At 49.3% G+C, this 141,658-nt stretch overlaps 3 protein-coding genes and 1 long non-coding RNA gene across 9 annotated transcripts; 2 read left to right on the forward strand and 2 right to left on the reverse strand.

The window, feature by feature from the left end:
• Positions 1–23,524: 23,524 nt before the first annotated feature.
• Positions 23,525–86,208, forward strand: Cpt1a (carnitine palmitoyltransferase 1A). 6 transcript variants are annotated; one of them, XM_034496851.2, is made up of 20 exons: positions 27,317–27,340; positions 28,567–28,683; positions 49,896–50,049; positions 52,591–52,730; positions 57,045–57,216; positions 58,979–59,080; positions 62,788–62,925; positions 63,953–64,030; positions 65,045–65,152; positions 66,085–66,172; positions 68,528–68,723; positions 70,612–70,800; positions 71,473–71,578; positions 75,592–75,708; positions 77,312–77,476; positions 79,347–79,481; positions 81,073–81,225; positions 82,605–82,718; positions 82,931–83,023; positions 84,362–86,208. In XM_034496851.2, the coding sequence occupies exons 3-20, from the start codon at positions 49,909–49,911 to the stop codon at positions 84,446–84,448; spliced, it is 2,322 nt and encodes a 773-aa protein (XP_034352742.1). In that variant the 5' UTR covers positions 27,317–27,340; positions 28,567–28,683; positions 49,896–49,908; the 3' UTR covers positions 84,449–86,208. The 6 variants fall into 6 exon arrangements, with proteins under 6 accessions (XP_076770702.1, XP_034352730.1, XP_076770707.1 ...); XM_034496846.2 differs by having other exon boundaries at positions 27,319–27,340; positions 28,567–28,687; XM_076914587.1 differs by lacking the exons at positions 27,317–27,340; positions 28,567–28,683 and adding an exon at positions 23,525–23,661.
• On the reverse strand, positions 72,031–91,060 carry LOC143434745 (uncharacterized). Its single transcript, XR_013104499.1, has 5 exons — positions 90,921–91,060; positions 75,741–75,916; positions 74,150–74,256; positions 73,835–73,982; positions 72,031–72,552 (listed from the first exon to the last, which is right to left on the reverse strand). It is a non-coding gene; the product is annotated as an uncharacterized LOC143434745 (long non-coding RNA).
• Tesmin (testis expressed metallothionein like protein) lies at positions 90,983–109,916 on the forward strand. The gene is made up of 9 exons (XM_034496889.2): positions 90,983–91,366; positions 93,908–94,069; positions 95,561–95,681; positions 97,784–97,857; positions 98,835–98,926; positions 104,386–104,476; positions 105,942–106,079; positions 106,946–107,121; positions 109,013–109,916. The coding sequence occupies exons 1-9, from the start codon at positions 90,983–90,985 to the stop codon at positions 109,203–109,205; spliced, it is 1,431 nt and encodes a 476-aa protein (XP_034352780.1). The 3' UTR covers positions 109,206–109,916.
• Positions 109,917–112,003: 2,087 nt separating this feature from the next.
• Gal (galanin and GMAP prepropeptide) lies at positions 112,004–116,818 on the reverse strand. Its single transcript, XM_034522587.2, has 6 exons — positions 116,591–116,818; positions 116,277–116,357; positions 115,568–115,622; positions 113,719–113,808; positions 113,269–113,346; positions 112,004–112,247 (listed from the first exon to the last, which is right to left on the reverse strand). The coding sequence occupies exons 2-6, from the start codon at positions 116,355–116,357 to the stop codon at positions 112,177–112,179; spliced, it is 375 nt and encodes a 124-aa protein (XP_034378478.1). The 5' UTR covers positions 116,591–116,818; the 3' UTR covers positions 112,004–112,176.
• Between the last annotated feature and the right edge of the window lie 24,840 nt (positions 116,819–141,658).

Below are 141,658 nucleotides of genomic sequence, written 5' to 3' on the forward strand. Positions count from 1 at the left end.
GACCTTGAACTTGAAGCAAACCCATCTCAGCCTTAGTGTTGGGATTACAAGTGTATGCCAGCACTCCCAGCTGTCCATCTCCGGAGTGTGGGACTTCTGAATTGGAGTGGGAGGCAGCTCCCAGCAGCTGGGTTCCCCTGCAGCTCCTTCTGTATGCAGTAGAGGGCAGCACCCCACTGGCCAGCTCTGCCCTGAAGCTTGAGCTGCTGGAGAGCAGGCCTCATACATGGTTCTGGGGGTCTGAACTCTGGTCTCGAGGCTTGTGCAACAAGTGCTTTACCCACAGAGCCATCTCCAACCCAACTTCTTGCATTATTTGTTTGCTTGTTTGTGTCTATGTCTGCATATGAGGACACAGGTGTTTCAGATCGCCTAGAGCAGTTGTGTGTTTGCCTGACATAGTGCTGGGAATAAATTCCGATCCTCTACAAGAACAATATGTGCTCTTTCTTAACCAATGAGCCATCTTTCCAACCAATGTCTAACAAATTTCTCTTGCTGTTCATAGCTCATGCTAGAATCCTTGATGCTAACTCTCTCCCATCCTGCTAGCTCAGCAGCATCTCTGAGCTATATCCACTGGTCTATATTCTTTGACTTTGGCTTATATGTGTTTATACTTTTCATTGTTTTGTTTTTAAGATGGTTTGTGTCTCGGGCTGGCCTCAGACTTAGTATGTAGCAGATAATGGTCTAGAATGTCTGATCCTCCTGCCTCTACTCCTTGACTGCTGGTATCACAGGTGCACATGCACGCACTCACTTTCACTTCATTCTTGCAGAGTTGGGGATGGAACCCAGAGCTTTGTGTGTGCTAGGCAAGCGCTCTACCAATAGCTCCATCCCCAGGACTATTTTTTGTTTGTGGTTTTAAATTTTATTATTAGTGTATATGTGTCCAAGATGGAACAGAAGTGTCTGAGTTCCAGTGGCAAGTCACCATCTCACCAGCTTGTTTGTCTGTTTTTTAAGACAACCTCTTGCAGACTGGTGAGATGGCTCATCAGGTAATGGCTTGCTGCCAAGCCTGATCACCTGAGTTAACGCATAGAACTGACTCCTGCAAATTGTTCTCTGACCTCCAAACAAAAGTTACATGTAATTTAAAGATTTAATTTACTTGTTGTAAAAATAACTTTTATTTGCTTGTTGTAATTGTTGTCTCCAAGGCTTTCTGCCTCTGTCTGCTAACCTAGGCCTAGTCCTAGAAGCTTCTTGCTTCTGTATCATCTCACCTAGGCCAAGAACATTTTCAGCTTCTGAGACTCACTGCTGAGTAAGCTCACCCACCCGTTCTAGTTCTTTCTGAGTTCTGGCTGGCTGGTTCAACTCAGCTGTTCTGGCTCAAACACCTCTCCAAGCTGACTGATTCAACCTGCCCCTCACTCCCCATCCCCTCTTGCGCTGCTTCCCTTTCCTCTCCTTGTGAGAGTTGGGCATATCCTATTCTGTCAAATCTTTCTCTGATTCATCACTTTGTCTGCTACTCAGAAGCCACTTTCAAACATGGCTGCTTTCTTCTACAAACTAACTTTACCTTCATTTTTTGGGATTAAAGGTGTATACTAAGGGCCTTTGTACTAATTCTAGCCAGAGGGATTAAAGGTGTGAGCTAAGGCTGAGCCACATTATAACTGGAAACAGGTTTTTCAGTAAATAACACAGTCTTGGGGTTCACAGTGTGATCATATATCCTGCAACACCTTATTTATTTGTATGTGTGAGTCTATGTGTACCATTTGGGCGCTGGTGTTCACAGAAGCAGAGGGGCCAGTGAGTCCTCTGGGCCTAGAGTTATAGGAGGTTGTGAGTTGCCCTGTGGGTGCTGGGAACCAACCCCTGGACCTCCACAACAGCATTAAACAGGTTTTTTCCCTTTGTTTTTTGAAACAGGGTGTTTCTGTGTAACCTTGGCTGTCTTGGAATTCATTCTGTAAACCAATTTGGCCTTGAACTCACATAGATCTACCTGCCTCTGCCTCTGCCCCCGAAGCACTAGTATTAAAGACGTAAGCCCCTACCACCTGGTGAGCAATAAACGCTCTTATCTGCTAAGCTATCTCACCAGCCCCAATAAATATAATATTAAAAATAAGCTTTTGGGGCTGGAAGGGTGGCTCAGTGGTTAAGAGCTACTCTTCCAGAGGACCCAGGTTCAATTCCAGTACTCACTTGGCAGCTCACAGCTGTCTAACTCCAGTTCCAGGGGATCCCCTCACACGTGTAGGCAAAACACAAATGTACATAAAAGAAAGATTAATAACTTATGGGGGTGGGGTGAAAGACCAAGCCTGTAGTTCTAGTACTTAGAAGTGGAAGCAAAAGCAACGGAAGTTCAAGGCCAGCTTCAAGGGAAGTTTAAGACCAATCATGACTACAGGAGATACTGTCTCAAAAATAAAGCCAGGTATAGTATGCCTTTAATCCCAGTCCTCAGGAGGCAGAAGCAGATGGGTCTGTGTGTTCCAGACTACCCTGGTCTATATAGTGAGACCCTGTCTCAAAAATAAATGAATAAGACTAAAAATCTCCAATCCCATTCTACCAGTGAAGCAGATGTGACCCGCATGGATACCTCTAACACTGTCTCCAGTGGGATGCAGTTGTCTTAACAGCTGCTGTTTGAAGTCCCAGGTCTCCCTCTGGAAGGTTGTGTCCTGCAAGGCTAGTGAACCAGAGACTCGGGTCTATCTACAGTCACCCTGCTGGGCCTGGCTCTCAAGGACTCCCTGAGTGAGCTGTACTGTGACAGTGGCAGGGTTCATGGTGGCCACAAGGCTGATAAAGGGTCTGTCCCAGATACCACAGGACCTCAGTTCTCCACATGCACACAGCTGCACAACAGCAGCTGCTGTGCCATTTCCTCCAGTGTGTCCACACCCCAGACCTACAGCAGCTCCCCAAGATAACAGGTGAACATTTGGAAGGTGTGGTGCCCTTTGACCCACATCCGGGTCAGCCACCACCCTGCCCCTTGATGGCTCAGGAGCTCCAAGTGCAGAAATGGAAGATGGTACAGAGGCAGAGCTGCCTGAGGTCTAGCAATATGTCACCTTCCTCTTCTTCCAGATGATGGTTTCAGGGAGTCAGTTCTCCTGTGGGGTCCTGGAGACCCAAGAGTACAGGTGTGAGGCCGACCCCACCAAGCTGCTGCTGATTGCTAGTGGATGACAGCATCTCCCATGTTGTCTTAGGAAGTTATTTCTGAGCAAAGGTCATGGGGTTCTTTTAAAGTAAAAGCTTGGGCCAAGTAGTTGGCTTAGTTAGTACCCTGCTTGCCTCATAACCATGAGGATCTGAGTTTGAATGCCCAGCACCTACATAAAATGGCAGGTGTGGACTGCTGGTTAGCTCAGCAGGTAAAGATACCACCACCCTGACAACCTAAGTTTTATCCCAGGACCCACAAAGTAGAAAAAGAACTGATTTCCCCAAGTTGTTTTCTTACCTTCATAAGCATGCTCTGTTCCACATGTACCCAACACATCACATCACATGCACACAAAGGAAGGAAGGAAGGAAGGAAGGAAGGAAGGAAGGAAGGAAGGAAGGAAGGAAGGAAGGAAGGAGAAAGAAAGGAGAAAGAAAGAAAGAAAAGAAAGAAAGAAAGTTTTTTTGTTTGTTTTGTTTTTTGAGACAGGGTTTCTCTGTGTAGCCCTGGCTGTCCTGGTACTTATTCTATAGACCAGGCTGGCCTCGAACTCAGAAATCTGCCTGCCTCTGCCTCCCAAGTGCTGGGATTAAAGACATGCACCACCACTGCCGGTCAGAAAAAAAGATTTTTAAAGCTTGACATGACAACATGTCAGCAATCTTACTGTTCAGGCTGCAGAGATGGGAGGACCCCTCGGGTTCACAGCCTGTCTGGCTGAATTTGTGTGCTTCAGATGCAGTGAGAGACCTTATATCAAAAACAAAAGCAAGACAGGGAGCTGGGCATAGAGATGCATGCCTTTAACCCCAGCACTCAGAAGGCAGAGGCAGATCTCTGCATTCAAGGCCAACCTGGTCTACGTAGCTCCAAGTGAGCCTTCCAGCTAGACCTTGTCTCAAAAGATAGGGGAAACAAGCAGAAAACCAAGCTTGGCGGCACCCACTTTTAATACCAGCACTTGGCATGCAAAGATAGGCAGATCCTTATGAGTTTGAAGCCAGTCAGAGCTACATAACATGTCTCAGACATCCCCCGCCCCCCAAAAACAATAAAAATCCCCACAGTGGGTGGGCCATTGAGATGACTCAATAGCACTGACTGCACAATGCTGAAGACCTTGGTTCAAGCCCTGGAACCCGCAAAAGGTAGAAGGAGAAAACCAATTCTATTGTTTCTTCCAGCCTCCACACCAGTGTATGGGACATGCAAGCCTACATGAACATTTGTGTACATACACCGCAAATACACAGACCACACAAAGAATAATATATCACACTGTGTCGAGGCCACCATGCATACCAAGAGACAACAGGACCAACAAGATGCCACCCTAATACACAAAGGGCAGTGCTCAGATTCAGACACCGCAGGGAGGCTCCTGGGCACAGGAGCAGGGGTCAGGGTAGGGCTTTCCCTCCACCTCCTGGTGATCCCAGTTTATTCAGAACACATTCTGCTTTCAAGGCTGGGGACCAGACAGCAAACAGATCTGTAGGACTCATCTCCCACCAGCCCTGAGCTGCAGCACCTTGCAGTTCACATAGGCAGATTGTTCCAGAGGCTGCAGCCTACCGGACCCCTGGCTGTCCTTCCAAACCCAGTCTGTCATCCACTGTAACCACTGCACGTGTCTTCCAGAGCTGACTTTGGGCAATTGCTCTTCCTCTCATTTCCTGACCCAGAGGCCCTAAAACCTTGAGACTTTCCAGAAGAACAAGATTGTCTTTTGCTATCTGCAGTGAGCCTACTGCTTTGGTTTCATTTGACATGGGCTCTCACTACATACAGCAGAGCAGCCTCACAATGCTCCTCTTAGCCTCTCCAGTGTTGGGGTTGTGGGTGTGTACACTGCCCATTGGCAACACCCAAGTTTATGGTGTTGAAGGGCCTTATGGGGTGGGATGGGCCAGAAGCAAGGATAAGAGAGTGGGACCCAGCCTTTGGCAAGAGCAGAATTGGAGATTGGGTTCTATGAAAACACAGCTATGTGTGTACATAACTAACACACACACACACACACACACACATACACACACCCCTACCTTTAAAGAGGCTGTGTCTGGGAAGGCCCAGGACTCCTTGGTAAGGAAGCTGCCTGCTGGTGCTTCAAAGTGCCTATGAAGCCTGGCTAGAGCCACTCCTGAAGAGAGAAAGTGTAGTGTGTTTGAGAGGACTGTGCAAGCCAGAATGTGTAAGCAATCCATAGAAAAGTCTCATGTCTCTTTCACCTGGATGTTTCTGGGAAGACAAATAGGGTACCTGGAACACTACCCCAGCCTGATACTATAAAGCCAAACCCTGAAGGAAGAGCTGTGGGATTTAGGCAACAGGCTGCCGAGCAGGTGTGTCTGACTAGCTGGCTTGGAGGTGAAGGCATTATTTTTGGAGCAGCAAATGTTGCCCTGTTTATAGTGTAAAACGCAAGCAGCTTTCTGCTTTAGATCTTCCATGCCCACTAAAGGCCTATGGATTAAAGGTTTGGATCCCACAGTGGTGGCAGTTATTAGGAGGTGGTAAAACCTTTAGTAGGTGGAGCCTGGCAGGAGGGAGTTAGGTCACTGGGGTTGTGCCCTGAATGGAGGTCATGTCAGTTAGTTTTCTTGTTATTGTGACAGAGTAGTGTACAAAAACAACTTGCAGTGGGAAGAAAATTTTCTTTAGCTCAGGGTTTAAGGGACAAAGTCCATCACGGCACAGAGTCACAGTGGCAGGAAAGGGAGGTGGCTGGCCACATTGCACCAGGTCAGGAAGCCAAGAGGTGATGCTCAGCTCATTTTCTGTGCTGCAGAACCCCAGCTCAAGGCAGGTACCCCCTTCTCACCTGATGAGGTGTGTCTTCTAGGTGATTCCAAATCTTGACCATGAAGGAACAGTCATGGGAGAGGAGAACCCTCCTTCCATCTTTTTGGCTTCTCTCTTCTACTCTCACGTTTTCTCCTCAGTTCTGTGAGGGGAGTGGCCTCCTCTGCCACAGGCTGTCCTCCCTAGACACAGGCCTGAAGCCATGGGGCCAGCCCTGATGGAAGAAAACCTCAGAAACTGTGCCAAGTGGAACTTTTCTCCTTTTAAATAAGTTTTCTCAAGTGTGTTGTCAACAGCAACAGAAAGCTACTTGTCGGTCCATCCTGTCCCACTAGCAGTTACTAACCAGACATGCAGAACATGAGCCTGTGGCCTCCTGAGCCCTCATACTGACAGAAGAAGATCCAGGCATGGGAGGGTGGATACAGCCTGTTACAAGCCCTTGCTGCTCTTCCAGAAGACCAGAGCCCAGTTTCCAGCACCCACCCCAGGCAGCTCACAAGCACCTTTAGTCCACACACACACACACACACACACACACCACTCACATGAGAGCACATATGCACTTTAAGAAAAAAGAGGGCTGGAGAGATGGTTCAAAGGTTGAGAGCCCCGACTGCTCTTCAAGAGGTCCTGAGTTCAATTCCCAGCAACTACACAGTGGTTCATAACCATCTATAATGAGATCTGGTGTCCTCTTATGATATGTAGGCATGTATGCAGGCAGATAGTATACATAATAAATAAAACCTGTTTTGTTTTGTTTTGTTTTGTTTTTTGAGACAGGGTTTCTCTGTGTAGTCCTGGCTGTCCTGGAACTCACTCTGTAGACCAGGCTGGCCTCAAACTCAGAAATCCACCTGCCTCTGCCTCCCAAGTGCTGGGATTAAAAGCGTGTGCCACCACTGCCCGGCTATAAATAAAATCTTTTAAGAAAGATATCTTTGTGTGTGTGCGTGTGTATCATATATGTTCCTGTAGGTGTAAGTGGTTGTGCATGTGTGTAGATCAGAGCACCACTGTATGTCTCTCTCAATTATTCTCCACCTTAGTTTTTGAGGTGGGCTCTCACTGAAGTGAGCTCACTAATTTGACCAGTCTCAGTGGACAGCAAGCCTCAAGAAGAACAGTTGAATCTCGTGAGGATCCAACCTCCATTCTCTTACAAGAGAACACCACAGGCCCACCTTTATTTTTTTTTTAAGATTTATCTATTTAGGGGCTGGAGAGATGTCTTAGCAGCTAAGAGTACTTATTCTTATTACAAAAAACCAGGGTTCAGTTCCCAGCACCCACATGGTGGCTCACAACCATCTGTAACTCTGGTTCCTGGGGATCCAGTGCCCTCTTCTAGCCTCCACAGACACCAGCCTTGAGTGTGGTGTACATAGATACACAGGGATAAATAGTCATACATATAAGATAAAACTAAATCTAAAATGTTTAAAATACATTTACTTCTGTGGGTGGATGTTTCACCTGCATGTATGCATGTGCATCGTGTACATGCCTGGTGCCCACAGAGGCCAGAAGACAGGTGTCTGATCCCCTGGAACTAGAGTTTTAAGTAGTTCTGAGTCATCAGATGTGGGTGCTCACAACTGAACTCAAGGCCCCTGCAAGAGCAGTCTCTCTTAACCGCTAGGCCATCTCTCCAGCTCCAGGCCCACTTTCACTGAGGGTCTCTAGCTGGTAGTCAGAGCTGCTCTGATTGAAATGATTCTGGTCTCACTGGTTCAAGGATACTCCTTGCAGCACACTCCCTGTGGTAGAAAATAGAAGTCCTGCCTCCTGCAAAAAAGACAGACACACATATGATGGCTGTAATTCTTTTTGTTTTTGTTTTTCAATACAGGGTTTCTTTGTATACCCCTGGCTGTCCTAGAACTCACTCTGTAGACCAGACTGGTCTCGAACTCAGAAATCCACCTGCCTCTGCCTCCCAAGTACTGGGATCAAAGGCGTGCGCCACCACTGCTCGGCCGATGGCTGTAACTCTTAACCTAAAATAATACCTCGTTTTAAATTGTGTGTGTGTGTGTGTGTGTGTGTGTGTGTGTGTGTGTGTGTGTGTGTGTGTGTGGTTGTCTGATCCCCTGGAATTGTTTGTTGTCAGACATGGGTGCTGGGAGCTAAACTCAGGTCCTCAGAAAGAACCACCTCTCCAGTCCCATGGCTGTTTTTACAATCTTCCTTATATCAGAATTCCAGAGTCCCTCACACCCCTGGCCCTGCTTTCCCCACTGAGTGTCTTTGGGCACAGAAGTGAATGAAACCAAATGAAGCCTGGTAGACCATTGCTGCCATCCCCACCACCTGGCCCAGCACAGTGTCCAAGCATGATCTCCCTTGCATAGGTGATATAGTTGGGGCCCATGGAGAATGAAGTAGAATCATAGCTCAAGTTGAAGAAATGAAATTTGACCTGTAAGTAGAGTGTGCATTCTTACATTAAGCCTGTAAGCAGGGTGTCCCCTCTTATGTGAAGATCTTGAATATAATTCAGTAAGTACAGGTACTTACAACCCAAGCTAATGACTGAGTCTGATTCTGCACACCCTCATGGTAGAAGGAGAAAAATGACACCCGGGAGTGGGCCTCTGACCTCCACATGTGCACCGTGCTACTTGCAAATAAAATCTAATGATTTTTACAAAGAAGGAGCTACGCAGCTCAGTCCTGCCAGATTCCTCAGAAGGTGAAGGAGGTGTATGGAGGGGCCACAGCTGTCTCTGGAAGCTGGTAAAAGGCAACAGAAGCCTGCAACCCTAGGTGGTCCTCCCAGGAAACTGCATTTGATACAGTCACAGACTGGATTAATTATTCCTTTTTTGTTTATTTATTTGCTATAATTATTTAAAGATTTGTTTATTTATGTGTATGAGCATTTGTTGCCACATGTATATCTGGTGTCTTTGGAGGTCAAAAGAGGGAGTCAGAGCCCCTGGAACTGGAGTTACAATGTGAACTGCCATGTGGGTGCTGGAAATCAAACTCTGGTACTCTTCCAGAACAAGTGCTCTTAACTGCTCAGCATCTCTCCAGCTCCACGACTGCTCTCTGTTTGTGAAACAGGATCTCATGTAGCCCTCTGGATCTAAACTCACTATATTAGCTGAGAATGGCCTTGAACTGCTGCTGGTCTTCCTGCCTCCATGTCATGCGAGCTCATCCCAGAGGAGAGAGCTGGGAAATCCCTAGGGAATTTTTTCAGACTCTGATAGATATACAGATAGATGACAAATTTGTTGTTAATAAGTAGAAAGTTAGATAGACAATGGATAGATGGATAAATGAATGGATTGGTAGACAGATGATATACAGATATATGATGGGTGGATGGATGGATGGATGGATGGATGGATGGATGGATGGATGCACAGATAGAAGGGTGGAGAGGCAGGTGGATGACAGATAGATGATGAACAGGTAGATGGACAAACAGATGAGTAGGTAGACAGATGATAAAATAGTCAATGATACCTAATAGATGATGGAAAGAGTGGAACAGTTGAGTGAGCAGGTGGTTGATAGCACTAGACATGTAGGTGACAGATGATAGAGTGGTTATGAGATAATGGGTAGACAGGCAGCTATCAATAGATGGTAGATATCAATAGATGATAGATAGATAGATAGATAGATAGATAGATAGATAGATAGATAGATAGATAGATAGACAAACAGACAATCATCACATCAGATGCTGGATGTATGAGAGATGGCTTATAGGCCGCTAGATGAAGCCTGTGTCTGAAGTCAAATCTGCTATCTTAACTATTTGAAATCTTTCACAGAACCAAAGAGCATCCATTGTCCTGGAGGGTTGGCCCAAGGCCAGCAAGAAGCAGTGGCCACCTGACCATCTCTCTCTCTGCACCACCCCAGGCCCAGCACATGGAGCCCTGCTTTAGAGAGGATTGAGTCTCCAGGGCTCTGGGAGTATTGTGGCTCCCAAGAACACCCGAGTTGAACTTTAAAAACTCCTCTGCGCAGTTTGGACTGTGAGGTCCTTGACTAGAATGCATGAAGCCCGGGTTCCATCCCTAGCACTGCCTTAGCTCTCAGCGCGTGGTAGCTAACATCTGTCATCCCAGAATGTGAGAGGTGGAGACACAAGGATCAAGAGTTCAAGTTCATCTCAGTTGCACTGGGAGTTTGAGGGCATTGTGGGTGAGATGCCTCAAATAACAAAGTGGTGTGTGTGTGTGTGTGTGTGTGTGTGTGTGTGTGTGTGTACATGTGTGTAAAGGCAACATTCACCTAGGTGGGCGTATGTAGAGACCAGAGGTTGGGAATGATGTGGGAATTTCATCCTAGATCTATTCTCCAATGAGCCTCTGTGATCCACCTATCTCTACCATGCACGGCTGGGGTCACAGGCACACACTGCCCTGCCCAGCTTCTCCTTGGGTGCAGGGAATCCAAATCCAGGTCCTTGTGTTTGTACAGCATCTGCTCTGCCCACTGAACTGTCTCCCCGAACTTCCAATTTGTAAGTGGGTTTCATTATTATTCAAGCTGGCAGGGCTGTGACAAGATGATGAACAAGTTATTAGAGAATGTCACAAACAGTGCCAGGGACAGGGATCAAGCAACAGGGAGGTGACCCTTCTGAGGATGATGGCAAGCCAGGCAGCCCCCACTACTTAGTAGCAGGCAGTAGGGATGTTGATACCTGGAATGTGACAGGAGATGGGGAGGAATTCCCAGGCAGAGGAAACAAGAAGCAGAAAGGTCCTGAGGCTGCAGAGTGGAAAGGGCTCAGTGTTCATGGTCCTTCTGATGGTAGGGAGGAGGAGACACCTCCAACAGGAACTCCGTGGGTTAGACTGTCCCTGTGGTCAGAATCAGCATGGGTTTGGATCCTAATGAGCTGACCAGTGTCCAGCTGGTTTCTGTGTCTGGCTCCTGGGTGGAAGTCTCAGTCTTACATCCAATAAGATGCAGCTTGCAGAGCCCAGGGAAGCATATCAAACAGAGTCTAGAAGTTTCTAGTTCTTGTTGAAGCCAGCACAAAGAGGGCTCTCAGTAAACACTAGTTGGAAGCCAAGCATGATGAGTGGGTCCTGTAATCCTAGCTCTAAGGAATCTGAGGCAGGAGGATTTGCATGAGTTCAAGACCATCCTGGGCTACACAGAGAAGCCTATCAAGCCTGGGATATGTAGAGAAGTCAAGCCAGCCTGGGCTACAAAGTGAGACCTTGGATCCAAAAACAAATAGAAGCTAGAGATAGATGGTAGTATATACCTTTAATCTCAGAGCTCAGGAGGCAAAACCAGGCAGATTTCTGTGAGTTCGAGGCCAGCCTGTTCTGTACATACAGGCCAGCCATGGTCACATAGAAAAACCTTGTCTCAAAAAAAAAAAAAGGTTAAAAGAACCCAAGACCTGTACTCAGGTGATAGTTCAGTGGATAAAGTACCTGCTGTATAAACATGAAGACCTCTGATCAGCTCCCCAGAACCTGCCAGTCCAGCAGCACATACTCCTAACCCCTGAGATAGAGACAGGTAGATTCCTGGGGCTCACTGGCCAACCAGCCTAGCTTACAGCAAGTTCCAAGGGTCTTGAGAGACTCTCCCTGACAAACGCAAAGTGAACAACTCCTAAGTAGGTAGTCTTCTTCCTCCACATGCACACGAACATGCATGCGCAGCTACTGCAACAAGATACCCACACATGGGCAGGCGGTGGTGGCACACGCCTTTAATCCCAGCACTTGGGAGGCAGAGACAGGCAGATTTCTGAGTTTGGAAGCCAGCCTGGTCTACAGAGTGAGTTCCAGGATAGGTAGGACTACACAGAGAAACCTTGTCTCAAAAAACCAAAAAACCAAAACAACAAAAAAAAAGATGATACCCACACATGTAAGCATGTACGAAGCTAACCTTGCTTCAGCTGGCCATGGTAGCCACATATGCCTGTAAAGTTAGCACCTGGGAAACAGACACAAGAGGACCGGCTCACCACTGCTCTCCCAATAGGAAATGGCGCTGAGGATCAGAGGCCAGACACAACTGCCACACATTGTGTGGCTTCATTTCTATGAAGCCCATTCTATGAAATGTCCAGAATAGACAGAAAACAGACCAATGGTCGCCTGGGGCTGACAGAGGGCAGAGCTTGGGAGTGACTGCTGATGATAGGAGTTTCCTATGCAATAGTGACATGTTTCTCAAACAGATGAATCTGATGGCTGCAGGGCTCTTTAAATACAGTCAACCCCAGCCGCAGGTGCATGGGTTGTGTCAGGTGCTGGTCACGGGTCAGCAAGGCCAGTTGCTTGTTTGGCTTGGTTTTGTTCATGCCTTATTCATTTTGTTTTGTGGGTTTTTTTGAAACAGGGTTTCTCTATGTAGCTGTGGCTGGCCTCGAACTTGCTATGTGGACCAGGCTGGCCTGGAACTTGCTGAAATCCTCCTACCTCTGCCTCCTGCCTTCTGGGATTACAAGCATGTAACACCAAAGCCCTACATTTGTTTTCTTACTTCTCTTTGTGTGTCACAGCATGCCTGAGGGGGTCCGAGAACAACTTGCAGCAATTAGTCCTCTCCTCTTTTGAAGACAGGGTTTCTTGCTGGCCAGGGGCTCACCAATGAGACTAAGCTGGCTGGCCAGCAAGCCCAAGGGTCTGCCTCTTCTCACCTGTGCTGGGCCTATCAACACACATCACCACATCCACTTTTTAACTAGGTTTTGGGGCTCTCACGGTGGCACAGTGTGTACTTTACAGACACAGCCATTGCCCCGGCAGACACTAATGGACAGACCTCATCCAGTCACTCGGAGGGATACAGGGAACACGGACACTGACCTTTCTTCAGGTGAGAGGCGCCTCCTCTTGCCTAACTGCCTTGACCTTGGAGAATCACTTGCCTTTGAACTCACACTGCAAAGTCTTCCTGCCTGGTTCTCAAGCCCGTCAGCCTTCAGAGGCAAACACACCATCTGCAGCTGCAGAGGGCAGGTCCTGGGGCTTGGCAGCTCTGAAGAGTCACAGACACATACAAGCTGCACACCCATGTGAACCCACACACATGCGAACATTTGCTAGTATGCACACATCGGCACACTGTACAGCCGCATCTCTGTTTAGGCCAGCCTCTGTGACAGCCTAATAAAGACAGCTTGGTAGCAGACACCAACACAGCTTTCCACACATGGCCTTGACCCAGCAATTAGTTCTGATAGTCCTGGGTACCCACTGGCCTGGGGTGGAGCAGCTGGCCTTTCCACAGTTATTCAGGGCCCTAGTATCTATGACAAGAAAAGCCTGAAGACCCCTCCTGTTTCAGGGAACAACTGTGGTAAAATAAAGCCATAGGAGGGGACACTCTTAGTAACCACTAAGTCAAGCGGGACATCAGGGAAGTTGCATTTACTAAAGGGAAGTGGCTTGAAGATCTATAAATAAATATTACAAGCTAGTGGGAGCTGGCCATAGGATAAAGAAATTCCAGTGTAATTCCAGTACTCCAGAGGCAGAGGCAGGCTAATCTCTGAGTTCAAGACCAGCCTGTTCTACATAGAAAGTTCCAAGATTCTGCCTCAAAAAATTAATTAATTAAAATTTAAAAGTTAAAGACAAGTAAATTTGTTTGACTGTTTTTCCAGTTCTATTTTTCCAGTTTTGGGATTTTCTCTCCTCACAATGAGTACCTATTTGTTTTGCAATTTAAAATTACCATAAGAAAGCTTGGTGGCCCACAGTTGTGATTCTAAATTCGAGAGGCAAACTATGCATCAAGTTGAAGGCCAGCCTGTGCTACGTATACAGCCAGACAACCTCTCACAAACAGTATAGCCTTGGGGCAGGGCGGAGGCACTGAGGATTGCTGCTGCCAACACCAGGTGCGGACCAATCCAGAGCAGGAATCCCGAAGTGCAGCTGCCCTATAGGGGCTCAACGCGCCTGGGGTGGGGAACCCACTGCAGTCCCTAACCTACCCCGGGGTCCTGCACAGGGCTAGAGGCGCCTTCTCATTCTCCGCGCGGGGGTGGGGTAGGGTGGGGGATGCCCAGGTGGCTGTTTCCTCCTGCAGTCTGTCTGACCTTCATCCTGAAAGAATGGCCCGTGTCCACCCACTCACCCCCTCAAACCCCCCATCCGTGCCCTCTCAGGCACAGACCCTAGAGCCTGGCCTAGTCACCTTGACTTCCCCTCCTCCAGCACAGGCCATCTGGATTCCCCATCAGTAGTTTACAAGTTAAATACACAAAACCCTGTCTCGAAAAACAAACAAACAAAAACAAAAAAACCTCAAAAAACCTGAGGTTTTTTTGTTTTGTTTTGTTTTTTTGTGTCTGTTTGTTTGGTTTGTTGGTTGGGGTTTTTTTGGTTTTTTGAGACAGGTTTTTCTGTATAGCCCTGGCTGTCCTGGAACTCACTCTGTAGACCAGGCTGGCCTCCAACTCAGAAATCTGCCTGCCTCTGCCTCCCTCCCAAGTGCTGGGATTAAAGGCATGCGCCACCACCGGCAGCAAAACCTGAGCTCTTACATTTAAAAAATACCAATATACAACAAAGATGAGTTCACTGGCTGAACACAAAGAGCTAAGCAGAGCTGCATGCAACTGCTGCATGGTGGAGCTCACTATCAACCCATTTGCCTCCTAAGAGGCTGATATAGAAGCTTCTCCTGCTGGCCCGTCATGGCACGTGAACTAGATAGCCTGTCTGTTTTCTGGCCATGTCTTCTCTAGAGAGCCAGGACTAGTGTGGTTGGCCCTCCTCCCCTTCAGCTCCCTGGTGCATAACTGTACACATAGACTGGAAGAAAAGACCCGAAGACCCAAGAGGGAACAGAAAGAACAGATGCTCAGATGCAGGAAGCTGAGTGAGGCCCTAGTGCAGACATGTAGAGCTCAGCAGATGTGGGAATGGGGGTGGGAAGAGACCCAGACCCGAGGGGAGGGCAGGGCAGCTGTGCAAGTATGCCACCTAAAGTCTGTCACACGAGACCTCTTAAAATTATCTTCTTCCTCTCCTCTTCTTTCTCCTCTTCCTCCTCCTCCTCCTTCCTCATCCCTTCCTCTCTCTTCAGTGTTTGGAGACTCATCTAGTCTTGATGTGATTACCGTTCTCTTTGCTCCTTTCCCTGAATACTCAGGCCTGTCTTTCACTCAGGCTCTGCAGAGGGGTCTTCCTTACCCACCCATGGCATCTTTCTCCAGCCATTACCCTGCCTTGACCCTCTCCATGGGGACTAAAACTACTACTTAGAACTATGTCACATGCCAGCGTTTATCTCATCTCCACCACTGAATCCCAAGCCCCTATACCTGGCTTTCTAAAGAAGCCATAGCTTATCACTTTTTAAAAACATGTTTGTATAGGTGTCTATATGTGTGCATGCACATCATATGTGTGCTTGGTGCCCAAAGAAGCCAGAAAAAGGTGGTAGATCCTCTAGAACTGAAATTACAAGAGGTTGGGAGCCACCAAATGGGTTCTGGGGACCAAATTTGGGTCCTTTGCAAGAACAGCCGCTGCTCTTAACCAATGAGCCAATGGTGGTCTTGGGCTGTATGAGAAAGGTAGCTGAGCATGCAGGAGGAACAAGCCAGCAAGCAGCATCCCTCCATGCTCAGTTCAGTTCCTGCCTCCAGGTTCCTGCTTCAGTTCCTGCCCTGAGTTCCATCAATGAAGAAGGGAAATGCGTAAGCCGAACAAACCCTTTCCTCCTCAAGCTGTTTTTGGTCATGGCGTTTATCACAGCAACAGAAAGCATGTTCACTGGGTTCTGTTACATTTATTATTTATTTATGGGGGTGGGGCTCTAGTGGAGGGTGGAGGACAACTTGCAGGAGTCCACTCTCCCCTTTTACCATTTGATCCAGGAAATCAAACTCAAGTCATCAGGCAAGCACCTATACCACCCAGCCATCTCACCAGCTGTCTGGGTTAGGCTTTTATTGCTTCAAAGAGACATCATGACCAAGGCAACTCTTATAAAGGACAACATTTAATTGGGGCTGTCTTATAGTTTCAGAGGTTTAGTCCATTATCATCATGGTGGGAAGCATGGCTGTATCCAGGCAGGCATGGTGCTGGAGAAAGAGCTGAGAGTTCTGTGTCTTAGCCCAAAGACAGCCAGAAGCAGGCTATCTACACTGCTCAGAGCTTGGGCACCAGCAGACCTCCAAAGCCCACCCCTACAGTGACACACTTCCTTTAACAAGGCCACACCTCTTCTGATAAGGCCACACCTCCCAATAGTGCCAGTTCCCATGGGCCAAAGCAAATTCAAGCCATCACACCAGTCCTATTCCTAGTTTCTTCAAGGCTTTAGACATTTTTCCCCTAGCTGGGCATGGTGGAGCACACCTTTCATCCTAGCAGTCTGAGGGGCAAAGACTGGTGGATCTCTGAATTCAAGGTCAGCCTGGTCTACAAAGAGAACTCCAGAACAACCAGGGTTATACAGAGAAACCTTGTCTTTTTTTTTTTTTTTTTAAAGATTTATTTATTTTACGTGTGTGAGTACACTGTTGCTGCCTTTAGACACACCAGAAGAGGGCATCGGATCTCATTACAGATGGTTGTGAGCCACCATGTGATTGCTGGGAATTGAACTCAGGAACTCTGGAGGAGCAGCCAGTGCTCTTAACCACTGAGCCATCTCTCTAGCCCCGAAACCTTGTCTAGAAAAAATAATTCTTTCTTTTGTATGTGTGTATGTCTTCTATGCATATGTATGTGACATGGCACCTTATGGAGCTCAAAGGACAGCCTCACTGGGCGGTGGTGGTGCACGCCTTTAATCCCAGCACTTGGGAGGCAGAGGCAGGGGCAGGGGCAGGGGCAGGGGCAGGGGCAGGGGCAGGGGCAGGGGCAGGGGCAGGGGCAGGGGCAGGGGCAGGGGCAGGGGCAGGGGCAGGGGCAGGGGCAGGGGCAGGGGCAGGGGCAGGGGCAGGGGCAGGGGCAGGGGCAGGGGCAGGGGCAGGGGCAGGGGCAGGGGCAGGGGCAGGGGCAGGGGCAGGGGCAGGGGCAGGGGCAGGGGCAGGGGCAGGGGCAGGGGCAGGGGCAGGGGCAGGGGCAGGGGCAGGGGCAGGGGCAGGGGCAGGGGCAGGGGCAGGGGCAGGGGCAGGGGCAGGGGCAGGGGCAGAGGCAGGTGGATTTCTGAGTTCCAGGCCAGCCTGGTCTACAGAGTGAGTTCCAGGACAGCCAGGGCTACACAGAGAAACCCTGTCTCAAAAACAACAAAACAAAACAAAAAAGAACACTGGAATTAGACACATGCTATCACGCCTGGCTTTCTGTGGGTTCTTGGGATTTAAACTCAGGTCTTCATGCTTGCTTCGCAAAAGTTTTACCCATTGAGCAATCAATATCTCTGGCCCTTTAAGAAGGTTCTTATTAAGAAGGGATGTTGAGTTTTTAAACAATATATTTATTAATTTTTAAGAACATCTTGCCAGGCAGTGGTGGCGCACGCCTTTATTCCTAGCACTTGGAGGCAGAGGCAAGCGGATTTCTGAGTTCGAGGCCAGCCTGGTCTACAGAGTGAGTTCCAGGACAGCCAGGGCTACACAGAGAAACCCTGTCTTGAAAAACAAACAAACAAACAAAAAAATCTTAACACTGTAGATGTTAAATTTTATCAAAGTCCTTTTCTGAATCAGTTGAGATATGATTTCTGTCCTTATTTATGTTGTGTTCTCCCTACTGATTTGCATATGTTGAAGCATCCTTGAATGCCTGAGCATGTAATTGGGCTGGCTTACAATGTCAGAAGTTTAGTCCATTATCATCCTGGTTGGAAGCATGGCAGTGTGTAAGCAGACATGGAGCTGAAGAAGGAGCTGAGAGTTCCACATCTTGATCCTCAGGCAGTAGAAGACTGTGCCACACTGGGCATAGCTTGAGCATAGGAGACCTCAAAGCCCTCAGTAACACAGTTCCTCCAATAAGGCCACACCTACTCCAATGAGGCCACACCTCCTAATAGTGCCACTTTCTATGGCCAAGCATTCAAACACATGAGTTTGGGGTGGGGGTGGGGGCACATTCCTATTTAAACCACAACAAAGACAAAGTCTCTTGATGTAGCCCTGGCCAAAAATTCTGTTTAAACCAGACTGGCCTCTAATTAATGAGAAATGGATTAAAGGAGTGTATCACAACGCCCAATTTGCAAGAATTCCTTTGAGAATGTTTTAGTCTGTGTTCTTCAGAAATCACACATGTCATCCCAACATTCAGCCATTGGGAGACCAGAGGAGCAGGAGTTTAAGATCATCCTTGGTTAGTTACATAGCAATTTTGAGGCCAGCCTGGGCTACAAAAGACTCATTTTCTGCCCTTCTTTTGTTTTGCTTTGCTTTTGAGGCAAGCTTTCTTTATGCATCCCTGTCTGGCCTGGAAATCCCTATGTAGACTAGGCTGACCTTAAACTTGAACTCTCTGAGATCAGCCTGCTTCTACCTCTCCAATGCTGGGATTAAAAGCATGTGCCACCACACCTGCCTCATAAGATTCATTTTCAAAGAACCTCCAAAATTTTTTCTTAAAAAATAATTAATGGCTGGACTAGATAGTGAGATCCTATCTTAACAAAAACAAATAATTTAAAATAAGCCTAGTTTTTTTATGATTTAAAAAACTTTTTATATGTATGTTTGTGTCTATGTGATTATGTACCCAGGGGGTGTACCTGGAGCTGAAGTTAGTATGATGACCTGACATAGGTCCTGGGAACTGAACCCTGGTCCTCTGGAAGAACGGGAAATACTCTTAACCATCTCTCCAGCCCCTGGTTTCTAGGTTTCTAGGTTTCAAACCAAATCAAATTAAATCCAGGCAAGACAGTTTGGAAGGAGGGAGTCAGAGACCTGTGGACTGCTATGCCACCCACACTTGGCACAAGCAGGTCATAGACACCTGCTTGCTGCCATGCCATGCAGCACAGGTGTAAGATGTCACCCCGGAGATCAACAGCTTCGTGCCCAGCCTGCTGGAGCCACCACAATGTATGCGTGTATGGTGGTCAGATGGAAGAGAAAGAGAAGTGGGGCAACCTGAGCATCATAAAGAGAAATGGAACTGGAGACTCAAGGGCAGGGAGGAGTCACCTATTGTGAGTGGCAAAACCTGACAGCTGGAAACATTGGTCAGGTTCCAGCCCGAGCTGCCACTGAGGGCCATGTCTGAGTTCGTGGATATGCAGTGTAGTGGCAGGGGTCAGTGTTCTGTCCTTGGCTCACATTACCACTAGAGAACATGGGGAAGTCCCTGGTTAGGGCAGCTGCCTGGGACCACATGGATGTCCTGGGGCTGTGTATAACTGACCCCGCCGCTCAGGGGATGCAGAGTTCTGGAGAGATGGCCCCATCTCTCACCAGGCAGCAGCGCTTAGGAGAACAGGCCCTAAGTCTCACCCAGGCAGCATAGTGGAGCTGGCTCTGAGGCCGGGTGTTGGTGAGCCAGCTCTGAAGGCATGAGTGTGGGAGAACTGACCTCTCTACTCATCTGCCCTGGGGACAGCACGGATGCAGAAGTGATGTCCTTTCTCCCCTCTCTACTTCTGGCAGTGGGGAAAGCTCCCCACAGAGTAATGAGCTCAGGAGAGCTAACCCAGTCCCTCACCAGCTGCAGCCCGTGGGAGAGCAGGCCCTGCCCCTCACCTGGACAGCATAGTGAGCTGACCCTGGTGTCAGGGAGCAGGTGAGCAAAGCCCCAGGGCAAGAGCTTGGGAGTCTGGTCTCATCTTCCATGAGGTGGTATTTGTGTGAGGCTGATGCCTTCCCCCTCCTCGCCCCTCATCACCTATAGCAATCTGGAGAGCTGGCCCTGCCCCCTCACAGGCGGGCCTTGTACCTTAACTGGCTCTGGAGGCATCTGTACGAGTGATCACTCAGGAGAGCAGGCCCTGTGCCTCACCTAGGCAGCAAGTGGAGCTGGCTGTGGTTGGCAGGGGGGTGTGGGTATGCTGGCCCTGGCAGCATGAGAGCAGGAGAGCTGACCCTGCCTCCTGCACATGGTGGCATTGGGTCATCTAGCCTGAGCAGTGCTGGAGAGAGCTCACCCTGGTGGTGCACATGAGAGCCAGTGCACTGAGGAGTTCAGCTACCACCCAGGCCCAGATACAAGGCTATGAACTGGCCCACCCCCAAATCCATATCATCTGCAAACAGTTGGGACACATGAAAGGGCCGGTCCTGGTGTTCAAAAGCTGCAGGATCTCCAGGACACAGGGCAACAACAGAATAACTGGGAAGGGGGTGGGTGAGGATATCTGTGAGGATTCAATATTGATGATCACAGAACCCAGAGATCTCCAACCAGACCAATGATTCATTGCAATGAACATTTGCTAAGTGTGGATGTGTAGACAGAGGGATGTACTGTGAGACACTCTGTGACATGCTATGAGATTTTCCCCTACGCTTTGTTGTTGTTATTGTTTGTGTTTTATTTTGGGGGGGGGGAAGGTTTCAAGGGTGAAGGATGGATATGCGGGGATAAGGAGATGAGCAGCACTGGGGTGCATGATGCAAAAATCACCAAGAATAGGTTTTTTTTTTAAAAAAGATAATTTTGATATTCTGTATTTGGTATGACTTGTTCTGTGGCCTAGAACGTGATCTGTTCTAGAGACAATTCCTTGGTCTAGACTCAAGCTTGTAACAAGCCGTTTGGCCCCGCCTCCCAGTTGTTAGCATTACAGGCTTCAATTCACTTTGTGGCAAGAATGACCTTAAACTTCTGATCCTCCTATCTCCAACTCCTGAGTGCTAGGCTGACAAACACGCACAAAGTTGCCTTGTTTGTGTGGAGCTACGGAACAAACTGAGGGCCTTGTGCTTGCTGGACAAGCACTCTACCGACTGTTTCATCCCTAGCCCCTCGGGGTAGGGACAAAACACACTTGGGCTTCCTTGCTTCCATGGGCTCAGGCTGCTACTAGGTCATTTGTAAGGAAATAGAAAATATTCAAATGCATTTTAAAATCTGAGGAGACTAGCATTTGCAAGTGGAACAGGATAAAGCAGACTTATAAACACCAGACCTGCAATTCTTAAAACAGCAGCCAGGGCTACCGACAGATCCTATCTCAATAAATAAATAAATAAATAAATAAATATTAAAAATATTTATTTTTAAATATTTTTATTAAAAAAAAAAAGAATGCCAGCACCTGCTCTCAACACACAGAAGCCAGCTTAGCCCTGTCCATAGTGAGTTCTCTGGTGTCCTGTAACATGTGGAAAGATCCTTCCTGTTAGGAGAGTCCCAGTTCCTAAGTCATAATTATGACCCTCTTCTTCCATCCTCAGGCCCTTGGTGGTCTGAGACCTTGCACCACCAGATTTCAACTCAAAACCATTTGCCTCTCTTAGGTATGTTGACATATGTCAGATGCAATTGCCAGCAAGGCAAAGGTGTGATTCAAGTTTCAAGTGAGCACATGTCAAAGCAAGCCAAAAAAAGACTCTGGAAGCTGAGTCCAGCTCTGAAAGCTATGAGTTGGAGAAGTTGAAGAAGTAGGTGGCTGTGTGGTTACATCACCTGGCCATGAAAGTTTGAGGACCCAAATTCTGATCTCCAGAAAATCACGTAAAGACTGACCAGTGTAATTCCAGCCTTCGGAGGCAAGAGATAGGAGTTGTCCAGAACAGATTGGCTAGAGGGACTAGGCATATCTGTGAGCTCTAGATTTGAGTAGGAGAGTCTACCTATCAATCAGTGAGCTCTGGATTTGACTGGGAGAGTCTACCTCTGTGAATAGGGTGGAAGAAGCATGGAGGATGACTTTTACATCAACCTCAGGCTTCCCCATGCATGTGAACTCACATGTGCAAAAACAGGTGTGCATGTAAATTAATTTTAACATTTAAAAAGGTTTAAGCTTGTATTGAGAGCTGCAGCAAGGTAGCAGAGCAAGTGACGAAAGACTCCGGGGTCTGTGAAGAAAGCATGCTGTAATAGACTAATTTTCAAAGCAGTTAATACCAAGCAAGGCAGTAAAGCTTAACCTTGTGAAGATTCTTCTTTGAGACAAAGTGTAGTTAATAAAGCTCAGGCTGGCCTTGAACCCACGACCCTCCAGCCGCAGCCTCCCAAGGACTGGGATTGCATGTGCAACCTGCAGCTCTCTTGCTTTGCCTGCCCCTCACTCTTCAGCCCACTAAAATCTTATTTCTATCCTTATTATGTTTTCATTTTTTCTCTTTTTAAAAGAAAATTATTTTAAAATAAAAATATTTATGTCTAAAGATGTATTAATTTATTTAGGCTATGTGGCAGTGGTCTGTGCTTGCTCTCTCACTCCTTCCCCCCCCCCCCCTTTATCTCTAGGGTCTATATGGGCTTGGTTGGCCTGAAACTCACAAAGATCTGCCTGCCTCTGCCTCCTGAGTTCAGGAATTAAAGAAACCATACAGCATACCCAGTCTTTATTATTATTAATTATTATTATTTATTACTGTATAACAAGGATTTTGGTTTCTTAAAAAACCCAGTTATGTTATGTGACTATGTTTTTGTTTGTTTGTCTAAATCCCAGAAGTGGGATAAGAGGCTGCTTCACAGCAGGTGATTATGATTTGTCTTGGCACTAGCAGGACAGTGATTTTTGCCAGCTTACAGATATTTTAATTTTGGCGACTCTGGAGAGGGTATAAATGGGAGATCTCAAAGAGGGCTGTGGACGATGCTGCTTCCCCTGCTGCTCCTGGTTGCTGTTGTTGCAGTTTGTCAGTGGTCACAAGCAAAGAGATGAGAAGAATTTGGGATACCCTGACAATGAAGACTGAGCTTGCCCCAAGGAACTCAATGCCAGTCAGCAGGAAGGCATCTAAAGAGATCCACATCCCCTTTCCCCTGTGACCTTCTTCCTCTCCTACCTAGTGTTGAAGGGTTGGGAGGGATTAGGGTAGATTAAGGGTTGGAAGGGTGGTAGATAGAAGGACCCAATAAAATAGCTAAGTGATTACACTAACGTTATTGTTGTTGTTTTTCTTTTAAAAAGCAATATCTGTATATCTGTTTTGCCTGCATATATGTCCGTGCACCACTTGTGTGCCTAGTGTCCTCAGAGGCTGGAAGAGATTGTAAGGTCCTTCATAACTCAAGTTACAGAGGATTGTGAGCCACCACGTGGTGGTGGAACAAAACCCAGGAGCTGGATCCTCAGTAAGAGCAGCCTTTGTCCATAACTGCTGAGCCACGCCTTCAGCCAAGAGGAAAGCCCCACAGCAGTCATGCTGCAAACCTCGGCAGAGGACTGGAGTTCAGTTCCCAGCATCTGTACAGGGCAGCTCGCATCCACCTGTAACTCCAGCTCCTGGGATCTAGTGCCCTTTACTGACCTGAGCGCACTTGCACCCCCATGAACACAGATAAAAAGTTTAAAAATCTTTTAAGACTAAATAACTAGATATTTTAAAAACAAAACCTCTAATGACAGGGCTTCCTGCCTCTCCTGTTTCCTCTACACCCAGACGCTCTGTCACCTACTTAGGTATCAACTGGACACAGCCTAGACTTATCTGAGGACGTCACATTTGGGAAATTGCCTCATTCAATTGACCTGGGGCACATCTGTGGGAGTAGCTCAGATGGTAGAGTACTCAACATCCTGGCCTTTGTCTCCAGCACCACACAGACCAGGCATGACGGAACACATCTACAATCCAAGTACCAAGAAGGGAAGTAGTGGCAGAAGATTAGGAGTTCAAGGTCACTCTTGGCTACATTGTGAGTACTAGGCAAGCATGCACTACCAGAGACTGTCTCAAAAAATGGTAGGGTGGAGGGGCAGGAGCACTCACTGGCCACTCCTGCAGAGGGTCCAAGTTCAAGTATTCCCAGCATCCAGATGGTAGTTCACAACAATTTGTGCATGATGCCTTATCTGTGTATGTCCCTGAGTGTGTGTGTGTGTGTGTGTGTGTGTGTGTGTGTGTGTACCTTTTCCTGCTGAGCCATCTCTCTGGCCCTGTCCTCATTTCCTAAAGTGAGGGAAAAGGCTTACACTGGACAAGGAAGGGCTCACACTAACACTCCTAGCTCTGGTTTTGTGGCTTCAATTGTTTCTTCTCTGGGACAGCAGACACTGCCAACCTACCCTTCACTGGGTGCTCAGGGAGGGAAGGCAAAGGAAAACAGTGGAGTATCCCCCAAAGGGGGATGGGCAGAATACGTTTCACAGGACCCTGTCATAGAAGAAGCCTCATGGACTCCGAGTTCCTTTCCCCACGGCCGTTGGCAGCCTTGGGTTTGTTATTTTTGTGACAACTCCACTGTCCTCATGGAACCTGGTGACGCTGGCTGAACAAATACTACCTCCGCTATTGACTCAAAACGTGTACAGCGGCTCAAAGTTCAAGTTCAGGGGGACCTGAGGCCTGGAGGAGGAGGGGAAAGCACCGCCTTCTGGGATTACAACATTCTTTATTATGGGGTAGAGTTCCCTCAAAACTAGGTCCCATAGCCAAGTTCCCAAAAGTCTTAGGCACTTTGGATGGTTATCTGTTGGGTGCTGTCAACAGGAAAGACGACTAGAGAGAATGACCATGGAGCAGCCATATTCTTGGCAAAACAGTGGGGGCTTTGAGAATCCCCTGTCATGGATGTTAGGTGGGATAGTTAGGGTTGGGATGTGGTTTGGCCCACTATGAGCTTAAGACCTTGGCTTCCAGCGCTAGTACTGAAAAAAAAATGAAGGCTGTGGTTGCTCAGTGGTAGAGCACTTGACTAGCATGCATGCAACCCTACGGTTAATCAACTTATCCTATTCTTTTCATTGTCCTCAGACTTGATACGTGGCCGAGGCCGACTTGAAGTTCTTGCTGGGATCACAAGTGTGCATCATCACACTTGCTTTCGTGGTGTGGGGGGATAGGATCTAGGACTTCATGCATGCTTCACAAGCCCTGTACCACCGAGCCACAACCCCAGCTGTGATTTTTTTTTAGCTTAAATATAAATTATGTGTATGGGAGGGTATGTACACTTAAATACAGGTGCGGTGAAGGCCAGAAGGGGCGTCAGATTCTCAGGAGCTAGAGTTATAGGTGCTTGTGAGCCTTGAAACGTTGGATGCTTAGAACCAAACTGTGGTCTTGGGCAAGAATAGTATTCCTACTTAATTACTGGGTCATTTCCTCCAACTCTTTTTTTGTTTGCTTGCTTTGTTTTGTTTTGTGACAGACTCATGCTGTAATCCAGGCTGGTCTCCAACTCATACATGATCCTCCTGCCTCAGTCTCCCAAGTAATGAGATTACAGATGTAAGCCACCACACAGGGCAAACGTATCCATCGTGGGCAGCTGGCACAGTCTATGGGATTAAGACCGAGAAAGAATGTGAAAAATAAACAGAAGAGCTTGAGAAAGGTTATTCTAGCTTTGGTGCCAGTTCCAGGGATATTTTCTGCTCCCAGGGAGTTTAGGTTAATGCCCCAAGTTTCCCCATCCCCACCCCGAGGGGCGAAGAGGGAGGTTAAACTCTTTATTAATAGTTGCCCCGGAAGCTACAGTCCCTGGGAGCAGGGCCATGGTGAGGGCAGAGGAAGGAAAATGAGGCCCCCACAGCATAAAATCAGGTGCAGGAGGTTCTGGCTCTTTATGGTACCTCCCCAAGACACGCGAGGCTTGAGACGCCTGAGAGCTCCTTCTGATGAAATCTCCGCCCCTGCTCCGGTCCTGCTTGACCTGCAGGTGGCACCGAGGCGGCCTGCCGGGAGGGCCCGCGGTCAAGGCCACGGAGCCTCCGGGACAGACAGGGCACAGGGCCAATCCAGAGGGACGCAAAGCAGGACGCCAAGAAAAGAGGAAGTGTCCTTGGGGAGGGGACCGGTTAGGGCTGGAGTTCTAGGGAGGGGAGGAAGGGCATTTAAGGTGAACGTAACAGTCCACTACGTAAAAGGAGCCTTAAGTGGCGAGAGGCAAGAGGTGACGGCTACAGCCATCAAGGCCAATGAGGCCGAGTGGACAGCAGAAAGTGTTTCCAGATAGCATCTCTGCAGTGCCAGCCACTTGTCACACTTGTCTCTCTGCTTCCATGCTCAGGAACAGGTGCTCAAACAAGAATGCTTAAGAAGGCCAAAGGCGGTTGGGTGTGAGTTAGAACCATGCAGCCAAGTGAGAGATCCCGATTATCTGTGAGTCCCTTCACATAAACTAGGTTAAAAAAAAAAAAAAAAAACCCGCAAAGTTACACCTAACAATCGCCTGGCCTTTTAACAATAGAGGTGTAGGGGGTGGTGAGTGACAGCAACAGTTAACTACAATTGGGGGCGGGATCAAGGGGAACTTTCATTTTCTCTTTGGAACCCTTCCGCGGTAATACAGGGAAAGATGGAGGCAAACAGAACTCTTCCATGACCAGGAGTGCATGACCTCAGAGTGGCGGCTCTTCCTTCTTCAGCGCATTTATGGAGAGGTTGTTACATGCGGGGCCTGGAGCTGCAGCCTGGGAGGGCGCCCCATCTGGCGGGTAGAGTGCCTGCCCAGGTCTGTCCAGGCTTCTCTGCAGTCTATTCACAACTCACCCTGCAACCTTCGTTGCCCGTGTGCTGCCAGCGATCCCTCTCCAGAGGCCACTTTGTACCAGGTTCCAATCACTCCCCTACTGGCACCTATTCTCAGCCTTCAGAGTACTTCGATTCCGTTGCTTTTTGGCGCTGAGACTTGAATCCAGAATCTTACACAGAACAGGAATGCATGGCATTATGAGCCACACCCCCACCCTAATTGCTCGGCAGAAGAGTTGGTTTTTTTTTTTTTTTTTTTTTTTTTTTTTTTTGGTTGTTTTGGGTTTTTTTTTTCTCCTGACGATTTTATCCCAGGGAGACTATGACTATGACTGTGTTGGCCTCTGGAGCCAACCTGCCCAGGATGACAAACATCTGTTACTTAGGCTTGGAACTTCGGCTTACTTCTTCATTCTGTGATGTTAGGCAAGCCTTTCGTTTTCCCGCCAAACGCCTCCTCCGCCCCCCTTTAAAAAAATAATCAACCAAATAACCACACAAACCAAAAGTCTGGAGCAGAAACAGCATAACCCCCGCAGGTTTGCCGAGAAGTTTATGTGCCTGTGAGTGTAAACCGCGAGTGTAAGCCAGGTATGGTGCAAAGAGAGTTTGTGAGCATGGCTTTAACGAGTTGGCCCCTTTTGTGTATGAAGAAACTGAGTCTCCCAAGGTAAGAATTGTCCTAGGTCTGCTGTTGGCAAACTCGGGTCCTAGCCTCAGTTTCCTTACTGAACTCCTCCCCGCAGCCCCGCCCCCTTCCAGGCCCCGCCCCGGCCTTACCCGCGCCGCAGGCCGGCTGAGCTCAGCCAATCACCCGCGGCGCGCGTCGGTGCGCCTGGCCTCTCCCGCCCCGGCCCGGACTCCGCTCGCTCATTCCTCCGCCGCCGTCTGCAGACTCGGTAAGGCACCGTGAGGGCAGCGCTGCGGTACCGCCCTGGGCTGGGCGCGCGGGTATCACCCTTGGGAGCGCAGAGGGAGACCCAGACTGTGCCCGTGGGGTACGCGTGAGCCGCGCATTGGAGAAGCAGAGGGCACCCCCTCACCCGCGCAGTGACGGATCTGGGGATCTCGGGACCGGAGGAAAGATGCTTGGTCCCCAGACTGGGCAAGATGCCTCGGCTCGGGACGCGTGGGACCTAGGCTCCTGGTTCCCACCCCACGTTGGATTCTCTCACTGCGTGGGTTTGGGGTCCTCATTGCCCGGTGAAGGATGCTCAGGATTAGGCTTGACTCCTTGGTCCCTGACCAGTAGGGGCGTCAACTCCCTTTCCGACCCCCTCTCACTCCCCACTCCGCGGGTGGCGTGCAGCCAGTGTGGACGCCGAGCCCTTTCCCAGTCAGTCCCTTTCCACTCTCCACTCTGCAGGTGGATTGGTTCTCGGGGGTCCGTGAGGGTCGGGCTCGGCAGTAGGAAGGATGCTCCGCTAGGGGACTTGGCAGGTGGCTGGTGTCCTCTCCCCGTGTAGGTCCCTGCAGTACAGCCTTCAGGACACACCCTTGGCGCAGAGACTTAAGTGTTGCGCACCCCTCACCCTCTGTTTGCCCCGGGTTCAAGGGCAGGTGGGTGTCCAAAGACTGACTGCCCAAGGTCGCGCCGGGACGGGAGCCCGGGAGGGTGGGGGCGTCACGTGACCTGGCCTGAGCGAACTTAGCCTGGGACAGCCCGACGGCGTGGTCCGCGCTGCCCCGCTGTGCCCTAACAGCCGGTACCCTTCTTTTTTTCTTCATCTTCATATTGCGAATCGGGTCTGGCTTTCGTTGATGTTCCAGAACACAGATGAATGCTCACGTTTTTAAGGAGTTAAAAGGTTCCTAGTGTGAACCAGGCTAGATACAATCAAGCTCAGTACTCTCAACTCCTGGCCGACTCTCGCTCGGCTCCTTTCTGTTCTGTGCATTCAAATAGTTGTCCAAGGACAGATTTTAGTCGGAAACTGCTAACTTGGGAAGTTCGCAAATAAAATGAAAGTGAGTTTAGAAGCCTTTTGGAACGCGTATTTAGTTACAGCATTTTGCCGCACAGGCGTCTGGTTTCTGGTCAATCCTGATATTCAAGCGTGTTTATCTCTGTCAAACCCACAAGCCAAATGACTAAAACACAGCTTTGGCCTTTTATTTGTGCCAGCAAGCATACATCACCACCCCCCCCTTCCTAGTCGGTCGACTCCAGGGCTCAGTGAGGACGTAAACAGAGGACTGTGGTACGCGGAGGACAGTGCTTGCCCCAGGAAAGTGCAGAGCGGTAGGTAGGTCTGGGCAGGGTCTGCATTCAGAGTCTATGGCTGGATTAGTTTTGTTGCAGCATCATGAGCTCTTTTGTCATTTAAATTATTGTTTTCTTAACTATGATGCCTCGCCAGACTTAACCTTACACTTGAATTCTCTCTTTTATTTATTTATTTATTTACTTTATAAAGTTGAGATAGGTCTCATGTAACACAGGCTGGCCTCCAACCTGCTATGTACTCAAGGTTGGCTTTGAACCCCTGGTCTTCGTGCACCCCCTCTCCCCCAAGTGCGGTGATTATGGGAGTGCACCACCACGCCCGGCTTTGAACTCCTTAACCGTCTCTGGAATCAAGCTCCGGTCAGGTTTTGTATCAAAAGTGACCGAAGCGGCTTCCTGCAGACAAAACCTTTGAGTTTGAGCTAGAAAGCCACCTGACTGCAGATGAGGGATGGAACGCCTCCCTTCCGCCGCTGCTGCGCTTGGCCCTGACCCAGTGGTCACGGAATGGGCAGGCCTGATTCTCTGGGGAGCTTGGGGCGCTGGCCGGAGCTTACCCAACCCTGATTCCTCTTGCCTATTTTGCCCATTCATAAAAACGCTGTAATTTTTACTTTTTTCCCTTCCTTGGGTTTCGCAGAGAAGCCCTTTGAGGCACGGTGCCGACTGGCTGTTTTGTTGCATGCGATAGCTGTCCTCGGACAAAGCGGGTCGGTGGCTCCGGGGCGGCGCACTGGGATGGCAGCGGCGACGCGTCGCTCCGGAAGGCCTGCGTGGGCTCGGCCGGTGGAACAGGATCCGAGCTCCCCGGACGCGCCAGCACGGGGGCGGGGCTCCCGTAACCTTTCCCCTACTTTTCTCAGCCGTCACGTGACCCCCCGGTCGGGTGGGGGGAAGGGGCGGGGCGGGAAGCCGCGGTTGCTAGTGCCCTTCCCTTCCCCAGCGCCTTGAGCTTGCAGTCTTAATCTGCAGGCGGCTAGAGCCGCGCGATCTCCTGTACTTTGACCGTTTGAAGGGTTTTTTTTTTTTTTTTTGGTTAGAAAACATGTTTAGTCATTCTGCATAGATATTTACGGGTAGGCCGGAGTCTTACGGCCAGTGGAAGTCTGCATTTGAATTAGTTTAGAATAAAATGATAGTCCAAGGTGAATCGTTTTAAAGTGTGTTTAGCAGATGTCCAGTCTCCTGAAGGAGGGAGAGTCGCTCGATTCTGGGAGTTAAGAGACAGCCTGGGAACAGGCAAAGATACATTCTCAGCTCAGGAAAGAAGAAAAAGTGAGGGGGGTTGTTAAGCTGGTGGCCCGCCTAGTAGGCTTAAAAAAGGATTACTGCACATTTGAATTAATGCCAATTTAAGCTTTTATTGCAAGAATTTTTGTTGTTGGCAAAATAAGCCTGCTACCAAGCCTGCCGACCTGAGTTCGATCCATGAACTCAGTGGGTGAACATATCCCGACTTCCACACACTATAAGTGAGCTATAGCATGTACTCAACCCCCACCGTTAATAAGTAAGATACGTGGTTTGGTTTTAAGTAGAAAGCAATACCAGCATATTGTGCAAAAGTTAAAGAAGTGAAAATGGGTGCCATGTGGTCACCTCCTTACTTGGTACTTATTGCAGAGGCCACCACTGTGAGCAGTTCATTCAGGACTGTGATGCTGTATACCTGTACCATCTAGCCCTTGGGAAGTGGGTAGAGGAAAGGGCAGCTACCACTATCAGTGAGTTGGAGTCCTGTGTGGGATACACGACAACTTGTCTCTAAGCCAAACCTAGACTGCAAAGGTTTTTTAAAATGTCTTACCTAACACAAAGAAAGAGTAAGTTCTACTTGTTGATTTCAAATATTTGTTGCCTTTTGTTACACCTCGAACCCCATGCAAATATTGAGGTGGACATTGGGTCCTGGCTGGCCCTGACTAAGGACAGCTTTGCCCTGTTTAGGTAACGTGGTAGCTTGGTTCTGAGAAGTGCCTACCCTTTGCCCTTTTTGTTCGAGTTGTTCTGACCTTCAGGAATGTTTTTTGGAAGTTAGTAACAGTGGGCATGCTGCCCACTGAGGGCCCGACACCTGGGTAACTGCCACTTGCAAGGTTGGAAAACAGGGTGGCTGCTGGCACTTTGCCTCCGAGGAGTGTCAACCTGTGTTGCTCACAGACCCATTTAGGTAAAATGTAAAGGAAGCTTAGTGTGGTACAAACCACCTATAATACTAGATTTTGGGGGATGGTGCTGAGGCAGGAGAATTCCATGGCTCCACAGCAAGACCTTGTCTCAAAAAATAAAATTAAACAAAACAAACCCAAACCAGCAAAGCCAGGCTTAGGCTTGGTTGTCCATGCCTATAATCCCAGCCCTTAGGAGGTGGAGACAGAAAATTAGTAGTTCAAAATCAGCCTCAGTACCTGGTTTAGGGCTAGCATTGACTACATAAGACCTGTCAAAAACAAGAAAAAATACTGTGGTATACACTGACGTTATGCACTGGTGTTATGCACTGGTGTTATGCACTGGTGTTGTGCACTGGTGTTATGCAGTGGTTTTATGCACTGGTGCTGTGCACTGGTGTTGTGAACTGGTGTTATACAGTGGTTTTATGCACTGGTGCTATGCACTGGCGTTGTTATGCACTGGCTTGTGGCACTTAGGAACACAAGGGTCATTTATGCTCTTTCTGTCGCTTCCTCCTCCATGTGTGGTCCAAAGATCTGAGTCTCACTTCTGTTTCTTAAGTCCCTCCAGAATTTGTCTTCCTCAGTTTCCCAGACCCTGTGCAGGCATGTAAATCCTTGCTGAAGGAAGGACAGGGGTTGGGGCACCCTTTCTCCACTGATCCAGCCTACTGATATTAAGGGGGTGGAGTCTTTTGGAAGGTTCACTAGTTATACCCCTAGAAGTTAATGCCTGAGAGGGAGGGCTTAGAGGAAGTGGTTGGGCCCCGCCTCAGTGCACTTCCATGTTCCCTGGCTCTGGGCTGCCTTACCTGACATCCCCATTCCCATTCTGGCCGCTAGCTCTCTGCAGTGACCACATCCACACCCACCTCTACTGGCTTCTTTTAGGGTTCCCTTGGCTTTGGGTAAAGCCATGAATAGAGAATTCAACATGCCTTGTTATCATGTCCTGGAGGGATATTCATATGTCTACAAGGATAGGGACAGTGAGTGACTCAACAACCCTGTTCCTCTTGAAACAAGAGTCTCACTATGTAGTCCTGGCTAGCCTGAAACTCACTATGTAGACCAGACTGACCTTGAACTTCTGATCCTCTTGCTTTCACTTCAGCTAAAAACTTGGCCCTTTATGAAACTAATTGGTTTATTAAAGTATTCACCCCTAGCTGCCCAGCAGCTGCCCCTGGAAAATGCTACAAGGAAGGTCTGCCCCCAGAGCCCATTTGTCCTGTGGGTCTGTGAAGGTATTCTGAAAAAAAGGAGAGAGCTGCCATGTTAGTTGGAGTTAGAAGATAGGCTGGGTACCCCATGCTGACATTGAAGCAGTGAGCTGGGTGGGGGTTGGAGGAAACAGCCAGGACTGACACCCACTTTTTTGAAGGACGTGTGTTGACTGCACAGGTTGCTGCTGGGATGGCAGTGTGGCCTTGAATTAAAGAGCCCATTCTACATCTGGACACTGTAGCATCCTTCAGTTGATGGGAGCCGAGGTCATCTGTACTGCCCTCTGCTTGTGAAGGGTACGAGACAGGCTGACGTTTGTCAGTGAGCTGTAGATCTGGAAGTGAACCCAGATCTGTTGTTGTAGCTACTCTCTCTGCTAGGCCCAAGTCACCTGCTGTCACAGAGCAGGGCTCTTAGTGGTGGCCACCCCCCCCCCCCCCCAATACATGCAGACTTAGACTGATGGTGAGATGTGGGCATGTCTGGGTATGAGGAGGTCAGAGAACAGTTTGTGGGACTTGGTTCTCTCCCTCTCCTGTGAGGGTCTCTTGAGCACTGAACTCATGTTGACTTGGCAACAAGAGCCTTCTCCTGCTGAACCATCTTGCTGGTGCCCTTTGTTTGTTTGTTTGTTTGTTTGTTTGTTTGTTTAGACAGAGCCTTATTTACGCATGCTGAGCTTAAACTCACTACGTAGTTGAGGACAATCTTGAACTTCTGATCCTCTTGCCTCTACCTCTTGAATACTGGGGTTACAGGTCTGTGCCACCAAGCCTGCTTTCATGGTGTTGGAGATGCAGGATCTTTAGGACTTCCTGCATGCTAGGCAAGCACTCTGTCAACTAAGCCATCTCACCAGTCCTGGTTATTTCCTTTAGAAGTGTGTCCTTTGATGGCTTCCTCTAGATCAATTTTGCCAAAATCACATTTCTCTGATTGCCAGTTCTTAATGATGTGGTGCAGTATACAGCCTCAAGTGGGCTTTGCTTTACTTTGAACTTTTCTTTCTTTTTGAAATGGGGTCTTACTAAGTAGCTCTGGATGGCTTGGATCTGGAGATGTAGAGAAGGCTGGCCCCAAATGTACAGAGATCCTTCTGCCTTTGCCTCCTGGGATTACAGGTAAGCACCACCACACCCAGCTTTTATTTCATTATTATTGTCATTATTTTAAGTTAAGACAGGGTCTCACTGTAGCCTAGGCTGGCCTTGTAGCCACAGATGCCTTTGAATTTATGATCCTGTTGCCGTCAGCTCCCAAGTGCTGGACTGAACTGTTCAGCATCATGTCCAGCTTGAGTTTTTGCAGTGTGTGGTAGGTGGGAGTTCTGTTGTTATTTTGGGGGGATGTAGACTGAATTGAATATAGATTGAAATTTTATTTTTATTGTCCAAATACTAACCAGACCCGACCCTGCTTAGCTTCTTTTAAAACCAGACTGTTTAAAATGGTATGGCCATAGACCAGAATTTGTTTTCTAACCTGATCTGAACTACTGTGTCTGGCTAAACAACACAAACGATTTATGGCGATGTGCCATACTGTGGGAAAGTCACCTATGGCTGAATTACATAATGCAAATGGAGACTGTTCAGGCATGAATTCCAGGTACAGCCTTTCACAGTGAGTTCCTGTGACCCCTCCACCTATATACTAAGTTAACAACAACAACAAAAAGCTGTTGAAATCTGGTAGCCAACATGACAGTTTCCAAGGTGGAGTCATTCAAACGGGTGGTTTAGTGTCTTGGTCTGGATTAGTTCTTGGTCTGGATTAGTCTTCATAGGCAGAGTGCCTTGGGCCTGCTTTCTCTCCTTCACACACCCACTTCCACTCTTGTCCAGGATCCCACCAGCCCAATGCCTTCTCTCATGCAAGGGCATAGCATAAGGCCCTCACCTAGGGGGAGTGATCCTGAACTCTCCAGTCTCTGGAACTATCAGACACATAAGTCTCTTTATAAAGTACCCACCCTTGGCTACTCTGTTATAGCAACTGAAAATGTACCAAGACGTTCCTTCACCTTCCTTGTACCCTGAGCCCACAGAAGGCACAAGGTGCAAGTGTCTCATTTCCATCTGGATTCAGCAGTCATACTCAGGTTTTTAAGTCTCTTTTTAATTTTTGATATATATGTGCATTTCACATGTGTATGTAGTCTGGAGGCCACAGCCAATGTCATCTTCAATTACTCTTTAGCTTTTAGGGGTGTGTGTGTGTGTGTGTGTGTGTGTGTGTGTGTGTAATGGTGTGTGTGTAATGGCCCTGGCTGACCTGGACTTAATTATTGACCAGAGATCCACTTGCCTCTGGCTCTCGAGTGTTAAGACTAAAGGTATGTGCCACCATGCCCAGCCTCTCTACGTTGGAGCCATTTCTGGTTAGCAGAGCAGAACACTCCTAGAAGTTAGACCCCATCAGCGGCATCTCTGGGATCTGTCAAGGGCCAGGGCCCAAGGTTCATCAGCCTGGTGCTGTCCCTAGTGAGGGATGCCTGCCACGTGTTCCTGGATGCCCTGCCTGGAATTCTGTTAAGGTGCCACTTCCTGTGGGTAACCCTTTCTCTAAGGATTTCCAGAGGTTGTTTACCGCTAGTCAAGATGGACAGCTGGTGAGGGATTAGAGCTGTAGGCAAGGCCTGCTTCTGCCTGGCGGTGAATTATGCAATTCTGGTGGGCTCCTAGGTCGTACTGATAAAGAGTTATTAGCTTTGGTCTGAGTTAGTAGTAATCAAGTTTTCCTGCTGGCTACCATCTATCATTTTGGCTACAGCAGTGACATAAGCCAGTGTGTGTTGCAGCTGCAGGAATCTGCTACTGCACACTGAAAGGTAAGGACATGCCCGTTGGAGCTTAGCCTGGACCAGACTCCTGCTTTACAGTTGGCTGGCTGTCACGTTACGCAAGAGTTTGTCATCTAAGTCTTGTTTTCCTCACGAGTGAATGGGGACAGCCGTGGGTTCATTAATTAGATGTGTAGTTAGAATTTAATGAGCTGATGGATGTAAAACAAATTAATAATAAAAAAAAACATACAGCAGGTGGCCTATGCCTTTAATCCCACTTGGTAAGCAGAAGGATCCCTGTGAGTTTTAGGCCAGGCAGGGCCTCCCTGTCAAAAAAAAAAAAAAAAAAAAGAAAAAGAAAAAATAAAAAAAAGAAAAAAAAGAAAAAGAGGCTTGGGCTGAGGAGACTCCTCGCTTAGCGAAGTGCTTGCCGAGCAGACATGAGGACCTTGAGTACAAGAATCCCAGCACTCAGGTATAAAGCCGGGAGCAGTGGTGCCTATCTAATCCCAGTGCTGGGATTAGAGACAGGAGGATCCCTGGGGCTCACTGGCTAGCCAGCCTCTCCACATCGGTGGTCTCTGGGCTCCGAGAGAGACCCTTTCTCAAACAATAAGGTAAAGAGTGATGGACACCAATTTGGACACCTGCATTCATGCACAAAATAGGGAGGGCATTGTTTGGTGTGTGCCAAGCAGTTATTAGGCAAACGCCACATTTTTCTTTGCCATGAAAATGAGCCTGCTAGCCATCCATGCTAGTATACAGTGAATCACCTCCCTGCCTACTGTCTTGTCTGCCAACCTATCCGGCTCCCCATCTATGGGCTGCAGGGGCTGTGTTGCAATACTCCCTGGGGCACAGAACCCATTTGCATAATTCAGTTACTCAGAAGCCAGTCATCCCTGGGTAGTCTTACTGTTTGATTTATATGGTGGACATGGTTTCCTCATTGCAGTTTCTCTGGCATGTGCCAGTTTCTGGCGGTGTGCTGGGCCTCCCTTGAACTTTCCCCTCCTTTTCTAGCTGGCTGCCTGTCTCAACTCTGCAGCCCTAGGGAGCTACAGGGAGAGCAGGGAGGCAGAGAGGGCCTGGTCTGGGAAGGGAAGCAGGTCTTTTCACAGGTTGGCAGCTTGGTGACGTGGGCAGTGTTAGGGCTCACGGGCTGACCTCAGGGGTGAAATGGTTCTGATGCAGAAGGGTTGACTGTGGAGAAAGCAAGCCCAGTGGGCAAGTCCCATTAGCAATCTCAGAGGACTGGCGCTTGACACCAAGCCATGTTATTAAAATGAAGACAGTCTCAAGTCAGCAAGAAGCCTCAGTGGATAAAGTGCTTTCTGGGCAAGCCTGGTGCCCTGAGATACACTCCCCCCCAGATCCCACACACATGTAGAAGGAGAGAAGTGACTCCACAAAGGTGTCCACTGACCTGCGCACATGCTCAGTAGCATGTCTCCAGTCATGCACACATACTCGCATACTACTAAAGACAAATTTAAAAATGAAGATAGTCTTGACAGAGGCTATCGAGCTGCAGTCTGCAGGGTTCTCGTGATTTGATCAAGAGCATTAAGCTTTGGTGTCTTTGAAAAGCTTTCAGCTTATCAGGGGATGATTAGACACTCTTGGAGGGGGGAGTCCTCCGCCAGAAAGCAGAGGTGAGTGGTTGAGTATGTCTTGAGGCGTCTCTGTGCTTTGGGGATGGGAAGTCAGTAGCTGGCCAAAACCAGGCTGAGGGAGCTAACTGTGATGAAAGGTGAGAACAGGTATGACCCAAGAGGGGCTAAGGAGGTGGGTTGGGCAGTAACGTGCTTGCCTTGCAAGCATGAGGACCCGAGAAAGGTCAGGTATGGCAGTGCACGCTTGTAATCCCAGCTCTGGAGAGGTGCACACAGGAGCATCTCTCTGGGGCTTGATGCCAGCCAAGCCAGCCTAACTGAAGTAGCCAGTGAGAGAAGCTTGGCCCCTGGGAACAACACCCAGGATTAACCTCTGGTACACACACACACACACACACACACACACACACACACACACACACACACACACTAAGAGCCTAGTGCAGGTGGAGGTACAAATTGCAAACAGGTGGCAGTTAAACACCAGACCTAATGTGAGCTTGGTTTTCGGTGCAGGTCTCTTGTTCTGCATTGCAGTAAGAGGCTGAGGGGTCTGCAGCAGTCCTCCTTGACAGTGGGGTGTGAAGTAGGTATATAGGCAGGGTTGGGCCTGGAAATGTGGGGGCACCTGCATGTCCCCAGACAAGGAAGTTGGCAGGTAGGATTTGGGAGTGGGCAGTCACCCACCACACTAACACTGCCACTTGGGGCAGGGCCCTGGTCTCCTTACTTCTCTTGCTCCTCAGAAATACTTTTGTCTTCTCTCTGACATTAGATACCACAACCTAGTCACACACCTAACAGAAATTTTAACTTTAGGCATCATGGATATAGCCCTGAATGTCTTCCTGGTACCTGGGGTGAGGGTGGAGATTCCTGCCACAGAAACCACCTGCAATTTTCCCCTGAACCATAGTGAGGACATAGGACAAGAAACTTGTGTTAGGAACAATCCCAGAAGGGCCTTTCCTGGGTACCTGGCCTTGCTTCTGGGGGTGTGAAGCAGTCGGTGTGTTTACCCTAGAGGGTGTGTCCCATGTAACTCTTTTCCTCTGGTTTTGATTTCTAGTCCAAAGGCTAAAGCTAGGTGTGGTGGTGTATATACACACTGCAATCCCAGTATGAAGGCAGCCACAAGGTCAAGGCCAGTCTGGTGTAGACACTGAGTTGTCCTTGCTGAACAGCTTGGGAGGAACAGTGAGTGGCAGAGGGGAGGTCAAAGCCCTTCTCCCTCTATCCGTGTGTTTCTTATCACACTTCCTTCCAGTGTGTGTTCTTGTGGCCCTCTTTGAACTTGGGGCCCAGTCCCTTGCCCTGAAGGGCTGTTGCTTCCCTGCGGTCCTGGTGTAGACCTGCTGTCTAAGGACTCTTACCTGTGCTGTGATGGCTCAGCCCCTGGGGGAATGAATACACAAAGCAGAGCCTCACAGGGCACCTGGGCATCTCTGTGAGGAGCGGTAGAGGCTGGGCCATCAGGAGGGGCACTGAAAAGCCAGGTCTATGCCCAGGCAAAGAAGGGTGCAGGTTGAGGAGGTGCTGGTGGGCTAACTTGCCTCCTGCCTGGGTGAATGAAGCCGAGGTAGGGGAATCAGTTAAGATGGGTGTGGTTCCTGCGTGCCCCACTGAGGCAGGCCAAGTAGGAGAAAGGTCAGGTATAGAGGGTGCAGCTTGAGAAATGGGCTGATGTTCAGTCTCTGTAGTTTAGGCCTTGGAAGGTGGGTTTGTAACATCTGGTCACATGCACAGGTTGTAGAGGTCTGATTAGGGACAGGGGAGCCTGGCTAGCTCCCAGGGTACAGAGAGCCAAAGAGGCTCCTATCAGTGCAAACAGAGATCAGGGGCTGGAAGTCATAGCAGACAATGTGGTAGGCCAGGCCTGTGGCACTGATGATCTGAGGGGGGAAGGAGGAAGGGCTGGAAATGAGGACTGGCTCTGGGGAAGCAGTGTTTTAGTGCACCCTGCATGGAGACATGTCAGAGTCCTCCAGCCACCATGGAGGCCTGCCATGCCCTCCTTGCAACAGGTCAGGTCCCCAGCTTCGTAGACACAAGGACACAGACTTATGCCCAGGCTGGCAGGGTGTGATGGCAGGAAGGGCTCTTGGGAAGGGGGAGCTGGAGTCAGAGTAGTGGGGGTTCTTACTATCCAGCCTCAGGTGCCAGCTGGGGAATGGATTGGCTTTCTATTGGCAAGGGGGGACACCAAAGAAGAATGGGGAGGGACCTGTGGGTGGGTCAGGCAGGGATCGGCCTGTCCCCAGGCCTTGCTGCTTCTGAGACAGGAATACATTTCTAGAGAAAGGAGAGGAAGGGCTCCTGGTGGGCAGACAGCTTGAGCACACTTCCTTGGGTGTCCAAGGTGAGGTGAGTGGGGGGCATCAGACTCCCCGGGGAACTGAGTTGGGGATACAAGGATCAATACAGCAAGGTTTGTGGACCACTTGCACACACATTCTTGCATGTGCAAATATATACACTCACACATGGCTGCTGAGACACGAATGTGAGAGAAACCCAGGCAGCCGTTGAGCCACACAGTGTTGGTGCTGGGAACTGAACTTGGGTCCTCTGCAAGAACAGTATGCTGTATTCGTTTTTTTTTTAAAAGTACTTATTTTTATTATTTTAAATTACGTGGCTATGTGTGACTGTGTGCATGTGAATAAAAGTGTTCCTAAGTCCAGAGATGTCGGTCTTCCTGCAGACAGAGTTACTGACAGCTCAAAGTCACTGTACTCTGGTCCTCTGCATGAGCAGTGTGTGTTCTTAACCACTGAGCCACCTCTCCAGCCCGAGGCTGTATGTTTGTTTGTTTATGTTTTATTCTGTTGCCCTGTGTCATGGAGATCTGCAACTTTGGATCAGCAGGACCGGCTCTTCCACGCATCCCAGCATCTTGCAGATGATACAGATTTTGGGGTGGGCCAATTCAGAGCTCTGGATCTGGGCCTGGGTGGTAGCTGAGCTGAACAGCACACCGGCTCTTCCTTATCTGCACCACTAGGGTGAGTTCTCCTCCATCGGCAGGAGGCAGAGTTATGTGCTCAGGCTGGCTCACCCACTCAGGCCTCCAGAGCCAGCTCCACTGTACTGCCCAGTCAAGGCACAGGGTCCACTCTCCCCAGTGCTGCAGCCTGTGGCGGGGCAGGGCCAGCTCTCGGCTCTCACACTCTTGGGGCTGGCTCACCCACGCACGCCTCCAGGGCCAGCTCCACTGTACTGCCCAGTCAAGGCACAGGGTCCACTCTTCCCAGTGCTGCAGCCTGTGGCAGGGCAGGGCCAGCTCTCGGCTCTCACACTCTTGGGGTTGGCTCACCCACGCACGCCTCCAGGGCCAGCTCCACTGTACTGCCCAGTCAAGGCACAGGGTCCACTCTTCCCAGTGCTGCAGCCTGTGGCAGGGCAGGGCCAGCTCTCGGCTCTCACACTCTTGGGGTTGGCTCACCCACGCACGCCTCCAGGGCCAGCTCCACTGTACTGCCCAGTCAAGGCACAGGGTCCACTCTTCCCAGTGCTGCAGCCTGTGGCGGGGTAGGGCAAGCTCTCCGCTCTCACACTCTTGGGGCTGGCTAACCCGTGCCTTTGCCATCAGGGTCAGCTCCACTGAATTGCTCATGCAAAGTGCAGGGTCCACTCTTCTGAGTGCTACAGTCAGTGAGGGGGCAGGGCTAGGTCTCCTGCTCTCGTGCCCTAGGGGCCAACCAACTCTCCTGACTCTCATCTGACTGCTCAGATGGCAAGGGGGAGAGGGGAGGGCACCACACCTGCACTCCTGCCACCTCACAGCAGACAAATAGCAGAGCCTGCTCTCCCTGGCTCTTGCCCTCAGGGTTGGAGCACCCACACCCTCTTGACCAGGCCCAGCCCTACTGTGCTTGCTGTCCAGGTGAGGGGCAGGGCCAGCTCATCTGCTCTCATAACCCTGTGGTCAGCTCTCCCGACTGCCACAGGTGGCAAGAGGGGAGGGGAGTGTATCACCTCCCAAACCACATCACCTCATGGCAACGTGGAACAGCCCTCCCTCCACCCCTACCCCACTCTTGCCCTCAGGGGATCAGCTCACCTCAGCCCCCACCACCAGGGTCAGCTCTGCTATGCTGTCCAGGTGAAGGGTAGGGCCTGCTCTCCCAAGGGCTGCAGTTGGCGAGGGACAAGGCTAGCTCTCCTGAGCTCATGACTCTGTGGGCAGCTTTCTGAACTGCCAGTGTCAGCTCTCCCCACCCTCACATCACGAGGGCCAGCTCTCCAGAGCGCTGCAGCAGATGAGGGGCAGAGCGAGTTCTGCACAGCCCTTGGACATCCATGTGGTCCCAATGGCTACTCCACCTAGGGACTTCCCCATGTTTTCTGGTAGCAATATGAGCCAAGGACATCTACATCGACCCCTGCCACTGGGTAGCCATTGACTCAGACTTGGCCCTTAGCAGCCTTACCACAACCCCAGGTGGCGGGGCTGGCCACTCACAACAGGCGACTTCTCTCCACCCTTGAGTCTCCCGTTCCATCTTTTCATAATGCTTACGCTGCTCCACTTCTCCTCTTCCATCTGACCACCTACTCCTGCACACTGTGGTGGCTCCTGCTGCAGGCTGGTCATGCAGCTGGCGGGCCCCTGGTGACATCCGGGCAGGTCTGTGGGCATTTCCCCTGCCTGCACTGCATGTCATAGCAAGACATAGGTCTCGTCCACCTCCTTTGCTGTGCTGCCTGGATTTGATTTGGTTTGGTTTTTATGTGTCCTGGGCATAAGCAGCGTTGGCCACCAAGCCAGGCATTAAGCTAGGATGAACAAAGGACTGCCAACTGCTCTAACCCCGGCTGATAAAAGAACAGCAAGGTGTCTCTTGCCTTTTGCTGGGGGTATGGGAGTGGGATGCTGTATTATTAATTGAAGAGGGCCAGCTAGTCACAAGTCTGTGTCACCAACCGGTCATTGCTGGAACAGGTACATAGGTGAAGTTCTGTACTGACCTGTATGTCTGTCTGTATTGTGTTTTATGACTGAGCATTTGAGGAAGTGTTCGGTTATGGCCAAGTGTGTGGAGGCTTTGGGGGAACTCTTCCAAAGTCCTTGGATTTATGGATGGTTTGCTTCCCTCCATGGGACTCTGTATGCTTCATCCCCTCTCCTCAAGCATCCAGCTGGCTCTGCCAGGTGCACCAGGCCCCCCAATCCCACAGACTGGCCCCCAGCAGTGACTGTTGAGGGTGAACTTGCTTTTGGTGCTTTACAGAGCATTCTACTCTACCACAGTGGCTTCAAATGGTAGGTGAGGAGGAACACAGGCTGTCTGACCCACAGCCGGTGGGGCACATGCGGCTAAGGCTATGAAAACAGTCCAGCATAAATCATAAAATTACACACGCTCCACAGCACATGAGTAGAGGTTAGGAGACAGCTTTCGGGAGTTGGTTCTCTCATTCCTCCACGTGGATCCTGGGAATTGACAATGAGTGGACAGGCTTGGCAGCACACACTTTTCCCACTTAGCAATCCTGCTGGCCCAGAATGTTTTTTCTTTTTTCTTTTTCTTAACTTGATATTTGTAGATAGTAATGTCCAGTCGAAATCAAAATGTGAGACACCCTGCCTACTGTTACTTTCCCTCTGGGGAGAAAGGCCCTGTTTCGAGGTTCTCTGGGAATACTGGCTGAGTCAGGGATGAAGAGCACCTTCCCCACTCAGGTCTGGGGTCAGGTAGACTAAGCAGAATTATGGTGACTGGGTTGGGAGTCTGTGAGTACTGTTTCTGGGGTGGCAAGGCCTCCCAGGGACATCTGTGTCCACCTGAAAAATAGGGAGCTGCAGGTGGCAGTTTCTACCAGGTGTGGGGTGTGGTCTCCTGGGCAGGAAGAGAATGGCAGGGCCAGTGTGCAGCCCGAGCAGGTGGAGTTGGTTCTGGCCAGATATCCCAGAGTGGCATGTGCACACACACGAACTCCGTTCAGATCATGTTCCCACAACAGACCACCCAAGCCCAACTGGGGAAACAATGATTTTTTGGGGGGGTGGTGGTGGTGTTATTTACAGGAATATAGGGAAGAGGTTCCTTACAGGAGCAGGAATGATTCAAAGACAGCTGCCTTCCCAAGGCCCACCCCCACCGTGGGTGACAATCACAAAGCTAGGAACTTACAGCACTGTGCACAGACTGCAGGCAGCTCAACAGGTTGAAGAGTGCCCCTTCCAGGTGTCTCAGTTGGTGCTTGGCTGGTTTCTGCTTCTTTAAGAAGTCAAGAGACTTGTTTGAAGCTTGTCTGGTATGAGTCTCACTAGCAGCTCTATATGTTGGGCTAGTCTCAGAGGGACTCTGCCTTTATTACTTTCTCTGGCACAGAGGGGCCTAGTGGATCTGGTCAGTTTCAGGGACTTTCTGGAGGTGTTTACTGTTGTGCTTAAGGAGCCTCCGTACAGGATGGAATGTTTTGGAGAAAACTGTTACACAAGAAGTGGGCATGGGATGGGGGTCGGGGCTTGGGGTTTGGGTTGCTGCAGCTGCCATCCCCTTCCTCCTGTCTCTACGTGCAGTCTTCATCTCCTGCAGGAGTCTTCTGTGCTGTATGTGGTGGAGTGAGTTCTTTTTATCTCAGGAAGCATAGGCACCCAGAACTACTTAGCATCCATCTGCTCTGGCTTGTTGAGCAGACAGCTGTGTGGGCACATTCAGAGCTGTGGGGAGCCGGGCGGTGGTGGCGCACGCCTTTAATCCCAGCACTTGGGAGGCAGAGGCAGGTGGATTTCTGAGTTCGAGGCCAGCCTGGTCTACAGAGTGAGTTCCAGGACAGCCAGGGCTACACAGAGAAACCCTGTCTCGAAAACAAACAAACAAACAAACAAACAAACAGAGCTGTGGGGAGATCTCAGACTTATACAGGAAAGAGTCCAGAGGATGGAGCGCTGTGTGATTACTGCTCACCTTTCTTGGCTCTCACAGAAACTTTTGCTTACTCTTCCCCACCCAAGTCCTAGGTGCCATGAAATCTGCAAGTCGTGTGTGTGTGTGTATGTGTGTGTGTGTGTGTGTGTGTGTGAGAGAGAGAGAGAGAGTGTGTGTGTGTGTGTGTGTGTGTGTTTGTGTGTGGTATGTGTGCCTCTGTATGTATTTGTAGTGTGTGTGGGGGTGTGTGGGGGTGTTCATGTAGGTCAGAGATCAACCTTGGTTGTCATTCCTTGCACAAGCCACCTTATTTTTTTGAGGCACGGTTGGCCTGGGCAGATCCCTTGGTGAGGCAGGCTGGCTGGTGAGCCCACGAGATCCTCCTGTGTTCGCCTCCCCAGTGCTGATTACATATGTGCCCCACCATGCCTGGCGTTTTCTTTGTACATTGAGCTCAGATCTTCATTCTGTACAACAAGAGAAACACCTTACTGTCTGAGCTGTCTGCAGATGCTTTGACATGGTAGGGGACCCCTGAAAAATTAGAGTTCTGAAAGGTGATGTTTGTTCTGAATGAAGCCTTGGTGGGAACAGTGATGGGGTGGGCTGCTAGAACCATCTCATTCCACACTGATGGCCCCAGCCGTGTGCTTGACCAGAGAAGAATTCGATGCTTACCTGTTAAGAAGACAACATTTGCGTTTTTTGAGAGGACGTTTTCTTTTCTTTCCTTTTCCACAGTTTTTTCCTTTGTGAATGTACATGTATATTCATATGTATGCATGCGGGTGTGCCTGCATATGTGTGCATGTGTATATGGAGGTCAGAGGTCATCTGTCTTAGCAGTGGTTCATTTTCTTTCCACTTAAAAATTTTAGTTTATTATTACTGTATGCACATGATGTGTGTGTGAGAGTGGGGACCGAGAGGACAGCTTTTGGAATCCTTCCCTTTTACCTTGTTTTTTCTTTAATTAAAAGAAAGTTGTGTGTGTGTGTGTGTGTGTGTGTGTGTGTGTGTGTGTGCATGCGCGTGTGCACGTCCTCAGAGAACAGAAGCATTGGCTCCATCTGCAGCTGGAGTTTGGGCCTATGTGAGCCAGTGACGTGGGTGCTGAGCACGGAACTCTCTGGGAGAGCAGGTGTACTCTTAGTATGGGAGTCCCCCCTGCGGCCCACACCTTGTCTTGGAGCCCACAGCTTGGTTTCGAGGCAGGGTCTCTCGCTCTGCTGCTGGACTGTAGATTTCACATCAGCTGTGCCTGTGAGCTTAAGGCCAGTTCTGTTTCTGTCCCGCTTCTTGCTGAAGGAATGCTAGATTACAGATGTGCGCCACCACATCTTCTTCATCTTTACTGAGCTCTGGGCACTGAGCTGAGGTCATTAGGTATCGAAGGTAAGCTCCTTTATGCACTAAGTTCCCTCTGAGGCCCTCACCTTGGTTTTCGAGATAGGGTCTGTTACCAGCCCCCAGTCTCTGGCTCCCTAGCACCAAGATTACAAGTGTACTCCGCCGAATCTAGATTTTTATTTGGGGTCAGGACCCAACTCGGACATCTTGTGCAAGTTTCACCAACTGAACCACATTCCTATTCTTTTTTTTTTGTTTGTTTGTTTTTTGTTTTTTGTTTTTTTGTTTTGAGACAGTTTCTTACTTCTGTAGAGTTCACAACAAACCTCCTGCTTCAACCACTCAGAGATTACAGATGTGAACTACCATGCCCAGTTGAGACAGAATTTTTTTTTCAAGTGATATGTTTTAGCAGGACATGGTGGTGCCCACACTTTTAATCCCAGTACTGGAGAGGAAGAGGCAGGGGAATCTCTGGGAGTTCAAGACCATTCTGGTTTACAGAGTGAGTTCCAGGATAGCTGGGGCTACATGCAAAGACCATGACTCAAAATACAAGACAAAGCAAAAAAGATAAATTTAAGCATCAACTTTAAATTTTTATTTATTTTTATGTATTTGGATATTTTGTCTGTCTTTCTGTCTGTCTGTGCACCATGTGAGTGTTTGGAGGCCAGGGAGATCAGAGGAAGGCAGCACATCCCCTGGAGCTGGGGTCACAGGTGGTTGTGAACTGCTATGTGGGTGCTGGGAATCTGACTGGCTTATTTAGAAGAGCAGCCAGTGGCTGCTGAGCCATCTAGGAAGAGAAGCTCAATTTTAAATTTTATTTATTTATTTATGTAACTGTGTATGTGAGAGTGTGTGGTGTGTGTGTGTGTGTGTGTGTGTGTTTGTACCATGTAAGTGCAGTGCCCACAGAAGTCAGAAGAGGGCATCAAATATCCTGGAACCATAATTACAGGTGGTTGTGAGCCACTTAATGTGGGTTCTGAGAACTGAACTTGGATCTTCTGGGAGAGCAGCAAGCACTCTTGATAACTGAGCCGTTTCTCCAGCCTCTGAGACAGTATTTTTAAATAACAGCCTCAATGAGGTGTGCCTAAACTAGTTTTATATGAACTTGACACAGGCTATAGTCAGTCATCTGGGAGGGAGGAGAGAACCTCAATTGCGAAAAATACCTCCTTAAGATTGGGCTGTAAGGGATTTTCTTAATTAGTGACTGATGGGGGAGGGCCCAGCCCCAGCCTGTTGTGGGTGGTGCCATCCCTGGGCTGATGGTCCTGGGTTCTATAAGAAAGCAGGCTGAGCAAGCCATGCAGAGCAAGCCAGTAAGCAGCAAACACTATGGCCTCTGCATCAGCTCCTGCCTCTAGGTTCCTGCCTTGTTTGGAGTTCCTGTCCCGACTTCCTCTGATGATGAACTGTGTTGCTTGTGCCAAATAAACCTTTTCCTCCCCAGCTTGCCTTGGTCTTGCTTTGGTCATGTGTTTCACTGAAGCAGTAGAATCCTAAGACAATGGATAATTCTCATATGTAATTTACCCATCTAAAGTCTGTGTTTTGGTGATTTTTGATTTATTCACAGCAACATGCCACTGTGTAGCATTCTAATCAGTTTGGGAACATCTTTATCAATCCCCCAAATACTCCTTCTTATCCCTCATCCAACCTCCCCCGGTCCGTCCCCTGGACGCTCTGATCTTTCCTTCTCTGTAGGTTTGTTCTGTTCTGGACACGTCATGTAAATGGAGTGAGATGACATTTGGCTTCCTTGGCTTCCTGCCATGCTGGTTTGGTTTGGTTTTATAAGACAGGATCTCCTGTAGCTCAGGCTAGCTTCTAGCTTACCCAGTAGCCAAGGATGATTTGAACTTCTGATCCTCCCACCTCCTCTCTCAAGTGCTGCAACCTCAGGAGAGTGCCACTGTGCCTGGTTTGTGTGACCTCAGGAGAGTGCCACCATGCCTAGTTCATGTGGTGCTGGGATGGAGCTTTGGGCCATGTGTATGTAAGGTGAACCCTCTGCCCACTGAGCCGTGTCCCCACCAGACCCTGGTGCCATGCTTTCATCAGTGTCACTGTGTGTGTTGCTGCTGCTTTCCTTCTTAGGGTCAAGTCATGTTTCTGGTGTGTGACTGTCAGTTTACCCACACTTCTCCTCCTGTGGAAGGGCCTGCCTGTAGTTTCCTGTCCTGCTGTGGAGGGACACCTGGCTGTTTCTGTAGTTTTGTCTGTCATGTACATGGCTGCTGTGAACACGTGTGTATAGGTTTTCATGTGAACTTGTGGGGGTTATCTTAGCCAAAGAGAAGGTGCTGGATTCCATAGGTTTTAGTTCTGCTTTTTTTTTTTTTTTTTTTTTTTTTTTTTGTCATCATTGAGATTTGGTCTTTTGGTGTAGCCCAGGCTAGCCTGGAACTCACTGCCTGGAATTAGCTTTCTGCTTAGCCTTTCAGGAAAGGACAGGCTGTTTTCAGGAATGACCCGACCCTGTCACAGTTCTTTGACAGCAGCAGGTGAAACTCCGGATTTCTGTGTCCTCGGCAGCACCTGTCACTCATTATTTGTGTTCTAGTAGCCATTCCTGTGGGTGGCATGTGCTGCGATTAGTTTTGTACTTCCTGGTGACTTCCAGAAGCAGTCTGAGAATTTGAAGTGGTCTATGAAGCCAACATGGAGGCTGGAACTGCCTCATTAGAGCTGCAGGCCTGAGTTTCTCAGGCTGGTGTTTTCCAGCACCAGTGCCTGATTGAAGCAGGGAGGCTTCGTGGGAGCAGAGTGCACTGCTCATGCACGCCCACAAAGCAGCAGGACTGCCTGCCATCAGAGTGAACGAGGCCTTTATTAAGTTTAGGCAGGTTTTTTAGTCTGTTGGTGACGGGGCTTTGTGTAGACCAGGCTGGTGTTGAACTCACTGTGTAGCCAAGGATAACCTTGAAGAGCCTCTTGCTTCTGCATCCCTAGTGCTAGGTTTATAGGCTTGTGCAGTCACACCTGGTAGGTTCAGGTGGTTCTGAACATTAAACTCAGGTCATGTGACAGAGCTATTTTACCCTGGAAAGGACACCATAAATATTCCCAGGCCCCATGATTGTCCTGGGACTAGGTTTGCTTTCTGGGCAGACGTGCGGTTCATGACTTTGGATAGAATTAATTGCAACACTGTTTAATCCATGGCTGTTGACAACCCTCTTGTGGGCTGGGGAGATGACTCGGTGGATAAAGTGCTTGCTGGGCAAGCTTGAGGACCTGCGTGTGAGCCTCAGTATTTATGTAAAGTGCTGAGAACAGCAGCGCAGGCCAGTAATTCCAGAGCTGGGGTTGGAGGTGGGAATGGGAGGTTACTCACTGATCACTCAGCCGGTCAGCGTGCTCCAGGTTCTGTGAGAGGCCCTGCCTCCAAACAGTAAGGTTGTAAGCCACAGAGGAAGACATCTAGTGTTGAAATGAGGCCTCCAGGTACGCACACTCACGAACGCACGTATGCGCACATACACACAACAGAAAAGTTTACATCAAACAAACTGGTGTTTTAAAATTTATTAATGTGTTTACCAAGTTTATTTTTTGTTGTTGTTACAAGATCTGTTAGTAGCCCAGCCTGGAATTCACTGTTGAGCCCACAGGCTGGCTTTGAACTTGAAACAATGCTCTTGCCTCTGCCTTACCCCTAGTGCGATTACAGAGAATGGGCCACTGCGCCTGGCTCACCTTTGAGGTCATAGAAAAAAGACTGACCAGGTGGCCAGCCACAGAGCCCTGTTTGCCAAGATTGATGCCTGGGGGCGGGGGGTTTCTTGCCTGTCTACCAGCCCCACAATTGATGCATCCATGGGAAGCCTGCTTAGCGTGCCCTGGCTTCCATCCCTGGCAGTGCGTAAATCAAGAACAATGGCTCATAGCTGTAATCTAGCACCTAGGAGGTAGATGAAGAAAGATCAGAAGCTGTTGATTCCGACAGACAACAGGAGTAAGTGAAAACGAGAGGGAAAGAGTGTGTTGTCCATCCATCTTGTTCTATTATTTACATGTATTAGTGTACATTGTGTGTATGTGCATGTGAATGCAGTACCCACAGAGGCCAAAAGAGGGCATCAGATCTCATGGAGCTGGAGCTACAGGTGACAGTGAGCTGCTTGACTTTGGGTGCTGGGAATTGAACTCAGGTCCTCTGCAAGAGCAGGAAACACTGTTCCCAGCCAAGTCATCTCTCCAGCTCCAGATCCTCTTATTTTGGGGTCTGGGGATCTAACCTGGGCTTCACACATGCTAGATACTGAGACAGTGCCTGTAAATTTTTTTTTTTTTTTTTTTTTTTTTTTTTTTGTGCAGGGACCATGAAGGCCCCATACATGGGTGCTTAAGACCAGTTTGACTTTAGGACTGGCCTCAGAGGCTCAGGACCAGTGAGGGTCTATGCAGTTTGTAGGATGCTAGTGGAGTTTTTTTGTTTGTTTGTTTTTGAGTTAGGGTTTTTGTATGTAGCCCTGGCTGTCCTGGAACTTCTGCTGTAGACCAGGCTGGCCTCAAACTCAGAAATCTGCCTGCTTCTGCCTCCTAAGTGCTGAGATTAACGGCATGTACCACCACAGCCAGTGTAAAAAACATTTTTGTTTATTCCATGTGGTGGGCAGGGCATGCACACACAGTGTTGTAGTGAAGGTCAAAGGACATCTTTGTGGAATCTGCCTCTCCGTCCACCTTTCCTGGGTTCTGAGCTGGAGCTCACATTGTCAGTTTTTGGAAGAACAAGCTTGTCCAGCTGAGCTATCTCACCACTACACCTGGAGTCTTTATAGCACCATCCAAAGCTGGAGGTGCAATGGTCCTCTCTGAAGGTCAGGGTTTGGGGCCGCTGGGGGCTTGTTTGTGGCTACTCCAGGTGTCTTCACAACACTTGAAGGGGATGGGCTGCAAGAAAATTCATCTCTGCAGTTCAGGTCAATGCATGGCCACCAATGTCCTTTGCCATGCTGGCTGAGGTCGCCATTGGAAGTGTGGCTCTGTGGGGTAGGCAGAGGAGGTTAGTGGTAGCATGATCCCACACCATCACCCCAGGCCTTTAAATAGAGCAGGCCTATTGGGACCAGTGTCAGTCTGTTCAGCCACAGGGTTCACTTTGAGAGGGCCTTCTCCTGCTGGTTCCTGGTGCCTGGCTTCTCAAAGCCATCTCTCACCCCTTCTCCAGGTTACCACTCAAGATGGCAGAGGCTCACCAAGCTGTGGCCTTCCAGTTCACTGTCACCCCTGATGGCATCGACCTCCGCCTGAGCCATGAAGCCCTCAAACAGATCTGCCTGTCAGGGCTGCACTCCTGGAAGAAGAAGTTCATCCGATTCAAGGTTGGTTTGATGATTGTCTCTGTGGTACTTGCTCAGGGTGTCCAGTGCACCTCCCTGGGCCCTGCTGAGGAAGGAGTGTGTCTTAGGTGGGTCTCTGAGACAGCAGTAGTCTCCATGCTGGCTAAGGCTTGTGGAAGACACAGATATATAGAATTGCCTCCTAGCTCCTTCTTACTGTTCCTTCTTATTGTTGGGTTTTGGGTTTTTTGTTCAATTCCGATTTTTAAGACACAGTTTCTCTGCATCCTTCACTCTTCTGGAACTCACTCTGTAGACCAGACTTGCCTTGAACTCACAGAGTGCTGGGATGACAAGCCTATGGAGCGCAGGTGGAGCTCACCAGATCTATGTAAAACAAGCCAAGCAACTGAAGCCAGAGCCAGGGGCCCATTTGTGGGAGACAGCATCAAGATAGGAGCACAGTTCTGCCCTCTGCCCCTCAGCCAGATCCCTGGCACCTTACTGAAAGGGGTTATTTTCAAACTTCAATGAATTTGTATGTTATTTAAAGAAAAGGTTTCATGTAGCCAGGCTGACTTGGAAGTCTCCATGTAGCTGAGGATGACCTTGAATGTCTGGTTCTTCTGCCTCTGTTCTTCCTGCTGCGGAGCCACAGGCATGCCTATTGGGGTTAGGGATTGGTTGGAGCCCAGGGGTTTGCTCAGGCTGGGCAGTCAAGCGGCCTCTTGAGCCACACCCCCAGTCTGGTGGGTTTGTTGTTGTTTTTCTGTATTTATATGTATATTTGTTTGTTTTTCAAGACAAGCTTTCTCTGTGTAGCCCTGGCTGTCCAGTAGACAAGTCCTGTAGACTCTGTATACCAGGCTAGCCTCGAACTCACAGAGATCCACCTCTGTGAGTTCTGCCTCCCAAGCACTGGGATTAAAGTTGTGTGCCACTATGGCTGGTGTATTCACATAGAGCAAGTGCTCTTAATTACTGAGCCTTCTCTAGCCCCAAGAATGGGCTTAATGGAAAGGTTTTTCTTTTTGGTCTTCTTTGCCTATGTGTACAGGGGTGGGGGAGAGAGAAAGAGCGAGAGCATGCATGAGTGTGTGTGCGTGTGCCTGTGCGTGTGCGTGTGCGTGTGCGTGTGTGTGTGTGTGTGTGTGTGTGTGTGTGTGTGTATGCATAGAGGCCTTACCTTTACAGTGGGTATCTTCCTCTATAGCTTCATTTATTGAGGTGAGTCTCTCACTGAACCTGAGATCACTGATTCTGGCTAGTCAAGAGTTGGCTAGTCTAGTTAGCCAGCTTACCTTTGGAGCACTGGGGTTACATACAGATGGATGCCGTTCCTGCCTGGAGTTTACACTGATTCTAGAGATCCAAACGCCAGGCCTTCCTCCCACTTGTGTGGTAAGTGCTTTGCCCACTGAGCCATCTCCCAGCCTTGTTTTACTCTTTTGAGACAATGTCTGGCCCTAGCCAAACTGCTCTGTAACTAAAGGCAGTTCTGTCTTAGCCTTTCAAGTGCTGGGAGGATGTGTGAGCCCCCACACCATGCTTGGAGGGGTGTTGTTGTTAATATCAGTATTATTGAGTTAGTGTCTCACTCTGTATTCATGCTGACCTGGTGCTCACTGTGGGGACCAGGCTGCCCTCAAACTCACAGAACTCTGTCTGCCTCTGCCTCCCGAGTGCTGGGGTGAAATGTGTATGTCCATCAAGAATTTATTATGCTAGGCATAGTGACACACTTCTCTAATCCCAGCACTCAAAAAACAAAAAAAAAAAAAAAACAAAAAAAACAAAAAACAACAAAATAGAATTAATTTTTTTGTTAAGACTCAAACATCTAACAAAGCAGAGAAAGACAGCTCTCCCCGCCACCTTCCTCCTGGTTCCCAGAGCTGGCGGAGTCTGGCGGAGTCACATGAGCTTTCTCTCCCCTAACCCCTCGTTTTTAGACCAGTTTTTTAATTGGGTGGGCGCGATTGCAGCCCAGCTAATGACCCGAGTTTTACCCAAAGTTCCACAAGATAGGAGAGACCTGACCTCTGACCTCCACCAATGCACCTTATGGTCTTTGCATCCACCTCCGCACAATAAATGGATGTACAAAAATTATTTTAATTTGAACTTTATTTTGCTGGGTTATTTTGTAGCAATAGTATAGGGGCTCCTGCAAACACATCTTGACTCAGGAACAGGGAAAGGGGAGTTTGGAAGCTGGGGTTCCTGACTGCCAGATAGTGCAGACTGGGAATGGGACCTCACAGTGCCGGAGTTGTCAGTCACCATATGGAGACCTGTATGGTAAGTCAGGTCTGGCTGTTCTACTGACCCAGAGTCCCTCATAGGGAATCTCCCAGGATGCATTTGGGCTCAGAAGTCAGGGGAGAGAATAGACTGTATGAAGGCGAGGCAGTTGTGATTCCAGGAAGAGACACAGTTACTGGGCCTTGGTCTTTGGTGGCCTGCACACAGCACCTTCTCCCTGCTGCCTGTTGTCCCAGCTGCTTATTGCCACAGGGATGCTGACAGGCAGTGATGGTGGCCTCAGGGAGGGTGCTGCTCACAGCCGACTTATCTTTCCAGAATGGCATCATCACTGGTGTGTTCCCTGCGAGTCCCTCCAGCTGGCTTATCGTGGTGGTGGGTGTGATATCATCCATGCATACCAAAGTGGACCCCTCCCTGGGCATGATTGCAAAGATCAATAGGACCCTAGACACCACGTGAGTAACTCACCTCCACCCTCCCCATCTTGAAGATGCTGACTGTCCTCCATCTGGACTGTCTGCGTACAGTGCTATTCCATATGTGTTCTTCCATATGCGTCCTCTTTGCTTTCTTGACCTGCTATTGAAAATCTGCAGACACTGGTGCCCTTCCTTTGGAGACTAGGCTAAGAATGGCAGAGGCTTGGGGACCTGCCTTCCAGGTGTGTGTCTTCCTGAGATCAAACTGTGGCAGTAGATGGAGCCAGCGGTGACCTCAGAGGACATCTCTGCCCCAGAAAATGGCTGCCAGTGTGGTTACTGCCCTGGAGTTAGTCCTTCCAGTGATCTGGTCCTCTGAACTTACTGCCACTCATTGCTTAGGGACACTTCAGCCCTTGGCCCCTTCACAATGGCTTAGATGGCCTGCAGGGAGGTCCATTACTCCTTAGCTTTGAGTTTTAGTTTATTCTGGGAACTTAAAAGTAGTTGTCATCCTGTTTAGGGACAGGGCCTGGACAGCTTCTGGGGTTCTCTCTCTCTCTCTCTTTCTCTCTTCTTCCCTCCTTCCCTCCCTCCCTTCCTTCCTCCTTCCTATTTTTTTTTTAAGACAGGGTCTCACTGTATAGCTCCAGCTGTCCTGGCTCTGTAGACCAGTCTGGTCTAGAACTCAGATATCTACCTGCCTTTGCCTCCAGAGTGTTGGGATTAAAACTGTGTCCCACAATACCTGGCCTTTTAAAAAGATTTATTTATTCATTTTCATGTATATGAGTGCTTTGCCTGCATGTATGTGTGTATGTATGTGTCCCACATGTTCCAGAGGAGGCTTTTGTATTTCCTGAAACTGGTGTTAGAAGTATTTGTGAACTATATGGTGTAGATGTTGGGAACCAGACTCGGGTCATCTGCAAGAGAACAGGTGTTCTGAACCACTCCAGCCCTGTAATACTTCTCTTGCGTCCTTTGTACCTAAGGTCTCCTGCTGGGTGGGTGCTGGACCTGATCTAGAAGGTAGATAGGGAACACTCCACACACTTCTCTGCGATGGACATGGAGCCCTGGGGCTCCTGCATGCTAGGCTAGCTCTTACCACTGAACTACACAGCCTTAGAGCACCCCGATGACAGTTATGCCATGCAGGTCCCTGTTACCATCTAGGATGGAGGCTGTTAGATCCTCTTGGTGTGGAGTGGCTGGGCAGAGGACACAGGCACCTCCGTTACCTAGTGCATTTGGACACATTTTCTTCTTTTGTTTTTCTGAGACAGGGTCTCAAGTATCCCAGGCTAGTCTCGAGCTGCTGTGTAAAGTAGGGTGACCTTGAACTCTTGATGAGGTTAACCTCAACTCCGTGTACCACATGGACTGCAGGCATGTACTGCCACTCCGGGCTCAAACATGTTGTTGTCTCAGAATTGGCCCTCGCTGTCCTGTGTCACGTGAGTCTTTCAAGGCAAACAGTGGTTTTATAACTGAGCACCGATGACTGAAAGCTCCTTGCTTTGCACTTGGCCTTGCTTCCTGGCCTGAAGTTGGGGAAGGGTCCTGGGGGAGGGGCCTGCTGAGGGTTAACCTCAGCTGGGAGTGCGAGAACCAACCTTGAAGTCAGGACCTCTGGAAGAGCAGCAAGTTCTCTTAACCACGGAGCCATCTCTCCAGCCCAGCTCTGGGTTGTTCCCGTCTCTCTCTTCTGGTTGTTCAGCTGTAGATACTGTACACTAGGAAGGATTACACAAGCAAACGGATGAGAGACTGGCCCCAGGGGACGCTCATAGCTGCAAGAGTTGGTTTCTGCTGACTTAGAGCGACTAGCAGATTTAACCCAGAAGTGTGGCATGTTTAAGACAGCTTGAGTAGGTGTTCAGGAATCCTGGAGGTTGTCTTTAATGGGTCTCCATGCCCTGCCTCCTCTCTGATTGAGACACCCAGGAGTGACTGAGAAGCTAGCCAGCTCCTCAGCCTCTAGCCCTCCAGGCAGCATTGATCATTCCTTTGTAAGCAACTGCAGGAAACAAGATAAAAATGCCTGTCCAGGCGTCCTGCCAAGGGTCCTGTGTGCCTGGGGCTTGGAACATCCAGCTTGGGCTAGGTTCTCAGAAGCAGCTGGCAGATCTGTCCTGAGAGGTGAGGGAAGTCCTGTGGACGCTCACCTTACAGCCCTGTGTGTTGAGCTGGCCCAAGGCAGCTGCAGGGCCAACCGCCGTGCTTTGCTCTTAACATGGGCTGTGTGTCTCAAAGCCGGATTGCACACAGATATACTAGCTACTAAAACCTGCTTAATCTCGGTCTTTATGAGATTTGTTTCTTCGTCCCTTGGACTCTATTTTCGTAAACTAGGTCATCTCTGACCCAAATTTAGAAAGGCCAGGTGAAGGCTCAGAGTCTTGCAGCCTGGAGAGCTGTTCTGAAACTATCTTCCCAGTGTGGATGGAGCTCCTGTGTCCCTAGGCTGTGTCAGTTTTGTCTGATTAGATCTGAAAGGAAGACCATAGAGGTTTTCAACACGGTTGGATTACTTTTGTTGTTGTGTTTTTGTTCTTGGTTGTTTTTTTTTTGTTTGTTTGTTTGTTTATGTTTTTAGTTTTTATTTTTGAGACAGGGTCTCTCTATATAACCCTGGCTGTCCTGGAACTTGCTGTGTTGACAGAGTTCATCTCAGGAGCTCATAGAGATCTACTTGCCTCTGCATGTGACACCATGCCCAGCTTGGATTTTTTTTTTTTTTTTGAAATTTTTATTCTATGTGTGTGTGTAGCCTACATGTATGTCTGTACCATGTGCGTACCTTCGGCTATCAGAAGAGGGCATCAGATCCCCTGAGACCAGAGTTTCGGATGATTGTGAGCCGCTTTGTATCTGTTCCCAGCAGCTGCAGGAGGAAGTATCTCCTGATGACAGTTGTGCTAGGCACTGATCCTGTTCTGGGAGGCGAGGCCTCCAGAGCATAGGTCTTTTACCAAGGAAGAAACTTGTCTCTCACATGATGTTAGTGCTTTCCAATATTAGAACCCTGAAGGTTAGATCTGCTACTACTCTGATCATTTGGGACCTCTTAGTTTTGTTTTTTAGATTTATTTATTATGTATTATTTACATATTATGCATGTATGTATGTATGTATGTATGTATGTATGTATGTATTTGTATGTACGCTTGCAGGCCAGAAAAGGGCATCAGATCTCATTATACATGGTCAGGGTATCTTGATCAAATCCGTCCAGCTCTCCACGCGAACCTTGTTTTTTAATCCTCTGAGTTTATTTAGCGCCCCCTGCTGGAGGGTCACTGGTCGGGCCTACTGCTCAGTGAGTCTTGTCTGCTGGCTGTACCCTTTCCACCCCCTTTTCCTTGATGTAACCTGAGCCATGAGACTAGTTTTTATTTTTGTCACTATTTTTCCATTTCTAAAACAACTAAAATAACCCCACAAAATAGCTGTGCTTTGTCGACATTTTTCTTTCATAGTCTGTGACTTTGATTTTTAACTACTTAAAAACGTTTTAAGTTTTTAAAAAGAGATTTATTTATTATTATTTATGTGGGGATTTTTGGTTTTATTTTGTTCTGGGTTTTTTTTTTTTGTTTGTTTTGTTTTGTTTTGTTTTTGAGACAAGGTCTTATTATGTATACCATGCTGGTCTTGAACTCACAGAGGTCTTCCTGCCTCTGCCTCCAGCGTGCTGGGACATTTGAGTTTCTTATGAATAAAAACAGCATCTAAGGTTATATTTGAGGGCTGAGGATATAACTCAGGGGTTGAGCCCCTGCCTAGCAAGCGTAAAGCCCTGGGCACAGCAAAACCCTGCAAATACAAACAAGGTATGTTTGAGAGAGTGGCAAAGCATTATAATCTGAAACCAGGCCAGGATCCCTGTGTGCAGCAGTTGGCAGTCCCTACCCACTGGGAGCAGTTGCCACTGTGAGCAGCTCTCTGCCTCACAGGAGCCTCTCCACCATTCCTCCAGAGACTGGGAAAATTGTGTGTTGTTCAAGATTACTCAGGTCGCTGGCTGGCCTCTTGCTTCTTCCTTGGGGATAGAAGGCTCACTGTATTGCCCAGGATGGTCTCTGGTCTCTGCCACCAGAGTGCCAGGACCACTCCAGAGACAGGCCAGTCTGCTGCACCCAGCCAGGGCTGGCTCATTTTGAGAGGCGTAGAAACTTTCAGAGTACTATGAGAGTTGGAGTCCCTTAGGTTCCTTCTGCTTTGGGCATCGCAACCTGCTTTCTCCTGTCCCTGGGAGGGTGCTTGGTTAGCCTGCTTTCTGGTAGCTGCCATTGCCACCTTCCATGCCAGTGCCTTAGCTATTTGTCTGGTCCATCCCCACAGTGGCCGCATGTCAAGCCAGACGAAGAACATCGTGAGTGGCATCCTCTTTGGCACGGGGCTCTGGGTGGCGATCATTATGACTATGCGATACTCGCTGAAGGTGCTGCTCTCCTACCACGGCTGGATGTTTGCAGAGCACGGCAAAATGAGCCGCAGCACCAGGATCTGGATGGTAACCACCTGTCACCTGCTAGGGGACCCGTTGTGGCTGACCCATCAAGTCAGAGCAGGACCCTTGCCTTGTTAGACCTTTCCTCCTTTGTCCCTTGATGTGTGACCTGTCCCCAGCCTCTGGCTATGGGAGAACTGTGGCTCACCTTGGCAATTGCATGGATGGAGCCAGAGCTGCTTTTGCTAATGGTTTCTGGGAGTTCTGCCATCTCTCTGTTCATCTCTGTGTGGCCTGTAGTTCAGGCTGGATATTGAGCATAAGTACCACCCACGAGGTCTTTGTAGCCTTGGGGGCCACTTTGCAGGCAGACACCAGATGGTTTCCTGAGCTGGTCAGATCACATGATTTACCCTAACGCATCAGTGTTCTCCATTTCTCCATGACCTTAAGGCCAAGGCACCCTGTTTAAGGGAGAGGGTTATGCCATATGCATGAGTGCTTGTCAAATTGTAACTAGTTGTGGAGACTTTTGTTTTTGTTGTTGTTTAGTTTTGGTTTTTGAGGTGAGGACTCATGTCACGCTGGCTGGCCATACATTTACTGTAGCCAAGGATGACCTTGAGTTTCTGGTTCTCCTGCCTCCAGCTTAGGCATGCACCGCCATGCCTGGCTTTTATGAGATGCCAGTGATCAAACCCAGAGCTTCATGCCTGGCTTACCCAGCTGTGTACCCACTGAAGGACATCTGAAGCTCCAGCAAGCTGCTTTTATAAGCTTAGTTCTCTGGAGTATGGGAGTATGGGGGTAGAGGATGGTGGATCACTCCCAGGACCACCCTCTTTGGCACTCAGACACCTCTCCTTCCCATACACACACCATTGTGTGTCTGTCACATGTTCCCCCACCCACATATTGTCACCACTCTCAGCTTCTGATTTTTATAAAGAAACAGTAATTTTCTGCACCCAAGGTTTGTACAGGATTTTAATGAATCTAGTCCTGGTGACATTGTCTTTCAATTTGCTTCTCAGTGGGTTCCTCCTTTGTGCTTGGGAGGAGTAAATCATCTTAACCTTGACCTTGATCTACGGGCCAGTGTGCCCCCCATCTCCCGCACTTGTGAACTTCTTCAAGGTTCCCTTGCTACCCAGCACACACTTCTGGCCTCCACTCTTTCCCAAAGCAGTTTCCACCTTATGTATGAGTTTTATAATTCTGGAGTAGCAAAACCTAATCCACGGGCCTAAAGGTCCTCTAGGATGGCCCTTGTGGCTGATGTTGAGCTGAATCCCAGAGCTCCTGAGCATCAAGAATCCTCACCTACTACACCTTGAACCCTTAGAGATGCCCTAGCTTCTGTCAGCAGGAGACAGCGGCCTTCTCTAGCTGGCCTGCACAGCCTTTGTACAGGCTGTGGGAGGAGCTCACTCTCTAGGTTGCTTGACCTGATGAGCAGGGACACACTGCTGCCTCTGGGAGTGGCTTGAGGGATCAGGCACCTCAGCTGACTGTACTCCCTATATGCAGAGCCAGCACCAGCCTCAAACCAAAGACCTTCCAGGAGGCAGACAGCCCACCTGCAGAATCACTGTCAGATCCTGGGTTCTTAGGAAAGACAGTAGGCAGCCAAACCAGAAGACTTTTTTTTTTTTTTTTTTTTTCAGCTGAGCTTTTAGTGGGATCTGTATTGTTTGACCAGAGCCTGATGGTGTAGAACAGGGAATGGCTCTGTCATAAACACTCAGCCAGTCATATGCATCTGAACCCTGGCTTTGGCTCTTTAACACAGTCTCATCTTTGAAAATGTAACTTGTATCTTCAGGCTATGGTCAAGGTCTTCTCAGGTCGAAAGCCCATGTTGTACAGCTTCCAGACGTCTCTGCCGCGCCTGCCTGTCCCAGCTGTCAAAGATACTGTGAGCAGGGTAGGTATGATTCACACCCATGCCGAGATGCCTGTGTCCTTGGGATCAATATGTCTAATTGTGACCATAAATTACAGTCTTAATCTTTGTTATTTCTTTGCAGTCTCTCCTGTACGGTTATTATAATAATGTCCCCCGACTCCCGGCCACAGAGTCCTTTTGCAGGCTAGACAAGTGTTCTACCAATGAGCTACGCCCGTAGCCCTTTGATATATATTTTTTGGATCATTCTAGTTAACGTACACTGGCTTTGAACTTTTTTTTTGTTTGTTTGTTTACTTGTTTGGTTGGGGCTTTTGCTTTGTTTTTCTTTCTTTCTTTCTTTCTTTCTTTTTTAAAGATTTTATTTATTTATTTATTTTATGTTTATAAATACACTGTAGCTGACCTCAGACACACCAGAAGAGGGCATCTGATCCCATTACAGATGGTTGTGAGCCATCATGTGGTTGCTGGGAATTGAACTCAGGACCTCTGGAGGAACAGCCGGTGCTTTAAACCTCTGAGCCATCTCTCCAGCCCTTGTTTTGATTTTCTAGACAGGGTTTCTCTGTATAGCCTTGACTGTCCTAGACTGACTTTGTACACTGGGCTGGCCTAGAACTCCCGGAGATTCTCCTGCCTCTGCCTCTAACTCCTAAGTGCTGGTATTAAAGGTGTACACAACCACTCCTGGTGAACATTTTCTTTAAAGATTTACTTACCTTTTGCATTATATGTATAAGGATTTGCCTTTGTGTATGTATGTACACCATATGCACGCAGTACCTGAGGAGGCCAGAAGAGGGTGTTGGATCCCCTGGAACTGGAGTTATAGACACTTGTGAGCTACCAACTGAGTTTTGGCAACAGAACCTGGGTCCTCTGCAAGAGTAGCCAGTGCTCTTACCTACCATCCATCCCTCCAGCCCCATGACCTTGAACTCCTCACCCTCTTGCCTTAGCCTCCTGATGATAGGCGAGTTTCACTATCCATGGCTTGACACTGTTTTCTCTGCAGCATTTTTGCATCTGCAGTGTGTAAAGGTGCTGTGTTCCACCTATTGGGGCATGTTTCCTTTGTGGTTTTATTGAGATGCAGTTTAGGACCATATGGTTCCCTTGTTTAATGTGCAAAATTCAGTGATTACTTTAAACTGGCAAATACATACAAAGACCACATTTATTATTTTTTTTTAAAAGGCTGGGCATGATGGCACATGTCTTTAATCCTTGCACCCAAGAGGCAGAGATAGGCAGATCTCTTGTGAGTTCAGAACAGCCAGGGCTACACAGTAAAACACTGTCAAAAAAAAAAAAAAAAAAAAAAAAACCAGAAGGAAGAAAATGGTTAAGGAGATGGCTCAGTCAGTAAAACACTTGCCCGGCAAGCATGAGGTCCTGAATTTGATTCATCAGAACTCATACATAATAATGACAGATTTGTAGTACACACTGTAATCCCAGTACTGGGGAGTGGAGGCAGGAGGATCCCTAGCCCAGTGAGCCTAGCCTGATTGGTAAACTTCAGGCTGCTTCCAGGGGATTGGATAGCATGTGTCAGGATGATCCCTTCTGCCTCTATCTTTCCAATGCCACCATGCATGGGTGTGTCTGTGCACTCCAACTCTCGGGAGCGCACACACGTAGAAAATTGTTTCAACTGTTTTCAATGTAAGCTCAGCAGGGCTAATTATATCTATGGCATCTTGCAGTTGTGACCACCCCAGATTGCTAGGCTTTTTTATGGCCTCGGGAAGACCCATAGCAATTAGGCAATAACTCCCATGCTCCCTGCCCCAGGCCTGCCAATTTCTGTTCCACTTTCTGTTTCTAGTTCTGCCTAGTCAGGGAATATGGCATGAGTGGGATTGTGTAATATGTGACTTTTGTGGGGTTTTCCCACTACTAGCGTTTATTTTTCTTTGAAGCAGGATCTTAACCCAGGCTAGCTCAGACTTTGAATCCTCCTGTCTCAGCTTCCCAAAGCAGGATGATTTCAAGGTTCATCTCTGTCCTAACAGGGCGTCTTCTGGTTTTGTGGCTGATAACGCCTTCCTGTGGGTAGACCAGTTATCTGTCCATCTGATGGAGTGAGTGTGGGTTGTGCTGTAATCAGGGAAGCTGGGAATATCCATGGTTTTTATCTGGGTACCTGCCACCTCTTGTTGATGGCAGTGTCCACGGGTGGGATTTCACATCACAGAGTAGCAGAGGGTGACCCTGATCTGCTGTAAAATGGCAGCACCTTAGTGCATTCCAGCTTCCAATGCTGGGGGGCACCCATATTATTGTGACTTCTGCCTTCTTTTCAGAACTGTAAGTCAAAGACATCTTGGCTTCAGGAGTTGGGTCCCGGCTTAGTGACTTAGTCCTTATAGCCCTTGGCAGGTTCCTTTCCATCTCTCTTCCAGATTGGGGAAGGGCCGAAGATGAGACTCCCAGTCTCAGCTTGGTGGTACAGCCACCTGCCTGCCCCACTCCTCTTCCTGAGACAGGATCTCACATTGCCCAGACTGGTCTTGAACGTCCTAGACTTCCCTATGTAGCTGAGAATGACCTAGAACCTCTGGTTCTTCTGCATCTGCCACCTGAGTGCTGGGGTCGCAGGCCAGCCCTATTACACTTGGTTTTATGCAGTGCCAGGGATGGAATCCAGGGCCTTGTGTGTGCTAGACAAGTGATCTCCAGCTTAGCCCTGGAGTGTGCAACCTTGGTTTCATCAGTACACACATTGCACTGGAGTTAGCCAGACAATAGCAGCTGGCTCTGCTAAAGAAAGGCCCCACCCTTCATTGTGCAAAGCTGGCCCTAAGTAGCCATGGTTGGCCTGAAAGTTTCCATGTAGACCAGGCTGGACTTGAACACTCATCGATTCCTGCTGCGTGCTGGGATTATAGGTATTGTCCATTACACTCTGCTCAAACCTGGTTTTGTTTCCTGACCAATCAGGCTTGGTGGCAGTTCTGTTTTCTGGAACTCACTCAGGTACAGGTGGGAGCTTTCAGGATTCTCAGAAAGAGTCCTGCTTGGCCAGGCAGGGGGCCACATGCCTGTCATCCTAGCACTTGGTGGGTAAAGATAGGAAGAGGATCAGGAGTTCAAGACCAGCTTCAGTTGTATAGTGAGAGTTGGCTCAGCAGTTGAGAGCACTGGCTGCTCTTTCAGAGGTTCTGAGTCCAGTTTTCAGGAACCACATGATGGCTCGCAACCATCTGTAATGGGCTCCAGTGCCCTCTTTTGGCACCCAGGTGTACATGCAGATAGAGCACTCATACATAAATCTTTGGGGAAAGAGAAGATTGTGTGTGAGATGTTCCTGTATGTTTTACCCCCAAACCTGTTCAATGTGCACACCTGTCTAAACTAAGGATTTAGACCCTAGACATGGCCTGTACTGTGACTGCCTTGTCTAACACCTGCCTGACCTCACGGGGTTGTCAGGGTTGTCCCACCTATCTCACCACACCCACCCAGGTCATCACTGAAGCAATGGCCAGGTGTTTGGGACCTCCATCAGGAAGCAGTGGCCTTAATTTATCATCCACCCACAGCCCCACTCAGCCCTGTAGGGGACTGTCTTATCCAGCCTGTGCAGAAGCAGAGGACAAACTAACTTAAGGAAGCTTTTCCAACCTTTTCTACACCGTCTTACTTTTCTGAGGCCTGTGAAGTGATCCACGTCTTGGAGGAGGGTGTTTAACTCCGCCCATGTTTTCTCTCTTCAGTATCTAGAATCAGTGAGGCCGCTGATGAAGGAAGGAGACTTTCATCGCATGACAGCACTGGCCCAGGATTTTGCTGTCAACCTCGGGCCCAAATTGCAGTGGTATTTAAAGCTAAAATCCTGGTGGGCCACAAATTATGTAAGTAATTCTGCACATAGATCTTTTCTCAGTGAGGTGTTTCAGTGTGAAAGTTCTCCACTTAAGTACCAGGGCTCACAGAGTTCTAGCTGTGATTTGGTTCCCAGCACCCACAAGGTGGCTCACAGCCATCTATAGCTCCAGTGCAAGGGATGCAACATCCTTTTCTGACCTCCACCAAGCACACACATGGTGCACATACCTATATGCAGGCAAAACACACACATGAGAAAAAAAATCTTAGTGCACACCTTTAGTCCCAGCACTTGGGAAGGCAGAGGCAGGTGGATCTCTGAGTTCAGGGTCAGTCTATTCTATAGTTCAAGGACAGCCAGGGATACACAGAGAAACCCTGACCCCTGACCCTCCAAAAAAAAATTATTTTAAAAACACAAATAATAAATAGACAAAAATGAACAGAGAAAATAGACAATAAGAAATAGAGAGAAGGATCCAGCAGAGCCAGCAGATGGTGCCAGACCCAGGCCCTATGCCTGGGAGGGCAGGAAGCCACAGGACCCTCAGCCATCAGGCTCTGGGTCTAATCCTAGGCAGCTAGCCTGCTGTACATTTAGACTCTTGTGCAAACCTTTTCTCAGGTGTGTGCCCCAGCACAATGCGCAAATCAGCATGGGTTGTAAGTCAGCAGCCTCTGGGTGGCTAGGGCAGCTTGCTGGGTAACATTGTTTGAACTTGAACTCCTGATCCCCCTGCCTGTGTGTGCATTGCTCAATAGCTCTGTGGCCCATTTTATGTATTCTAACAGTTGAGCTAAAGCCCAGACCTGACTTATGTATGTATGTATGTATGTATGTATGTATGTATGTATGTATGTGCAGAATGAAATGATGGGTGGTCTATTGTCTAGCCAGGTCTCCCTTTAATACCAGTGTGTCTCTCAACTCCTGTGGCCTGTCTGCTTAAGACAGCTTTGCTTTGGAGCCTGTCATATGCCGGAACCTTCCAGAAAGCTTTGCATACATCTGGGTGTGGCTGCTCAGCACCCTGACTTGTGTTTGTACCGTAGGTGAGTGACTGGTGGGAGGAATACATCTACCTGCGAGGCCGAGGGCCACTCATGGTCAACAGCAACTACTACGCCATGGTGAGTCGCTCTTCCATTCCCACTGCAGCCAAGATGCCTTTGTTCTGCTGGGTGGCCCCATGGCTGCCTGGGAAAGCTCGAAATGGACTCCTCCTCTTGCTTCTGCTTCTGTTGTCCAAGTCTTCATGTTGCTGTGAAGAGCCCACCTGGGGCCCATGTGTTAGACCCTCCTGTGTCTAAGGGGTCCCTGGCCCCACCCAACAGTACAAATATTTTTGCATTGCAAAGCATGTTCATGGCAAACAGCACTTGCTAACTAAGCACAGGCTGGCCTTGAACCTGTGGTAGGACAGATGAAGCTGGCGTTGTAATGGGGCAATAACAAAACGAGAGCTTGTGGTGGCTCATGCCTGCCAGGCACTAGGGAGGTGGCGACAGGGGCATCCTTGGCTACATATGTAGTTCGAGGCCCACCTAAGTTATATGAGATACTCTCTCAAAAAAGTAAGTTTGGGGCTAGAAGGATGGCTTAGCTGTTTAAGAGAGCTTGCTGCTATTCCAGAGGACCCAACTTTGGATCCCAGTGCACATGTCAGGTAGTTCAGAACCATCTGTAACTCCAGTTGCAGGAGATTGGATTCCTCTTTTGGCCTCTCTGGATACATGCACACACATGTACACTTAACCTCACACAATCACACGCATACACATTAAAAACAAAACAAAACAAAAAAAAAAAACCTCCAATCTGCCAGAAAAACAAATAGACCTAAAGCAGTAACAAAACTGTCCAAAGTTGTAAAGTCAGGCGTAGTGACACACGCCTGTAATCCCAGCACTCAGAAACCTGGGGCAGGAGGATTGCCTGAAAGCTACATAACCTGGTCTCAAAAAATAACAACAAAAACCAAAAGCCCACCTAAAACAAATACAAAGGCAGTTGTAACTGAGCAGAGCTGTGGGAGGGGGGGGGAGTGGCATCCCTCCCCCGCCCTCCCCAGCCTCCCCCCACCCCCGTGTATGCGGACCCCCGAGTCATCCCAGTGAGCCCTCTCTGCTGTCTCATCCTCACAGGAGATGCTTTACATCACCCCAACCCATATCCAGGCAGCGAGGGCCGGGAACACCATCCACGCCATACTGCTGTATCGTCGCATGGTTGACCGTGAGGAGCTCAAACCGGTGTGTAAACTTGCCTTTTAAAAAGTCTCTTGGGCCGGGCGGTGGTGGCGCACGCCTTTAATCCCAGCACTCGGGAGGCAGAGGCAGGCAAATTTTTGAGTTTGAGGCCAGCCTGGTCTACAGAGTGAGTTCCAGGATAGCCAGGGCTACACAGAGAAACCCTGTCTCGAAAAACCAATAAAAATAAATAAATAAATAAATAAATAAATAAATAATCTCTTGGCGGCTGGAGAGGTGGCACAGTGATTAAGAGCGCTGACTGCTCTTCCAGAGGTCCTGAGTTCAATTCCCAGCAACCACATGGTGGCTCACAACCATCTGTAATGGGATCAGATACCCTCTTCTGGTGTGTCTGAAGATAGCTACAGTGTACTCACATACATAAATCTTTAAAAAGAAATTTCTTGGGAGGCTAGAGAGACGGCTCGGTTGATAAAGTGCTTGCTTTGAGGAAAGCATTCAGACATGACCCAATGGTGCCCAGCCACATGACCAGTGCACAGTTGTAACCCCAGCACTGGGGAGCCAGTCAGATAAAGCTGAGGCTCCTTACAGGCCTACTCAGTGAGGTCCAGGTGCAGTTAGGGACTTTGTGAAGCCTGTGTCCATGGGTTCAATTCCTGGGATCATGGTGGGAAGAGATAACCAGCTCCTGCAAGCTGTCCTCTGACCTCCCCATGGATTGATGCACTGGCGAACTCCTCAGGAGAACTGCCTCTTCATAACCTCGGGTGGCTTAGGTGTTTATTTGGAAGAAACTTCAGTACCCTGGCACAGCTCAGCGAGTCCCCCAGGTGCTGCCCCAGGGGACGCTGAATGATGCAGTCAGACTGGGCAGTGTGCACAGGAAACAGGCCGAATTTTAATCAGCTCATTGCAAAGCTTTCCTGTGGGAGTTTTGCCTGTTGGTTTAAAATACGTTTTTATTACAGATTCGTCTTCTGGGATCCACAATTCCACTCTGCTCTGCCCAGTGGGAGCGACTCTTCAATACTTCCCGCATCCCTGGGGAGGAGACAGGTGGGTAGTGCTCACCAGGGTCTCTCCTGGGATCCAGCCTTTGCCATTCTGCTGCTCAGAACCAGGAATTGTTGAGGAACATTAGGGGAAAATGGTCTACGGGGTCTGTCCCAAGAGCGTCTGTTTCTGCATGTTCCTCCATTTGGAGTCCCTTTGTCTTTTGTCATTGGTAGTAGTTTGGGAATAGGATCTCATGTGTTCTAGGCTGGCCTAAAACAATGCACAGTTGAGGATGACCCTCTTGCCTCCCACTGGGATTATAGGCATGCATCATCATGCCCAGAGTATTTGTTGCTGCGATTGGAACTCTTGGTTTCATATATATTAGACAACTGAACCCCAGCTCTGGCCTGAATTTACTTTGTCCACTAGGCCTGAACACTGGGCAAGTTTCCAGATTTTAGTATTTTTTCAGTTGAAAGTTTCTTTCATTGGGCATTTCCCTCAGACCTCCTGGAATATTCCCACAGGACTCCTTGGGCATCTTACTCTGGCCCACATGCAGGGTTTGCTGTAAAACACCCTTGAGAACCAACTCGCCTGAGGAGCTGGACTGTGGCCCAGCTGCTTGATGTTGGCAGCCTGGCCTGGGCTGGGTGATCATCTAATCTGCTTCTAACCTAAAACATCCTTGGAAAAGACAGGGAGGGAGAATGGATGCCAGCTGGTGCCATGCAGGCCTGCTGGGGTCACTTTTAAAACGTGGTGACAAATACCTGAGCAAAATCACTTAGGGAGGAAAGATTTATTCCACTTCCTGGAGCCAGAGCCTGTAGTCCATTGTTTCTGGGCTATGGAAGGGCAAAGCCTCATGGGTACAGGGGCGTGTGAGGGAGCAGAGCTTTAACCTCTGACAGGCAGGACACAGCTCACAGAAAGGAACTAGAGTCAAGAAGGGTTGGAGAAGTGGCTCAGCGCCTGAATGTGCCTGTTTACAAGCCTGGTGCTTATGCTTGATCCCAGGAACCCTGATGGTAGGAGGAGAAAACAGACTCCCACGAGCTGTCCTCTGCCATCTACACATGTACAGGCATGCTTGTCCTCACACATGTCTAAGCACTCACACAAGATAAATTTTATTCTTGAGGGAGCTGGTTCTCTTCTTGCACCATGTGGATCCAGGCAAGGCAGCAATTACCTTTCCCAGCTGAGCCGTCTCGCTGGCTCCATCATGGTCTTTAATAGTAGTGATCATAAATATTAAAATCTGGGTAACACTGGGCATGGTGGCACGTGCCTTTAGTCCTAGTATTCAGGAGGCTGAGACAGGTAGATTTCTGTGTGAGCCCAGTCTGGTCTATGCTATGTCTACATAGTGAGTTACAGGCTAGCTAAAGCTTCTTAATGAAACCCTGTTGCAAAGACAACAAATTATAATTTATGAAAATGCAGTGTGCTCAGTGAGGTCATACAGTGCGTGCTAGCTGTCAGAGGCCACTCCTGCTCTGTTGTGGACTCCGACTGTTTGCTTCTTTTGAGACGGGAGCTCATGAAGCCCTGGCTCTTCTGAATTTCCCAGCTAGACCACGCTAACCCACAAGGTGTGTGCCACCATAACCAGCCTTTTGCTATCAACTCAAGACTTTTCACTGTGTTTGTGTGTAGGGAGGACACAGCCACACTAGAGTGATCATGTACAGGTCAGATGACAGTGCCACAAGGCTGAGGATCAAACTTGGGTCACCAGGCTTGCACAGCAAGGGTTACCCACAAGTCATCTCCCAGTCCTCCCCACCACCCCTTTTTGAGACAGGGTCTTATATAGCTCAGGCTAGCCTCTAACTTGATATGGAGAGGCTGGCCTTGAATTCCTGATCCTCCCAGGTGGTACACCATCATGCCTGGCTGAAACATTTCATATTTCTAAGATCTATTTTTGCTTTTATTTTTATGTATGTGTTGCCTCTTTATATGTATGTGCACATGAGCATGTGAAGTGCCTAGAGAAGTCAGAAGAGGCCCCAGATTCCCTGGGGCTGGAGTTTCAGGAGGTTGTGAACCGCCTGATGTGGGTATTGGGAACTGAACTCTGCCTGTGACTTACGGGAGAGATCTCATTCATCACTACATGTGCCAACCTTGTTTCATAGACAGGAAACTGAGGCTTAGATTAGAAGGGCTGGGTAAGCCAAAGGGAGTGGGTAACTCAGCATGGAGTCAAGGACCACAAAACTACTGTTAGAACTCGGAATGGAGGAAGGAGAATCAGGAATTCAAGGTCATCCTTGGCTACACAGGGAGTTTAAGACCAGCCTGGGATATGTGAAATCCTCACAAAGCACAGTGGTCAGATCTGATGCTCCCAAGGCTTTCTGACTTCTTGTCACTCACTCCTTTATGTCTTCACCACCGCAGACACCATCCAGCACATCAAGGACAGCAGGCACATTGTTGTGTATCACAGAGGCCGGTACTTCAAGGTCTGGCTCTACCATGATGGGAGACTGCTGAGGCCCCGAGAGCTGGAGCAGCAGATGCAGCAGATCCTGGATGACCCCTCAGAGCCACAGCCTGGGGAGGCCAAGCTGGCTGCTCTCACTGCCGCAGACAGGTGCGTGCGTGGCCTTGCACACCCTTCCTAGTGCTCTGCGGAGCTCTTCCTCACAGGGTAGCCCCAGAACAGCCAGAGACCATTGTTCAGTGTTGCTTTATGGTGTCAGACTGCTCCTGGATGGTGAATCACAAGGGCAGCAAATTCAGTACAGGACAGCAGGTAGATGTGGGACAGCACATGAGGGCACACGTAGAAGTGAGGTGTGGCCTTTTTTATCGAGCTATGGACATATTTGTTAATGTCACAGACTTCCTATGTGTTTAAGGGCCTCAAACCAATGCCTTAATCTTGGGGTCCTCCCTTCCTCCACCTCCTGTAAGCTTGGATTAAAGTCCTGTACCACCACATCCAGCTAACTTTCTTTTGTTTTTTCCTGAGGTAAGTGCTCCACCACTGAGCTTGCCCCTAGCCAGGGAGACTTGCTTTGTATGTGTGTGCATAGTGTATATTCATGTATGTCAATGCTGGGTGTCTTCATCTGTTCCTCTCCATCTTATATTATGAAGTCAAGGTCGCTCCCAGAACCTGGAGCTCACTGATTGGCTAGTCTGCCAGACCAAGGAGCTCTAGGGATCCTCTTGTTTCTGCCTTCTCAGTACTAGGATAATAGGTCAATGGCACAGACCCTCCCGCTTATGCAGAAAGTACTTTACCCACCGATCCAGCTCCTCCCACACCCCCAGCACACACCAGGCAAGCTTATCTTTAAGGCCAGCTCCATTGTGGGGTTGGATTGTGGGAGAGAGGAACTGCCCCATGCCCTGCTTTGAGCAGAGTAAGAAGCAGGTGGGGAGGGGTTTGCTCTCTGGGGCCAAAAGTACACCAGTGTTTCATAAAAGACCACCCTTCACAGAGCCCCTGGGCTGCGGTGAAGCTGCTGTAGGAGCCAAGGTCAAGGGGCAAATGCATTAATAAAGAATTGCTCCAGGTACTCACAAGACAACAAGGCTGTCTGTTGTTTGGAGCTTGGGACTGAGGAGGAAAACCAGGAAGTGAGGAAGGCTGTAGTCCATGCCTCATCTCCTGCTTGAGGGCTGGGGTGCACTAGGGACCTGTGGCATTTGTGGGTGTTGACACAAAAAGTTGCGAGAGAGGTGGGCAATGGAGGGTAGGCAGCACAGAGGACCTGGAAGCCAAAAACTGTGTGAGGGACTCAGAAGCGATGGAAGGAAACTATTGTAGGCCAGCTTTGAAGGGAGACCAATGTCAGCGGCATGGTGGGCACAGGGTGGTCATTGTGGGAGTATCATGTGATCAGTCCTAGTCTGGGTTCAGGGGCCAGATGGTATCTCTTCTTCCCTGCCCCAGAGTAGTTGTGGCTTGATCTCTGTGCCTCAGGTTTCCTCATCTGAAAGATAGGTATAGGTCTGTGGTGCTGAAGACATCAGTGGGCTCATGCCTGAAGGAGGCTCAGGTCAGAACCTGGCTCCAGGGCCAGGTCCTTCAGCATTTGTTATAGCTTCTGCAGGGGGATGTCTGGGGCAGGGAAGGGTGCATCTCCCTGACTGCTGCAAAGACAGGCTGGATTTCATTCTGAGCATTTGCGTGCGTGCGTGTGTGTGTGTGTGTGTGTGTGTGTGTGTGTGTGTGTGTGTGTATGTGTTGTTCCTCAGGCACTAGCTGTCCACATTAATTTTGGAGACAGGGTCCCTCACTAGCCTGGAGCATGCCCATTTAGGTGACCTGGATGGCTAACAAGGCCTGAGGATCCTGATTTTGTCTCCCAGGCCTGAGATTAGGAGCACCAGCCACCACACCTGGCTCCTTTACACGGGCTGTGGGAGTGAAATTCAAGTTCTCATGCTGACAAGCAAGCACTGTTGCCTACTGAGCCATCTCCCCACCCTGGGCAACTGAGTTTAGATATGTTTACTTTTTGTCACAGAGTGCCCTGGGCAAAGTGTCGGCAGACCTACTTTGCACGAGGGAAAAATAAGCAATCTCTGGATGCAGTAGAAAAGGCAGCGTTCTTTGTGACACTGGACGAATCGGAACAGGGATACAGAAAGGAGGACCCTGAGGCATCTATTGACAGCTACGCCAAATCTCTGCTGCATGGTAGATGTTTTGACAGGTAACTCCCTTTTTTAATCTCCAAGGTTGATGGGGGGTTGTGGGAGATGTTCCTGGGTGTGTTTGGGAGCAGCCTCCCCAAATCTGACTCCTTCCCGAGGGCTTGTACGAGGAAGGACTGAGCATCCAAACATAACTCTGCTTTCTTCCCTCCACACAAACTCCCAGGCACAGCCTAGGCCAGTTGGTTTCAAGATCTCTTCCTTTTACTCACCCCACCATCCTTCTTAACTATGGGTTACCTGGCTCCCAGCAGAAGGTGGCACATATGACAAAGTGGGGTCAGTCCTAGGAACCATCATTGGCCTTGGCTGTGGTGGTGCAGCTGCTGTGGCCCTGCCCTCCTGGATCCCCTTTCTGTAGGTGTCAAATGAGGAGGTGCCTCCAGACCTGGCAGGAGAGGGCCCGGGCCTGGTCTCTGGGTTACAGTAGTCTGCACTCCTCTGGTCCCAGGGTTCACACACATGCTGTATTATATCTTTGATACAAGAAAATATGAATGACTCTGTGTTCTGCGTGTCCCTTTTAGTCACCTTCCTGGGGTGGAGAAACCTGGAGAACTGTCAGGGATGGGGAGAAGCCATTGGTCCCTGCAGAAGAAACACGCATGTCACTTTTGGGTTCCTGTGTTGATGTAACCCTGGAAGCCTATGATCATGTTGTCTCCCTGTAGGTGGTTTGACAAGTCCATCACCTTCGTTGTCTTCAAAAACAGCAAGATAGGCATAAATGCAGAACACTCCTGGGCGGACGCACCCATCGTGGGCCATCTGTGGGAGGTGAGCCACACCACTGTTACCTGTCTGAATGTGGAAGGCACTTGGGGAAACCCAACCCAGGCCCACTTGAACTCTGCAGTATTTGTCTAATCCTCTGTATCCGTTACATTTCCCTCTCTGGGACCAAATACCTAGGAGAGATTTCCTTCAGCTTAGGCTTTGAGAGGGCATGGCCCACTGTAGGGACTGCTTGCTCACTTCTCAGTGCACCAAGGAGCAGAGACCAGACAGGAAGCAGGGCTCTGACTGTAAACCTCAAGGCCTGCTCCCAGTAGCTCACTCCTCCAAGAGTCCATAACATCCAAGATAGCACCACCAGGGCTGGAGAGATGGCTTGGTGGTTAAGAGTACTGTCTGTCATTCTAAAGGTCCTGTGTTCAGCTCTCAGCAACTACATGGTGGCTCACAACCATCTGTAATGGGATCAGATGCCCTCTTCTGGTATGTCTGAAGAGAGTGACAGTGTACTCACATATATAAAATAAATCTTTAAAAAAAAAAAAAAAAAAAAAGCACTACTACCTGGGGATCAAGTGTTAAAACATGTGTGCCCATAACCTAGGCAGTAGTGGCCCAGGTAGTGGTGGCTCACACCTTTATTCCCAGCACTTAGGAGGCAGAAGCAAGTGGATCTCTGTGAGTTCAAGGCCAGCCTGGTTTACGGAGCAAAGTCCAGGATAGCCAGGGCAACACAGAGACACCCTGTTTCGAAAAACAAAAATAAATGAACTAAAAGGAGCCGGTAGGAGGCCGCTCACATTGAGACCACAGCACCAAGTTCTCCATCGGTGTTGGCGCCACTCAGGAAGTTAAAGGCATTGAGTCTTGGTTCCTGTAACTTGTGTTTCTTGAGTTCTGGCAGATGTGGTATCCATTTATGCAACTGAAGTCACATAGTGGCTCTCAGCTCACACGGCTTCCTTAGTTCTGAAGTGATTAGCTTACTGCCAGACTTCCTGGTATTCCCATTCACCCTAGTTTGAGGGCAAATAGAAAAAAAAAAAAAACATAAAAATCTGAATGTGTGAGTGTGAGGTGCCCGGGATCAAACCCAGGGCCTCACATGTGCCATTCAGGTGCTCCACACCAAGGCTATATAAATAACCTCAGCCATTATTTTGGAGACAAGGTCTCACTAAATTAAACATGCTAGACTTGAACTCACTCTGTTGGCCAGACTGGCCTCAGACCTGGAATCCTCCTGCCTCAATGTGTTGAGTATCAGAGGGTACAGGTACGGAACACCAGGTCTGGGTTAGACTCTTGGCTTATAAAATGGCAGTGTCCTGGCGCCAGAGAGATGCTAATGGGGTAAAGCGCTTGCTGTTTAAGTCCCATGATCTGAGTTCAACCTTTGACACCCACTTAAAGGTAGAGGGGCAACACCCCATGCCTACACCCCCACACATCATAACAGTGATTAAATCAGAAAATTTAAGGCGATGGATTGTTGCGGTAAATCTCCGACCCATGGAAGTCCGGTCAAGGAAAACACAACTCAATTAATTACAAATGTATGCTGCACGCCTAGATTGGGCAGATTTACCATTGAACTACTCTATTCCCCAGCTATGAGATCCCTTACAACCTGCAGTTTTCTAGGTCATGATCTTCTTCTGTCCTTTCCCCAACTGCCCACTACTCCAATGGCTCTTCTGGCTCCTCCCACACCTCCGGCTCCTCCCACTCCTCTTCTACTGCCCAATCACTGGCTCTAGCCTTTATTTAACAAATTCGATTGGACAGAAGGTTCACAAGATTCACTCCTCCTTCGTAGCCCCTCCCAGGAGTAGAATTACCATGACAAGAGGCTGGGGCTATCCACAACAATGGATCTTACTGAAAATATTTCAGTTACTAAAATGACCAGGTTACTTAAAGACCACCAGATCTCTGTCCCCCTTTCTCCTAACCGAGCTTTCAAAAACACAAAGTTGGCTGTCGTGACACATGACTGTCACCCTATTACTTGGGAGCCTGAGGCAGGAGGATCAGGAACTTGAGGCCAGCTTGGGCTACAAAACCAAACGCTTTCAAAACAGAGAGGCAAAGAGAAAGAAAGGGAGAACATGCCGGGGCCAGACTGCAAATCTGGTGTCTTTGTGGACTTCTCAGTCAAATAGCTGTATTTCAGAAATTTGAAATTTATTAAATATTGGCGTAACTCTCAATGAAGTTTAAATGTTTGAAAGATTTTGGATTTCAGGCTAGGGATGCTCTCTCCTTCTCTACCTTGCTCTCTCCAGGGGGTCTTACCAGTTAGCCCACGCCAAACTCCAGTTCATGGCAGTGCTCTTGCTTCAGTCTCCAGGGTGCTGTTGGTTTAGGGTCATGCTCTGCCACAACAGCTAAGACTTTGCATCTTGGTTTCTCCTTGCTGTGCTGTGCCAGCGAATTTTTTTCCCTGTGGTGCAAAATCAACTGTACAGTGCAGATTGTGTCTGCTTGCTTATGTGCAAGCTCTGCCCTCTTTGGAGGGGAGATGTTTCCTTCAAGTCTCAGCTGACTCCACTCCCTCCCTCATTTCTCCAAAACATACCCCTCCCATGAGGTTAGCGCCCCTTAACTCACCTTTTCTCATCCCTCCGGTGCTCTGACCTCTGCTTGAGATCTTGGCAAGATCCCAGCTGCTGCTGCTTCATTCATTCATGTAGGGAAGGTTTCCTACATGAGAAAGCCTGGAAAAGAAGAACCAGGCAGTCTGGGTATACGACACCAGTCTGCTCTGCTGAAACACCAATTCTATTGGCAAAGTGCAAGGGCTTATATTCCCGCCAGACCCTGAACTGTTGCCAGCAGCAGTGTAGACTCTCAGCCCCGATGCACAGATACCTCACCTCCATTAGCCCCCAGACCCTGCCTCTCATACACAGATCTCTAGGAAGCTCTGCAAAGCCCAACAATATAGGCCCATCAGAATATCCCAGGGACTTTTCAGTCCCTGCACATGCACAGTTAGTTGCCGTAACGAGGGTCTCTGGGGCCCAGGCAACTTGCAGCATACACAGCACAATTCTCAAGGGAAGATGCCCATAATTCCAGCACTCGAGAGGCTGAGACAGGAGGATTACAGAGAAGCTGGAGGACAATAAGGGCCACATAACAAAAACAAAACAAAACAAAAGGTTGAAAAGAGAGATGAAGAAAGAGAGATCAACATTAAGGTTTATTGTGTTTATAGATACACTGTGCACATGAGTGCAGTACATGCAGCAACCAAAAGGGGGCGGTAGATCCCTTGGAGCTGGAGTTACAGGTGGTTGTGAGCTGGGACCCAAACCCCAAACTTCTGCTAGAGCAGCAGGCACTTTTAACAGCTGAGTTGGCTCTCCAGCCCTCAGGCTAATATTTTCAAGTAACTTATCAAGGCTAAGGAGACACAGCCTGAGGCCAAGCTGCAAGTATTTAGTTTCCTGATGGAATGAGGAGGGCTCTTGAGTGGAGCCCAGGTGCCCAGGAGAGTGCTGGGGACCTGGCTCTCATGGAAGCACACACAGTACCACAGTGGCACTGGGTTGATTCTGAGTTGTGAGACAGCTTAGGTAGCATCCTGTGTGCTGTGAGTACAGCATCCTGAGAACTGTGGATGCACCCATCAGCCCTAATTCAAGGTTCTCTCGATTACCTTCTCTAGACAGATTAGTCTGCTAGAGCAGCTCTGGCTCAGGGAACTGCTTGTGCTTCTCTCTTATTACAGAAGACACAGAAGGCTGTGGCAGGTGTGCTCCAGGGACACAGAGGTTCAGAGCCACAGTTTTATCCTCCCAGGGCCTGGTTTCTAGAAACCACACATCAGTTATCTCTCTGGGAACTTCCTACTCTCTGCTCTCTGGGGTGTGTGTGTGTGTGTGTGTAACTTAATTGCTCACCCACTACCTAGCTGGTGGGCACTGGGGAAGGTGCTTGGAGTGCGGAGACCCTGCCCTTACTCCCAGGAGTGTTCTGTGCTGAGCATGGCAGGAGACACTGTGCTCGCTCACGGTTTCTATTCAGTCTCTGCTTCTTTTTCTCAGTATGTCATGGCCACTGACGTCTTCCAGCTGGGCTACTCAGAGGATGGACATTGTAAAGGAGACACCAATCCTAGCATCCCCAAACCCGCCAGGCTACAGTGGGACATCCCAGGAGAGGTAAGTTTGGTGCTCCAGAGACCATCACTCACCTGGGTGGCAAGCCTGTTCCTGAGCTCTGTTGATAGGCAGGCTCTCTACCAAACAGACAGAAAGCTGTTTGCTCAGAGTTGGGGAAGGGGCCTGGGCTGTCGAGAGAAATGAGGCTTCAATTTGCAGCTCTCTGTTGAGATTTCAGCTGAAAAGTAGCTGGGCTTCCATAAATTCTCTGCAAATAAGGATAAAAACTTAAATCATAATCAGGTGATGGTGGTACACTCCTATAATCCCAGCACTCAGGAGGCAGAAGCAGACAGATCTCTGAGTTCAAGGCCAGCCTGGTGTACAAAGCTAGTTCCAGGACAATGAGGGCTACACAGAAAAACATTGTCTAAAGAGATTTTGGGGCTGTGTAAAGATGGCCCATTTCTGTCATCCCAACCCTTGTGGCTGAGGCTAGAGAATTGTTGTGACCTTGTCTCAAAAATCAACAAGAGAAGATTCTTCGATGCAGTCCACTCAAGTAGGAGCCCTGGGGAGAAGGGGTGTTAAGGTTGGAACCATCACTCTAGCCTGTCTGACCCAAGTGGGAGTTTCTGGGCCTGAGAAGTACTTTCTTGTGTGGTAAAGTCCAGCGCTCTGAGGTCCCAGGGCAGTGTGGAATCCATAGAGAAACAATATCTTTGTGGAGAGCCTGACCTTGGGGACCGTGGCTGACCGAGCCACCAGGGCTCACTGGCTCTCTTCAGCACACCTATAATAGAGCCATGCTGGGTTCATGGCAGAATTTCGAGGAAGATGCAGGTGTTTCCTGGATACCACACAGCCTGCCTGCTCAGCATCCCCACCCCAGTGGTCTGTCTGTCAGGCTTCCTGGCACATCCCAGGTTTACAGAGAGTCACCTTGATGGGATCGGTTGTGTAGTATCACGTGACTACTGTCACAGAGTCAGACAGCAGTGTCATTGCTGTAAACACCTATGGCCTCCCCCTGCTCATCCAGCTCCTTCCTGACCCCTGGCAACCATTGATTCCTGTGTTTGTCCTTTAAAAAAAAATAGTATTCTTTTATTTGTGCTTCTAGAATTTAACACATTTAAACAATGTGTTTTGATTATATCCATCATCCCTTTTCCTTTTCCTCCTCCCTCCAGCTCCTCTAGGGCCCTCCCTGAAGCATCTCCCTCCCAACTACATGATCTGTTTGTTTCAAGACAGGGTTTCTTTGTGTAGCATCAGCTGTCCTGGAATTTACTCTGTAGACCAGGCTCAAACTCACAGAGATCCACCTGCCTCAGCATGGATGATGGTTTCCCCATGGCTCCATAGATGGGGCTGCAGTTTCTGGTACCCTCCCACCCACATAGTTTAGTATCTTCAAAGGTGACAGAGCCACTTATGGTTGGGACTTTAAGAAATGTGAGGGCGATATGTCTATGGCATTTGTCTCCTAAAGGTTCCCCCACTGCTCCTGGAGTGAGGTAGAGGTACTGTACTATGGTCTTCCAGGTAGCCTTTGCAGAAAATCCCACAGACTGTGAAGTGCACACTTGCAGGCTTTGTTCTGCCCTGCTCCCTTCTGCTGTGCTTCCCCACTAAGCAGAGCTGCCTTCTTCCTCTGCAGTGCCAAGAGGTCATAGAGACGTCCCTGAGCAGTGCCAGTCTTTTGGCAAATGATGTGGACCTGCATTCCTTCCCATTTGACACCTTTGGCAAAGGCTTGATCAAGAAGTGCCGGACAAGTCCCGACGCCTTCATCCAGCTGGCGCTGCAGCTCGCACATTACAAGGTCAGAAGGGATCTGGGCTCACCGCAGGCACTTTGGAGCCCCACACAGATATCTGGACTATTTTCCTAGAGGGCAGAGGCGGTATAAAGCCCAGCATGGAGGGCAGCTGACACCAAACACCAGCCCCGTGGGTCCCTAAGGTACTAAGGTGTGAAATGTCACACTGCAGAGCAGATCACCCTTGGTTTTGTGACATCCCTCTCAGGCAGTAGCTTCTATCACAGACAAGCAAGTTTGGGACATAAGCAGATGAACAATTAAACTGTGTAATCGGGGCTGGAGAGATGGCTTGGCGGTTAAGACCACTTGCTGCCTCTGCAGAGGACCTCATTCAGGTCTCAGCACCCTCACATGATGGCTTACAGCATTCCCAGAGGATCTGATGCCTTCTGTGAACTCCTACACTCACATAGTTATGTATATGCACAGAGGCAAACACACACATAAAAATTTAAAATGTAAGTCTTGTAAAACAAGCCCATAATAAGCTCTGACTCCTTCAGTACTATCAGGAAATACTTAGAACAAATTGTTTAATGTGTCTGACCTTTGACATCCCTTTGGCTAAAGCAGAAACTGTGAGCTCCTCATTGCTCTCTGCTGAGTCAGATTTCTGTAGCCACCCAGGACTGTGTGGCATTTCTCTTTTCTCTGAGCACTGCTAAAGGGTGGCAGAAGCAGTCTGTGCCTGTGTGAGGATGTGGAAGGGACTTTGGTTCTTGGGAGGGGACAGCCTACCCCAGACAGAGTCATTCAGTTGCTGGCAGTGCAGAAGTCATTGTAGCACCAGGTCTATATGTACTGCACAGTGGGAGGGTGGACACCGGCTCCCCTGGGCTGTTAGTGTCCCTCCCACTGTCCTCTGTGATATCCCAAGGGCTCAGCTTCAGGTGCCACCAGCTGTGTCCACCACAGTTGCCTCCCCAGGAGCTCTCCCAGCCCTGCCTTGTCCTCTCTGTCACAGCTCCCAAGGCCTCTGTAATCACCCCTAACCTCAGCTTCCTCTCCTCTCTCCCTAGTCACAGTCACACCCTCCTGACCACGCCCTGCGGTTCCTTTTTCCCAGCCTTAGCCACACTCTTCTCCAGCCAGAAGCCTCTTATCTCTCCCTGAAGCTCATCACCAGCTTCTATTCTGCTTCCAGAAAGGCAGCCCTACCTGCAGACCCCTTTGCTTCAAGCTAAGGAGCACTGGCTGCAGTAGCCTTCCTTATGCCTGTGGTACCTCCCATCCTGCATTCCACAGGTGACCCTTCTGTCCCATCCAGACAATAGGCTTTTCTCTTGGGGATTCCTGTCTGCATCTGCCAGCTCCTCCCGGCTACTGTCTTGTCCATGGTCTTGTCCGGGACCATACTGACTGAACTCCTCCTCATTCCCCGGCCCTGCCCTCTTGCCCTGTCCCTCCTGTGCCTCTCAGACCTTCTCACGGCCATGACCTTGCTGGATGCCTTGTTCTTTCTCCTAAGCAAATTCACATGAGTTGGAGGGCTCTCTGGAGGACATTATGGTCTTAGTCATGTCTTGGACCAGAAACCATGCAAAGAGACTCCAGGGGCCTGGAGAGATGGCTCAGCAGTTAAGAGTGTTGCCTGCACTTCAGAGGATTTGGGTTCCAACTTCTAACACTTGGCAGCTCCCAGTCATCTGGGATTCTGGGATTCAGTGCTCTCTTCTGGTCTCTGGACACCAGGCTTGTCCTTGTTAGGCAAAACACACACACACACACACACACACACACACACACACACAGAGTGGGGGAGGCAGACTGCCACCTCCTCTCAGATCCATTCCAGGTCACTTCTCCCTTAAACTTAGATGGCCACGCCCACGTGTTAGCCCTAAGCTAGTTTCCCTTCCTTCCTTCTCAGGACATGGGCAAGTTCTGCCTCACGTACGAGGCCTCCATGACTCGACTCTTCCGAGAGGGGAGGACAGAGACTGTACGCTCCTGCACTACAGAGTCCTGCAACTTTGTGCTGGCCATGATGGACCCCAAAACAACGGTAAGACCACAGTGGCAGAACACAGCATGGTTACATGCTTTCCTGAAAGACCCTAGAACAGTAGGGGGTGGGTCACATATCAGATATCCTGCACATCAGATATTTATGTTGTGATTTATAAAGTAGCAAAATTACAGTTATGAAGTAGCAATGAAATAATTGTATTCATTATGAGGAACTGTGTTAAAGGGAGACAGCACTGAGAAGGTTGAGAGCCACTGCCCTAGAAGCCGAGCATGAAGCTCTCCAGCCCCTCCAGCCTACCCTTCCTCCCTCTACCCCTCCGCTCATCTCCTCCCCCTACTCCTCTACCCCCACCCTGCTTCTGCATCCCCTCTCCCCCAGCTCCTTATGCCTACCCCTTTGCAAAGGAGCAGAAAGCATTTAAGAGGTTCTGTTGAGACATATACAAAGAGAATATTGTTTGCTGAGTTTGGGGAATGAGATTGTATGTATGGAGAACCTTCACATGCGACTGGACATGGCACAGGAACAGGAAGCAGGACACCCATCACTGGGGTCCATGGACTCTGGTCCTGGGGTCTACAGAACCTGTTGCACCAGTCTACCAGACAAAGCTGGGACTTGCTGACTCTGCCCCTTAGGAGCCCTGCAGTGGCCTCGTGAAAGTAAACTCACATGAATCTAATGCATTGCTGGTCCCAGCTGGCATATGGCCACATTCAGCTGTGCCTAGGTCCCCAAGCCCTGAGACACATGCTTACCACCAGCAGACAACAGGTTGCATTTTTTTACTCTAGAGGAAAAAAAAAAAAAAAAAAAAGGCAAGCAGCTACATCTATCACTAGAACGCAAGAGGCTCCTACGAGGCTGGGTCTGCCATAGGAGGGTCAGTGCCTTGACATACCTCCATGTAAAGGGCACATTTCTCAGATGGTGTTATGTCCAGAAGATCCCAAAACAGCCTGTGTGTCTGTGTTTGAGGTATGGGTGAACACATGTGTATGTATGTGTGTGTGCGATATATGCGTGTATGTACATCACACATGTGTATATGTGAGAGTGACAGAGGCCGGAAGTGTGTGCTGTTGTCTTCCTCCATTGTTCTCCACCTTGTATTTTGAGACAGGGTCTCTCACTGAATCTAGAGCTTGTTACTTAGACTAGACTGGCAGGTGAGCAAGCCCTGAGAACCCTGATGCATTTGTGCAGTGAGCATGTCTTCAATCCCCTGAAGCTTCCCACTTGGGTCATATTGAAGCCCTCACAGTGCCATTTTAGGAGAGTAGCCAAGGAGGGTTAGCGTTCATCCCTGTGACAAAATAAACTTAGGGTCAGAGCTGGGGTAGAGCTCTAGGTTTGACAAGAACTCTAACAGCTTGAGAGGTCCACGTTTGGCTAGCTCACTGTGTACACAGCACACACCCCCATACAAGGTCCCTCTCCATCAACCTCCCCCCTCCCCTGGCAGCCCTTCTGAGGCAAGAATCTGGAAAGGGATAGTGGGCCAGTGGGGCTCTGTAAAATATCTTGGTCACAGCACCCTGCCTTTTGCAGACCACTGAAGAGAAAGTGGCCCGGCGCACAACCTGAACCGTGCAAAGCATGTCCTTGTCCTGTTGACCCTTAGGCAGAGCAGAGGCTCAAGCTGTTCAAGATAGCTTGTGAGAAGCACCAGCACCTGTACCGCCTTGCCATGACGGGCGCCGGCATCGACCGCCATCTCTTCTGCCTCTATGTGGTGTCCAAGTACCTTGCAGTCGACTCACCTTTCCTGAAGGAGGTAAGAACTAGGACTGTGTTCAGCCTGGCTTTTCTGAGGATCTCACTCTTCAGCCTAGATTACCTTAAATAGAAATCCTCCTGCTTCAGCCTCCTGAATGCTGGGATTGCAGGCATGTTTTCAGTGTACTGGCTTTTAACAATGACTGCATATAATGAGCTTGAGAATCTAGAGATGGGTTTACAGAGGCTATCCTAGACCCCACAGACTGTCCTCTGCCTTCCCTGTGAGAGGCAGTTTGGCCAAGGGGTGGGGCTCACACACTTTAACCTTAGTGCAGCCCTCAGGGGCTTGGGGAAATAGTCTTTCCCACACAGGTCTTTCCTTGCCTCCCTGTTAGGGGTCCCCAGGCAAAGAGGAGGGTGTTCTATATTGCTTTTTGCTACTGTATGAAACACTCTGACCACTCGCCCCTTCCAGCTCACAGTTCATAACGGTGGAAGTCAGGGCAGGAACTTAAGCAGGAACAGAGTCAGAAGCCATGGAGGAAGGCTTCTTGTCGGCTTGTGCACAGGCTCACATTTGGTTAACTTTCTTTAAAAGTATAGTTTTAATGTGTGTTTTGCCTTCATGTATAGGTATGTGTATCGTGTGTGTGTGTGTGTGTGTGCAGTGCCTAGAGGGGTGTCTAGGAACTGGAGTTACAGTTCCACCATGTGGGTGATAGCAGTCAAAGCTGGGTCCTCTGCAAGAGCAGCAGATGCTCTTAACCACTGAGCCATCTCTCTAGCCCTCTCCAGCTAGATGGACACCTGTCTGGGAAATGGAACCACCTACACTGAGCCGGACCTTCCTGCATCAAGACCATTTCCCACAGACATGTCTGTCTTAATGAGAGTTTCTATTGCTGCGAGCTGGGGTTGGGGGCAGGAAGTGTTTATTTGGCTCACGTGTCCATATCATAGTCCATCACTGGAGGAAGTCAGGATAGGAACTCAAGCAGAGCTTAATCTGGGAGGCGGGACCTGATGCATAGGCCATGGAAAAGTGCTGCTTACTGGCCTGCTTCCCCTGGCTTGCTCAGCCTGATTTCTTATAGAACTCAGTTCTACCAGCCCAGGGATGCCACCACCCACAATGGGCTGGGCCTCAGCCCCATTGATTGATAATTGAGAAAATGCCTTACATCTGGATCTCACGGAGGCATTTCCTCAACTGAAGCTCCTTCCTCTGTGATGATTCTAGCTTGTGTCAAGTTGACACACAAAACCAGCCAGTGCAATGTCCACAAATCAGAGCGATGCCTGATCAGTTACTCAGTTGAGAACGTCTTGGGGTTTCCCCTACCCCCAGGTGATTGTCAGCTGTGTCAGGTTGACAGTGCTCACTAGGAGAAGCAGGTGGGAAAGTGTCAATGGACATTCTCTGCTTTGTCACAGGTATTGTCTGAGCCATGGAGGTTGTCCACAAGCCAGACTCCCCAGCAGCAAGTGGAGCTGTTTGACTTTGAGAAACACCCTGACTATGTGTCCTGTGGAGGGGGCTTTGGGCCGGTAAGTGCAGCCAGGCCCACCCACTAACTCCCACTAACTTCAAGCCCATCCCATTGTCCTCAGGCTGGCCTTGAACCCACTCACTCTAAAGTCCAGGTCGCTCATCATTGTCCTGCTTCAGCCTCTTCAGTGCCCAGGCTTACACTGAGAACAGGATCCCCATCCTCGGGATCTCATTCCTAGTGATAAAATTGCCCTTTTTCCCTCTGCAGGTTGCTGATGATGGCTATGGTGTTTCCTACATTATTGTGGGAGAGAATTTTATCCACTTCCATATTTCTTCCAAGTTCTCTAGCCCTGAGACAGTGAGTATATTGGACACCACTTTTTCTAGACATGGGGTGAATTTCCTTTTGGAGGGAGCATATCTTTGACAGAAATATTCAATTCAGGTGTCACCTTTATTTAGCTTAGTTTCACATAGATGAGTTTCACTCATTTGAAAGGCATTTATTTAGTTCATTTACCTGCCTTTGATGGTAGCAGTGGTCTTAAGTCTTGATGTGTCTGTGTGCGTCTCTGTCATTCTCTCTATTCTAAACAACTTCGTGAGCAAGTCTGGCCTTACTTTGGAGCTATCTGAGGGAACCTCCTGGGAACCGTTTTTTGTTTGTTTGTTTTTTTGTTTTTTGGGTTTTTTGATTTGTTTATTTTATGAATGTGAGTACACTGTCTTCAGACACACCAGAAGAGGGTGTCAGATCCCATAACAGATGGTTGTGAGCCACCATGGGTTGCTGGGAATTGAACTCAGGACCTCTGGAAGAACAGTCAGTGCTCTTAACCGCTGAGCCATCACTCCAGCCCCCCTGGGAACCTTTTGATGATGGCCTCCGCAATATCAGCCTAGCCGATGCTACAAAAACTTCCCGGCTGCCAGCCCACACCCACAGACCCCGAGTCCTTAAGAATATGATTCAGGAAGCCAGGCACAAGGCACACACCTCTAATCTTAGCATCACTTAGGAAGCTGAGGCAGGAACTGAGGGTTCAGGGATAGCCTGGGGTGTAGAACAGAGTGATAGGGAGGCCTCAGATGTGACCCATCCATGCACATAGCAAGTCACCTATGGCTGTCCCCACTCTGAATGCTCAGGGTGCTTTTATTGCCCCTTCAATAATTCCTTCAGAGCTTAGAGTGTGGGAAGACAGGAGGCTGGCCTAACCCAGGGACAGATGATAATGGACCCGTTCTAGTGCTTTCTTCTCTCTCTCTCTCTCTCTCTCTCTCTCTCTCTCTCTCTCTCTCTCTCTCTGGTGTGGGCACTGGGCATCCCTTCCCATCAATCTCTTTCCTCCCTGTTTTCTTCCCTGGAGACAAGGTCTCTCTGACCCTGGAGTTCACTGTTTGGGCCTCTGCTGTCTGATTAGTAGGTGTCCAGATGTCTCGCCTCCCCTGTCCCCAGCACTGGGTTCCAGGTGGGGAAGGGCATGCTTGCTTTTCACATGGGTGCTGAGGATTTAGACTCAGGCTTGCACAAGCATTTTGTCCACAGAACCATCTCCCCACTCCTTTCACTTGGCCCTTAAAGACAGAGTTTTGCTATGGCCCAGGCTGACTTTGCTACAGCTGATGCTCGCAACCCAGCTTTGCAGGCGCTAGGATCTGCCCAGCTGCTGATGTTTGGCTTTTTTTCTTTCAGGATTCACACCGCTTTGGGAAGCACGTTAGACAAGCCATGATGGACATTATCACCTTGTTTGGTCTCACCATCAATTCCAAAAAGTAACCCTTTGAGCCACATGGAAGGAAAACGGACTTTTGTGATACAAACCAAATGAATAGGTGTTGCTCCTGATCATAGGACAGGCAGAAAATTGTTCTTATAAAACTCAGTTTTCCTTCCAGAAGGTTTACTGTGGGTCTCCCTAGAACAACAGTAGGCTCAACCGTGTGAATTGTGACCCTACTACATCCAGAGAGGCCTTGGCTCCAGGAATATTGGGCATAGTCCCCTGAAGTCTTTTGAATCGGCTCCTACTGGAAAAGGGGATTTAAATGCTGGTGAATTTCTGGATTTTGGGGATTGTCTCTTCATACGTGTTGGAGGTGACAGACTTCCTCAGTGGTGACCCTGTGAATACTTGGGACTTGAGGGTATCTGACTCCACCCAGGCAGTGTGAGCGTCACCTTGTGGAAAGAGAAAGCATCTTCAGAGCCAGCGGAGGTAACAGTTGTAGCTAACACACCTATAACATACTAATGGAATGGTTAGGCCTGGGAATAAGGTTCTGCTATGAGTGACAGCCACCTTCCCTTTGGGAGTCCACATTTGACTCTCCACATTCCCAGGAAGCAGAATACCACCTCCCCAGTGCCACCTATCTCACGCGTCTTTAAAACCCAGTGCCTTAAAGATGGGACCACAGAGGGACTTAAGGGGCTTGGTAGTCAAAGGCTGTATAGCTAGACACCCGCTGAAGAGTGTGGCTTGCTATATTTGGCAGCTGTTGGCAAGGAGAGACCCTGGTCACTGAGTCAGGCATACTGACACAGGCAGCCAGGAGATGCAGACCCTGGCGTGTGTTCTGGCAGATACACCAGTGGGCTTATCTTCTATCCCACCATGGCAGATTCGAACCAGAGCCAGTTCCGTAGAAGGCTTGGTCATTTTGGCAACAGACCCAGGTGTCTCAAGTAATGAGTGCTTTGTACCCAAATGCCATCCCTCAGTGGGAGTGCCTTTCTTGAAAGCACCCAACGGACTGTAAAGCAACTTGGCACCAAGTCTGTGTGGTATTTAATGTAAACATAGCATAATGGAGCAGCCTCCTCCACCTGTTACCATCCTGTCCCGCCAAGATTAACTATTTGTGTTGTAAACCATGTATTTATGTCCCAGTGCCCCGTTGGCCTTGCTTGACTACTGCCCCTGTGCTAGCAGTAGCACAGAGGTGAGGGGTGGGGTGACGAGAAGTGCAGAGAGGTGCTGGCTGAACAGCTCATGCGTGTCTTATGGATATACATGTATAAATTTTGTAATCCTAAAAAAAAAAAAAAAAAAAAAAAAAGAATCACACCTAAAAGGGCCAAAGTTTTTTTCCTACTAAAAACAAGAAACAAAAGGCAACATAAATACATAAGCAGAAACAAACTGTAAGTCAGAGCCACCTGACCCTCGCTGTTATGACCACTCGCCAACCTGTGTTACTCAGAGTAGCCCTGGTGGTGCCCAAGGTGTGACATTCCTCTCTCAGGTTTCCAGTGTCCTTGCTACTCCAGAGCAGTGCCCAATGCAATCCCATATTCCTTACAAGGCAGAAGAGTGAGTGGGCTTTCACTGTATGTGTTCAAAGGAAGAGGTAAGGCTATTATGTATTTAATTTAATGTGGAACAAAACAGTCTTACCACAGCCAGGGTTCGAATTTGGTATTCTAATCTGTCCATTGCATGTAAATACCATATGCTGCTTGGATATAAATCTTAGAAATGCATGTGTGAACGAATGTAGCTGACCATTAATAAAACATTAATCCTGCCTACTACAGCATCTGTCCCTGTCTCCTTTGTCATACTAATCGGGGTTTTACGACAAGTACTGGCCCTGAGTGTGGTGGTGTGGGGGGCACTACTGTTCATGGACTTGGCTGAGGAGCAGCATACAGTGGAACTTGTCCACTGCCACATCTATCCTCCATTCCTTTGTGGGTGCCTGGCACCATAGACCTGCTTTAGTGCACGTTCAGTGAATGATAGCATTTCATTTTAGGAATGTGTAGTGTGCGTGCCTGTGCGTCATGTGCACATAGACATACAGCTAGCTGTACAGGTACATGGCGGCATGTGCACATAGACATACAGCTGTGCAGGTACATGGCGGCATGTGCACATAGACATACAGCTGTACAGGTACATGGCGGCATGTGCACATAGACATACAGCTGTGCAGGTACATGGCGGCATGTGCACATAGACATACAGCTGTACAGGTACATGGCAGCATGTGCACATAGACATACAGCTGTGCAGGTACATGGTGGCATGTGCACATAGACATACAGCTGTGCAGGTACATGGCGGCATGTGCACATAGACATACAGCTGTGCAGGTACATGGCAGCATGTGCACATAGGCGGACAGCTGTGTAGATACATTGCGGCATGTGCACATAGACATACAGCTGTACAGGTACATGGCGGCATGTGCACATAGACATACAGCTGTACAGGTACATGGCGGCATGTGCACATAGACATACAGCTGTGCAGGTACATGGCAGCATGTGCACATAGGCGGACAGCTGTGTAGATACATTGCGGCATGTGCACATAGACATACAGCTGTGCAGGTACATGGCGGCATGTGCACATAGGCGGACAGCTGTGCAGTTACATGGTGGCATGTGCACATACACATACAGCTGTGCAGGTACATGGCGGCATGTGCACATAGACATACAGCTGTGCAGGTACATGGCGGCATGTGCACATAGACATACAGCTGTGTAGGTACATGGTGGCATGTGCACATAGACATACAGCTGTGCAGGTACATGGTGGCATGTGCATATAGACATACAGCTGTCCAGGTACATGGCGGCATGTGCACATAGGCGGACAGCTGTGCAGGTACATGGCGGCATGTGCACATAGGCGGACAGCTGTGCAGGTACATGGTGGCATGTGCACATAGACATACAGCTGTGCAGGTACATGGCGGCATGTGCACATAGGCGGACAGCTGTGCAGGTACATGGTGGCATGTGCACATAGACATACAGCTGTGCAGGTACATGGCGGCATGTGCACATAGGCGGACAGCTGTGCAGGTACATGGTGGCATGTGCACATAGACATACAGCTGTGCAGGTACATGGTGGCATGTGCACATAGGCGGACAGCTGTGTAGATACATGGCTGTATGTGCACATAGACATACAGCTGTGCAGGTACATGGTGGCATGTGCACATAGACATACAGCTGTGCAGGTACATGGCAGCATTTGCATATAGGTGGACAGCTGTGTAGATACATGGCGGCATGTGCACATAGGCGGACAGCTGTGCAGGTACATGGCGGCATGTGCACATAGGCGGACAGCTGTGCAGGTACATGGCGGCATGTGCACATAGGCGGACAGCTGTGTAGGTACATGATGGCATGTGCACATAGACATACAGCTGTGCAGGTACATGGCAGCATGTGCACATAGACATACAGCTGTGCAGGTACATGGCGGCATGTGCACATAGACATACAGCTGTGCAGGTACATGGTGGCATGTGCACATAGGCGGACAGCTGTGTAGATACATGGCGGCATGTGCACATAGACATACAGCTGTGCAGGTACATGGCGGCATGTGCATATAGACATACAGCTGTCCAGGTACATGGTGGCATGTGCACATAGACATACAGCTGTGCAGGTACATGGCGGCATGTGCACATAGGCGGACAGCTGTGCAGGTACATGGTGGCATGTGCATATAGGCAGACAGATGTGCAGTTACATGCAGAGGCCACAGGGGTCCTTTGTCATTCTCCACCCCCTTTCTTTTTCTGAACCTAGAGCTTGTATTTTCTTGGCTTTGCCAGTACCCAGTAAGGCCCAGCAGTCCTGACTCTGCCCCACTTCAGTGATGGGTTCTAGGCATGTATGCAAGCACATCTAGCATTTTTAGGGATGCTGGCATCTAAACTCTGGTCCTTGTGTTGTCTGTGTCTTAACTGTTGAGCTGTCTCTCTAGACCAGCACTGAGTTTCTTCATCAGGCTTCTCTGAGCATCTGCTCTAGGCAATAAGAATAAAGTCCTGACTCCCTACCTCTAGTTCTAAGTGTTAGCTCCAGTTCCAAGACAGCCAACTGAAGGATCTTAAGTATTGCAACTTGAGTGAGGCCTGGACATGATGGCATAGACCTTGAATCCCAGTACTAGGGAGGTAAAGGTAGGAAGATCATGGATATGAGGCCAACCTTGGCTACATAGTGAGTTCCAGACTAGCCTCATCTATATAGTGAAACCCTGTCTCATAAAATTAAACAACATGAAACTGGACATGGATCAGCAATTAAGAACACTTGCTGCTCTCCTGCAGAGGACCTGGGGACAATGCCCAGCACTCATATGGTGACTTACAACCACCTGTAACTCCAGTTCAGAGCATCCGACACCCTCTTCTGACCTCCAACACAGGTATGCACATAGTGTACAAACATACAGACAAAACACCCATTCACATAAAATTAAATATTAAATTAAAAAAAAAAAAAGAGCCCCAGGAGCCAGATGCAGGAAGTGGAAGCTGGCACAAGGAAGTGCCCAACTAGGCATGGGTTAGAGCTGAGACCAACAAGAATAATAAGACAGAACCAGCTTTGGCCAACCTACTAGAGACAGCAGTAGTCATGGGGTTACCAGGCTTCATTCTGACCAGCTTGGTGACACACCAGTGTCTGTTTATCTTGTGGGTAGGTGTCTGAGACTCATTACCATGATTTCTTGGCAGTTTTTTGCACTAGGATTCCCGGGCCTGCCCCTTGATGTGGTGTGATTATTCCAGCTGTGGAACATGTGTACACAGACACCAGGAGAACGTTGGAGGTGACAGGGCAGTCTGGTGCACCAGAGGATGCCAGTCTCACTTTCCATTTAAACATTTGGTGGGAGGCTTTCATAGTATGTAACTGAGTGGGGGCTCTCCTAATTTTAATTGGAAGAAGCCAGAGCATTGTGTAGAAGCCTTCCCAAGGATATGGGAATGGCAAAGTACAAAGAAATTCTTGCTGCCAACCTGGGGATGTGGATCAGCCTACAGAGTGCTTGCCTAGCATGCAAGAAGCCCTGGGTTTAATTCCCATACTAAATAAACTGATTATAGTGGTGCACACCTATAATCCTAGCACTTAGTAGGCAGAGACAGGAAAATGAGAAGTTCAAGATGCCCTTGATTACATAGTAAGTTCAAGGAAGCCTGGGTCACATGAAACCTTACCTTTAAAAGAAATAAAAAATTGGTTGGAAGTCAACCTAGACTAAATAGTGATCACCAGACCAACTAGAGCCACTCCACAAGACCCTGTATCAAACAAACTAACAAAAAGCTAAAATGGCTCATGAGACAGCTTAGTGGGTAAAGGTGTGTGCTGCCACCCTGACAACCTCAGTTTGATCCCAGAACACATGCAGTGGAAGGAAAGATTCAACTCTCCACTCTGGGAAGTTTTCCTTTCCTTCAGACTGATGTCATGGTGTGTCCACACATGTCCATACACATACACAATAAGTGTAAATAAACAAAAACAAACCCTGAAAGCAAAACCTGATGGCACAGGACTTCAACTGCAACTACTGGAGAGACTGAGACAAGGTAACAAATTCAAGGGCAGAGTGCTTGCCCAGAAAGTAGTAGGCCCTAGATTCAATCTTCAGTACTGTACGGGTAATAATAAGTAGATAAATAGACTGCAAGATGTCTCAGTGGCTAAACAGCACTTGCTGTTTTTCCTGAGGACCCAAAACTCACTTCCCAGCACCCATTAACTCAGTTTTGCCACGCCCCTGAGAGGTTGGACTGACCATTAGGGACCGTTAGAGAAAGGGGCGGGGCCTTGTGAACAGGGCGGGGCCTGGGTAGGGGTGGGTGGGGCCTCAGCTTGTTGAAAATAGTCTTGGACAGATGTCAAGCTGGGAGGCCCGCCTAGCGCTGCTTCAAATGTACTGAGATATCAGTCATGCTTTTAACCCCAATTTTTGGGAGGCAGAGGCAGACGGAGTACCAGGCCAGCCTGGTCTACGTAAAGAGTTCTAGGCCAGCCAAGGCTACTACTGAGATTCTGACTTAAAAACAAACAGATGAAAGGGAGGGGTGAAAACGATGTAAATACAGTACTCACGAAATTCTCAAAGTTGAAAAAAGAGAACCACCACCTAGGTAGCCTCAGTTTCGCCCACTGAGGTAGGAGAGGTTGGCTAATACCTAGTCCCTCCAGCCTCCATCCAAACATACAGAAAGGCTGCACTACAGGCCTTGCCCGCCAACCACAACCCAGGCCTCTTCCTTCATGCTCAAGCCCCGCCCACCAAGAGCTAGAGCCCAACCTCCACGACAAGGCCCCGCCCATCATAGGCTCCCACCTACCACAACCCAGACTCCTGTCATCTTGGTCGAGGCCACACCCACCACGGCCCAGGCCCCGCCCCACTCAGTCAGAGACGGGCCCCGCCCCCTTCCCTAACGGTCAACGGTTGGTCTAACCTCTCAGGAGGACGGCAAGCTGGGTGGCCGCGTCGTGTCGCAGTTCTCGGGTCCCTGTGGCCATGGAAGACGCGCTTCTCGGCGCCATGACTGGCCCTGAAGACGAGCTGGGCGCCGAGCTGTTCGGGTCAGAGCGTGCGTTCGCGGACGGGCTGGCGCTGAGCCCCGCGGTTGGTGCGGCCGATCGGGATGAGCTGCCCGTACTGGCCGACGCCTACCTGGGCGCCACCGAGCCGGGGGAGCCGCTGCTTCGTGCGCTCAGCCCCCCGCCGGGCGCTGAGGTACCGGCCACCCTGCTCGGCGACTTCCCGGGGCTGCCTGAGCTCCGCAGCTCAGACGACGCCGCTCCACCTCCCGCCTACAGCGTGCACGTGCTGTCGTCGTTACTTCCAGGCGCTCGTGGGCCCGCGCTGTTGCCGCTCAGCGCAGGAGTGCGCGTGATCCCAGTAAGCGCCGGCAGGGGGCGCCGTCGCGCCGCATCTCCACGTGCATGCTCTCAGAGGGAGTTAGGACGACCCCGGGTGGCACAGGCACCATGAGGGCTACTACCTCTTGGGCACCCCACCTCCTTCCTGCCCAGTCTTTTCCCCTGCAGATGACAGTACCATGCTAGAAGAGTTTGTAACTATTGCCATCACAATAGGTGTTTGTATTGGACGCCTGTTTTGCATCATTACTGGCCTGTTGGACTTGTGTCTCCACTCTGCCCCACCTCCCACCCACCCCCGCCCCCGCTCTGTTCCCCAGCAGGGATAGGGATGGAACCCAGGGCCTTTTTCGTGTTCCGCAGATAATCTTCAGCCTGGTAGTTTGGGGTTGGGGTGGGGGATTGTTTTTTAGATACATGCTTGTTCACACCATCATTGAGGATTTTATCAGTTGATGATTTTACCCCTCTGTAAAATAAGGGACGATTCTTTAAATCTATATACTAGAGTCTTGATGAATCTTCTCAGCCAACTACTGTTTCTTGAAATTGCTATATATAGCTTAGAATGACCTCGAACCTCTGATTCTCCTGCCTCTACCTCCTGAGTGCTAGGATTACGCGTGAACCCTACCACATCTGTAAGCCCCACCACACCTGGTTGATACAATACTGGGGAGCAAACCCAGGGCCTACCTTATGCTAGTCAAGCATTCTTCCAACTGAGCCACATCCCCAACCCCTCTGCTCTCTTGCTAAAAGGAAGGAATCAACCTTTTAAAGGAAACCCAGCACATAGGTCAGCCCCCAGAGCTCTGCTTGAGAAACTGGGCTCCTCATCCAGTCAAATGTGTCAGGTCAGGTCTAGAGTAAGCCTTCACAGATTTTATTGTTTTAAGTCTCTGTGGAGATGACAGGAGCCTGGCTTTGAACAGCAATGAGTCACAGCTAGTAGAGCTCAGGACCCCAAAATCCTGTTCCCTGCTCAATTTACAGGGAAGGTGGGGTTCTAGCCTTCCCCACAGCACCTTCTGCTGGTCCTAGCTTTCCTCTCCCTTCTAAGAGTGGAATAGGGAAGGGGATAAGCCAGTGTGGAAGACAAGTTCTCTTCTAATGTAATCCAGATTTAATTATTGGGTGACAAAACATTCTGTTTCTTAAATTTTTTTAAAGATTTTTTTTTTATGTGTGAATTTACATGTAGGTGCACTGTGAGCATGCAGTGCTCAAGGAGGCCAGAAGAGGGTGCCAGATCCCCTGAAACAAATCACCCATCGGTTGTGAGCCACTATGTGGGTGCTGGGAACTGAACCCAGGTCCTCTGCAAGAGTGATAAGTGCTCTTAATTGATGAGCTGTCTTTGAAGTTACTCTTTGAACTTTTAGATTATTTCTTAATTCATCAATTCAAAAATAGATAAAAATGGGTATATTTATTGCTTAAACGATAAATTGTTCTGTTTCTACTCTAGTAACTCTTCAGAGTGAATTACTAACATCCTTTTGTAAACCTTTGTTTTTTTTTTTTTTTTTTTTTTTTTTTTGTTTGTTTTGTTTTGTTTTTTTTTTTTTTTTTTTTTTTGAGGCATAGTCTCATGTAGCCCAGGCTGGTCCTGAACTCTGTACCAGCACATAATCTTCACTCCTACTCTTCCTTTCCAAAAAGGCTAGGATCCCAGACTCAGGCCAGCACTCCTGGATCTTTCTGTGGGAACCCTGCCCACACATTTTCATGTGGTTAGGTTCAGTCTGGAAAAGTACTACTGCTGTAGTATAAATAATTCTGCTGCTGCTGACGAGCTCAGCGATTATGTGTATGTGTGGGGGGTAGGGGAAGTCATTTCAGGAAAACTCCATGTACTACTAGGAATAACCTCCATGAACTCTAGGAGGTTCCCAAGGCAGCAAGCAGGAAAAGGGTAAGTTTCCTGCATTTCCATAAAATCAGAAATGTCTGAGTAAGGCTATCACTCAAAATCTAGCTGCACTTTCTTGTCTTCTAAGGTTTGGCCCACTCAGGTCTGATGTAAATTTTGTAATCGTTGGGACTTTTCAGCTCTTAAATCTCATTGCTTCTTAGTAAGTGTAATTTTGTCTCATTTATTTATTTTATAATTAGATTTATTTATTTATTTGTGTGTGGGTGCATGCTCCACAGTGTACATGTAGAGGTCAGGGGACAATTTACAACAGTTGACTTTCTCTATCATGTGTGTCCTGGAGTTCGAACTCAGGTGTCAGGCTTGGTGGCAAGTACCTACTGAGATAGATATCTTGCTGGTCCTATTTATTTCTTTTTGATGTAGGCTCTCAGTATGTTTCTAACTCTTTTTCCTCTTCACACCCTGGAACTGATGGCTGTCCTCAGAGGCCTCCATCCTGAGGCTGCTCAGATGGCTAGTTCCTTTTATTTCTCAATGGAGAAAATGGTTCCAGGGGCTGAGGGCCAGGGCAGTCCTTGCTTTGCTGCTGACCCCAAGCTCAGACTTCAGTATTCCATGTGCTCTCTATCACTCCAGCACATGTCTCTGTATCCTCTAACATGACCACCGCTTTTCCAGGTAGAAATTAAAGAAGCAGGTGCTAGTGTGCCAGGTGGCAGCCCTGAAGATGCAGCAGCTTTCCAGGCCCCTCTGGCTCAGGAATCCTGCTGCAAGTTCCCATCATCCCAGGAGGCAGAGGAGGCCTCCAGCTGTCCTCGGAAGAAAGACTCCAGCCCCATGGTAACTATTAAAAAAAAAAAAAAGCATCAGTCAGCCAGTCCAAGATTCCTGCCTGCCACTGTTGCTCATTTCCCAAGTCAGCACTCTGCTTGTCTGTCTACAAAAGTAAACTTGAGTCTTCCACCCCACCCCCCAAGATTCTCATCCCTGCCCCTCCTCAGAAAATCAAATGAGGATTGGGACACTGCTGTATCCCATGGGGGAGCCATCATAAGTCATGCTGTCTGCTGTCTGTGTAGAGGTTAGGAATTGAGGTGGGGACTGTCTAGAAACAGCCCTAGGGTTTGGAGTGGTAGTTTCTCCAAGGCTGTGTTTCTACAGCTTCAGGGCATAGGCCCAACCTTTCTGGGGGCTGTACCTGTGTGATATCATTTTCTTACCTTAGCCCTGCAGGCAGTCCTTCTATGCCTGTCCTAGATAACAGATACCTCAAGGCTGTCTCAGCCCTAAGCAAGGTGTGTTGCTCTTCTGGAACTGCTCTGGAAACAGAATCACAAGAACTTCAGCCCAGCTTGGGCTACACAAGCAGCATGGCCTTAGAGCCTTCAGCCACTCCAGATAAGGCTTCTCCAGAAACACTTGAAATAATGTCCTTGTGAAATCTGTCTTGGGGTGCAAACACCTGTATGTGTTGAACACTTATTTAGACCCCAGGTTCTGATGGCAGAGCTTTCCCAGGGCTTTCAAGAAGCCATAGCACAAAGGATTCTGACTCCTTCCACACTGTAGGGTGACAGACACCTCCAATCTCTTCCTGGGCTGTGGAGCCCAGAGCTTGGCATCACTTTAGGGTGTTCACAGTTTAGTGCATGCCTCTAGGTGGCTACATAGTCCTCTGAATGTAGCTGTGCAGGCCACTGGCCTCTTCCAGTGTCAGAATGACTTGAGCATTTGCCCTAGAACCTGCATTTCTTCTTCTTGCAGGTTCATGGTGTTATTCAGATGACTTCTGTCCTTTGTACCTATTTGAGTTCTCCTGACACAGTCTCCACACCACACACCCTAGACTCCATCAGTGCCTGGAGTGCTGGCTCTGACAGGCAGATGTACCTGGCTTGCTGAGGATGAGTGCTCAAATCCACATGGGGTCTGACAGTGTTAGTCAGTCCCCATAAGCTCAACATAAGGTTTCTTAGGAGTTTCTAGTCAGTGACATCATCTTAACTCTATAGGAAATGAAACAACAGGCATAAAAAATTCACAAAATCACCTGTTAGATAATAGCCTGGCTTTGCAGCTGGGAAGAACACATAGCAAATTAAAGTTAATTCTACAGATGTGCTTAGTCCCAAGGGGTCTCAGAGGTGGGAAATTGAGGTTCAGGGGATAGGCAGATCCACAGATCCGTGTCCACTAGGTTGTGTAGAGGAAGACATGGAGAGCACACCCACCTTCTTCCCCCAATTTAAGCCCCAGGGAAAGTCTTCTCAGATTTCGGTCTGTTCCTGCTCTGAACTGGAGTCATATGCTCTCTTCATCATGTCGTTTCAGGTGATTTGTCAGCTGAAAGGAGGTGCCCAGATGCTCTGCATAGACAATTGTGGTGCGAGAGAGCTCAAAGCACTCCATCTGCTTCCTCAGTACGATGACCAGAGCAGTTTCCCACAGTCAGGTACCACAGGGCAAAAGCTGCTCTGGGTCACTCACATTGGAGGTGGTGAGGAATGGGGCAGCAAATGAGCCTGTTAGGCTCCTGTCCAGGAGTATGAGGAGGGAGGAGGAAGCTCTGTCAGTAGCTGGCCAGCCAACCCAGGCTACTCGGTGAGTTCAGACCAGTGAGAGACCCTGCCTAAAAAAGAAAGGAAAAGTAGATGGCTACTGAAGAACATCACAAAAGGTTGTTCTCTCTCTCTCTCTCTCTCTTCACACACACACACACACACACACACACACACACACACACACACACACCACAGTAAAGCAGGCCAATGGTGTATTAAATGAATGCTTGAGCAAACCTGGGCAACAGCAGTCAGAGTGGAATGACACAGCCAACCACAGCCTAATCTTTCCACATAATGTTAAGCAACTCTCTTGTCTGGCTTCCTCTACTGCCTTGCCTTCTAGTAAGTGACAGTTCTCACCAGTCTGGCTCTGTTTTGTCCCTCTAGGCAGGGGCAGATGTGGCTTGCCTGAAACATTATCAGCCTACCCAATGGCTCAAGGCCTGGCTGTTCAAATGTGCTCTAAATTATTGGCATTTTAATAGGAACAGTTTGTGTGATCAATAAGAGTGGTCCCTCTGTTTTACCTCAGGAGTTCCAAGCTGGCTTTCCAGTGACCTATTTGACAGTCACTTACCCAACTCCTCACACTGATGCGATAATTGACAAATGACCCCAAAGGGCCTGATCTACACTCCAAAGCTGATGAATGCTTAGTGAAAGATTAAATGATGTCTTGGGCCTGTCTAACTAAGTCCCTGCCTTGGCCTTTGCAGTGAGCCTCTCTGTGTGAACTACAGGGGCTCAGGTTGCTGTGATGGGAGGTAACCTTCCAACAATGTCAGGCTAATGTCAAGGTCAACCAGATTGGAGCTGAGGACAAGAGAAGTATAACACTCTGTCTCCATACTCCCTCCTTGATGTCCTTATCCAGGGCTGAACCTTACCTCTGGGGTTCCTCTAGTGCTGATCATCCCGGGGTTCTCATATCTATCTCCCCCAAGTCCAAGCTGCACCTATGATGCTTAGTGGACAGGGGTGTGTGTTTTCTCATGCCCAAATCCTGATCCCTAGAGAGCCGCAGAAGGTCCTTCAGTTCAGTGTCCTTGTGCAGGGATCCTTATGGAGGGATGGAGGCTTTTTCTCAGTTGTTGCTTCCTGCTACTTGTAGCACATCTCTGGTCTCCAGTCTTTTTCTTACTGAAAGGATACAGAGGCCCAGAGCAGGAAGTAGGTGCATACTGGAGGGCTGCAGGGAGGAAGAGGAGGATACACCAGGTCTCTGGGGATGTTACCTGATGGAGCCTTTGGACCAAAGTACAAGTGGCTTCATCTAGAGAGTTTAGAAAGCATTGCTATCCTGACAAGTTAGGGCAATGCAAGAAAAGCAATGCAGAGATTGAAAGTCCTGGATGTGGATCCAACAGTTGTTGATAGGCTGTCATTGAAAATGAAATATGCCTCAAGGTGTTCAGGGAATTTGCTAGGTCACGTAAGGGTACCTTGGCACACAGTTTTAGAAGCCGGGTGCCAGCATTTTTCAGTATAGTAGACCTCTGTGATGCTCAGACCGAGCAGCTTCATGATGAAAAAAAGAGCAAATAATAAAGGTTTAAAAAGTACACTGACCCAAAAGGGACTATAGAAAAAATCACAAAACCCAGGAGGGGTGGCACCTCCCTGTGCCACCAAGGACTATATACATTAGTGAAGTGAGCTCCCAGCTTTATGCGACCCTGCCTAAAAACAAGGGGCTAGAGAAATGGCTTAGCAGTCAAGAGCACTTGCTGTTCTTCTGGAGGCCCCAGCTCCCAACATCCACTTCACATGGCTCACAAACTGCCTGTAACCCCTGATCCAAGGGCTCAGACACCTTCTGCCTCTGTGGGTGTCTCCACACACATGACATATACCCACACACGTGCACATGTGCATAAAGAAAATAAAAAACAGAAGAACCAAGGTCAGGGTAAGTTTAAATAGCCTCGCCCGTGGTAGGCCTACACCTTTCAGTGTCTGCTGTTGGTTAATGTCAGTTGTTTCCCTACAGAGCTCCCTAAGCCAATGACAACTTTAGTGGGAAGACTTCTGCCAGTACCAGCAAAGTTAAACCTCATCACACAGGTGAGCCATTCAGTACAAAAGCAGACTTGATATGGCCTCCTGGCATGCCAGTAGCTGTACTTATCTCCTCAGGTTATGTAGTTAACGGTGAGAGGCAGACCTCTTGGCATGTATCTATAATCTCAACAGCCGGGAAGTGGGGGTGGGAGGCTCAGGAGTTCATGCTCATCCTCATCTGTGTAACAAGTTCAAGATCAGCCTGGTTACATCGAACCTGTCTTAACACTATCAAAGTCACTAGGGAAATGTTTACTGAGTATCTGTCCTTTCACACCTGTGTCAGAACCTGGATGGAAGACCAGAAATAGGGACAAGGGACATGAGGCTGTGGGAAAGATAAGAGTCACAGCATTAGCCAGGAATCCCTTATGTCCCCATTGCTGGCCCTCTGCCTGAACAAATGCTAAGTCAGAGAGATGTGCTGGCAACGATGTGGAAAGGGAACAGAGGACCCCCTCCTGAGTGTTGCAGCAGGGATCTTTTTGGGAGGGGTCAGGGTAAACAAGGTGTGGATACAGAGATGCAGTTCAGATGCAAAGTCTGAAAAAGAAACAGCAACAACAGTGTTTGCCAGTGAGACCTAGATGTCCAAGTCTCTTTTGAGAACATAATAGTTTAGGAATGCTTCCAGGTTGTGGACATTTGTAACTGATTGTATTTTCAACTACTGGTTTGGGGACACAAAGTATTCCATGATAGTGTCTCCCTAAGTGACAGCTGTATGTACTGCTCCCTAGCTTGTCCCTGGCCCTAGACCCTTCTCCACCCTGACTGTTCTCTCCATCCTCATGATCAGAGACTTTGTACCCTTGGGGCCCTGGGCATGAGAATAACTACAAGATGCTCTCAGCCTGTGGGCTCAGTCTCAGTGGACTGCAGAGATCATGAGGCCTGGCCATGTGATTGTGACAAAAATTGTAGGGGCTGGCACTTCACACACACTCTAAAGAGACCACTCTTGCCTTTGTCTCCATCAGGTTGATAATGGAGCTCTCCCATCGGCTGTCAATGGGGCTGCATTTCCCTCTGGACCTGCTCTGCAAGGGCCACCCAAAATAGCTCTGGCTGGGTAAGGATTAAAATCGGAGGCAACTACCTTTGATGCAAACATCTAAGATGCTGCTGTGTAAGCTTTACTTCCTGCTGTACTGTAGCATTAACTGAAACATCGATAGTCATCCTGTCCCACTCCTGGAGCAGGGCCACTGACCTTCCTATGTGTACATTAGTGGTAGGCCCTGGCTTTCCCTCCACTCTTTGCTGCCCCATGTGTGCTCCATGATCCCCTGGCCGTAGCTCTGTCTTGGTGTGCACTCGGGTGGGTAGAGCCACACTGACTCCTCTTGGCTGTTATTGGTGCAGGTCACACAGTGGCAGTTGCTTATGTGGACAGTCAGGGGTTGCAGCACTGCCACTATGTCCCTGGTACATTCTCTGTGGCAGATGTCCCATAGTCTCAGGTAGGCATGAGGTACACTTAGCCAGGTCCACTTTGTCTACTTTAATGCTGTGTGTAAGCTGCAACTGGTTAAACTGAGCACACTGGTAGGAACTCTTGGGTCACCATATATTGGCTATGCTCTCTGAGCCTGTGCTGTTATTGGCAAGCCTGAGACAAGGGGCTGGAGACAGGCAGGAGAGAAGTCAGATGGTCTCTGGATACAGACAGTGTTCAGTCCACGTGTTAGGCTCAAGTCGGTGGAACCTGAGGCTTTGGTTGTAGCACATTTGTGGCAATGCTATACATAGTTGGCTGATGATTTTTCTGAAATGTTCTAGAATGAGACAGGATGGGTTCTTGCTTTCCTCTGTGAGTAGTATAGTATACCTGGATTGGTGGCATTCTCGTTGATCATCCTGCAGTGGCTGTTTATACTGGAGGGAGAAACAAGATGAGTTCCACAGCTTGTAGCTACTGATGATAGCATCAAGGCTGTGCAGGGGATCTGGGGGTATCACAGGCCATGTGAAAGGCTCACCACACCTTTGTTGTGACACCACCCCATGCACTGTCATGTCCAGAACCTAGTAGCAGATGCTGGCTCACAGTCATAGCACTGTATGGACATGCTTTCCAAAGGAGCAGTGTCTCTGCAGCAGTTTCTCCTTTTTCTCCCAATCACCGTTCTCTATTAGACTTTCACATGTTATCTTAATTTTTTTAAATAAAATTCTGCAGGACCCAAAAAACTTTCCTTCTCATAGAGAATGCACCAGGAAACACCTGAGCTTTGAGAGCTTATTGTTCTGCTGTGGAAATGACCCAACCAGGTGTCACTCCACTGGGCCAACCCTGCGGGTATCCTGACTGGAGGCTGGGTACAGTGTAAAGAACCAGGCCTGGTAGCTTTAATATGGAAATTCCCAGTCCGAATCAGCCCACCATCCTCTCCTCTTCACACGCTCCTTAGCCTTCTTAATAACTTCATAGTCAACCAGATCTGAGAGCTCAGATGGGAACTGTCACCCATAATTGTCCCTGATAGAGGACAGAGAAGCAGTTCACTGGAGCCTGAAGGATAAATGTGTGGCTTGGTCCAGTCCCAGAGCCTGGTGCTGACTGGCTAACTTATCCACCTTTTGTTACTATATTCTAGAACTCCCTGAAATAACACTTGTTGATTGGCTTTAGCACTCAGATCACCTGCCAGGTAATGGATGTGAATCCTGCCCCGTGGGTGATGCTGTCATTTGTGTAACATTACCAGTTGTTATGATGAGATTAGCTGGTAGTTGGCATCTCCAGAGGTGTGTCTCATTTGTGGTACCCTGAAGAGGTGAGGTTATCCAGATCTTGGCAGGCCGTTTGGCCTCACTAGGACAGTAGTCAGACACTGTCAGAGCCACAGAAGCCTTTCCCAGTAATTTCAAGGCCAGGGGATGGTTTGCTTCTCCTATGCTCCATATATTCCTAATAGCCTGTCTCTGCTCACAATGTGCATCAAGACATCCTTTCAACCATAGGAAAGCCACTGCCAGGGCTGGGGAGAAGGCTGTTGTCAGTCTTGTGCAAGCATAAAGATTCGATGTGAGTTCCATTCCTGGACCCCACATAACACATGCCAGGGCATGGTTGTGTTCCCTGAGGGTGAGAACAGAAGTACCTCTGAGTCTTTCTGGCCAGACTGGCAAGCTCTAGAGCCATAGGAGACCCTGTCAAAAAAAAAAAAAAAAAAAAAAAAAAGGTAAGGGCTAGAGAGATGGCTCAGTGGTTAAGAACACTTGCAGTTCTTACATGAGGATCTGGGTTCTGTTCCCAGGAGACCCACACCAGGCAGATCACAACTGCCTATAACTCCAGTTCCAGAGGATGCGATGCTGTCTTCTGGCTCCCGTGGGTACTGCGTGCACACAATACACATAATCTACACTTAATACACACACATACACATCAAATGCTTTAAAAGATAATGTGGAACACAATAAAGGAAGGCCCACAAACTAGCTGGTCAGTGAGGTCAGTGAAGCCAGGGATTCACTTGTCCCGCCTCCCCTGCACCAGAATAACAAGCATGTGGCAGCATACCCAGCTTTTCATGTGGGATCTGGGATTGGAACTCGGGTCTGCATGCTTGGATGACAAGTACTTCCCCTGCGGAGCCATCTCCAGCCCCTGTCTGTAGCTCTTTGACGCTCACTTTGTAGTGTTCAGATTTGGTGGGAAATCCCATTTAGAGGAACAGAGGCCTGAGCAGGTCAGAGGTGGAGCCTTGGGAAGACTGCAAAGTAGTAGGTGGCTGTGGGAACCACCCTCGCTAGACCTGACCCCCGTCTTACATTGGATGTGTTTAGAGAGCACTTATCAATGGCTGCTGCCTGTCAGTTTTTGGAGCTCATTCTCCTTGTATTGTATTTTAATTGTATTTATGTATTTTATTTTTAGCTTTGTTTTAGCTTTGTTTGGCTTTGTTGTGGCATTTTCCTACATACAACACTGTGTTCTTACTCTTTGCCACTGTTCTTCTCTGTCCCCCCACTTCCCTCTTGGTGGTCTCCTTCTGCTTTCATGCATCTTTCCTCTCTCACGATCGCCATCTACTATGTACACAAATAAACACACAGCAGTCTTTTTCCAAACCAACCATCTGAAGACATTTTCCTTTTTAATCTTTGTAGAGTAACTCTGAGCTCATGGGACACAAAGTCTAAAGAGCTATGTAACTGTACCAAGTCACTGATCTGAAATTAAATGTTTTCCTTCCAAGATAAGGGTCCTAAGGCTGGGTGAGAGTCAGTGCAGCCCCAGATAGCACTCCATAGTCATGGTCTCACGCTTTCCCCAGACCCACAGGCAGGGCCATGCTAGGTGACTGGCCAGGTGACTTCAGGCATGACGCCAAGTATCTAGTCTTTAGTGCCATGGTTTGGTCGGTGTCCTCTGCCTCTTCTGTGATGTGGCATTCTCACACCTTGTCTCTGCAGGCCTGATGATTGATATGATCCATATTAAATTTTTCTCTAAATAATTCTGTCCCCAGGGCGTGGAGCTTCCTTCCCCAAAGTCTCAGGCCAGGGAAAGGGGTGGGGAATCAAGGCAAGCTGTACAGTGAATAAGGGCTGATGACTGCACCTCCATGATGTTTTTACTGCAGATCTGCTGAGGGAGGCCTACCATGGGGCAAGGGCAAGAGTGCTTTCTACACTCTTACCCAGAGCAAGACTGAGAGGACTGCTCAAGGCTGGGTATGGGCTTGCAGGCAGAGCCTAGTAGTACTTGGGAGACTGAGACAGGGTTGCCACAATTTTGAGAATAGCTTGGGCTACAGAGTGGGTTTGAGGCCAGCACAGGTTATAAGTGAGGTGCTTCTTTTACAAAATAACACTACAGGTTGGTGTTGACTGCAAACATTGGAGTGAGTCTGGCTTGATGTGGACCTCTCTGGGCTGGAACCCTAAAGTGAGGGTGAGGATGGAGACAGACGGTAGGTGGGCACAGCTACAGATAGGATGTGAGGTGGGTCAAGGAGTGGACTATAAGGGAGGCCTGAGTTCCTTATAAATATGCTATAGCAGTGCTTTGTTTTATAATGTTCTTAGGGCTGCCTCCTTGTGTGAGGCTTGTTTCTGTGGCAGAAGTTTTGATGAGCAGTCATGCCAAAACCAATAATCTTTGTCCCATATTTTCACAGAGCAAGGAGGGGCCTCTCTCACTGGGCCGAGGGCATCTTCCTTGATGGGACACACTCTGAAATTGGAGCTAGTTTGTACACAGACTGTAAATAGTTTGCAGAGCAGGGTTTTTTTTTTTTTTTTTTTTTTTTGGTTTGATTTCATTTGGTTTAGTTTTGGAGAATTTGAAACAGGGTCTCTCTGTAGCCATGTCTGTTCTGGAACTCACCACGTAGATCATGCTGGCCTAGAACACAGAGATCCACCTGCCTCTGCCTCAAAGTACTGGGAGTGTCACACCTGGCAGTGTTTTGAGACAGAGTCACATGCAGCTCAAGCTGGCCTTGAACTCCTAATCCTCCTGCCTTGCTCTCCTGAGATTTGGGGTGACAGGCCTGTACTCCCTCTTCTTTCTCATGTTAGGAGACTGGATTTAGAGTCTGGAGCTCACAGCACTGGCATCCAAGGCTTGTCTGTCTGAATCACTGTTGCTTTCTTGAGTTTCTGCTCACCTGGTCACCTTGTGTCCTGTGGCTGCATTGTCCTGTGGCATTTATCAGTGAGGACTTTAGGTGAAGGAATGAATTATTTGTGGTTTGGCATGAGGATGAACTTCCTTTAGGTGTGTCTTCACTTCCCCTGGGGCTGTAGTTCCCAAGTTGGACAACAAAAAGTTTCAACCAGTAAGGTCTGCTGCCTCTCCAGGAAACATGGCACAGGGTATCCCAGGCATGTCCTTGAATACTATTTTTACGTCTCCATAATAACCAGAGCAAGATGACCAGAAAACATTGTCATCAACCACTCTGGAGCAATGCAGACCAAGAGGTGGCAGCTGTCATACACCATTCGGTGTTCACTGGTACTTCACTGACAAAAGGGAACATAGTATTCAAGTGGTAGTGGCTATCCATGAGGTTTCCCAGGCAACAATGGGGGCAGATTGATGGCAGGGATGCCTAAACCTTGTACCCTAATCCCTAAATGATCATGGTGCAGGAGCCTGAGACCAGTGAGAGTGCCATGCTCAGTTTCCCCTGCTACCACTCATGTTGCTATGCCAACTTGACTTGATGGGTCAGGACTGTTGGCAGAGGGGAGCAGTGCTGCTCAGAAGAAGCTGTAGTGACAGCTTGGTAGAAATAGCTCTGTGTCTACTCACTGCTGTCCCGGGGAGAGTGGAGGAGGACAGAGAGCTAAGAAGCAATGATGGGCAGCATGTCTTCCAGGAAATGGGGTTGCTTCAAACTGCCTTTGAAAGCCAATGGCTTTACTTGTTTGTCTTTCTTCTGTGTTAGGAGTTAGAAAACTGTTTTTCATATAAAAAGTCCAAAGGAAACCCCTAAACGAAGTCACTGTCATTGTATGCGTGCTCTCACCTCAGGCTGCCTGTGCATGACTCTGAGCTCTCCCTCACAGGTACTGTGACTGCTTCTCCAGCGGGGACTTCTGCAACAGCTGCAGCTGCAACAACCTGCGCCATGAGCTCGAGCGCTTCAAAGCCATTAAGGTAATGCATTGGGCAGGGCATTACAATGTTGTCTGTGAATGGTCTCTGGAGTCCAATTCAGGCAGAAGCATAGACAGGCACAGTGACCAGGGCAGTAGTGAGACTCAGCAGTCTGGGGCATTTCAGAGTCTGGGAAGCTCTGACTCAAGCATAACTTCCCTCTACTCCAGATTCATAACTATGGTAGCACTGTGTCCTGGCAGGAGGGACACTGTGTAAGCTGAGGATGGGAAGCACTTGGTTAGGCCTCACAGACTTTAAACTTTCATTTCTTTAGTTTTAGGTGCAAGGATATCTAAGCTTTCTCAAGTCAGCTGCAGGCTGAGTGCAGAAGACTGCTGCATCTATGCCTTCCTGTGGGCACAAGGACCAGGGCATAGGAGGGATAGCTAGGCTGGCCTAGCAACTTCTCCAGGGAGACACTTCCAGGGCCCTCAAGAGCCATCAGCTAAGGCTGGAGGGTACCCTGTTCATGGACCAGAAATGACCCTGAGCCTTGGTCAGTCTGTCTTGTATCCCCCTCTTAGAACTGTTTATTTCCCCCTCTTGAGTTGTAGTATATCAATCACTTAGAAGTGTCTTACCAATTCAGACATGGCTAGACCCGGAAGACAAAAGGGAATGGCCATGGCCCTGAGCTTCACAGCAGTTGATTTATGTGAGTGTGATCTGTTAGTGTGAGACTAGGATTCTGGTGTGCCAGGGATGGGAACATGGCTTGACAAAGCTGCTACTCAGAGAAATTAGCAGATGCTCTGACAGCTAAATCTTTGCCTAGATCTCACCCAACATGCGCCTCCCTAACACACAGCCAATGGAAGCTGGAAGAAATCCTCACAGAGACTTGCCAAGCAAGTTTCTAGCAGCTTCATTCATAATAGACAAAACCTGCCATAAGCCCACAGCCCATCAGTGATGGGATGGAGCATCTGCCAGCTAGGTGAATACAGAATGCCACACAACATAGGGAAAGACTAGTGGTCCCTTCTGGTGGAAAGAGTTATGTTGGCCTCACCCTTGTTCTGGTCCATGTACACACTGTCTACCCAACACCCCTACAGTTTTAAGCTCCCAAGTTTGTCAACAGGATGAAATGAAAGATAGCATGCATCAGAGAGAAAGATGGCTGGGCGCTGGTGCGAGCTATTATGCCATGGCCTCACCTGCCTCAGGCAAAGGTGCAAGGCATACTGGGAGGACACCCTGGCTTTCTGTGCACACTATTCTCTACAGTATATATCTTGGGCTTTCAAATGCAGAGAAAGGGCTCAGTACTTCTAGAACCCAGCCACTATCACAGTTTTGTGTGAGGTGAGGCATATTTGCACAGAAGCCTCAAGGCCTCTGGCATGTCTGAGGCCCTAACTCCCTCAGTGGTTTCCCCTGCATGGCCTTCCCTTGCATAGAACAGAGCCTTGCTTCTGGCTCCCATGCATCTCTTGATGGTTCTCATGTTCTCTCTTAGGCATGTCTTGATAGAAACCCTGAAGCTTTCCAACCAAAAATGGGGAAAGGCCGGCTGGGAGCTGTTAAGCTTCGACACAGCAAGGGGTGCAACTGTAAGCGCTCAGGCTGCCTGAAGAACTACTGTGAGTGCTATGAGGCAAGTGACAGCTTCCTGGAACAAGCAGAGACATCCAAGTAGCTTTGCTGTTAGAAGACATTTGCTGTAGTGTAAAAAGGGATGCGGAATACCTGTCCATCCTTCCCCATGTGATAATAGGTGCTGTCAACTTGGCAGGGTCTAGAGCCACTGGGAAACAGGCCTCTAAGGGATGTCATGGTCAGACTTAACTGTCACCTTGCCAGGGTCTAGAGTCACCTGGGAAACAGGCTTCTGGATGTGCTATGGGGATTATCTTGAGGTAGAAGAAAGACCTGCCCACTAGGGACAGCACCATTGCCTAGCTTCATTCCTGGACTGTAAGTGGGGAGACGGAGCGCAGTAGCAGCAGCAAGCAGCAAGCAGCAAGCAGCAAGCAGCAAGCAGCAAGCAGCAAGCAAGCAGTGAGCAGTGAGCAGCAGCAGCCTTCATCACTCTTTGCTTCCTGATTGTGGATCCCAGCTGCTTCAAGCTCCTGTTTTCTAGACTTCCTCTCCATGCTGGATTGTAGCCTTGATCTGTGTGCTGAAGTGAACCATTTCTCCTCTGAGTTGCTTTTGTTCAGGGTATTTTATCAGAGCATCAGGAAACAAAACTAAGACTTTTGTTTTTATAGGCAGGTTTCATGTAGTTCAGGCTGGCCTGGAACATCCCTAGCCAAGGATGCTGACCTTGAATCTATGATTCTCCTGCCTCCACCTCTAGAGCACTTAGATTATGGCCATTCACTAATGCTGCCATTTCTGCTCCCTTTCCTAGTGAACAGCCTCTAGTGTTAATCTGAACTAGTCTGATCAAGCAGATGTGAGTGCAGGGTGGCTTGTCAGGGGAACCCTGATTTCATCAAGGCATTTTTTTATCATCAGGCCAAAATCATGTGTTCTTCCATTTGCAAATGCATCGCTTGCAAAAACTATGAAGAAAGTCCAGAGCGAAAAATGCTGATGAACACACCCCACTACATGGAGCCTGGGGACTTTGAGAGTAGCCACCATCTGTCCCCAGCCAAGTTCTCAGGACCTCCAAAACTGAGAAAAAATAGGTAGGTGCTCTGAACAATTAGGTGGGGTGATTCTGAGGGAGGCTTAGAAACCACATGTGCACCAGCTGGAGCCTACAAGGCTACAGGGGACAGAAGGGACAGGAAGATGGAAGCCCAGTGTGCAAAGTGGCTACTGTGGTTAAGGTAGCCCACTCTATAGTCATGAGGACCTGAGTTCAAATCCTAGCTCCCATATAAAAAGTCAGACTTGATGCCCTATGCCAGTGATCCTAGTACTAGGGATGGAAACAGGATCCCTGGGGCTCACTGGGCTAGCCAGGTAAGCCAACTTAGAGTTCCAGGTCAATGAATCCTTAAAAATATGGTGGACCATCTGGGGAAAAACTCAATGGTATAGCCTTGCTTTGCTAGCCTGAGAGTGAAGCATGGGTGAGTGGCAGGAGCTTGTACTCTCAGTGCATGGGATGCAAAGACTCAATTATATATATTCATCTCAAAATATTAGGTAGAAGAGCAATCAAGGAAGATACTTTGTGTCAACCTCTAGCCTTCACACACTTGCATGCAATTACACACATCCATACACAGGCATCATACACCACACATGTGCATACAAGCACACACACACCCAAAACTTAACAACCAAAGGAAGAACACTTTAAGTGCCATGCAGTTAGTCATTCAGATGTCACAAATGAACCAACTTAATTCTGCAAAGCCAAACCCAGGCTTCTTCAGTTAGAGATGTGGGAAGTGCTCCCACCAAGCCTGCGTCCTCCATGATGCCCTCCCCATCCTGGGGCCGGCCTTCTCTGAGGTTGTTTGAGTGTGAGCCCTGCTCATAGCTGGCTAGGTAAGCATCCTTGCTTCAGAGCTCAGAGAGGAAATGCCAAGTCCTAAAAAGTCCAGTCCAGGCCAGACTTTTTCGGGTTCTCAGGGTGAGATGTCCTCATGTTATGCCCACAGGTGTAACAGCAGAGTCTCAGAGCCACATGGTACTTTGCAGTTCCTGATGTCCTGCAAATAGGACAAGCAGACCCCCACCCTGGCTGTCACACCGCCAGCTCTCATCTGCTGGCTTATGCAGGATGCTAAAGGCTTCTGTACAGTGGGAGTCCTACATTGCCAAGCCTTGTGGGACCTGCTGGCTTGCTACCAAAGCACATGAGCCTCTGGGTCTGCCAATGGCCTTACACAGAGACATTTAGACTCTGAAGGTGATGGAGGGGTCCCTGTGCTGCTCCCTGAAGCCCAGCATCATGCTTTCTTCTATTCAGTTATTTACTTCTAGCGTGCTAAGATAGCATCCCCCCTTCTAGCCCAAACTGGGTCACGGGCATGGGCCAGTGGGCTCTGCTCAAATAAAACCCATTTTATTAGCGGAAAGGGACATACATAGCTTCTTTTCCTCCCCAGCAATTTCACGTGTATGAAATGTGTTGTGATCATAGTTCCCCCTCTTGCTCGCTCTTCCCCGACTCCATCCCTCTGATCCCTCTTCCAAAGTAGCTCTCTCCTCCTCTCTGGTTTTTTTTTCTTTTTCCTCCTTTTTGTGTTTGTGTGTATGTGTGCATGTGACATTTTATGTTTAATTAGGGCCTCTCATCTGTGCATGGGGTAGTTATTTACTGGGGCATGGCATGAGCAGTTTACCAGTGGCTACACCCCCGAAGAAAATGTCCCTCTACCCCAGCAGCCATTAGCTACCACTCATTCCTCAGAGAGGGCTGGGACTTTGTGAGCCTCTCCCCCATCCATTCTGGGCTGTGGGAAGATCCAGTCCTGTAGAGATCTTCTGAGAAGTTTCCTGGGCCTTGAGGGGGAGATGATGTAGGTACCCTCTCTACAGGCCGTTGACTCTTGAACTAGAGTGGTTAGGTGCCGCTCTGCTGAATAAAGAAGGTGCTGAGTGGCTGTGTCTCTTCCCCAGGCAGGCCTTCTCCTGTATCTCCTGGGAAGTAGTGGAGGCCACATGTGCCTGCCTGCTGGCCCAGGGGGAGGAGGCAGAGCAGGAGCGCTGCTCCCCAAGCTTGGCTGAGCAGATGGTCCTGGAGGAGTTCGGAAGGTGCCTGTCACAGATTCTCCACATCGAGTTCAAGTCCAAGGGACTGAAAATTGAGTAGAGTGCAAGCTGGTAAAGGGGAACGCCTGTGGCAAGCCTCAGGCTGGGGAGTGTGCACTGAGGAAGCTGGTGTAGAGGGAGGAGCAGGAGGCCCTGCATCATGGCCAGGTCAGCCGTGAGGTCTGAGTGATCTGCGTGGTACTGGCCAGCCTATTCGAGGCATCCTAAAGTGCAAGCAGGCAGAGCTGCCCTGGGGATGGACACTGGCCCTCCTGTCCCTGGGGAGGCCCTCTGGGGACCCCCTGCCCTGCATAAAAAGAGGGTGGCTTTCTGCTTGTTGTTATATGTTCGCTTTTCAAATCACTTAGTACCTCCATTCAAGTTGTTCTGAGCCAGCTTCAAGTTAGAGAGCTAGGCTCTGCAGGTGAATTCTGCCCGAGTCACACACAGGTCAGGTGGCCAGCAGGGGTCTTCCAGGCCAGGCCTATGACAGGAGATGTGGGAGGGGGGTCGGGTTGGAGCTGGGTTTGTTTGGGTTTTTTGTTTTTCTGTATTTCTGCTTGAAGTGGGAAAACTTGTCTCCTGTCCAAATCCTCTTCTCCATAATTACTGCTGCACTGTCGCCTGCAGACCAGTCACAGTGACCTCAGACACCAGCAGGTGAGGTGGGATATTATGCCCACACTTTGTGTATTGTTGTGAGAGTAAGCCTTTCCAGAGTCCCAGTTGAAACTAGGTTAGTAGCTGAAAATATATTTGTCTTAATACCCACTCTGGACTCCATGGAGACTTTGTCCTTTCTTGAGTCTATGGGAAACGTTCGTGAGTCCAACTGCACTGCCACCTCATCACTTGGAGAGGGTTAGGAAACCTGGGCACTGGCAGGACCATGCTGGAGGCTGCCTGTGGGAAGCTGGAAGCTCACTGAGAAGGAAAGGAGTAGAGATGGCTCCACAGTAAAGTGCCTGCAGCACAGGCCTGAGGACCAGAATGTAACCCAGAATCTGTGTTAACGATGAACACCCTACCCTCCGACCCCACAGCCCAAACAAACAGCAGAAAAACAAAGGAACAGACACAGACTTGTGATCCCAGTGCTGGTGATGTAGAGACAGGTGGTCTCTGGGACTCACTGGCATAGCCTTATTAGCAAATCGCAGGTGGAAGAAAACCTGGCTCAAAAGACAAGGTGGACAGCTCCTGTGTACACGTGCCTGTGCACTGACACACATGCACACACACCAGGAAGCAAAGATCTAGAGAAGTTGGAAGATGGTAAGGGGTGACTAGACAGCTGTGCACTGCTGATCCAGAGGCTGGGTTGCCATGGCAGTGGCTGCAGGAACTCCTGGAGCCTTGGTGTCAATGGCCTTGCAGAAGTCTAGAGCTTAGGAGGCTCTGATGAACTGGTTAGCTCCCCAGAACTAGAGTGGCAGCTTTCTATTAGGGTTCCCGCACCACTAAAACCAGGGAGAAGGAAGGCTGCCACTTAACAAGGTGGCCCTGACACATCCCTGGACTGTGTGTCAGACATTGGGAGGGACAGGTGGGAGGGCTGAGTTGAGACAAGGCTGGCCTAGTTGCTAGCCTGGAGAATTGGGGATGGAAACACATGATGCTTATACTGTAGACAAAAGGGAGCAAGGCTAGAAGGGTGCCACATAGGGTAGGCTTCAGGCTGGGGGGCTGAATGGAACGGCCCAGGTCACATCCTTCTGGGGACTCTTTTTGAAGCACAATGTGGCCTCCAGACCCGCCTTGACACTCGGCAGGGCCCAGTAATCTGTTTTCTGTGAGCCTCGGGTCCAGATGCCTGTTCAAGTCAGAGTTAAAGAGGTGTGGGAGGAAGAGTAAGGGGCTGGAGAAGTGACTCAGTGGGTAAGAACCCTTGCTTCTCTTCCAGAGGGCATGAGGTGATTTCCTAGCACCCATGTTGGATGACTCCCTACCACCTGGAGATCCAGCTCCAGGATTCTGAAGCCAGCACACACATTCACACGGCTCCCTCCTTTAGATTTTTTTTTTTTTTTTTTTTTTTTAAAGAAGAGTAAAGAGAGTAGGAAAAGGGCCGAGTGGTGTAGTCCAGGCAGACAGTCTTCCTGAGTGTAGCTCCTCACCTGGGAGTAGGAACTGGGTCTGACTCACAAGAGTATATGAGAGGGAGTGGCTGAGCCTGGGGACACCATGCTGGCATCAGCCAGTGTCCCTTGAAGGGACAGGGAAGTAGGGTTGCATTCGCTTTGAGGTTGGAATCACCCTTGGTGTGGAGCCTCTGTGGACTTCCTTTAGTCTCCCCTGTTCGGCAAAGGACCCACATAGGCAGCCAGTGAGCCATTGCTGGCAGCCTGTTCTCCAGCCAGGGAGACACGGGAGGACAGGCTCAGCTCTGTTTGACACGTGGGTACCTGGCTCTCCTGTCACCTGGTTTCTTCTCTGATTGGGTATTATTTGTTTTCTGCTCAGCGCCAGTTCTTCCTGTCTCCATAGCCACTGGTGCAGGTGGGCTTGTACCCATTTGTGCCTTTGTTCACCTCAGCAGCCCACTAGACAGCTGCATCAGACTGAGCTGCATCAGACTACCGTTCTGGGCACAAAAGAGCTGACAGGTGCCCTGCAGTCCTTGTGGAATTTGGGCTTAAACCTTACCTAATGCATGGGTGGATGGCTACCATTACCTTTGAAAACACACTATAGGGAGCCAGAGAGATGGCTCAGCAGGTAAAGGCAGTAATCTGTACATGTGAGTTCAGTACACAAGGTACACACATGCATGCATACACATACACAAGACACAATAAGCAACCACACTGGAGGAGGCAGTGGTAGACTGCAGCATAGAAGAACCAAACAGTCTCAGAGACTTGCTAGTTTTTATTATGTCACACAATATAATTACGCCAATCAAAAGATCTTAATTATAATAACACAGCATCAAAGCAGAAAACAGGGTTGGTTGGCTTGAGGAGTTGGCAGAAGATTCTTCTTAGCCTAGAATGACTTTAAATTATAGCACAGGACACACGGATGTGGTCTCAGGACTGCTCTAGGTCTTCTGAGGAGGTGGCCAAGGGGATGCCAGGCAGGCTGTCGAGGGCCCCGGCCTCTAAATAAGAATAGCAGTCAGGTAGTTAGTGTGAGAGAGAATTGAATCGCAATACCTCTGGAGAGGGGTGAGTTCTTACTGTGGCGACTCTAATTTGGGAATAGCATCTGAAGGACTGTCCACTCTTCAAAGAGGGCAGGCCATTAGAGGTGTGAAGCTGGTGTCCAAGAACACTTTCTCATGAGATCAAAACTAAATGGAAGCTCAGAATTCCCAGCAGAGCTGTGGTGCCCTTTGTTAGAGCAGCCATGCAGAGATTTCTGGAAAGGCCTAGAAGCTCTCTAGAGGCCTGGACTTGGGGCTGAAGGCTCTAACACCATCATTTCTCGCAGTCTCCCTGCCCTGAGGGATGGTTTTACCTTTGTAAAGACTTTATTTCATTTATATGTTGTGGGATGTATGTTATGGGATGTGTGTATGATGTGTGTGTGTGTGTGTGTGTGTGTGTGTGTGTGTGTGTGTCTCCGTGTCCTCAAAGCAGGAAGGAGGTGTCAGATCTGCTGAAGCTGAAGCTGGAGTTACAGGAGGTTGTGAGCCACCTGACCTGGGTACTGGGAACTGAGTTTGGGTCCTTTGGAAGAGCAGCAAATGTTCTCAAGTCCTGGGCCATCCCTCTACTCTGCTCACCCAGCCCCTCACCCCTGGTTTTAATCTACTGCCCTTCAGCTCCCTCTTGGAAGGGCAGAAAATTGAATGAGGAAACAACTTCCTTCGAGAGCTGACCTGCCAGGCACTGTGCTAACACAATGTGGCTTCTGTGGCCTCACAGGACTTGGCATGAGGCATATTATACCCTAAAACCTACTGTGCCAGAAGTGGGGGCCAGGAGAGTGACGTGTCCAACTTTCTCCCCACATCAGCCTGGTAACACTGAGCCCCAGCACAGGATGTTTGAGTGTCATGCGCCTCAGTCCTAATACAGGGCATAGGGTAACTGATGCTTCCCTTTTTACATTTTTCCTGCCAGTACTAGGGATAGCTGCAGCCTAGACACCATTTTAGATGGAAAACACTCCCATACCTTTAAGGTGCAAGAAACTGAGAAACTCCATTATAGTGCGCACAATGTTGCTCTCAGGCAGGGGCACATCAACACTTCCTAGACAATGGAAAAGAACAATGTTCACAGCGTGCTTCCTTACCACCCTCTTCAAAGGCCAGGGAGGCTGGCTGAGAGCCCGGGGACATCCTAAGCCATCCAGGGCCTTTCTAGAGAAGTGGAGGGGTCCTGGGCCAGCTCTTCCAGGGGCCTCTGTGGCCAGATCCCTTGTTGTAGCTGCATGCCTCAAGACTGTGCTCCCTAGTCCTGGCAGTTGAGAGGTATGTGAGGCTGTATGTTATCAGGCCTGGCTAGGGCAGCCTTAGGCTATGACTGGAGGAGGAGGGTGGTGGGTGTCACCACCATATGCCCTCATGCACCTGGGAGTCCCAGGAATTATTATGGCATGTACATTTGGGACTCAAGCCTTACCTGGTCTTCCTTCCTCCACTTCCAGTTGTAACTCCCTCTTGCCTGTGAGGCCATGCTTGTCGCTAAATGATCTGTGGTTGTCAATGGCATCTGTTTACAGACCAGAGAGGGAGGGTTTGTCACTGTGGTACATCCCATTTCCAACCCCAGGAGAAGACCCTCACACAGCTGGACCACCAGCACAAAGCCCAAGTGTGGATGCTGCAGCAGAGGGTAGCAGTGTCTCCAGGGGGCGCCGCACAGGGCTCCAGGCAGGTTTCCTTTCTCAAAGGATGACCACATGAATCTGCTGCATGACTGCATGGCTTCAAGCAGACTCTGGGCCTGGGAAGCACAGGCCCCTCTCCACTGTCCCCTCCATGCTGGTAGACTGGGGACAGGAGCTAGAGGAATGTATGTTTTGCCTTAAGGCAGACAGTAATCTCAAATCCAGCTGTGCATGTGAATTTAAAGGTGGAAACTCACTAGGCAGCTCTTAGGAGGGAGCTGCTGTCTTCCAGCCCAGTCTCCTCCTTTGGGATAGTTCGAATCTGAAGACATTAATGCAAATCACAAACATCCAGGACACCAACTAGGGGCCAGGGCAGGGGGAGAGTGGGGGTGGTGGTGGTAGTGGTGGTGGTGGTAGTGGTAATGGTAGCACCAGACACTTCTGTCTTTGAGCACCGCCTTTCCCCTCTGGCTGCCTCTCGCTGCAGAGCTGTACACACACACACACACACACACTCCCACCAGATGATTTCACATCTCCAAGCAAAATCCCCATCTCTTGTGGTCACATGTGAGAAAGCATTCACACTACACAGAAACAACATCAAACTCAAAAGGCAATCACCAGTCTCCATCTTCTGCATCGTGACAGCATTGGGGTGCTGAGGGATGAACCATGGACATAATGGGTGCTCTGCCCCACCCCACTCCATGAGTGTCTGGGAGCTGGCAAAGCCCTCAGATTCTAATTCTCTGCCACCCCGGAATGCAAAGAACTAGTAGTAACATAGGTCAGAGCAGGACTTATGCCACAGGACAAGACTAGTGTTAGTGTAAGGTGCTGGTGTGACAGTGGGGCTGAGACTGGGGAGCAGGTTTGAGCAAGAAAGAAACCAGCTCAAGTGGGTCTCAAGGTGGAGTGTCTGGCTACCTTCAGTTTGTAAGAGTTCCCTACCAGAGCTCAGGGGATCACTTCAGGATACCATGAAGTGGGAGAGGGTGTTTAGGGAGACCTGGGAACTCAGAGAGCCCAAACAGAATTCCAAGGACACCTGAAAGACTCCTCCAGAAATTTTGAATAAAGCCCCACGGAGGGGTGAGGTGGGGAAGTCAGTAAAAGAAACTTCTAGAAGGAGAAGGTGCTAAGGTTAAAGGTGCAGATCAGTGATGGAAGGTCCCTGGTGAGTGCAGGGGATGTCTGGTGCTGAGTGTCAGGGCAGGTTTCAGAGTGGAAGGGAAAGGAGGTTCAGGCCAGAGGAGGCTCTCAGAGGCTCCGCCTAGACAGCAGGAGGATAGGCACTGGGGTTCCCAGGAGGCTGGTGTGGATGATGTCAGAAGACCCCAGGAATGAGCTCATATGCTATGAATAAGAAGAGTGGAGGCCTGGAGGAATCAGGCCTTTCAGGGAATGAAAAAGCCCCCCTCCCCCGCCCCTGCCTCCCCCACAATGCAGCAGGTGTTTTAAGTCGGCAGCACAGCGGGTTAGGCTAATGGAAACCCACAGTCCCCAAAGCCACATGGGAATGCCCCCTGCTTCTTTGCATCTGAGAGTAAATGGGCTATGAGAACAGTGCCTGGCTCCCATGGTCACATCAGGACACACAATCCAGCCTCAGCAAGCCAGCCCTGCATCACTTACGTGGACCCAGAAGGTAGCCAGCGCTGTTCAGGGTCCAACCTCTCTTCTCCTTTGCCTAAATCAGGATGACAGGGGGAGGGGGAGATGTCAGACAGCCCAGGTCCCTGGGCTGAGGAGCAGAGTAACCTGTGCTTGGCTCCCCAACACAACACAGAGCAGAAACCTGGGCATCCGCACTGCCTGGAGTGACTGCATTTGACCTGAACACACTACTGTGTGCACTAGTTCTGGGTTCATAATGCTCATATCAGCTCAGTGGCTGATAACCCCAGTGTTGTCTTCAGAGCCAGGTGACAGGCTTACTTCCGAGCAACCCCAGGGCTGAGGGCTGTGCCACTAGCACTCCTAGGCTTCAGGAGAGGTTAGTCTATCACAGGCATTGGCCCACAAATGGGAGCCTTTCCCTTGCTGTTCAGTTGAGACAGCACTTTATAAAGCCCACGTTGGCCTAAAAATTTATATGGAGGGGAGGTTGGCCTTGAACTTTTGGTTTTCCTGCCTCTACCTCTTGAGTGCTAGGATTACAAAGCTGGCCATGAATAGAACTCTTTTGAACCCGGGCTCAGATGGTCCTCAGACCTTCTCCTGGGACACCGCCCCCCCTTCCAGCAGCTTCAGGGACATTCCTACTACTCCCACCCCTGCCATGGGGACAATCAGGTCTGACACCTTTAGTCCTCTTTACAGGTCGACTGTCCCCAGTACTTACTGGCATCCCAAGCCCCAGAGTGGCTGACAGGGTCGAAACCAACAGGAGCCAGGCTAGCAGGATAACGCTGACCCTGGCCATCTGGAAGGAAAGAAATGGATGAGTTGACACCACCTGAGCAGCCCTACACACACGCTCACGCACACGCACACACACATGTCTGGGGGCACTTGGGCTGTGAACTGCGATGGCATTGGTGTGGGAGTGGTGGTGGTGGGATGGGGACAGAGCTGTGAGGGGTGCAGGGGCAGCAATGGGGCGGGGCGTCCAACCGCAGGACTAGAGCCTGGCAAGCCTCGGTGGGACGCGGGTACCTTGAGCAGCGGTGGGAACTGGGCGTGGCTGGTCAGTGCAGGTCCAAGTGTCTCGGTCCAGGCGTGGCGTAGAGGGGCAGCCGGGAGGGTCGCTTACTGCATGGCACAGCTCAAAGGCGTGGGGAAGCGCACGAGGATCCCTCGACGTGTCAGTGGAAGGAGCCGCGCTGCTGCCGCTATTTATGCCCGATGGGAGCTGCCGCGTCACCCGCTCAGCGCCGCCTCCTGCGAGTCCCAAGGGCCGCTGTGACCGGAACCCACTCCCGCTCCCCGAGGCTCAGGAGAGGACCACCCACAGTCCCAGACCATCACCCAGCCAATCCTGCATCACAGAGTCTGCTCCGCCCCGTGCTCACACAAGAGTCAGTCCCGACACCCCCATCCTGAGGCCGGCGGGAGGTCTAGCTCTCCTTCCCAGGAATGGGGCTGAAATGGACCACCTCAAAGGCCAAGCAAGGCCAGTCACACCTCCTGAGAAATCAAATTCCCAGGGCCTGCTTTGCACCTGGATGTGACTGCAGCTCCCTACCCTGGTCCAGGGTCCTCCGCTCCTGTTTTGCTGGGGGGAGGGAGGAGGGGGGAGGGGGGAGGGGGGAAGGGAGGGGTGCATCCATTCAGTATGGAGGGCAGGGTGGAGGGTGGCTGGCCGCTGTGCATCCTCCCTCCAGCTCCCCAACCATCCGTTTTCCCTTGGAGCCTCCTCTCCTGAGTGGGCTCTGTCATATCTGTGGTTGAGTCCTGCAGAGTCCCAGGCCAGATTCTTCCCAAGGGGCAGAACTGTCTGGATTCCAGGAGTTTGGCCACCTGTGCAGGACAGCACACACACACACACGCACGCACGCACGCACGCACGCACGCACCCTGAGATCACACCTCAGGACAGACACAGGGGTAGAAATTCTGGACTCTGAAAGTGTGAGATATTTCAACCAGGTGCAGCTAGCTCAGCCTTTGAGACTGACCGGGAGCACTCTGTCACCTGGCTCAGAAGTGAACCCCACTAGTATTGTCAGCCAGGTCCTGAGAAGCCTGTACATGCAAGAGAAAGAGAGTTGCTCTTGGCTTACCATGGCTCCTTTGCTGGGACAAGCAGCAGTGTCATCACATGAGACAGTCACTCGGGCTAACCTCAATGTCCTGATGAACACTGGCCTGACCCTGTGCACAGGAGTTCCCCTCTTCCCCTGAGGCCCCTCTGGGATCCTGAGGTGAGCAGAAAACAAGCAAATGGTGAATGCTAGTTTAACATGCCAAGTGTCCCCATGCTAGACTTAGGAGGCTGTGCAGACTCAGGCTACTCCTGGAGACCCACGGGGACAGGAAGGCCACAGAGTGCTGGAAGACTCTGGGTCATCATGCCTGGGTGTCTGTGTCATGGCTCACATGTGGAAGCCAAGAGACAACTTTGTAAAGTTTTCTCCTTTCATATTTATGTGGATCTGGGAATTTGAACTTGGGTCTTCAGGCTTTTGTACTGAGTCTGTTTACCCACTAAGCTGTCTTGCTGGTCCTCCTAACAAAATGATACTTTGCCTCTGAGTCAGCCCTTTTCTTGCAAATGTTCAAAACCAATAGGTGGACAGTACCCTGCTGCCCACATCTCCCTGATGTCTCCAGGAAAATCCAACCTCAGGCAGGTGAGGGTCTCAAGCCCTGCTGGAGTCTCAGCAAGGGGAGACGGACATGCCTCTCCCATTGGCCACTGGCTGAGTGAGACCTCTGCCAGCTGACCAAAAGGCAGAGCCCCAGAGTGGCCCCCCTGCTCAGAAGCAGCCATCGAGGAGGGCTGAGCAGAACAAGCAAGTCTGCCCATAGCCAGTAAGAACATCTTGAAAGACTGGAAACCAGACACAGCAGCAAGGGCCTGCAGCTCAGCTGCCCCAGCTAAGGCAGGGTGAAGTCAAGCCTAGAACTTCAAGGCCAGCCTGGGCAATGTGGCCAGACACCATCTCAAAAAGTAAATAAAATAGATTTTTTTTTTTAAAAGAGGAGCCAGACCAAGGCTGGCCATGGCTCCCACATGCCTCATAGGGAAACCAGACACGTCCATAAGCATACGCTTGAGTGTGGTGAGTACATTTAAAGAGGACAGCAAGCTGGACGTGGTGGTCTGCACTGTAATTTCAGCACCTGGAAGGCAGAGTAGCAGGAACTGTAAGTTTACTCTTGGCTACACAGCTCCAGGCCAGCTTGGAATAAACGAGGCTCTGTTAAAGCAGGGAGGGGGTGTTTGGGGGGGGGGGGGGCTGTTCAGGCCAGACTCAAAGCCCACCCTTCAATGCCACTCCATCCAGGATCTTTCCACCACATGCACTGATATCATTGCTCCCCACTTTGGTTGGGTGAGGGGACTTTTCTCTAACTCTGAGAGTGTGACTGGCTCCTCCTAGGGAAACACTGGGAGGAGGGAAGGCAGGAACAAGAGGGGCTGTGACTCCCCATATCTCTGACAGACTCACTCCTACAAATGAGGACAGAGTGCAGGATCACAGGCCTCTGCCTCCTGGTACACACTGTACTGGAACCCACAGCCTGATTCTAATGGGCTCCTCACTCAGCAATGACCCAGTGGAGTCACCGTCAACTTGTCATCTTCAAGGCAGCCCAGCGTGGAGCTAGCAAAATGGGTCACGATTAGACTAATGGACACAGCATATGAAGCCCCATTTCCTACCTGTAAGTCCAGACTTCCTCAGAAGCCCTGCTGGCTGATGGCTGCCACCAAGAAAAAAACACCCAAATCTGAAGACCAAAGAGAGTTGGGGGCTGAAGGACAGTGCCCCATGTGGGAGTGTGTCTCAGCAGTGCTGAGACAGTGTAGCTGTGGGCCTGAAATCATCAACAGAGGGACCTGCCCCCATAGGGATTTCCAATCTGGTACAGACCTAAATACAAAACAATTCTCTGAATAACTACTCAGTTATCATGAGAAGGGCTGTGGATTCAGGGAGGCAGACCTAACAGGCAGGTACATCTGTCTGGGTGAGTCAGGGCTCCACACTCTCCAAGTGGAGGGCAGCTCATGGATATGTGAATATGCCTCTTCTTAGTTTTCCTTCTTCCTTCTGCCCGGAATTTGAAAGTGGGGGTTCGAGAGGAGCAGCCATTTTAGAGCCCAAGGTGATGGCAATGGATGACAGGCAGGCTAATGGAGCAGTGCTTGTGGGTACCTGAAACTGGGTCCTGTACTGCCAGCCTCTAGGCCTGTTTCAGAACAGAGGGAAAGTCTTCTTGTCCAAGGCTTTGTTATTTTGGAGTTTTACAGTGGATGAATTTGGAGTTACTATGATCAACATCTCCCAGGAAACACTCACCCAATGTCTGATGGATAAATGAGCACATATAAGCAAATGGAAGAACAAGTCATCCATCGTTGACGGTGCTGATGCTGGGAAGATGGACTCAAGAAGGGAGAGGCTGGGGAGAGCTGCCAGACAGATAAGCACCCCTACACCTCACTGTGACCTCACTGTGACTGGAAAAGCAGTGAAGGGAATGGCAAGGTGATTTAAAACTGGCTGACTTTCACCCCGGAGATGCCTGTGCCCTTAACTCTCTCTTCTCATGGTTTCTAGCTGGTTCCTGCCATCACAGAGGCCATTGGGAAAAAGTCTCAAGGCTTAGTTCTCTCTGGGGAAAATAGTAGCTGGGGCTGGGGTTTGTGGTACAGGAGTAGACCACGTGATTAGAATCCCCCACCCAGGGGCTAGGAGTGTGACTCAGTGGTACAACCCTGTCAGGCACCCATAAGCTATATAAATAAAACATTACAACGAAACAAAATATCACCTTGGGAAAATGTTAACTAAAGCCACATATCAACAGATAGAACTGAGCCATCCTGTGAGTACCTGTACTCAGTTGTCCAGAGTCACTCTGTCCCACAGCTTCAAAATACACATAAAAGCTGGTCCACGTTCCCTCATATAAATAGCAGGTGTTTTCCTTCCAAGTTGTGGTGGCGGCCTTGAGGGGTGGCTTGCAAGCTGAGGAGGCAGGAAACCCGAGGCCATCTGGTAACATTCAGTTAAAGTACTTTTTAAACGTTTTTTTACGCCAGGCGGTGGTGGCACACGCCTTTAATCCCAGCACTTGGGAGGCAGAGGCAGGTGGATTTCTGAGTTCGAGGCCAGCCTGGTCTACAGAGCGAGTTCCAGGACAGCCAGGGCTACACAGAGAAACCCTGTCTCGAAAAACCAAAAAAAAATTTTTTTTTACATTTGTGTTTATATTTTTATGTGCATAGGGGTTTTGTCTGAGTGTTTGTTATGTATACCAAGTGAATGCAGTACCTTCAGGGACCACATGGTGGAGTCAGATCCCCCAGAACGGGAGTGACAGGGGATTGTGAGCACCCACAGAGATGCTGGGAATCCAATGTGGGTTCTCTGAAGAACCAGTCCCATGCTGGTTTCTATGTTAATTCTGGAGTATCTGTTTAATGTATTGTTCATGGTGTGTGTGTGTTTGTTTATGTGTATAGGTGTGTCCAGGTGAGTGTGCATGCGGAGGCCTGTGGTTCCCCCAGGACCTGCCCACCTTGCTTTATTTTGTTTTGTCTTGAGACTTGGTCTCTCAGTGCGATCTGGAGCTTGCCAATTAGGCTTTACTGACTAGACCCTGAGCCCTGAGGCTCTGCCTGCTGTCTCCCAGCAGTGGGATTACAAGTGTGCACCATTTATGCCCAGGGTTTTTATAGCTGTCGGGGATAGAATGCAGTCCCTTGATCACACAGCAACCAGTTTATAGACCGCTCTCTCCCTAGCTCCTATTAACATACATTAATTATGCATAATAATGGGCTTCATTATGACATGTCTGTACATGCATATAATGTATTTTGGTTATATTTGCCTCCCATTAGAGAATTCTGTCTTTAAGAAGCTTCTGGAAGATGGCTTGTCACTTCTACCCAATTTTAAAGGCCTGGGGGCACTCAGCCACGGCAGGGCTTTGTGGTGAGGTCCTTTGTGTGGCCCTGGATAGGTACCATGGCTCTGAGGCTGGAAGGAGAGAGACATGGGACATGGAAGGACCTGGTGAGCACTGTGGTCTGCTTCAGGTGGGACTTTAAGACAATATGTTTCCTGGGCCAGGGAAACATCCCTTTCTTGTGAAACCCTTCCCAGAACAGTTGCCTTGCCCACAGCAACTCTGCCCACTGGCCTTCCCACCAGAAAGGAGCTTTGAGGGCTGAGCCTTCCCTGGGAACTGGAGAGATGACCAGGGTCATGCCTCCTCCTGGTAGTCTGGGATTCCACCGGCACCCTGCGGTGACTCAGCAGCTCAGGCTGGAGCAGAGAGCTGCTGCTGAGCAGACCACAGCCCACAGTGGAGGCTGAGGTAATGGTGACTCAGCTCCAGCCCTGGCCAGCTGCACCTGTTTCCTGGCCCTGAGTCAGACAGAACCATAGCGTTGTCCAGGCCACACGGGGCCCATCTGGCTTTCTGGATGTAAAGTCTCTGGAGGACCAATAGGCTGAGGAAGACATTCCACCTCTGCCTGAGCTGTGCAGCAGGGTCATCCACCGCCTTGTCTATGTCTCCTTCTAAGGGTCCCAACACACTTCAGGAGACTGTGTCACCAGGCCTCATTCAGAGCTCGACATCCATTCTCTTAAGTACCAATGTTCCTTCTGCCACTGCCCCTCAGAAGGGCCAGCAGTCGGACTTCAAGGGCAGCTTTTGAGCCTTCCCAGGGGCTGTTTTTCTTCTTGACACCTACTTCACTTTCTCCTGATGGCTTCTCGGGTTTGCACTGTGTATCGTCATGTCCCTGAATGTTCAGGACCTCAAGGGATGAGCAGAAACTTCCCACAGGGACAACACCATTGACCAGTCTTCTCCCAGCTGGGCTTTGTGAGCAGACATTTCCACTGTGGGTCTGTGTGATTGGGCTGAGAAGCCCTACCAGGTACACTGAAGCAGCCCCCAAGTTCATCTGCCCTCTCCTCCTCAGGGGACCCTACCTGCTCACACAGACACCCTCAGAGCTCTGGCTTTTCCTCATCCCATCTAGAATCCTCTGTGTTGTGTATGCAACCATACCAATTTCCTAGGGTGGAGGGAACATGGAGTTTCCCATGTCAAATCCAAGGCAATCTGGGACACCGGTAGGTTGCCCTTCTCCCCCCATGTCCACACAGGCTGCTCCTCACCCCACCTTAGGAAACCTGCCTTGCCAAAGTCTCCTTTCCCATCGGGTGCTCCTGTGTCCTCTGTTATCCTCTCCACCCCACTGATCCCAACCTGAGCACCCGGAGACACCCTTTCTCTGAGTCTTTCCTGTAACACAGCATCCTGTTCTCCCTCACCTCTCCCCAAATGGCTCAGGCTTGGTTAGGTGCATAAAAAGCAGAAAACATGAGCTAAACTGGAAATGTGGATAAACAATTTTAATTTTTTTCTTGTATTTAAAAATTTTATTTTTATTTTATGTGCCAGTGTTCTGTGCGTGTGTGCATGTGCGTGTGTGTGTGTGTGTGTGTGTGTGTGTGTGTGTGTGTGTATGTGTGTATGTATGCATCATGTTTGTTTGCAGTGCCTTTGCAGGCTAGAAAAGGGCATAGAATTGAAACAGTTGTGAACCATCGTCCTCTGTGAGTGTCCAGGTCCTCTGGAGGAGGAGCAGCTATCTCTCCAGACCCTAAAAACCTCCTTACTCTTACATATGTTCACAAAACATCCCTGAGAAGGGCAGAGGACATTCTCAAGAGTCAGTTCTTTCCTACCTAGGAATTGAACTCAAGTCACCAGGCTTGGCAGCAAGTGCCTTTCCCCACTGAGCCATCTCACCAGCCCAACAAAAGAGTATTTTTGAATATATGCTTCATGCCATACTCGGGATATATACTCCAAAAGATTACATATCTGGGCCATCACACCTGGCTTGAGGGCCTTTTGTTTTTAATTAATAAACTAATTTATTTGTTTACATGTATAGGATTAAGTCTGCATGTTCAGCACGTACTCACAGTGCTGACAGAGGCCAGAAGAGACTTCTGATGATCTGAAGTCTGAATGTAACTGGATGGCCTGCATTTTTGCCTGTCCCCAGGTGCTAGATCAGGTGGAGGGTGGAAGCCTAGTCTTCAAAAGCTGAACTTTAGGGCTGGAGAGATGGCTCAGTGGTTAAGAGCACTGGTTGCTCTTACAGAAGACCCAGGTTCAAGTCCCAGCACCTACGTGGCTGCTAACAACTTTATGTAGCTCCAGATACAAGGGATTTCATGCTCTCTTATGGCCTCTGTGACCCCTGCATGTGCGTGGTGCACAGATGTACCTGCAGACAAAACACCTGTACATATAAACAAATACATTAGTTTATTAATTAAAAAAATAAACCTGAGCTCTCAAGCCAGGTGTGATGTCCCAGGCATGGCAGCACACTTTTTTTTTTTTTTTTTTTTTTTTTTTTTTTTTTTTTTTTTTTTTTTTGAGACAGGGTTTCTCTGTGTAGCCTTGGCTGTCCTGGAACTCACTTTGTAGATCAAGCTGGCCTCAAACTCAGAAATCTGCCTGCCTCTACCTTTGATGCTTTAAGAGAGACAGAAGTAGGCAGAACACTGTGAGTTCAAGGCCAGTCTGATCTACATAGCAAATTTGAGGCTTGCCTGGGGGGTGCTTAATGACACTCTCAGAAAAAGCACAGTGACCAACTAATGCCCATCACCATTGGCTAGTGGAGCCACAGAAAATGACAAAATTACAAGTTCTGATGGGATCTGTGGTGGTTTGAATATGCTTGGGCTATAGGGAGTGGTACTGTTAGGAGGTGTGGCCTTATTGGAAGAAGTGTGTCATTCTGGGGCTAGGCTTTGAGGTTTCATATACGCTCAAGTCTGACCAGAGTCAGTTTTCTCTTGACTGGCTTTGGATCAAGATATAGAACTTTCAGCTCCTTCTCCTGCACCATGTCTGCTTAGATGCTGCCATGCTTCCCGCCATGATGATAATGGACTGAACCTCTGATCCTGTAAGCCAGCCCCAATTAAATGTTTTTCCTTATAGGAGTTGCCTTGGTCATGGTATCTCTTCACAGCAATGGAAATCCTAAGTAAAACAGGTCTTTCTCTCTCCCTTTCTTTCTTCCTTTCTTTCTCTCTTTCTTTCTTTCTTTCTTTCTTTCTTTCTTTCTTTCCTTCCTTCCTTCCTTCCTTCCTTCCTTCTTTCTTTCTTTCTCTCTTTCTCTCTTTCTTTCTTTCTTTCTTTCTCTCTTTCTTTCTTTCTAACATAAATCTGCTAGGAAAAAAATGGACATAAGAATTAATTAAGAGGAAATCCAGTTAATGGGCCCTTAGTGCCTACAGACATCTTCTCCCACTGTGGTACACAATAACATCATGCATTGTGACCTAGGTGGGGGGAATTAAATTCCCAAACCCTGTTATTCTATTTGAAGAGTTGTGCTGAACCCAACAAGGAAAGGACATGGCCAATTACTGTCTCCAGAGACAGCTTTTTCCGGGGAGTGCAGCTGTCCTGCAAGCTGCCCTTCAAGCTGCCCGGATGGTAGCCCCTGCCTGACAGCTGGCCTTGGCCGGCCATGGCCAGGGAAACTCACTCTGGATGTGAGCACAAGTGTGTGGAGGAGGTTGCGGGGAATTTTCTCAGGAAATGACACTCGGGAACAGCTGTCAAACCTGCCCTGACTCCCAGTCACTGACCTGCTCTCTGCTCTGCCCCCAAGAAGGAACCAGGCAAAGCTTTCCTTCCCAGACATCGACTGCTCAGTGTAACCAATTTCTCAAAAACTGTGTGGCCTATGCTAAGAGATCCCATTTCTCCCACCCAAGGCAGCATCACCGTAGGCCCCTTTAGCTTTTGACTCAAATAGTTTATGTGAATTGGTGCTGGCTGAAGGCCTGGAGCACCCCAGGGGACAGCAGTGGCATCTCCAGGGCCAGGTCTTTTATTTCCCTCCTTGTAGTCGCTTTGGCTTCCTCACAGTATGACAGCTAAGTGTCAAATGAGAGGAAGCAAGAGATGGCCTTCCTTCCGCTGGCCAGGCCGGGTTACCACATCACTTCCCTTATATCGTATCCAGCAAAGCAGCCCCAGATCAACCTGGATGTAGGGCGTGTGGCAGGGAGGAATAGCCCCTCTCTCAGCAACACTCCAGGTCCCCTTTAAGCTTCTGAAACACAAATCTGACTGCACCTCTACTTTGCCTGGAGACTGGGAACTGTCATTCCCATTGATCAAAGTTCAAATGTTCTTCTGCCACTCCAGGCTCTCTGGGTCTGACTTGAACCCACTGTCTTCATTCTCATTCCTCACTCGGAGTCTACACTTGGTCTGCACCCTGAGTCTTCAGTGATATTCTTGCTCTTGTTCTAGAAACACCTGTCTGCCTCGACTGCCACTGGGAATGGAAGTAATAACATTATATTGACTTGAATCACTTTTCTTTCAACCAGTCTTATGGCCATGAAGATGGTAAATACTGACCAGCTAGGTCCAGCACTGGGTGGAGTCAGCCCCACCTATACCACGGTGGGATGCTTCCAGAGAGATGTTGCTTGCCCTAGCCTACAGGTGTCTAGGAGGAAGTGGAGGCAAGTGGAGAAATGGCTAGGGGACCAGAGCCTGTGGCTCCCTGCTCTGTGTGTCCATGGACAGCCCAAGGGTGTGGTGGTGCATACCTGGGTCCCTGATGGCCTTCAGAGTCAGGGCGGCTGGTGCCTCAAGGGATGGAGTCCTGCATTACCAGTGCCCAGCACACACATGAAAGGAAAGCAACATCCAGTCTGGCTCAGAGAACTGGGATGGGTGTCAGGGCCTGGCAGCCAGAGCAGGGCAGGCAGGGGCCTCAGTGATGTCCTGAGCCCTAATGAGGTGTTTCTGCAAAGATGAAAGGCCAGCCTGAGCTGTCCAGCTTGCCGGACTACAGCAAAGCATCTTTTATGTCTCGTCCTCTTTAATCTGGGGAACCATTCACAATGGGCTTAAGTGGCAGGGCTGGCTCTGTCTCTACCAGGCTCAGTTCACAGAGCTCTGGCAGTCTCTGGCTGTCCTGCATGGCCTCTGTCCCTTCTGAGGTGTTTGCAGGTATCTCCCACTCCTCCCTGGGTGACTGGAACACCTTTCCTCACCACTTGCTTCCTGGTACTTTGGACCCTTCAAGATCAGGCCACCACCCTTCCCTGGCCTCAGGAGGAAAGATCCTGCAATCAGTCAGACATTCCCCTGTATCACACTATAGGGGCCACCCAACCTGCTCTTCTCTTCACTCTAGCTTCAGACTAGGGAGGTACCAGCTATCTCAAAGTCACACCCCAAACAGAGAGAAGGCTTGGCCTTACTTGGGGAAGGGTCAACTTGAGACCCAAGGGTAGGAAGAAGGCCTGGGCTGGGCTGAGGTCCCTCCTCGACCGGTCCTAACCCTCATGGCCTCTAGTTTGTGTCAAAGGGAAGCTATAGAAGGGGATGGGCAGGCTAGGTGGTTAATTAATATTTTCAAAAGGGACAATGTACTTCCTGGGTTCCTACACAAGAGACAGGCTAGATCCCCGGTGGAAACCAGATCCCTTGGAACTGGAGTTAAATGGTTGGAGCCACCATGTTGGTGAACTGAACCTGGGTCCTCTTCAAAAGCAGCCAGTGTTCTTTACCACTGAGCCCCCTCCAAAATAATGTGTTTTGTTCCTTTGGGTTCATTGTCTTTCAAACAGGATGAGCTCAATGCCCCTTGGATCTTGGAAACTTTCTGTCAACCGATGAGTGGCCTCACATTGTCTCATGGGGAAGGGAAGTCAGCACAAGACAACCTGCCCATAACAGGCTGGCACTTAACTCTCCCCTGTGACAAGGGAGAGAATTAAATAGCATTTATCACCCTTCTCCGCTAAGAGTTCAGCCGTGAAGACAGCTCTTGGCATTTTGTCCTATTAACCAAGAAGAGATTTCAAATTACCATCAGATGTCCCCTTTCCCAAGACACTGTGTTCTTTAAAACAGGGTGGGACGCCCCAGCACAGCAGAGAAAAGAGAGTCAGGTACCAGCTGTGGAGATCTGTGGGCTGTGAGAACCCTGGGGCTGCAGTCCTACAGGCTATGAGGTCTCACAGGCACAGGCCACCTTGGCCACTGGTGAAAAGCAGGCTGTCAAAGAGCACAATGTGGCCACCTCCTCCTAGTAGGTCCTCAAGAAGAGCATAAAAGGTCAAGTTCGTAGAGTCCCAGGGTGGGTGGGCCTTGCTGGATCAGGGAGTGCAACAGTTACAGACAGATCTGAACCTAAACAAGCAGGTGGGCAGCATTGGCCCCCAAGCCCACAGGTCTGTCTGATCATGCTCTGTCCCTGAGAAGGGAAAGCTGGTTTAGCTTTCTCTGGTCTCTGGTTTTGCCACTAAAAATGGGGGTGAGAATTAGGGAAGCTGCAGTCTTGTGAGTGGCAGGCATCCCAGGCTCAACACTTGCTTCAGTTGGGGTGACTTGGGAATGGGTTTGTGCTCTCCTCACACCAGTAGGTGAGCTGGTGTTCTTTCTGTCTCTGTCCCTCTCACTGTCTCTCTCTCTCTCTTTCTCTCTTTCTCTCTCTCTCATTGTCTCTGTCTCTCTCTCTTTCTCTCTCTCTCTAACATTTTTTGCTATTTCTTTAAGTTTTAAAATTATATTCATTTGCTTATTGTGAAGATCATTTACCTTTTCATTTGTTTTAGATTTATTTATTTTACTTTATGCCTATGTCTATCTGTGCACTTCATTTAGGGCCCTCAGAGGTCAGAAGGGGGCATCAGATCCCCTGGAACTGGAGTTACAGACAGTTGCGAGCTGATGCAGGTGCTGGGAATTGAACCCTGATTTGGAAGAGCAGCTGGTGCGCTTACTCACGCAGCCCCTCTCTAGACAGTCTGTCTCTGTGCTTGCACATGCTACCACAGCACGTGCTACCATGGCATGTGGCGTTCAGGCTACAACTGTGGGAATCAGTGCTCCTTACAGCGTTGGTTCTGAGGGTCAAACTCAGGTCGTCACCCCTGGTGCAAACGTTCTTACCCACTGAGGAGTGCTTCAGTCTATTTTCTTTTTCTAGACATGGTCTAGACCATGGGCTGACCTCAGTTTCTCTTTCAACCTGCCTTTACCTCCAGAGTGCCAGGATTCCAAGTCTGTCACCACAGGTGACTCCCAGCTGTGGTTGCAAATATTTCGATTTCGTTAGAGCAAAGGATCTGCTTGCATGGCCTCCTGGATGGTTCTGGAAAAGGAACTGGGCTGTGGCAGGATCTTAGAATGTCACGAGTGAGGAGCTTCTCTGGGAGTGAAGATCTGGGCCTCTTCCATGTGGCTCTGTGTGGGAGCCAGGCCTCAGTTTCCCTATCTGTAATGTGTGGTTCCAACAGCCTTTCTTGGCACGTCGCCCTGCTCAGGTCTAAAGGTTGGGTAGGGTGTGGTATTAGAGCCACTGAAACAGGAAACATCAGGCGGGAAGAGGCCAAACCATTCCCAAGAGAGCCCATAAGTCTGAGCTCCGAGCTCCCAGCAGCTCCTGGGCGTCTTGTACAGCCTGGGACTACACAGTAACAGCCCCTCAGGCCAGGCAGGCCAGTCCTTGGGTCTGTCACCTGAGCCCTGGGAACTCAGGCACTGAGACAAATGGAGCTCCAGAGGCTGAGCAGGGAGGAGAGGTGATGGTAGTGGACATGAGGAGACTAGCTTTCTCCATGCCTGAGGATTTGTCTTCACAGCCCCAGGACTGGGTTCGAACCCTCCTTTTTCCCCATTGCAGCTGGGTTACCTCACACAAGCAACTAAACTCTGAGCTCTCCTTTTCTTGAAGATGCTTGGCAACCTTCGACCTGAGCTGTTGGTTGTCATAACAAACTGACTTAAGGGAAAGGAGACTGGTCATACCAGAAGACATCATGGCCTCGGGTGACCCTGGAGCCGACTCACCAGTTCCTTATCCCTCCCCTATGGCTCCGTCCACCTTGTCCAGCCACCTAGAGGACAGGGGATGTCCCCACAGTGGGCTTTCCTTCTTTAAACACCTTCCATGCATCCTAGAGCACTCTTTGGTCTTTTCTAACCCTGAATTCACTCTTGGTGGGTTTTGTTTTGTTTTGTTTTGTTTTGTTTTGTTTTTGAGGCGGGGGAGAGTTATTTTTTGTTATTTTCTTGTTTGTTGGTTGGTTGATTTTTTGTTTGTTTGTTTGTTTTAAGACAAGATTTTCCTATGTAGCCATGGCTGTCCTGAAACTTGTTCTGTGGGCCAAGGTGGCTTGGAACTCACAGAGATCCGCCTGCCTCTGCCCCACCCTCCCGAGTGCTGGAATTAATGTTGTGCACCACCGCTCACTCCAACCCCAGATTCTACTGCGTCTGACTGATCCAGTCCGAGTCAGTTGCCTAGCCTGATCCCATCACCTGTGTGCTGGAGGTCTGGGAGCGTAGGGAGCTTTGTGACAGGAAATGGCTTCTGGGTACCAGCCCACACACAGGGCCAGGTGGCTGTGGAATCACTGTGAGCTGAGAATAGTTCACACAAGCTTGCTGGGACTTGAACCTAGGTCTAAATAACCCTCAACCCCTGGGATTTTAACTCTTGTGTCAGTGCCATAGTAGCTACAGTTGTTAATCTGACAGACGCCGCTGTAGAGGGACCCAGGAACCTCAGCTGAGGAACTGCCTCCATCAGGCTGGCCGGTGTGTGAGTCTGTGGGGCAGGGCATTCATTCTCTTTATTGTTGGGTGACTGTGAAGATGTAAGCTTGGTAAGCAGGAAAATGGCATCTGTGTCTGCCTGAGTCCTGCCTGAGCCCTGCCCTGACTTCTCAGATTGAATGTGATTGGGACCTGAGAGCCAAATAAACCCTTTCCTCTCCAAGTTGCTTTTGGTCAGGGTTTTGGCATAGCAATAGGAAGCTAAGTAGGACAGCCCCCAACTCAACAAGACTGCAGATCTTTAAGGGGAGGGACCTTCGAGAAAAGTCCACAGAGGCAATCTTAGGATGTAAGGAAAAAGAACAAGCCTGTATCCTACATCACAGCTCTGTGGGCACCCAGGACAGCACAAAGCAGATGGGAGAGCGAGACAGAGCAGCCCCGCACCCAGGTAGCCTGTTCTGTTGCTGACAGGAGCCGAGCTGGCAGCATCAGTCACAATCCTCACTCTGAACCACAGTGATCATCACAGTGACCTAGAGCTAGACCTGACTGTGAGGAGCTACAGAACGCCACCGTCAGAAGGGTCACAGTGTCCTGCTGGCTGTCCTGACAGCCATGTAACCACCAAAGCCCATTTTCCACATTAAGTGACGCAGCTGTACACACGCCCCCCCCCCAACCCCGGGGCTGTGAGTGACTTTCGTTCTCCCAGACTCACCAGCACATCAATGTCACAGAGATTTGGGAAACTGAGCTTTGAAATTTATAAAAATAATTTTCTTCAAATTACTTTTGGAAGGATTTATAAAGAGTTCGTATTTTGAGGATGAATATTCCCTCTGGTTCATCCCCCCCCCCCGGGGGGGGATTTCCTATAGCTCAAGCTGGCCTCCAAATTACTCTGTAGCTCAGGATGGCCCTCAAAGCCAAGGGACTTGTTTTAGAAATACTTAATAACAATAACTTTCTAAGCACAGATCTCTCTTTCTCGAACAAGTTTGGTTTCCCTGACAAAGCAAGCCTCTCTTCTTGCTACCCTTCAAGGTATTTTCTTGAAAACAAAACTAAGACCTCACCAACCAAGCACCAAGCCTGATGACCAGAGTTCAATCCCCAGAGAACCCATGAGGCAGCAGGAGAGAACCAGCTTCCACACATGTGCTTGTGTTCCTTCCAAACAACTCAATAAAAAGGTATTAAAATGTTCACTAAAAAGAGAGAAAGGAAGAGATAGCAACAGGCAGGGTCTGCATCTCAGTAGGGAGAGTGTTTATGTGACACACAGATCCTGGGTTCCTTCTCAGAATGGGGGAAGTAACAATGGAAATCCCTGTAACAAAAGTCCCATGCCATGCCTAACAGGGCTCCATATTTCACAGATGTACTTGGTCAAAGCCTCCTTGCCCTGAGGCTGCAGAGATGGCTCAGAGGCCAAGAGCAAGAGCTGCCCATGCAGAAAACTTGGTTTAGCTTCCAGCGCCTGTATGGCAGCTCACTGTCACACTCCAGTCCCAGGGCATCCAGGACCCTCTTCTGATCTCTGAGAGAACCCAAACACACATGCAAGGCCACAGGTGGCGATGACAAAATTGACTGAGGCACAGTGTATGCTGGGTAGGGGTGAGGGACTCAGCTTCACAGCAGGACCGAAGCTGAGGGCAATGGTCCTCACTTACTGACTCTTCTCGAAACCCATTTTGCTCTACTAAGGAAGCTTGGTTCAGTTGTGTGACGTTTGCAGCTCACCATGCCTCAAGAGATTTTAACAAAGGTTGTATCCTGACTAGCAATGTGCTAGGACTCAGGCTTCCATTCAGGCCAGCTTCTCGGCTTTCTCTTTAAAACAATGTAAACCAGCCTGCAGTGCTGCCTGCCACAGGACTCTCTACCCAGTACTTGGGAAAAGGAAGCAGGAGGTTTGTGAGTTTAAAGCCAGCCTAGACTACACAGTGAGACTCTGTCTCAAACTATTTTTTAATGATTTATTTATTTTATTTTATGTGTATCACCTTTCTCCCTGCCTGTATGTATGTATACCATGTGTGTGACTGGTGACTTGGGAAGCCAGAAGGACAACAGATCCCCAAGGATTGTAGTTATAGACAGTTGTAAGCTGCTATGTGGGTGCTGGGAATCGAACTCAGGTCCTCTGAAGAGTAGCCAGTGCTCTTACCCAGTGAGCCATCACCTCCATCTCAAGACTTAATTAAGCAAAATAAAAATAATGAGTTAAGTGTGGTAGTGCATACCTATAATCCTAACACTCAGGAGGCCAGCCTGAGCTATTTATGGAGACCCTGTGTCAAAGAGGGGTTGGTAAAGAAGAGGCTCGGCAGGTGGGAGGGTTTGTTATGGTATCATGGGCACTGGAGCTGAAGACTTGGCTCTGTGTTAAATCGCTGTTCTGTCAACCCATGATGGCGCACTTAGGAGGCAGAGGCAGGTGGATCTGAGCTCAAGGCCAGCCTGGTCTACAGAGTGAGTGTCAGGACAGCCAGGGCCACACAGAAAAACCAAACCTAACCAACCAACCAACCAGTCAACCAAAACAAAACAAGAACACGTGTTCTTGCAGCAGACCTGAGTTCAGTTCCCAACACTCGTGGCCATCTCTAGCTCCAGGTCCAGTTCTAAGGAATCTGATGGCCTCTTCCAACCTCCAGGGGCACCAGGCATGCATGTGCACATATATACACAAAGGCAAACATCTGTGCACATTAAAAACAGCAAACCATGGCTGCGTACAGGCCTCTAACCCCACTGCTAGGGCCCAGAGGCAGGAGGATTTGCTGGCTGCCAACCTAGATCCAGGTTCAGTGAGAGACCTTGACTCAAAGGAATGACACAAGATGTCCTCTGTGAGTGTGTGGGCACCACACATTCTTGGGCACATGCAAGTGAGTGGGCACACATGCGTGCATGCACACACACACACACACAGCTGTGCTGGCTTCCTCTGGTGATCTTAGCATGAGGAAGCAGTGGCAGAAAGGTTAGAGTTTAAACCAGCCTCAGCTGCCAGCTGCACAGTGAGTTCCCAGCCATGGGTACCTGAGACCTTAAGGAGCACACGGAGACAAACTGTACAGTCCAACACAGCCTTCACCTGCACACTCACCAACGGGCTGCCAGGCAGCCAGGGCATTTGTGTTTGGTCTTGGCTGATGTGTGTGCCTCAGTGGGCACAGTTGTGTATGTAACGTGGTGGCCTGCGGGGGCACCTGTGTACCTGCGAGGGCTGCTGTAGCATTGCTGTGTGCAGTTGGGAGTGTGGGCTTGCCACCTGTGTGCACCTGCCTGGTGGCTCCAGTGATCTTGACTCATCTCACTCCTGCCCCCTCCAGTCCATCAAATGCAAGAAGGACCCACCAGGGAAGAACAGGGCCCTGGGGAAGGTGCAGAGCCTCCAGCTTGTCACACGGGTGGAGGGTGGCTCTCTTCTCTGTTACTCTGAGTAGGGGGACTCATCTTACTGTCCCAGCTGTGGCCTGGTCCTAGGACAGTTGTCCATGTCCTGGCCTTTCACTGAGACGCCATCCACGCCCTGTCCTCCTCTCCCTTCTCAGCCACGCTGACAGCCCGGTGACCCCAGCCACTGCCTGCAAATCAGATTTGATTTATTAGGTTATTTCTGCCCTTTACAGAGCAGCTCACAATGCCTGGCAGCCTTCTAGATTGAATGACACCTCTCCCCCCAAAATGAACTTTTCTTAAAATAAAAGTCCTCCAGTCCCCAGGGAGGTAACAGTGTGGGGTCTGGAGCTTGCACCCTGCTTCTGCTCAACAGAGAATGCTGCCCCACCCACAGCCAAGTCCACAGACCACGCTGCTTCCCTTTGGTGCAGGCTGCTCACTGGCTAACTCATGGAGACATAGTAGGTCCCGCCAGCTCAGGACAAAACGCAAAGAGCCAAGACCTCCATGGGAGTGGCTCTATGGCCCTGGCTCCTCTGGTCAATATCAGAGTTCCCAATACCTCTTTCAGAGAACTCGACCTCTGGGTACTGAGCTCCAAGGAGCTGAGCCTGCAGTTTTCATGATCAGTTGCCTAGAGGGAGAGGGGGATCCTAATGGGTAGAGATACTGAGGCTATGGCAGCCTGCAGAGATCGGGTGGTACTCAGAGAGAGCCTCTCCGGTGTTTGGGGGCCCCTGGGCTCTGAGATGACCATGGCTTGCAGAGCCTCATCCCATCAACCCGGCAGAAGAAAGAGGTCATGGTGGTTTGAATGAGAAAGGCTCCTGTCTTTATTACTGTTCTATTGCTATGAAGAGACACATGTGGCCATAGCAAATCTTTTTTTCAAAGAGCATCTAACTGGGGGCTTGCTTACAGTTTCAAAAGGTTAGTCCATTATCATTATGGCAGGGAGTGTGGTGGCAGGGAGACCAGCCTGGTTCTGGAGAGGTTGCTGAGAGCTACATCTTGATCTGCAAACAGAGGGAGGGGGAGGGGGAGGGGAGGGGGAGGGGGAGAGGGAGAGGGAGAGGGAGAGAGAGAGAGAGAGAGGAGAGAGAGGAGAGATTGAGAGAGCCTGGGCCTCACACAGACATTTGAAACATCAAGGCCCACCCCTACTGACACACTTCCTCCAACAAAGCCACATCTTTAATCCTTCTAATCCTTTCAAACAGTTCCACTCCCTGGTGACTAAGTATTTAAATATATGAGCCTATGGAGACCATTTTGTTTAAACCACCACAGCCCCAGAGGCTCAAATGTTTGAATACTTGGTCCCCAGTCAGTGGAACTTTGGGGGAAAGATTAGGAGGTGTGGCCTTGTTGGAGTAGATGCATCACGGAGATCTGGTTTTGAAGTTTTACATGACTCACATTGTTCCCAGTCAGACTCTGCCTCCTACTGTGGATCAAGATGTGAGCTCTCAGCAGTTCCAGGTCTTGCCTCTGCTCTGTTATCATGAACTCTGACCTCGGAGACTATAAGCCCAGCTGAGTGCTTTTTTCAAAGTTGCTTTGTCACAGCATTAGAAACGTTAAGTAGGACAGAAGTTGGTATGGGGAGTGGACTATTGCTGTGACAGGCCTGACCAGGATGTTGTGGGGAAGATGTGGGAGATTTTGAGATGGTGGGGGGTGGGGCTGGCATCTAGGGAAGTGACTGAATGCTGTAAACTGGCTTAGTGGCCATCCTAGTGGGAACTCAGAAGACAGCAGCTCTGAGCGCAAAGTGGAGTCTGGAGGCTCAGCTAAAGTGGTGTCAGAGGGGACAGCATTAGCTACTGTGCAGAGGCTGTTCTTGGGATATTTTGGCAAAGAATATGTCTGCCTTATGCCCCTGTCCTAAGAATCTTCCTGAGGCTAAATTGAAGAAAAATTGGACTAATTTCCTTGTCAGAAGAGATCTCAAGACAGCCTGACAGTGACTCTGCCATGTGGTTATTAGTGGGCACGCTAATGCTGCTAATGCCGGTCCTCGGTGGAAAGGAGCAGGTGGGGCAGAAAGACGCACAGACTGTCCAGTTAGGAGAGCAAGGCTGGAACCAAGGCTGCAGAGAGGACAGGAGAAGAGGAGGGGCCTGGTCTGCCTTGAAATAGAGGGAGTGGGGCTCAGGGCATCCCCACCCCAACCCCCCCCCCCCCCAGGTAATCCTGCTACTCATGGAAGGAAAAAAAAAAAAAACCAAACAAGCAATTTTCTGCTCTTAAAAAGCAACAAAGAGAAGCTGTTGCAAGTGTGACATTTTAGTCCCAGCCCAGACTGGCCAGAGTGGCACAGCGACATCCACGAAACTCTTCCAAGTTTCACTACCAATTTGGGTGAACCCCAACCTTGAAAAAAAAAAAAATCTGAAGCAGATCTCAGAAGACTACAAGCAGGCTTGCTGCTCACCCCAGTTAGAAGTCCCACCCAGATACAGTAGCTGCAGGTCTGCAGCCACGCTGCAGGTCTGCAGCCACCCTGCAGATTCATTGTGTGTCACAGCTGGGACAACCATGGCTGGAAGAAGCAGACATCCTGTAGTTCGCAGACTGCTGGCCCCAACACTCAGCTGCACATGTCAATCATGCAGTGGCCAAGAGCCTCTGGCAGGGGCCTCAGGGTACGCTGGATCTAGAGAGGTAGTGACAGTCAGAGGCTTGCAGTTCATCCCTGTGGTTTTCTTCTAAAAACCATGACTCTCTACAGCCAAGGGTGGAAGGAAACCAGAGCTCTCTGCCCAGCCTTCAGGACCCCTCTGAGACCCCAGAAGGGTGCCCCTTTTGAACCTACCCTAAACCTTTGAGCTTTCTGTCTCTTCTTCTCTGTGGTACCCTTTCAGAGACCAGCTTTTGGCCTGGTGGCCTCAGTTTGTTAGTTCAGCTTGAACAAAATACCAGAAACCAAACAACTTAAGCAACTGAAATGTCTTTCTCAGACTCCTGCAGCTTGGCTTTGTTCTTCACCTGGCTTGTAGGTGGTGCCTGTCTGCAAGTACACTGATCTGGCCTGTTCTTTGTGAGAGTTGAGGAACAGGGAGGAGGGAGAGACAAAGAGGTGACAGGGAGACAGCTCTGGTGTCACCTCTCAGAGTGGCATTCATCTCACTCCCCAGGGCTTCACCTCTAAAGTCAGCACAAAGGCTCTGAGCTATGCCTTCTGGACTTGCCCCTGCTCTGATGCCCCGTGTCCCAACCTGAATTCAGTGAATCTTATGTGATCTACAGTGAGATCTGTGCTTGGTGTCAGTCTCCTGAAATCATTCTGGAGCCACATGTGGGCCTACTGGGGGAGGGGGGCAGCAGGTCAGAGCTTACAGCCTCAACAGAATTCTGGCAGGCCCATCTGACAGCCCCAGATCTTCCAGGAAAAGGGTGAAGGGACACACCAAGAACACCCCCACCTCATGCCTCTTCTGTCTGCAGAGAACAAACTCACCTCTCACTCTTCAACAAAGGACAGAAGCGTCCTCGCAGCAGCGAGTAATGGTCTGATTTGTGCTGAAATTATCTGTAATTTGGGCCATTGAAACTGAGTGGTGACGGGTTTTCTGAACACAGGATGAAGACCATGTCCTGCCAGGCGCTGTGGCTGCTCTCACATCTGGGTTTTTGCTTTTGTTTTTTTGTATACATCGTGGCTAAGACAAGAGCCTCTTCCTCTGCCATAGCCCAGGCTCTTCTTTTGACTCTGGAAATCCCAGGGCAGGGCTGGTGGCCACAATGAAGGGCAAGGCCTTTACATTGGCCTGGATGAGACCCCAGTGCCTGGCAGAGCCTCTGCTCACTCATTTGCATTTTTATGTCTTTATTTGCCTCTCCATGGATAATTTTAATAACTGAAAGTCTTCCAGGCAAGTGGAGATTTATATTTAAATTCACATTGGTATCACCTAACAAGATTTGAGTTTCCCTTGAAACTATTAGAAACACATTTCAAGACCATTTGCCAGAATTATGAACTTGAGCTGAGAAAATTCCAGAGAAATTAGCCCTCCTGAGAGGCAGCCAGACTGCCTCGGGAAATGGAGTAGCCCGTGGCTCTGTTTCACACACACAAAGGGTTCAGGGTGCAGTGGGACCTCAGGCCACTGGGGTGCAGCCATCTCCTGACCCTGGTTCTTGTCCAATCTGAGGGTAGGCAGAGTGGGAAGCAACCATTGGATGCTTCTAACTCTAAGGCCAGCCAAGGACAACAGGCTATGTAGTCATTGTCACAGTTCAGCCACAGGCAACACAGGCCTGAACAAACAAGGCTGTGTGCCAATAAAACTTTATTGGTGAAAGACAACCTGTGGGCAGAGTTGGCTCACAACGGAGAGTTCCTGTCCTTCCCGGTTTCCCCTGCCTCTTTACTTCTAGAAAGCATCAGTTTTCTTCCAGCCTCCTCTTGGTTTCTCCTTGTGGGACATCCCCTGCCTTGTTTTCTCTACTTAGGTAGCTCTTCCCTCTCTATCCCAGTCTCCTTGACCCCGTCTCCTGTCCTAACCCCTACTCACCCACAAGTTCACAGGCTCTTGCCTTTGACTTCTACTTTCAGCCTCTAGCGTCCACATTTTATATAAAGACCTGATTCTTCTGACCAGACCATAGTATGTTCCCACATGCCTCTAGGTGAGACTAGACAAGTGGCTTGGGTCCACCTCTACCTGGCAGCCAGTGGGTGCCACTAGTGAGGTCTGGCTGTGTGACCCTGTCACATACCTGGACCTGAAAGCCCTCTGCTGATAGTGTCCTACCTGGACATGGCAGCCACATCCAGTGCCTGCTCAGGTCCAGCAGCTGGTGCTGGTAGGGGTGACCAGCCGGTATTCCAAAGTCACACATCCAAGACTCTGGAGGGTCTCCTGGCCCACTCCTGGGATTCAGCCTTCCTCAGGGGAGGGTTTTCATGGTAGCATTCCTTGCTCCCAGCATACAGGGTTGGGATGGGTCTTCTGGTGGCATCTAGAGGACTCAGATGTTCAGCCTGTTAGGACAGCCTTTTCGGGAGTCCTAGCAAATGGTTTCTGGGTCCAGACTGTATGTGGCTGAATGTGGCCAGGGTGCCCTCCCTCTCCTGCAGGCTAACCCAATCTCTTAACGTGTTGGCTCTAAGTCCTGCCAGCCTTTGTGCTAAGCCACTGTGAGTCCTGAGGAACAGAGTAGGGACCTGGGTGAGAGAGCAGGTCCTATAATGAGCCCACAAACTGGGCAGTTGGAGGTATGTTCACTTTATGTGTGAACAGAGCAAAGTTTAGCTGTTTTTAGTGTGACCAGGTGCAGGTGGCAGCTCACTTCAGCAATAGCGCCCCCACTGGCCACTCTGGGGACTGCAGCCTTTGCTGGGTCTGGCTGGGGAGCTGGGGAACTCTGGGTTTGTAGGGTCATCAGCTGTGGCAATACCATGGATTGTGTGATATAAGGTAGCAGACACTGGCTCCCTCAGAAGCCCCAAATGCCCCTGTGACAGATGTGGCCTCCTCCAAAGTTTGTCCTGCATCTCCTAGCTTCTCTGGTGATGGTTGGCTCATGGCCACTTTCTAACCCCTGCCTATCCTCTCTGTGGTTGGCACTGCGGACACAGGTGTCAGCACTGTAGATGCCCAGTAGCTCTGCTGAGCCTGGGGTGTGAGTGGCTTGTTCTCCTCTGGGCGGGCGAGTCGGCTCCATGTATATGCAGCAGTTTGCTGGGCTCAGTTCCGTGGGATGGTAGTACTTGAACCCATCTTCGGGAGTGGGAGCAACCTCTGAGCCCCCATGGAAAGAAAACAGGGCAGTTTTCCCTAAAACTCCCCACAGTGTCACCAGCCCCAGGAGTCTTGGAGTCATCAGCTTTATTGGTCGTGTGAGAGGGAGGCTTGGCATCTTCTGTTCTATCTAAAGAATGGGCATCCTGTGCTGTCTGTCACCGGAGAGGTGGACAGGGAGCATTATAGGAAGCAGGGTTAGGGTTGTGCAGAGTGCCTGGCACAGCCTCACACTGTCTGCACTTGGTGCACCAGAGTCTCTGGGCCTCCCTGCCACTGAAGGCTGCACTACTGGGCTGACATTTGGAACTAGTCACTGCATGTGTTGACTTCCCCAGCCTCCAGGGCCTGCACCAGTAGCATGCTGTGCCCTCAACACTAAACACCCCAAAATATCGCCAGGCAAATTGCTGCACATTCTGTTCCCAGGGCAGAATCTTTTTTTTTTTAATTTATTCTTTATTGGATATTTTATTTACATTTCAGATGCCACCCCCTTTCCCCATTTCCTCTCCCAAGAAAACCCCTATCCCATCCCCCCTTCTCCTTTTTGATTTTATACATTTTTTAATGTTAATCAAAGGTTTTATAAGTTTGGTAATGCTCAATATCAATCAGAAGTGTAACCCAATACCCAACCTAGATATATCAACTGTCTTTGACTGGTGGAGACACACGGGCATATGCTTCCATGTTCTCCCCTCCCCCTCTTTCTCTCTCTCATCACCTAGCTCCTCCTTTCCTTTTCCTCCTCTCCTTACTCCTCCTCTTCCTCTTGGTACTCCTCCCACTTTAGCTCCTCCTACATATCACCCTTCCTGCTAAAATAAAACTTTTCTCTCAAAATACAATTAGAGCATAACTATACCAATTTGTATCAGTAAGGTACAAGATAGACCTAATACCCAGTCCGTCATTTTGTTAACTAACTAGAACCTCTGTCATCTCTCCTAACTAAAAGACTTAGTTCTGAACCTGGCTTTTTTCTTGGCTTTAGAATGAATGTCAGCTGAAAACCATCCTCTCAAATCTTTTCTCTCAAAGTAAATAGCCAGGATTGGCTATGAGACTGTAAGTTTTCAACCCCGTCAGAAATCCAGAATGACTGAGTTAACTGAAATTATGGGAAGCACAAAGCATAGCTTCTAAAACTTAGCCAATTTATAGAGACCTCTGAACACCTGGACACTCCCTATACTACAAAACGTCGGAGCATCCGATCTTCAGCCTTCTGGACCAGGATCATCTGACAGACCTTAGTGCTGCAGAATTATTAAGGGCTGATTAATCTGTCTTGGCAGATATAATCAGTCAACTATTCTGCAAGTGTGTCCTTTTCTGGACAGTAATTTGTCTGTAGATGAAAAGAGGCAATTCTTGCCTAGTGGCTGTCTCACCACAACTGGAGTAACTCCAAAGATGCTCAATTTCTTCTTAGAATCCAAGACAGGAAGCTGTCAGGAGCAGACAGGTCTCTAATCAAAATGAACATTAATACAGAACTGTTTGTAACATCAATTCTGTGGACTTCTGACGTTTTGAAAACCAACTATCCATGTAAGATAATTTGGACTGTTGTCTCTCAGCTATTTCTAAATAAAATATAGAAAACACCCTAACAATAAACTCAAAGCCATGAATTTGCTATAGGCCCTTAACTCACAGGCTAACCATCTCAAATTAGTTAAAAAAGTTAAAGAAGGACTGGGTCTAAGCCTTGTATTCCTAAATGTGTTATAAAGGCACAATGCCTATGAGAGTAACAATATTCATCTCACTTTTATATCGATAAGAAGCTCGTACCAATGAAAACCTTTTTTTAAAAAGAATTATTTATTTATTTTATGTATGTGAGTACATTGTTGCACCAGAAGAAGGCATCAGATCTCATTACAGATGGATGTGAGCCACCATGTGGTTGCTGGGAATTAAACTCAGGACCTCTGGAAGAACATTCTAGTGTTCTTAACCGCTGAGCCATCTCTCCAGCCCCAATGAAAACCTTAAATTTGAAATCAAAGTAAAATTTGTACCATTTTAGAAATTATAACTTCATCTTAATAACAATTATACATATTTCTACCAATAGGTTATGGCTATGCAATAAATCCTAGCTAATTCTCCCTGTTCCAACAAAACCACTACTTTTCCCTAGAAAGACAGCCCAATATTAACCACCTCAGTCCCCAAGCCCAGGGAATAGGGGTGCCGACTCTTCATTAACTTCTTCAAGCTGATTACAGGTGTTGAGATATTAGAAGAGGGGAAGAGGGAAGAGTAAATTGATAAG

This window comes from Arvicanthis niloticus, chromosome 1 (genome assembly GCF_011762505.2).
Source record: "Arvicanthis niloticus isolate mArvNil1 chromosome 1, mArvNil1.pat.X, whole genome shotgun sequence".
Lineage (NCBI taxonomy): Eukaryota > Metazoa > Chordata > Mammalia > Rodentia > Muridae > Arvicanthis > Arvicanthis niloticus.

Excerpts from the sequence above, each read along its gene's own strand:
- Cpt1a (XM_076914587.1), top strand. The coding sequence starts at position 49,909 with ATGGCAGAGGCTCACCAAGCTGTGGCCTTCCAGTTCACTGTCACCCCT. Across the intron at positions 68,724-70,611 it reads GCTCTCACTGCCGCAGACAG|AGTGCCCTGGGCAAAGTGTC; the intron begins GTGCGTGCGTGG and ends TTTTTGTCACAG. Across the intron at positions 77,477-79,346 it reads TGCAGCTCGCACATTACAAG|GACATGGGCAAGTTCTGCCT; the intron begins GTCAGAAGGGAT and ends CTTCCTTCTCAG.
- Tesmin (XM_034496889.2), top strand. The coding sequence starts at position 90,983 with ATGGAAGACGCGCTTCTCGGCGCCATGACTGGCCCTGAAGACGAGCTG. Across the intron at positions 91,367-93,907 it reads CAGGAGTGCGCGTGATCCCA|GTAGAAATTAAAGAAGCAGG; the intron begins GTAAGCGCCGGC and ends CCGCTTTTCCAG. Across the intron at positions 98,927-104,385 it reads CCCAAAATAGCTCTGGCTGG|GTACTGTGACTGCTTCTCCA; the intron begins GTAAGGATTAAA and ends TCTCCCTCACAG.
- Gal (XM_034522587.2), bottom strand. The coding sequence starts at position 116,357 with ATGGCCAGGGTCAGCGTTATCCTGCTAGCCTGGCTCCTGTTGGTTTCG. Across the intron at positions 113,809-115,567 it reads TGGCTACCTTCTGGGTCCAC|ATGCCATTGACAACCACAGA; the intron begins GTAAGTGATGCA and ends GTCTGTAAACAG. Across the intron at positions 112,248-113,268 it reads CAGTTTCTTGCACCTTAAAG|AGGCCGGGGCCCTCGACAGC; the intron begins GTATGGGAGTGT and ends ATTCTTATTTAG.